We start from the raw sequence: 135,364 nt of genomic DNA on the forward strand, positions 1-135,364 counted from the left end.
CATGGTACCTGGGCTCATAATCTGGTCCTTCTTGGTGAGGTGGTGATTTCCACTGCAGGGAATACAACTCCCAGCCCCTGTAGAATCAGTATGGTCATTTAGCAATGCTTTAGCATAGATACATGCATAATATCTCTAAATCACACTGCGTTTCACACAACATACTGGCTCTCATACTGTAGAATACCCATTAGACATATCTCACAGCCGATTCATGTCTTATACTTATCTTCTGTATTTAATGCTTAAGTTGACAGGCCTGTTGAAGGTCTGCAACATGCTACACAACACATGTTCAAGTATACATGTCATGTCCCATATGTGTTCAGGTACTGTATGTCTTTCCATTGTCCTTCACCCCATTATTCACAGCTTCAATAATGCACTATATATACAAAAGTATGTGGACACCCCTTTCAAATTAGTGGATTCGGCTATTTCAGCCACACCCGTTGCAGACAGGTGTATAAAATCGAGCCATGCAATCTCCATAGACAAACATTGGCAGTATAATGGCCTTACTAAGGAGCTCAGTGGCTTTCAACGTGGCAGTGTCATGGGATGCCACCTATCCAACAAGTCAGTTTGTAAGTGCTGTTATTGTGAAGTGGAAACGTCTCGGCGCAACAACGGCTCAAGGCCACACAAGCTCACAGAACGGGACCGAGAGTGCTGAAGCGCGTAGCATGTAAAAATCGTCTGTCCTTGGTTGCAACACTCACTACCGAGTTCCAAAGTGCCTCTGGAAGCAACGTCAGCACAAGAACTGTTGGTCGGGAGCTTCACAAAATGGGTTTCCATGACCGAGCAGCCGCACACAAGCCTAAGATCACCATGCGAAATTTCAAGCGCCCGCTGTAGTGGTGTAAAGCTTGTCGCTATTGAACTCTGGAGCAGTGGAAACCTGTTCTCTGGAGTGATGAGTCATGCTTCACCATCTGGCAGTCCGACGGATGAATCTGGGTTTGGCAGATGCCAGGAGAATGCTACCTGCCCGAATGCATGGTGCCAACTATAAAGTTTAATAATGGTCTGGGCTGTTTTTCAGCCCTTGACTGGCCTGCCCTGACCTCAACCCCATCAAACACCTTTGGGATGAATTGGAATGCAAACTGTGAGCCAGGTCTAATCACCCAACATTAGTGCCCGACCTCACTAATGCTCTTGTGGCTGAATGGAAGCAAGTCCCCTCAGCAATGTTTCAACATCTAGTGGAAAGCCTTCCCAGGAGAGTGGAGGCTGTTATAGCAGTAAAGGGGGACCAACTCTATGTTAATGTCCATGATTTTGGAATGAGATGTTCGATGAGCAGGTGTCCACACACTTTTGGTCATGTAGTGTATTTTGAAACTCTTAGGTCAACAGTCCACTATAAGTAATGCATAGCCAGTCAACAGCGCCATACTCAGGGGATGCTGCGGCCACATGGGAAGCCATATGGAGCTATCTCCTCCACTCTCCCCAGCCCGGTTCAGACATGTCAGCTGGGTCCTAATCATGCATTTTTCTGCATGATGAGAGAGCTGGAGTATCTGTGCCGAGCCAACCACTGTGCCCTGGGGTGCTCCCCACTCTACAGACAACCAACCAGGGGATGAATAGGGCATTTTTCAAGGACTAAACCCACCCTTGCCCCACACACAGTCACCTCTCTCACCCACCCCCGAGAGGACAGCAAAAGTCTCCCATGTGCATAGAGTAGAAATAAACTGCAGTCCATATTTTCATTGGGGGAAAGTGAACCCAATTTACACGCTGCTCCATTTGAGATGAACGCTTCACTATTCCCCCACCAGGAATCTTCCCCAGATTTCTCCTTTGTGTCCTGCATTATTGTTGAAATAAATAACCTTTCAGTACAATCAGTGTGGGGATCTTCACTTGAATTATCGGCCTGTAGATAGCTCACTCATGATCTGCTTCTAGATCCATTAACTATCCTGGGAAGTGATTTATTGGCGAAGGGGAAGAAAAAATAGATGGAGAAGAGGGAGCAAAACAGTGGATTCAGAAAGACAATAGTGCCCTCTACTGGTTAGTAATGTTAACATCACTTCTTACATGGGGATACACAGCAGTTGGAAATGATAGTATCTCAATTTGTGTCTGTAAAAAATAATTTAAACCTCTTATTTCTGTATAAATGCAAGCTGTTCTCACCCCATAATGTTTATTTACTGAATGGAACCAACCCAAAAGAGTAACTTCTCAGAGGGGACTCTCATTCCCTCTCACTGAACAACCATCATCTTGGATATAGGCTACAGACAGATTTGAGAAAGAGACATGAGTGGTTATGCAAAATCATAATGAAAAACAGTCTCTGCGTTTCTCACAAGCGCTTCAGAGATCAATATTTGACTGAGGAATCCTCCCAGTTGGCCACATCAGTGTAGCCTGATGGCCCAATCAACACCAGGACCTGCGTGGTATTATGGTGGGAAGAACAGAGCACCCAATGACGGGCAGGGGCATGCGCTAGCCCCACCGCCCTCCCCCTCTCTTCCCAGTCCCTTCTTCCCCACACTCCTGTGATGTGTCGTTACACGCCTGGCTGGCTCCTCTTCCATGACAGACTGTTACTTCCTGGAGCGTAAACGCATTTGATTGTTAACATCTGGGCCATTACAATTGCAAACTAGGACTCTGTACATCAATCAGGAAGTGATTTCAAAACAAAGAGACCGTCCTCCAATCCATCTATTGGGAAGCGGGGGCATTACATGCTCCTGTAATCCCGGCTAATTAGCGGGATAATGGGAATGAGATTTATGAATCTGCCGAGGAGAGTGGAGGTGCGAGGGCACACTCAAATTAGCAGGGATGCACGCCAGAGCCGCAATAAACTGGGTGAGCTTTTTGCAGTGTTTTTTTTTAATCAACTTCACTCGGTCTGTCAATCTCTCTGTGTCTATTTTGTGAAACCTCATGCTGGTGGGACCAAGTTAAATGTGTTAATTAACATAAAATAACCATGGTTATATGACAAACCACTTCAAATGGAAAGTGTCTACGATGAACTTGTATCCTTCCTTCTTGAGGTGGATTGTCCTATAACGATTTGAAACCTCTGTTATTACCATGTCCCACTGCAGGCCTTTGTTATCTAACACTGATGTATGGTGATCATCCTGGCCATAGTGACAAAGAGAGAAGAGCCCAATGCTTATTCCACTCATAATGAATCCATTGAGTTATCCGTGAAGGTATTATTCACAACTCACAAGCAGTGGCTCTCGGCTGTAGAGGGGGTGAGGAACAGAGAACACTGACATATGGTGTTTTCTCAGATGGATAAACAGATGAAGAGAGAGATAGGGCTACAGTATCTCCCTCCCTCTCTGATCCTGAGCCTTTAGTTTGTTTACCCTAAAACAGGTGGGGCAGAGGACATGACCTCCAACCCCTATTGTCTGCTAGGCTTTCTCACAGGATGAGAAGTGGGAGGTCAAGTAGGACACCATCACACCATGTAGGGGGTAATGTTCTTCCATACCAGAAGTTACTACAGCAATTGTCAACATTTCAGAACACCAAACCAGAGAGCAGTTTGCTATTATTTTGTCAGAATGGTACATTTCCCTCAGTAACTAATCCAGCTGTCATGCTAATCCAAGTGGAGTCCAGTTCTCTCAGGGCTGTATAACTTTGTGAGGGAGAGAGTGGGGGAGAGAGTGAGTGAGGCAGAGCATTGTCCCTGGTGCCACTCTGCAGGCTGCCCTCCCTCCCCAGTGGCCACAGAGCCCTGACCTTGCCTGGCGGCGGGGTACATCAACCATTAAAGCTCGGCATTCTGATAAGGCCATTTCTTTTCCTTCAGCATCTCTTTAATGTCATCCCTGAAATATGAAGTCATTAGACGATATTAAAACAGTGCTGACAAACTAATTAACAGAAGACATTATACGGGATGGGCTCGATTAATCCGCGTTAATTGCTCTTTTAAATGGGGGCTCCAATTAAAATTAATAAAGATTTACCGGTGATCACACAAAACTATGCCAAGGAGTGGCTGTCTGAAGGGCAGCCTAAAGTCAGCCTCTTCCATTCTCAAGTTTGCCTTCCTGTGCTCCCTACGCCCTCCCAGTGTGAGCGTGCCAAAGAGCCCATATCTTGGAGTAAGAAATGGAAGATGAAGCATAATAACCATCCCAGTGACACCGCTTTGCTCCTATGGTGTTCAGCTCTCTGGTGTTTGCTCCCGGCTTTGTCTACCAGACCCAGCTGAGGCTAGATGTGCTTGCAGTGTTTACTGTAATATCAAAAGGACGTTGCACCACACATACATCAATGCATTTATATAAAACTGTTGTAACTTCATCACGGTACCTGAACATTTATATAAAACTGTTGTTACTTCATCACGGTACCTGAACATTTATATAAAACTGTTGTTACTTCATCACGGTACCTGAACATTTATATAAAACTGTTGTTACTTCATCACGGTACCTGAACATTTATATAAAACTGTTGTTACTTCATCACGGTACCTGAACATTTATATAAAACTGTTGTTACTTCATCACGGTACCTGAACATCTTTCGGGGGGTTCTTTTCTTACGTTTATGGAACCTGGCACAAAATTACCGACAGTAAGTCAGTGTTGAATTATGGAATCCATAATAATGGTTGCTACTATGACCATTTCAAGGTGAAGAAACATCCACATGGACGACTGTTTAAGTCACATTCATATTTGTATCTGTTGTGAAAATCAAAAAGTTTGGAGGATCGGCTCAGGTCCAGTGTTGCAACAGTATTGTTACAGTAACCAGGGCAAACCTGTGTGGACACTTTTACAACATGACTGTGTCACTGTGTAAGAACGTTTTGTTTGATTGCTAAATGATAAAAGAAAACAAATCATGTTGGGAGAATAACACGGTATGCATGCTATGAACTAGCACATCAAAGGCCATGCATCAAATAATAGAAGAGAGATCTTGGTCAGTACCCTAATTGAGCCGAGACCTCTCGATGTTACTTCAGTGAGCCACTAGATGACACTGTTTCTCTATTGAATGATCCTTTACTATGTCCCTCTGTGAGATTCCCTCTGTGAGATTCCCTCTATATTCACGTTCTCTGTTTTTAAAGATATACACACATATCTTCACAAGTCTCCATGAAGATACTACCATGATAATTTTACAATATGTAAATGTAGGGGCATTTTTTAATTAAATTGATTTTCGTTATTGCTTCTTGATTAGAGGGTGTTTCTTAATTAACAAACAAGCACAGCTAGCTCTACCCACATGTTTTCTCCTCTCTAAAAATCTCTTTCTAAAATTTGGGGTAACAGTGTTCAAATAAGTAGGGATATTTACATTATATAAACCTTAGAATTATACTAAAATTCAACTCTTTCTTTTCTCATTTAGAATTTTCTTGCTTTTCCCCTACCCTATATATTTTCTATTCCTTTGCGGTCACACTGGGAGCTTCAGCACAGTAAGCCCTGGAGGCAGTTGGACATTTGAGACAATTCTCTTTGTTTTCTTTCATCGTATCAGGCACCAAGTCTTATACTGAAAATGTCATAACAAATTAATTTGAACAAAGTACTTTAGTTCAACCGGTGGCTTTTTAATTGAGTTGAAATGTTAAATCAATTTACGCAAGAAGATTGATCTAATTGAAAATAAATGTCTATTAAATGATTACCTAGGTTGGTATACTCCACTCCTTCTCATAAAGCTAATCAAACAAATGTTTTAATTTCTTAAATGTTATCATTTCAGATGTAATTGGTGCTTGGGTGCCTAACAGGTTTTCCAATTAAATGTTTGTTTTGTGAAGTACCAAAATGATTTAATACATTAACATGAAACAGTCTACTTTAATGAAGAGCTTCTACTTTCACAGTGTATGCAGACTCCTTTGTTTTTCTTTCTATTCAATTGTGTTTTATAAGAAGTCAAAGCCTTACTGTATTTTTACAGCATGTTTTTTCATACATTTAAGGGTATCGTATTGATAGTCTTTTGATAGATTTATAATAAATGATGGCTGAATATCAAGTCAGGTTTAAAGTTGACAGGCTTCCATTGAGCTAACCACAGGAGGCCCTCTATCAGATAGCAGGGAGAGGAATCACGCCATTCATAGTTGTGGTGTCACCGTGTGTGTGTATATCTGTGGGTCAGCGTGTGTGTGTCTTTGTGAAGTGATTAACACGCTTTGAGCGGGCCGGTGCCTGGAAGAAAAAGTCAACGGGTTTGTGGAATTTTGCTTTGGTGGCACAACTCTGATATGAGGTCACATTGGGCATTACTCATTAGGAGGGAATGCATTGTGTCTGTTTTTAAGACAAGGCAGTTGTTGGCATCCACGCTGCCCACACAATTAATGTAATGTGAGCAAAGTAGTCTGTAGGACTTTATACAGATGTCTTTATGACATGGATTAGTGGCACCTTAGCGGCTCGGAATTGAGGCAGAATACTTTCAATGTGGTGTTACAAACAGTAGTAGTAAAAATATGAACAATATTTACTAAATGTTTGGTGATGTCTGAAATGAATTGTGAAATAATTCAATAAAATAAAATAGTGATTATTTCCATCTATTTATATTTAAGTAATTTCAGACAACCTCATCCAGAGTGACTTACAATCAGTGATATAAAAGACGTCTCAAGATGAAGTAAGTGCATCTTTATTCTATCAGCAGAACTATCAAATAACCACTCAGAAAATGGTGTCTCTGGAATTGAGTTGACAATAGGCAGTAGACTATAGAAATAAGCACAAAACATCTAAACATAACTTTGTACTTTTTTGTACATACAATTTTTTCTCAAACACTTGGTTCTTTGTGGTCACTTGCAATATTTACATGCTATTAAGTTAATACATTTAGCGTATTCACATTTACATATAACACTTGCTACAAAATCATCCAAAACCGCATGTCCATTAGGAACCATAAGTCAAATATGTATAGAAAGTACCATTTTGTTCACGTGTAAGTCTATCAGACCTAGCAAGTACACTACAGTACTAAACCACTGCCCTTAAATATCACTACATCTACAAACATGCAACTACATCTTGTCTTAATTGAATCCTTATGGAGATACACAGAAACACTACGATCTGCTGTCAGCTACGTTTTTTTTTAACTCCTAGGAGAGAGCTGGAGCAGTGCTATAAAGCTCACTGAGACTGTAAAAAGCTGTAAGTGCAGTAAGTAGGCTCCTATACTGCAGTGTATAATATGTCATTTACAACATAATCCATTTGTTCCTTGATTCTCTCACTAAAATCCAATTTATTGGCAAGATGTGTTAAAATTAGCACTTATTGTCATTGTATGACTGCAAAATGTCCTTCCTTCCTCGAGCATGGCTATTGCTTGCTCTGTCTATAGGCAGGTGGATGACTTGAACTCATCTGGTACATCACTGTCCAGTTTACAGATGACTTTGTAGATTGCCTTCTTCCAAGAGGGGTCAGAATCTTTGGCAGTTGAAATGGCATTGAAAAACTCTTGGAGAGTAATTTCAGCAACCTCAAGGAATCTCTCAGGAACCTGTTGGTAGAGGGATCAAACACGATGTTGTGCTTAAAGCCAAGTCTCAATGAATTAACTGCACTGAAACCAAGCAAAATCTAAACCAACAGCTTCTTTGATGTGAGTGACAAACCACCAGAGTGGATGGGAAGTGTGTTGTCTCATTGTTTACATAACTCTTTTGTACAGTGCTCTGAATCAACACTGTGGAACCTGGACCTACAAGCAGGGCCAGATTAAAACAAGGGCTTACCGGGAGTGAAGCCCCTGGGCCCAGGCTAATCAATAATAATAATAATAATAATAATAATAACAATAATACTGTGTATATATACAGTACCAGTCAAAAGTTTGGACACACCTACTCATTCCAGGATTTGTCTTTATTTTTACTATTTTCTCAATTGTAGAATAATAGTAAAGACATCAAAATTATGAAATAACACATATGGAACCATGTAGTAACCAAAAAAGTATTAAACAAATCAAAATATATTTTATATTTCAGATTCTTCAAAGTAGCTTCCCTTTGCCTTGATGGTACCTTTGCACACTCTTGGCATTCTCTCAACCAGCTTAATTAGCCTATCAGCCTATTTTTGGGCGCGATTTGCCGATTTTTAATTTGAATTTGTATTTTTTTTATACCTTTTATTTAACTAGGCTAGTCAGTTAAGAACACATTCTTATTTTCAATGACGGCCTAGGAATGGTGGACGTCACCTTGTCTGCTCGGGGGATCCAATCTTGCAACCTTACAGTTAACTAGTCCAACGCAAAAACGACTTGCCTCTCTCTCATTGTACTCCACAAGGAGACTGCCTGTTACGCGAATGCAGTAAGCCAAGGTAAGTTGCTAGCTAGCATTAAACTTATCTTATAAAAAACAATCAATCATAATCACTAGTTAACTACACATGGTTGATGATATTACTAGATATTATCTAGCGTGTCCTGCGTTGCATATAATCTGACTGAGCATACAAGCATACAAATATCTGACTGAGCGGTGGAAGGCAGAAGCAGGCGTGTAAACATTCATTCAAACAGCACTTTCGTGCGTTTTGCCAGCAGCTCTTCGTTGTGCATCAAGCATTACGCTGTTTATGACTTCAAGCCTATCAACTCCCGAGATGAGGCTAGTGTAACCAAAGTAAAATGGCTGGCTAGTTAGCGCAAACTAATAGCGTTTCAAAAGTCACTCGCTCTGAGCCTTGGAGTGGTTGTTCCCCTTGCTCTGCAGGGGTAACGCTGCTTCGATGGTGGCTGTTGTCGTTGTGTTGCTGGTTCGAGCCCAGGGAGGAGTGAGGAGAGGGACGGAAGCTATACTGTTACACTGGCAATACTAAAGTGCCTATAAGAACATCCAATAGTCAAAGGTTAATGAAATACAAATGGTATAGAGGGAAATAGTCCTATAATTCCTATAATAACTACAACCTAAAACTTCTTACCTGGGAATATTGAAGACTCATGTTAAAAGGAACCACCAGCTTTCATATGTTCTCATGTTCTGAGCAAGGAACTTAAACGTTAGCTTTCTTACATAGCACATATTGCACTTTTACTTTCTTCTCCAACACTTTGTTTTTGCATTATTTAAACCAAATTGAACATGTTTCATTATTTACTTGAGGCTAAATTGATTTTATTGATGTATTATATTAAGTTAAAATAAGTGTTCATTCAATATTGTTTTAATTGTCATTATTACAAATATATATATTTTTTTAAATCGGTCAATTAATTGGTATCGGCTTTTTTGGTCCTCCAATAATCGGTATCGGTATCGGCGTTGAAAAATTATAATTGGTCGACCTCTACTTCTGACCCACTGGAATTGTGATACAGTGAACTATAAGTGAAATAATGTGTCTGTAAACAATTGTTGGAAAAATTACTTGTGTCATGCACAAAGTAGATGTCCTAACTGACTTGCCAAAATTATAGTTTGTTAACAAGAAATTTGTGGAGTGGTTGAAAAACGAGTTTTAATGACTCCAACCTAAGTGTATGTAAACTTCCGACTTCAATTGTAGGTTTGTCCAAACTTTTGACTGGTACTGTATATACTGTATATATTATATATGTCGTATATATATATATATATATATATATATATTTTTTTTTTTTTACTGCAAACATCAACCACAGGAATAACCCGTTCTCAATGAGTGTAGACAGCCTTATCACAAGCACATAAAGGTATCTGCCAATATAAAGGAAACACCAACATAGAGTGTCTGAAAAGGATGTTGGGCCACCACGAGCTGCCAGAACAGCTTCAGTGCACCTTGGCATAGACTCCACAAGTGGACCTAAACCATGCCAGGAAAGTATTCAGACCCCTACCCTTTTTCCACATTTTGTTAAGTTACAGCCTTATTCTAAAGTGGATTAAATAAATAAAAAATACACACAATACCCCATAATGTCAAAGTGAAATTAGTTTTGTAGACATTTTTGCAAATTTATTAAATATAAAAAACAGAAATACCTTATTTACATACGTTTTCAGACCCGTTGCTATGAGAATCAAACATTGAGCTCAGGTGCATCCTTTTTCCATTGATCATCCTTGAAATGTTTCTACAACTTGATTGGAGTCCACCTGTGGTAAATTAAATTGACTGGACATGATTTGGAAATGCACACACCTGTCTATATTAGGTCCCACAGTTGACAGTGCATGTCAGAGCAAAAATCAAGCCATGAGATTGAAGGAATTGTCCATAGAGCTCCCAGACAGGATTGCGTCATTTCTGATACATTGAAAATCCCCAAGAACACAGTGGCCTCCATCATTCTTAAATGGAAGAAGCTTGGAACCACCAAGACTCTTCCTAGAGCTGTCCGCCTGGCCAAACTGAGCAATCGGGGGAGAAAGGCCTTGGTCAGGGAGGTGACCAAGAACCTGATGGTCACTCTGACAGAGATCCAGAGATCCTCTGTGGAGATGGGAGAACCTTCCAGAACGACAACCATCCCCGCAGCACTCCACCAGTCAGGCCTTTATGGTAGAGTGGCCAGACGGAAACCACTACTCAGTAAATGGCACATGACAGCCCGCTTGGAGTTTGCCAAAAGGCACCTAAAGGACTCTTAGACCATGAGAAACAAGAATCTCTGGTCTGATGAAACCAAGATTGAACTCTTTGGCCTGAATGCCAAGCGTCACGTCTGGAGGAAACTTGGCACCATCCCTATACTGAAGCATGGTGGTGGCAGCATCATGCTGTGGGGATGTTTTTCAGCTGCAGGGACTGGGAGACAAGTCAGGATTGTGGGAACAATGAACTGAGCAAAGTACAGAGAGACCCCTGATGAGAACCTGCTCCAGAGCGGGTTGGAGCGAAGGTTCACCTTCCAACAGGACAACGGCCCTAAGCACCCATCCAAGACAATGCAGGTGGCTTCGGGACAAGTTCCTGAATGTCCTTGAGTCTCCCAACCAGAACTCGGACTTGAACCAGATCGAACATCTCTGGAGAGACCTGAAAATAGCTGTGTAGCGACACTCCCCATCCAACATGACAGGGCTTGAGAGGATCGGCAGAGAAGAATGGGAGAAACTCCCCAAATACAGTTGTGTCAAGCTGGTAGCGTCATACTCAAGAAGACTGGAGGCTGTCATCGCTGCCAAAGGTGCTTCAACAAAGTACTGAGTAAAGGGCCTGTATACTTATGTAAATGTGATATTTAAGTTTTTTAATAACTGTTTTTGCTTTGTCATTATGGGGTATAGTGTGTAGATTGATGAGGGAAATAAACAATTGAATACATTTTAGAATAAGGCTGTAATGTAACAAAATGTGGGAAAAAATCAAGGGGTCTGAATAATTTCAGAATGCACTGTATACTTTATATGCCTCATTAACTTAAGTGTTTCCTTTATTTTGGCAGTTACCAGTATGTCTACAGTTGGAAGACTGCAGTTTGGGCAGCATGCGCTGACATATAATCCATAGAAGGGTTTAGTAACTTCTTACCCTGGCAATTTGACTGTTAAACTCATGGGTACAGTAGCAATGGATACCAGTCCTGACTTGAATGGGAACTGCCATCTATGGATTATTGTTCTATGGTTGGTTGCGGCTTTCGGTTTGCCTTGCAGATTTCAAAATATAATCGCGGGTAAAACGTGCAGTTTGGAAAGCAAAGTTTGGGGTGCCTATAAAAAAAACAAAGCCCCGGGGCCTATGATTTCTTCTTCCGGCCCTGCCTACAAGAACATTTTTAACACCCTTACTCACTTCAAAACAGACAGCTCCTTCACACTTTGTTCTCTTTGCTCATAAAACAAATACAATGTCAGAATCATTAGCTGTCTGTAGTGGGATTCTCCTTTGACTTTGTAGCCTTGTTGCCTTGAACTTAGCTGTTCGGAAAGAGAGAAAGCACCAAGCCTTCCCAGGAATTTCACCCTGTTCTCAACACAGATCAACACAGATCAGGCTTGGATGCTGGGACAAGAATCTATTCGGTGCCATTATTTCCCATAGACCCGCTAACAGTCCAGTTGTTGGCATAACCTTTTTTTTTCTCATCTCCCGACACAAAGCATCCCTGGGAAAGGAATGTCTTAGTCCCAAGGTAAAGAAAACGGTCTTGGTTCTTTCCCACCAATCAGCTTTCTCCCTCGGAATTCACAGCATCTTTCTCAGCATTCCGCATCAGTAGCAATCTGAGCCTCGCTCAGGCGTACTGGTCCTCTAATCCAGAGTTGTTTTAGTGGGATTCTGCAGCTTCCTCTTCCCACAGTTTGATAAAGCATTGCTCTAGAGTTTAGATAATGGCTGCAAAGGCTGTGCAGCCACAGGTGCAGTGACACATGGGTCAGGGCAAGGACACAGTCATACGTGACCACAACTAGGAGATAGCTGACCAGACCAGAACCACAGAGGTAGGAGATTCCTGACCAGACCAGATCAGGAACAGGTTACTAGGAGGAGAATTCTCTGATATGCTAATGAAGGTGTATTACCCTAATACTACATCAATGTGTAATTTATCACATTCATGCCTAAACAACTTCATTGTTTTCCTCACTTTATGACTCATTTTTGTTTCAGGGCAAAAAGCACAGCATTGGCTGCATCAACTGAGGAGTGCTGATGAAAGCAGAATGAACACACTGTTCCCATACATAAAGATAATTCAGTCAGCATTGACCATATTTTCTTTGAATAGGTGCTGCAATTTACTTTGGAAAGGGAGGATGTTAATCTAATATGTAATAATCTAAAATCATGGAAAAACATTGACGAGCTTACATACAGTATATAGTTACATTGGCTACCAGGGGAGGAACTGACCATACATATGGTAAGATAAACACATTTTGACTTACCTGGAAATCATTGGCTTTGTTGTAGTGCATGTTGAGGGCTCTGAACAGCTCAGAATCTCTGCTGATGGACATGTCTTTCACATCCGTGACCCCGTCCACTATGGCCTGGCGGGCAAACTTCTCCATCTGGATGTAGTAAAACTCCCGGAAGTTACTGAACCACTTGATGAGCTGAGAGGTGATGCAGCGATTGAACTAGAGACACAAGGGGACAACAAGTTGAGAAAAATTGACTGACATCGTTTACTCAGATTACGTGTCTTTATCGACCAAATAATCAAGTTGATGCAAGATGATCGAGAACCTACTCTGTGTCAAAACCGTGTATTTTCTCTTTTTCATATCAATTTACAAATCTGAGCTGGAATATAAATGTGTTGTTTTGGGTAAAACCTTCCACAAGTGAATAAAGATCTATATTCAGTATGTACATAGTCGACAATCACCCAACCTCAACCCAATGGAGATGGTTTGGGATGAGTTGGACCACAGAGTGAAGGAAACGCAGCCAACAAGTGCTCAGCATATGTGGGAACTCCTTCAAGACTGTTGGAAAAGCATTCCTCATGAAGCTGGTTGAGAGAATGCCAAGATTGTGCAAAGCTGTCATCAAGGCAAAGGGTGGCTACTTTGAGAATCTAAAATCTAAAATATATTTTTGGGTTACTACGTGATTTCATGTGTTATTTCATTGTTTTGATGTCTTCACTGTCTTCACTCTACAATGTAGAGAATAGTACAAGTAAAGTAAAACCCTTGAATGAGTAGGTGTGTCCACAGTTTTGACTGGTACTGTATGTAAGCAATATGGATTGTTTTGGTTTGTCATTTTATTCATCGTTAATTGCTCTGATCTTTTCCCACCAACTTACTGAATAAAAAAACATCTGTCAAAGCCGTGTGTTTCTAAACTCAGTCTTGACATTAGCCTGGTTATTCTATCTCTTCATCCAGAAAGAAAGAAAAAAATGCCCAAGGGCTGGGCAGGCATCAAAGACGTTTATTTTCTCTGCTGCTATCGGACGGTGAGAAAGCCACAGTGCACCGCAAGGACAGAAGGAAGCTTCCCTCTCAGTGACTCTGCCTGATAGGATGGAATCGGACACCGGGATTAGAACTGTCTTTTGTTCAGTGCCACTTCCCACCACAGGGTCGTGGGCAAGGAGGAGATGCAGTAGGCTGCTGGCTGCAGGCCTCCCTTCTGACCCTAGGGTCAGATAGAGTAGTGTGGAGGCCAGGCCTGGGCCCCAGACACAGACTGGCCCTAGCAGGACATGTCCCGGCCACGGTGGAAGGAGAGGGGACAGGAGAGGAAACACACAGGGCACACAGAAATACAGGATGCTGTGGTTAGGCCCAGTGCTCGCCTCACAGCCTGCCTGCATGCATGTCTAAAACCTGCCCTGTATTGACGCAGAACGACAGTGGCTTTATTACAGTCTTTTGTCAGTCCATTTGCTGACTAGAGTGGCTTTTTAAAGAAAGAATGCCCCTCTATCTCCCTGGTCTATGCCCCAGGACATGCTACTGGCTTAACAGCTTTGTTGTTCTAAGCCATGTGTTCTTTTGTTTCCTTCCTCCGACCATTCTGTCCCAAAAATACATCAACAAGTATTCTGCAGGCAAATATGGTGAACATAGAACAAACCCATTAAATAACCTAATGTTAATTAATATTGTGTTAGCTTACCTTGACATCTGGAAAGAAGGTTTTCAGCACATTGGAGCTGGGATAACGGGTGTAGAAGAACATCAGCTTAGCTTTCTTCAGATGGTTGGGGGTTAGGCCTTCCTGAATGTGTCAATGTGTTAAGGCCACAAGTTCTGTCAGTCGATCACAATTAAATACAGTTCACATACACTGTACAAAGTGTTAATAGATTAGAATACTGAATTGCCTCTGTCTCCAATTAAAATGAATGACACTAAATAACAGCTCTGTGGTAACCAGGAAGTCAATAATGACCCTACAACATTATAAAATAGATTTGGGATTTCAATTAGTCACTGCGGCTCTTACACCTAATGCCTAGCGGTGGTGATGGTGGTTGTTTGGAAAATGCTTTGAATAGTAACTAGTTACTTGGTCATTTGAAGACATCTTCCAGCTAGAAACGATGATTGAAGTATGATTTTTTTTTAGTATTAATCTGCTTCATCATGTTTCAAATAAAATCATACCTCAAGCAAAGTTTCTATTCAACTAGATCTTCAGAGGTCTTTCTTTCTGTAGCCCACGGCCACGCCTTAGGTAATACTTCCTTATCAGCAGGTCACAGCACACTATACATTTATTAGGGAATACAACCTTTGAAATAAGGAAGTTGGAATGAAAGATTGATGAGAAATTGTTCAAAGAGAACCACAGCTCTTTGTACAGTAAAGATAAAGCATATCCTCAGAGAGCCTAATACAATTCTTCTCCAAATCCTTACAACTAATGACAATGACCACTTCTGACCACGGGCACAATCTTCACATCACTTAGAGTTGTTCAGTAGAGGTGAAAAAGAAATATGGCGCAGGAGTTGGCTTACAACAGTTTACCTGTGATGTGCCGTTAACGTATCCAGTGATCAAACAATGCTTAACAACAGCAGCAGGGGACTATTAGCCTGTTTCTATCATAATGATTATGGGAAATAATTATTCATGTTTCGTTTGACAATGTGATTATATTAATTTATGATTAAAGTGATCATAATCATGATAAAATGCAGAGTGGTGTCATTGAATATACTCTCACTGGATTATATTTATTGTTGGAATGTTTTTTGTGTGTATAAACACATCTTTTGATGGCTGTGTATGTATCCAATATATACTCAAGAAGACAAGTGTTCTGGTAGGGAGGCACTTCTGCTTTCCACAGGCACTCAGCTCTGACCTTTCAGATGCACTCCTATCACACTGATGATAGAGAAATATATTCTGCACCTTTTCAAGTCTGAAAAAACACTGTTTCCTGGACAGAAACAGAAGCTTTCTCTGCCTTTGAAAATTGGCTTTTGTTCCTGACAATTCTTATCAAAGCCTTGTATTCCTTTTTATTTGTCTTTTTCTAGACTTAAAGTCATTACTCTGCTCAGATTAAAGAAGATGCTATAATTTTATTTTGGGTTAGCGAGATCAAAGAAAAAATGATCCTTGAAGTCTGTATTAATGGAACTGCGCATGCTGCATTGAACCTCAACGAATCATTGTTCAACTGGGAAGGCAAAACAGAGGGAGTTTGTATAGTGGATTTTATAATGAATACATAATATCAGATAACTCAATATTAGTAAACACATCTAGGATTATTAATACAGTGTACATAATGCTCTATGTCATTATGTTTTTTAAAAATATTCTATGAAACATTTAATGCATACATCCATAGACTATATACTTGTAAATGCAATTCTACATTACTAAATCTATATGCTGACAAATATTAGCTGGAACACTACCACACTATGAGATTTTTTAGGCCAGTAAAAGGATATATTCAGAGACATGTAGGAGTTTCTCTCTGCCATGCTCTGCATGTCCCCACACTCCATCTTGACGTGAGGGAGACACAGACTGTCCACGGTCACTGGTCCTAGGCCTGATGTGCGAGGGTGGTGGGTCAGGTGGCTGGATGTCACTTTGGACCTCATGGCGATGGCATCCCAGGGCAGCTCCACAGAGTCTGGGGAGGTTCTGTCCATGGATGGGGTCACGCATGGGAGACCTCCGAAATTAGTGTGGGGCCCGTATTTGAGGAGGTGTTCCAGGATTTGACTGTCATGGAGAGGTGTGCTGTAGTTAAACTGGAATGGAGAATGGTGTAAGGGGTAAGGCCTCTTCACCGTCGGGGTAACTGAGCTAAGCTGGCTTAGGAGCGGCTTACGGACCACAAGAGACAGAGCCTCAGTCTGGTCCTCAGGGCTGCAAGGCTCAGTGCTCTCGTAGTACTCTAGAGCCTGGGGTTTGACTGGCTCCTCAGTGTGTGATTGCTCCTGGTTACAGGCTACCTGGCCCTTCCTCTCAACTCCCAAGTCGATGTTCTCCGGGGTGTGACACATGCGCTGATAGGATGACTGGTTGAGCCCCGTGGAGGAGAGTTTCTTGAACACCATATCTACACTCTCACTCACCGCTTTGGAGAGCTCATGCTTCAGAGTCTCCTGTAGGTTCTTGCCTTCCTTTTGATGTGTCAGATAACTTCCGTCTTTCTTCACTCTGTCCTTACAGTCCCCTTTAGCTCCGTCATGCTTCCTCTCTAACTCTTCATCCATGTTTTTACGGAACCCAGACTCTTTGCTTGGTGTGGTGTCATCATGTTTTGCGGTGCTGGTTGTGCCTGTGCCATCTCTGTTCTCACGCTCAGTGTCTTCCTGGTTATAAACCTGCAAGAACTTCTCCTGGAGCTGTCTCAGGAGCCTCTGCATGCTCTGGAGCTGCTCCTTGAGCTTGTTGCACTCTTCATCCTTACTGCTGCTGCCACTGCTGCTACTGCTGCCTCTGATAGCCAGAGCAGCAGCATTGAGACTGTGCTCCTGATGCTGGGGGAGCCTCTGTTTACGTTTGTTCTCCCTGTAGGCCTCTCTAGCCTCCCTGGTGTCTGACACGGCCCTCTCACTGTCCCCATGGAGCCTGCTGTTGGGAGACCCCGCCATGCCTCGGATTATGTTCTCCACACGGGCACGCTTGGCCTGGAGGTGATCACTCAGCGGCCTGTCCCCCTCAGGGCTGGCTCCGTTTGAGAGGTGACTGCCTGGGGATGCAAATTCCGCCGTGCTGTCCTTGGAGGAGACACTGCTCTGGTCCTCCTGACTGGAGTCAGCCATGGTGGAGCTGGACACAGCAGAGGTCGGTAGGTAGAAGTGGCTTTCGTCCAGAGCCCTCTTGTTTTGGACGGTTTTGCGCAGGAGGTGGGAAATGATGGATCCATTGGAGTATGAGGTTAGAGGCTCATCGTACATGTTTCTGCGGAAGCAGGGGATCATGAGCTCAGCCTTGTCATCCTCCACACCGCCGTCACTGGGGTTGTGCATGTTCTGGTCAGGAAGGCTTAGGTTCATGCCCACTGTGAACCTTTTTATTGCTGTGTCGGGACACCTTAGAGTGAGTCACAATGAGATGAATGGACCACAGACTGCTCTGGAAATGCAGGTATCTGAAAAGCAAAGGATAAAACCTGAATACACCATAAATCTCTTATTCAGTACAGCATCTATAGCACGGGGTATATCTGTGAACAGTATGCAACACTTAACAATATTTGGGGTTCAAATTATTATGTTTTGGGGAAAGTAGAACGCACAAGTACAAGTTAAACAGAACATAGAGCAGAGGGCTTGCACCAGAACACTTCAGTTACTAAATGTTAGTAGACAGTGCTCACTCATTTCTCTATTACATGCCACTTCAATTATATTTGACAGAGTTGATTGAATGTATATAATCATGGTGGGAAACAATAATCTGCTTCTTCCATTATGCTTATGACATCTTAAAGTGGTGATGCACAGAAATAAACTGCTACTCAAAAGAATTGAAAATATAACGCAATAGCCTCACATGTGATCCTGCCATTTCATATTTAGAACTTGACATTTCATCTGTGATCTTGTACTCACTACCTCGGTTAACAAACTTGTTACTACATATTCATAGCATGGAATGTCGAAGGCCACTCGTTATTAGATCATTATTTGGAGATCCTCAGATGTATAAGAGAAATCTCTAAGAACTCAAGGCACAGGGCAGTGCACAGTTGTGTCTCCCTTTCATCTTGGGTTGGACATAGTCAATATGAATGATAAAAAGAATAACAGTTTTACTCATGAAAGGTATTATTTAATCAGAATATGAAAGGCAAGAAAAGATTCTGAAAAAACACACAAATGATCAATCTACAGTACCAGTCAAAAGTTGACACACCTACTCATTCGAGGGTTTTTCATAATTTGTACTATTTTCTACATTGTCGAATAATCGTGAAGACATCAACACTATGAAATAACACATATGGAATCATGAAGTAACCCAAAAAGTATTAAACAAATCTATTTGTAGCCACCCATTGCCTTGATGACAGCATTGCACTCTCTTGGCATTCTCTCAACCAGCTTCATGAGGTAGTCACCTGGAATGCATTTCAATTAACAGGAGAGCCTTGTTAAAAGTTAATTTGTGGAATTTCTTTCCTTCTGAACGCGTTTGAGCCAATCAGTTGTGTTGTAACAAGGTAGGGGTGGTATACAGAAGATAGCATTATTTGGTAAAAGACCAAGTCCATATTATGGCAAGAACAGCTCAAATAAGCAAAGAGAAACGACAGTCCATCATTACTTCAAGACATGAAGGTCAGTCAATCCGGAAAATGTCAGTACATTCAAGAACTTTGAACGTTTCTTCAAGTGCAGTCGCAAAAACCATCAAGCGCTATGATGAAACTGGCTCTCACGAGGACCGCCACAGGAAAGGAAGACCCAGAGTTACCTCTGCTGCAGAGGATAAGTTCATTAGAGTTAACTGCACCTCAGATTGCAGCCCAAATAAATGTTTCACAGAGTTCAAGAACAGACACATCTCAACATCAACTGTTTAGAGGAGACTGCGGGAATCAGGCCTTCATGGTCAAATTTCTGCAAAGAAACCATTACTAAAGGACACCAATAAGAAGAAGAGACATGCTTGGGCCAAAAAACATGAGCAATGGACATTAGACTGGTGGAAATTTGTCCTTAGGACAAAGATTGTGAGTTTTTTGGTTCCAACCGCCGTGTCTTTGTGAGACGCAGAGTAGGTGAACAGATGATCTCTGCATGTGTGGTTCCCACCGTGAAGCATGGAGGAGGAGGTGTGATGGTGTGGGGATGCTTTGCTGGTGACACTGTCTGTGATTTATTTAGAATTCAAGGCACACTTAACCAGCATGGCTACCACAGCATTCTGCAGCGATACACCATCCCATCTGGTTTGCACTTAGTGGGGCTATTGTTTGTTTTTCAACAGGACAATGACTCAAAACACACCTCCAGGCTGTCTAAGGGCTATTAGATCTTAAAGGAGAGTGATGGAGTGCTGCATCAGATGACCTGGCCTCCATAATCACCCAACCTCAACCCAATTGAGATGGTTTAGGATGAATTGGACCACAGAGTGAAGGAAACGCAGCCAACAAGTGCTCAGCATATGTGGAAACTCCTTCAAGACTGTTAGAAAAGCATTCCTCATGAAGCTGATGGAGAGAATGCCGAGAGTGTGCAAAGCTGTCATCAAGGCAAAGGGTGGTTACTTTGAAGAATTTAAACTATAACATATATTTTGATTTGTTTAACACTTTTTTGGTTACTACATGATTCCATATGTGTTATTCCATAATTGTGTTGTCTTCACTATTATTCTACAATGTAGAAAATAGTAAAAATAAAGAAACCCTTGAATGAGTAGGTGTCTCCAAACTTTTGACGGATACTGTATATTATTAAGGGGAAAATAAATTAATTTGTGTTTTTATCTCTCATTTGCATTCAATTGTAGTTTCTTTGTAAATTGATTTATTCCAATGTGTGGATCATGTTATTGCATATTTCTTTAATCTCTGTAATAACAGCATGTTAAGATAGCTAGTAAAAATGTCTCCTGGTAAAAACATGCATCGATCAAATTTACCACAATCACTATTAATTACACATTACAAATGACAGAATTGCATTCTATAAAAACAACACACAATGAATGTATATTTCACCAAGCCCTCATGTGATAAATCTTTTGTTTTACATAAGTGAGTAAATAGCCTTATAGCCAGTATGGACATTTTCTTTGCAATAACTTTTTTTTGGAGGGAGAAACACAACAAAATAAAAATACAAATAATCTTATGACCACTATGACTACAGAAAGTTGGAAAAGTCATTCATATTCCACTTAGTCATTCATATTCCACTTACAGCACGACTTTAATGTATAATTTACAACACATTGCACATTGTGTAGGCTACCTGGTGTATGGCAGTGACTGAAGAACTGGTAGTCTCTATACTTGATTTACAATTTGAGGATGGATTATTTTCTCTTTATTGGATGGAAACGCTTTCTGTCGTTTGTTGAATCATCCTTACAACTTTTTTAGTAAGGTTATCTAATAGGAGAGTCTTTTTCTTTAGGCAATTAATGATTATCAAGTACATTTATTTGGATCAATCACAAACGTGGCATGATATTCTAACATAATAGCAAATGTAGCCTATAGCCTACGTCCATCTGCATGGAAATGACAGAACTATCCATAAAACTATAGTTAATCAATTATAGAGTTATTAATATATTTTTAAACAAGACAAACATAACTAAATGTTACAGTGCAGCTTGTAATCTGTTGTGAAAAGTAGTCTATAAGTGCTCATTGAGAGTTGTTGTATGTCAAATGTTTAATCGATAAGCCTCAAGTGTGCCTAAGATTTGCCTAAAAACACAAAACAAGCGTGCCTTTATTTACTGAGTTAATGATATACACAAAAAAAACGTCAAGAATTCAACATAAGCATGTGAAATCATAAGCAACCAATTAATTTGCATGTGGACAATGCTGACATCAACTAACAATAAGGTCAACAATCATAGCCTTTAGTTGTGAAACTAAGGATGTAGCTGCGAAATGTAGGCTAGTTGTCATCCTGAGAATGTCCCAAAGTAAACGAGCACACAGAATGCGCACCTTACCTGTTGCGTGGAGTAGAGTCGAGTTGATACACTGGTTGATACACTGAAAATGAATGTGATGAGAGCTGGAGCTACTGTCAATGCATCAAAAAGAAACAGAGGCGTGGCCTCGGAGTTGACTCAACTCTGAGGCCAAGGATTCTTTTTTACATTTCATTTCAACGTTACTTAACTAGGCAAGTCAGTTAAGAACAAATTATTATTTACAATGACGGCCTTCCCCATCATTCAAAACAAATCCTCAATATAACTAATTAGTTGAGCTCATATTAGTTGTTTAATAGATATTATTTTGTCATTTTCAACAAATCTATGTATTGGCATAATGTGGCAATATTTCAGAGTGGTGAGTTTGAGGACAATTTGCAAGAAAACTGATTATGAAATGAGAAGAAACTGTATGCTACAATTTGTGTTGAACTGATAGGCACTCACTTTATTGAGTGTAGACTAGATATCACATTATCAGTGATTTAATGGCCCTACCATTTTTTAAATCTATATTACACATTAATAAACTGACATAGAATACAAATGAATAATCTTATTATGTAATTATCCAATCCTATTTAGGAATAGATGAGGAAAAATCAAACATGCATTATGCAAATGTATTGTAAGTTATTTTCACTCACTGAGCCACTAGCTTTTCCACAGTGGATCCTTTTTTGGGACATCCCTTTGATCAATCCCCTCTTTAGTTGTGGCTCTTGGTTCCTCCCACACTGCTTCCGCCTTTAGCAGGTTTTGGCGTACTACAAGGGGAGGAGATTCCCTCCCGCCGACAGGTTGCTGTCATTACAGACACCATGTTATCCTACTCCCGGTGTCTCACCCGGAACTTCGGTCGTTCGCTCTCGGTCTTTCGTCAGGTAGGCATTAGATACATGGAAAACTTTCACGCGGAGCTTCATCATGCTGCTGTCAACGTTGAGGTCTAGGTTAGCGAGAGGTGTAGAAGCGCCGCCGGTTGAGCAGTAGGCCTTCACATTGCAAGCCAAGGACAGCATGACACCCGATTCCCCGGCAAGACATTGGTTCAACCCGGTTTTGAATTCTAAAGCAATATCTCCCATATCATTTGATTATAGCTAACATTTTATTTGGTTTCACGAAGTTGGCTAGTTAGCCAACCAGTGGTTTATTTATCTAACGTTACCAAGCTACGATATGTTGAGGTCATTTGAGAGGTTTTGCTAGCACACAGCTATTTTTTTGTGATGATAGACTGTTGTATTTTGACTAGTTAGCTAGCTATATTTTGAACAAGCTGTTCTTTTTTTATTCAGATTTGACATCAAATTGACTGTCCAATCTTTGCATAACTGGATTAAACAAACCAGTCGAACTCTCAAATACACAGATGACAGCCCTCTATCAATCTATTTTCCCTTGGTTATATATTTAGTCATAGTAGCTAGTTATCCCCTAGCAGTCTGTTTGTATAATAGTGTATGCCTACATTGTTTCCATGGTTTGAAGTCACCGATTGGTACAACACGCATGCATTAATGGCGCTTTCAAGACAACTGTGAACTCGGTGAAAAAAAGAAAACGAGGTCAAATCATCACGTCGGTGATGTTCAGGTCAAGGTCTGAGTTGTCGAAAGATGCCCAAGTTTCCGACTTGGAGTTCCGACTTGGATGAACAATCAACTATTTTTCCAAGTCGGAGGTAGTTTTTCTCCTAGTTCCCAGTTGACTTGAACGCTAGGTAGTCGGAGAGTTCCAGGTTCCCCAGTTTTTTTTCAACGTGGCAGTAGCCCTCCCCCACTACTGACCTTTGACTGGGGAGATACAGTATGTCAAAGTCTGTCTGTCAGACTGTTCGTGTGAACATTGTACACATGGTCCTTGGTAACAAACACCTGTTGTTGATTTTATGCATTTTCACTCCCTCGTTTTAGAAGGGGGGGGGGATATAACATATGCATATGATATATATTTTGAGTTGTTTAATGATGACTTTATATTGATAGCTAACAGGTTACTGTTCTCTTTGACAGGGAATCAATGTGTCTGCACGGCAGGCTGTGCCAGGTGAGTGTTTTGAAACTGCATGTTAATTACAGTAGTTGAACCCAACTCTTTATACTGAACAAAAATATAAATGCAACATGTAGTGTTGGTTCCATGAGCTGAAATAAAATATACCAGAAATGTTCCCATATGCACAAAAAGCTTATTTCTTTAGAATTTTGTGCACAAATTTGTTTACATCCCTGTCAGTTAGCATTTCTCCTTTTCCAAGATCCACCTTAAAGGTGTAGCATATCAAGAAGCTGAATAAACAGCATGATCATTACACAGGTGCACCTTGTGCTGGGGACAATAAAAGGGCACTCTAAAATGTGTAGTTTTGTCACAACACAATGCCACAGATGTCTCAAATTTTGAGGGAGAGTGCAATTGGCATGCTGACTACAGGAATGTCCAACAGAGCTGTTGTTAGATAATGTAATGTTAATTTCTTTACTATACGTCGTTTTAGCAAATTTGGCAGTGTGTCCAGTCAGCCTCACAACAGCAGACCACATGTAACCACGCCAGCCCAGGACCTCCACATCTGGCTTTTTCACCTGCTGGATCATCTGAGACCAGCCACCCGGACAGCTGATTAAACTGTGGGTTTGCACAATAAAAGATCTGTCAGAAACCGTCACAGGGAAGCTCAACTGCATGCTTGTCATCTTCCCCAAGGTATTGACCAGACTGCAGTTCGGCGTTGTAAACTACTTCAGTAGGAAAATACTCACCTACGATGGCCGCTGGAGAGGTGTGCTCTTCACGGATGAATACCAGTTTCAACCGTACAGGGCAGACGTATGACGTCGTGTGGGCGAGTGGTTTGCTGATTTCAAAGTTGTGCCATGGTGGCGGTGAGGTTACGGTATGGGCAGGCATAAGCTACGGACAACGAACACAATTGTATTTTATCAATGTCAATTTGGATGTACAGAGATACGTGACGAGGTTTAGAGGCCCATTGTTGTGCCATTCATCCGCCGTCATCACCTCACCTGCACGGCCCCATGTCACAAGGATCTGTACAAAAATTCCTGGAAGCTGAAAATTTCCCAGTTCCATGGCCTGCATACTCACCAAACATGTCACCCATTGAGCATGTTTGGGATGCTCTGGGTCGATATGTACAACAGCGTGTTCCAGTTTCCACCAATATCCAGCAACTTTGCACAGTCTTTGAAGAGGAGTGGGACAACATTCCACAAGCCACAATCAACAGCTTGATCAACTCTATGCAATGAAGATGTGTCACAGTGCGTGAGGCAAATGGTGGTAACACCAGATATAGACTTGTTTTCTGATCCACCGCCCTACTTTTTTTTTAAGGTATCTGTGACCAACTGATGCATATCTGTATCATCAGTCATGTGAAATCCATAGCCTAATGAATTTGACTAATTTCTTTATTTAAATTAATTTGTGTTTTTTAATGTAAACTTTATTTAACTAGGCAAGTCCAGTTAAGAACAAATTCTTATTTACAATGATGGCCTACACCGACCAAACCTGGACGATGCTGGGCAAATTGTGCACCGCCCTATGGGACTCCCAATCAGGGCCAGTTGTGATACAGCCTGGATTCGAACCAGGGTGTCTAGTGACACCTCTAGCACTGAGATGCAGTGCCTTAGACTGCCGCACCACTCGGGAGCCCTATATGAACTGTAGCTCAGTAAAATATTTGAAATTGTTGCATGTTGCCTATTTATATTTTTGTTCAGGGACTTTTGAGATTCTGCGCTAGAACTGAGTACTGCTGTCATCTGTCCTGCAGGATTGTCAGCTAGCTGTAGTGTCACTGTCAATAACCCTACGTAAGTATTATAGCTACACCATTGACCTGTCTTCTCATTGAAACATTGCTTTAGCTGTGTTTTATCCTTGTATTATGCAGTTATACTTTCTGTATTTACTGTATTTTATTTGTAGGAAATGTGAAGCCAGGTCCAGCATCTTCCAAATCAGATACTTCAAGACATCTGTAGCTTGCAGTATGTATTAGCCTGGACTCCCATCTGTTTATTTGACCCTTGTGATCTAAGCAGTAATGTGATTCTGTGTAACACTACAAGAGTTGTTAACACTACAAGAGTTATTAAGTCAGTATTGTGTTGTCTCTGTCTTTTAGGGAATGAAGTCATCACAGTAAAGACACCTGCATTTGCAGAGTCTGTCACGGAGGGGGATGTGAGGTGGGAGAAAGGTACAGTAACTTATGTTTGTCTCTGATTCTTGTGCTCATTCAGATCTACCTGGTTGCAGCCAGGTAGATATTTCTGTTTGCCACGCTTAATGCAACTCTCTCTTTACAGCGGTTGGTGATTCTGTCAAAGAGGATGAGGTGGTTTGCGAAATTGAGACGGACAAGGTATTTAATGGTCGCTGAATCACCCTTTGAACTGCCATTTTCACAACAGCCTTTTATAGTAAACTAACTGTTAACTGTAGATGGTTAGAATAACAGACCCACGGAAAGTTTGATGTATCATGCATGGTCCTTGATGTTTTGTCTCGCTCCACAGACATCCGTGCAGGTGCCGTCTCCTGCTGCTGGGGTGATTGAGGAGCTGCTGGTCCCTGATGGGGAGAAGGTCGAGGGAGGACAGGCTCTCTTCAAACTCCGGAAAGGAGGTCAGTACCACTGAGTTTACCACTGAGTTTATGTCTATGGTAGGACCACATAAAAAATCTTCTAAATTCAAGACGCATGGGAGATGTTGTGTTTACAGAGCTATTAGATTATACTTACAAATTATACATACCTACAAAGTAAACACATTGCTATTGCCTAATGCATTCTTATACCTTTCTCTCCTCAGCTGTTGCTGCCCAAGCTGCAGAGGCCCCAGCAGCAGCAGTAGTAGCCGCTCCTCCACCCCCCCATGATGCAGCCACAACGCCCTCTCCTGCTCCCTCTGCAGTGGGCCCCATCCCTACCACTATGCCCCCAGTGCCACCCGTCCCAGGAGCTGCCATCTTTGCCACACCAGGTTAGTCTGTCAGCCACTCAATGAACTCAATGTCAAGTGAGAAGTATTTAACCTGTCCAGTGTTTACTGTTGATTATCCTATTTCCATAAATCACTTGGCCCTTGCCTGTTGACAGTGACACTTGGTAATGGCTAAGAAGAGGTGGCGTGGCACTAACAACTCCTGTTCACCTGTCTGTTCGGTACAGTTTCAGCCATCAAACCCACTGCTGCTCCTGCTGCCCCAGCTGCTGTCACAGATGGAGGGGGTAAACCAGTCAGGACAGAGCACAGGGTGAGGCATCATAATCAGGAATACTGCCGTAAAGGAACATTATTCTTAATATTCACAATGGCTCAGACCATAGTGTTGTTATACAAAAACAGTGTCTGATAGAATGCATAGCTGTTGTGTTGTTTTCTCTTAAGGTAAAATATTCCTGTGAAAATTCTTTCAATATTTTCTTTTTTTTCTGTCTCAGGTGAAGATGAACCGTATGCGTCTGAGAATCGCCCAGAGACTGAAGGAAGCCCAGAACACCTGCGCTATGTTGACAACATTTAATGAGGTCGACATGAGGTAGGCAATAACAGAATAGCTGTCCTACATAATCAAGCCCTATCTCTAGTAACATAATTAGATAGGAAATGGGTCTTAAAGGAGCTGATTACTCACCCAGAACATATTAAAAATTACCACTACACTTTCAGTACAACAGATTCACTTATATAAATGTATACATTTATATTAGGGATTATATGTCCTGTCTAAAATAAAGGTGTCTAGATAAAGTAAAGTCAGAAGTAAAGAAATGCTATTCAAGCTGAGGCCATACAGATAATGATTGGAATCTGCTCAATGGGATACGCTTTTTGAAGCCAGATCTCCTCTTAAATGATGGAATGTAAATATTTGGTCCTAATATTGGTGAAAACAAAGATAAGATTTCTTAAAACAGGGGCTTTATTAATTTACAAGGAAATGACCCCTGTACTAAAGATTACACTTTGAGGATTTATTTTCCATTGAAAATGTGGGGTGTCAGCTTTCAGCTATTCAGGGGTTTCTCTGCATCCTATTTGAATTGGCATTGATGGTCTGGAAGAAGACTTCCAGGCCTGGGCTCATCTATAGCCGAAGGAGCAGTCAGACCAGGAGACCAGAGCTTCTACTGGGGCCCACAGAGACCTGCGCTCTGAGTGGACGAGCTGCCCCAACCGATATGGGTTTTTATGACAGGCCAGTAAGATTTAGAGGGTTTTGGAAAGTGAAGATTTTTCTCGCTTTTCTCCTTTCTCAGTGCCTTGGGAGAGGCTAATGCCGTTAGCGAAGAAACTTTAGAGTTTAAACCAGGTTAGAGACAGGAAAACAAACATAAAAAGAGATACAAGAGGCCTTTTTCATCATACAGAGGAGAAATGAGCGATGGTGAAACATTAGCCCAGTGTCAATAGCACTTGATCACCATGACCTGGAGAAGCTGAACTTTTACTGAAAAAATTAGTTGTTTTTTAAAGTTTGGTTGAAAAGATTGAGTGTAATGAATGTTTGCGATCGATATGAGAGCCTAATTTTCTCCACAGCAACATCAGTGAGCTGAGGAAGGCCTACAAAGACGCTTTCCTGAAGAAACACAACATCAAGCTGGGCTTCATGTCTGCATTTGTCAAGGCTTCAGCATATGCTCTGATGGAACAGCCTGCCGTCAACGGAGGTGGGCTCTTCTTTCTGAGAAGTTACTTTACTTGTCATATCAGTCTAAGGCAACACACATTTTGTATCCACTGGTATCAGGCGTATGTGGTTAATTGGTTAAGAACAGGAACGAGATTTACATAGACAACCGTGCTTAGTGTGTACTCCACCAATGCCTCTCTGGCCTATTTAAACTAGCCACAGTCAAGAAGTGGTTAATTTTCACTCGTAAAATTGTCTGTGGGCCACCTCCCCACAGACACAAAAACGCTGTATGCTTCAAGGAAGTGAATCATAGAAGCCAAAGCAGACTGTACTCTCAAATGGCCACCTGGCAAGTGATACCGGAGCGCCAGGTCTAGGTTCAATAGCCTCCTTAACAGCTTCGACCCCCAAGCCAAAAGACTGCTGAACAATTAATCAAATGCCCCCCCCCCTTGTTTTTACACTGCTCCTACTCACTGTTTTATTATCTATGCATAGTCACTTTACCTCTACCTACATGTACAAATTACCTCGACTAACCTGTACCCCCGCACATTGACTCAGTACCAGTAGCCCCTGTAGTTTTATTGTGTTACTTTTTATTTTAAAAAAATGACTAGTTTATTTAGTAAATATTTTCTTAACTCTATTTCTTGAACCTCATTGTTGGTTAAGGGCTTGTAAAGTAAGCATTTCACCTGTTGTATTCAAAGCATGTGACAAATAAAATTAGATTTGATTTCAAGTTTATTAGTATTTAAAATGTTCATCACTTTCATACCGTTTATCTTTAGTCATTGACGACACCACCAAAGAGATTGTGTACAGGGACTACGTGGACATCAGTGTGGCTGTAGCAACACCAAAGGTAATGCCGATGGTTGGCTACTCACATTGAACACTTTTACAACAGGGCTAATATACAGTACCAGTCAAAAGTTTGGACACACCTACTCATTCAATGGTTTTTCTTTATTTGTACTATTTTCTATATTGTGGAATTATAGTGAAGACATCAAAACTATGAAATAACACATTTGGAATCATGTAGTAACCATAAGTGTTAAACAAATCCAAATATGGAATGCTGTATCAGATGACCTGACCTCCACAATCCCCCGACCTCAACCCAAATGAGATGGTTTGGACCGCAGAGTGAAGGAAAAGCAGCCAACGTGTGCTCAGCATATGTGGGACCTCCTTCAATACTGTTGAAAAGCATTCCTCATTCCTCTCTCATGGTTGAGAGAATGCCAAGAGTGTGCAAAGCTGTCATCAAGGCTAAAGGTGGCTACATTGAAGAATCTCAAATATAAAATATATCATAATTTAACACTTATTTTTGTTTACTACATGATTCAAATGTGTTATTTCATAGTATTGATGTCGTCACTATAATTCCACAATGTAGAAAATAGTAAAAAATTATGAAAAACCCTTGAATGAGTAGGTGTGTCCAAACTTGACTGGTACTGTACATGAACCAAAACTCAGAATATCTAATGTGTCCTGTCTCCCAGGGCTTGGTGGTGCCTGTCATCCGTGGAGTGGAGGGAATGAACTTCGCTGACATTGAAAAGACCATCAACGAGCTGGGGGAGAAGGTAGGATAACATGGATTTCGCTGTACTTTATGTTTGGTCTTTGTGCATTCTCTAAGTTGATGATGTTGATTGCAGGCTCGTAAGAATGAGCTGGCCGTGGAGGACATGGATGGAGGAACCTTCACCATCAGCAACGGTGGCGTGTTTGGATCCATGTTTGGCACACCCATCATCAACCCTCCGCAGTCTGCCATCCTGGGAATGCATGGTATCTTCGAGAGGCCAGTGGCCATCGAGGGCAAGGTTGGCTCTGTTCTGTAGACTTTTTTTTTTTTACTCCATATATTGTAGATTCATATCTCAGGAGAACTCCTTATCATAAACTCAGCAAAAAAAGAAACGTCCCTTTTTCAGGACCCTGTCTTTCAAAGATGATAATTCGTAGAAATCCAGATAACTTCACAGATCTTCATTGTAAAGGGTTTTAACACTGTTTCCCATGCTTGTTCAATGAACCATAAACAATTAATGGAACATGCACCTGTGGAACAGTCGTTAATAACAGCTTACAGACGGTAGGCAATTAACGTCACAGTTCTGAAAACTTAGGACACTACAGAGGCCTTTCTACTGACTCTGAAAAACGGCAAAAGAAAGATGCCTAGGGTCCCTGCTCATCTGCGTGAACGTGCCTTAGGCATGCTGCAAGGAGGCATGAGGACTGCAGATGTGGCCAGGGCAATAAATTGCAATGCCTGGACTGAAACGCCTAAGACAGCGCTATAGGAAGACAGGATGGACAGCTGATCATCCTCACAGTGGCAGACCATGTGTAACAACACCTGCACAGGATCGGTACATCCGAACATCACACCAGCGGGACAGGTACAGGATGACAACAACTTCCCGAGGTACACCAGGAACACGCACAATCTCCATCAGTGCTCAGACTGTCCGCAATAGGCTGAGAGAGGCTGGACTGAGGGCGTGTAGGCCTGTTGTAAGGCAGGTCGTCACCAGACATCACCGGCAACAACGTCGCTGGACCAGACAGGACTGGCAAAAAGTGCTCTTCAGTGACGAGTCGCGGTTTTGTCTCACCAGAGGTGATGGTCGGATTCGCGTTTATCATCGAAGGAATGAGCGTTACACCGAGGCCCGTACTCTGGAGCGGGATCGATTTGGAGGTGGAGGGTCCGTCATGGTCTGGGGGCGGTGTGTCACAGCATCATCGGACTGAGCTTGTTGTCCTTGCAGATAATCTCAACGCTGTGCGTTACAGGGAAGACATCCTCCCTCACGTGGTACCTTTCCTGCAGGCTCATCCTGACATGACCCTCCAGCATGACAATGCCACACCATACTGCTTGTTCTGTATGTGATTTCCTGCAAGACAGGAATGTCAGTGTTCTGCCATAGCCAGGAAGAGCCCGGATCTCAATCCCAGTGAGCACGTCTGGGACCCCCCCCAGAGATGTCCGGGAACTTGCAGGTGCCTTGGTGGAAGACTGGGGTAACATCTCACAGCAAGAACTGGCAAATCTGGTGCAGTCCATGAGGAGGAGATGCACTGTCGTATTTAATGCAGCTGGTGGCCACACCAGATACTTACTGTTACTTTTGACCCCCCCCTTTGTTCAGAGACACATTCCATTTCTGTTAGTCACATGTCTGTGGAACTTGTTCCGTTTATGTCTCAGTTGTCTTGTTATGTTCATACAAATATTTAAACATGTTAAGTTTGCTGAAAATAAATGCAGTTGACCGTGAGAGGACTTTAGTTTGTGGAATAGAGACAGGAAGCAGTGTCTCTGAAGCTCCTCTTCCTCTGCTGCAGGTGGAGATCCGCCCTATGATGTACGTGGCTCTGACGTACGACCATCGCCTCATCGACGGCAGAGAGGCGGTCACCTTCCTGCGTAAGATCAAGACTGTGGTAGAAGATCCCAGAGTGCTGCTACTGGACATGTGAGCCAGCCTCCCCAGTCAATGGCTAAACAAACCAATCTACCGACCTTCACACGCAGCAGCTATACCTGCCTGATTAACCTAAACTGCAGACGTTTTGTGTTGGTTAACTAGGAAAAGGGATACTTGAATAGACCAAAAGGTGCATGGGCTGAAATTGTGAAATAATTTATGCTAAATGTTGTGTTTCTGGGGCAGGGAGTGGGTGTTGTACATCTCAAAGCACCATTTGCTATTTTCTACCTACAATAATTGTAATATAAATGGCAAAAAGTATTTTTCATGTACAATAACAATTGTAGCCTATCAGAAGATGGACTGTTCATGGTACAGGTTGATGCTTTGTTACACTGAAATGTCAGGACCCAGTCATCTCATTCACGCACTCTTAAATTAATGTTTATGCTGTGTAAAAAAACTATTTAAAAACCAGATTTCAAAGTTTAAAAACTATGCTTTTTGTTTTCTGTTTACACAGACACTTGCCTTTTTTACAGAATGCGCTCAATGACTGACGATAAGAACAATTCAGAAACCAAGTGGCTGGTGTGTAGTGTAAAATAGATATTGCCAGGCCTTGGAAGCTTTAAAAGAAATGGAAACATTAGAGACTGAGAACACACCACATCACTTACAAGTCAGGAAGTGACTGTCTGAGCTGTGGTAGAAATGGTCCTGGGGCCCTACCTGGGTGCACATTTTGGTTTCTGCCCTAGCACTACACAGCTGGTTCAAATAACCAACTGATCAAGCTTTGATTATTTGATTCAGTTGTGTAGTGCTAGGCCAGAAACCAAAACGTGCACCCAGGTAGGGCCCCAGGACTGAGCTTGAGAAACCCTGATATAGGCTATGTACAGATGACCAGAAAAAAGGCTGACCATGAGTGTATTAAAGACTAACACAGCACAGATGCATTGCTTCATTTTACTAACCTTATTGTCAACGCTGTTTATCACAGCCATTGGCTGACCAAAAAGTATTTGTGTAGTAAGTGTTTGACAATGAAAAACATCCGTTTCCATACTTGGTGATGCTATGCATGGATGTGAACAGTAGCATTGCATGTCATTTGTACAACAGAAATACCCCAAAAGTCACCCAGGAGTACATTTTGCCCTACTATGTTTACACTAGCCTCTATTATTCAAACATGGTTGTTACAAAGAGAACACTGCAGGCAGGAGTTTGGTTGTTGCAGGGCTGACATGTTGGCTGTGTGCATATTGCTCTGAATTACCCTTCTAATTCTCATTCTTTGGGAAGAACAAGATGCTCAGGAAGTAGCTCCTGGGGTTTCAATTATTTTAGCCACAAGGGGGCAGTGGCTGCCCAACTTCACTTGGCTGCAGACAGTCTGTTGACCTAACTGCTCAGTGCCTTCCAGGAGACACCCTTGAAGAAGGGGTGACACTTGATGTCACTCACTCCACCGCCTCCAGAGCCCAAACGATAACCAGCGTCAAACTGCAGAAGCTGTGGAACACACAATAGTCACTCATTCAGAAAGCCAATTTGAGTTTGTGCAATGTGTGTGGCTGTGTGTATCTGTGGTTGCAGGCTAGCAGCATGTGTGTATATGTCTACGGTATTTACACTACCAGTCATGTGTGTAATGGGACTCAGGCCTTACCTCAGTGAGCAGGGAGGCAGCTGCAGTACTCAGCTGGTCTGGGATCAGAAGCTGGGTGTGAGAATGTACCCCGGCTGGGTGGAACTGCCACAGGGGCTGGAGGCACAGGAACAGGCATACAGTTTCAACAAGGACTTGATAATGGTACCAACACAGATACTATCAACAGATAGGTTGGCAGCACTCTAATCAATATACATACACACATTTGGATTGAAAAAAAACTTTACTATGACGGAGGGCAAGATTCTGGCCTCTTTTTTTCTTCAAAGGATTATTCAATACAAATGTTATTTACCATTCCTGTAAGAAGTTCAAATAGCAATGCCCCCAGACTCCACCAATCACAAGCCTCTGTTATTTTGGACACACCTCCAATCTCTATTGACAAACAACAAACAGAACTGTTATTAACAGGTTTCTTGTTGGCTCAAACTAAATGTCTGATATATAATAACACTAGAAGGCACTTTAGGGTAGCAGCCATATGTGGAACTGCTGTGTTTCCACCTGGGGCACAGTACATCTGGTCCATAGCTTCAGAGTTGGTTTCTGACTGAACTTCACTCCACTGGCCAAAGAATGTCAGGCAGACCTTTCCTGTTGAGAAACATGACAATATGTCACAATCAAAGTTTGTTGAGTTTTCAAGACTCAACTCATGCCAAAAACTGAGACCGTACGGAGTTAAAGTGATTTAGGTGACTAACCGATGCTGGTAAGCAGGATGTTCTTTGGGTTGAGGTCACGGCACATGACACCTTGCTGGTGAAGACTCTCCAGGGCCAGGAGGATCTGAGCTCCCAACAGACACACCTCTGCCTCAGGCAGCCCCCAACAGCCCTGCCTGACCCCATCTCTCCCTCTGGAGGCCTTGGCTGGGAACTTGGGCTGGTGGCACCAGCCTTCTACCTCAATGATCTGATCCTGACCCTGTCCATCTGATCCATTTGACTTCAGGAAAGCATTCATGTCCTCCTTCCGACACTGTGGGGAGGCCCCTGTGGGGCCAGTGGTGTTGGGGTCACACAGTGATCCTTTCCCTTGGGGGATGTCCTTACTCAAAGGGCTCAGCTCCCAGCCCTCCTCCACCTCCTCCCCTGGCTCTCTGCAAGGAGGCCCCACATGATACTTTTCCCCTGTGAGGGCCAGGGAGATGCCTGCCTGGTTCCCCTGCTGTGTCCCAGCACTGAGACAGTGAGGCAGGGAAGGGGGGTGAGAGATCCCTGAGGATGTCCTCATGACCTTCAGCTCGTCTACTGTAGAGGGACACACAGCTTTGCCAGGCTGGGAAGTCTCTGTGTCCCTGCTTACTAAGTTCACAATGCTCTTTTCAGTAGTGTGACGGTTTACCTGTTCTTCCTGCCCTCTCTCCTGGTGTGTGGATAGCTCTACACCCAGAGTGTTCTCAAGGTCTCCACCTGAAACACTGCCTTGGTGAGAGCCATAGGAGGTCAAAGTTGCCATCTCACTAGCCTGGCTTTGATTATGGAGGGGAACATAACTTTTCTGTGAATACAAACTGATAGAATGATTCTTCAAGTTCACTGTTGACCCTGTCCCACCAGAAGAGGTCTGAGTTGTTTGAAGTACATGTTTACCTGCAGCTATATCGGAGTCACTCTCACAATTCTGTGTCAGATCAGCAGCCTTCCACACCACGTCAAAATCCAAACTGGATTCAATTTTTTCTGTTCCAGTGGCCTTCCCAGAAGGCTCAGAGGTGACATCAGGAACCTGATTGATGCACAGATGACTAGGAAGAGCAGGCTTGTCCTGAGATTCAGAGTGCAAACACTGACTGTGGCATGCTAGATGGATATGGGGACTGATGTCTGTCCTCATTGGCCCAGATAAAGAGGACTGTAGCTCTGTAGACCTAGAGTTGTTCTGCAGGCAGCCTGTCTCCTCGCAGTAGGAGTGGGTCCTACAGCCTTCCAGACGATGCTGAGCCTCATGCCAAGATGCAGGGGAGTCTGTGTCTGGGCTCTCCTCGTTCTCCCTCTCCAGGAGAGGGGTTGCCCCTGTGTCCCCTCTGTCATTCTGCTGGTAGTCTGAGCTGATGGTAGGGGAGGTGTAGCTGTTCTTCAGTTTGATCCTGTGCTGGCTGGGAATGTAGCATTCTGGGTGCTCCTTGGCTCGGTCGTTCCTCACCTTGGACAGTTTGGAGAAAAGCTTCCCACCTACAGAGCATAGAAAAGTCAATACATCATAAGACAATAGTAGTTTTTCTTTATTTTAATTCAGCTAATCTCCTTGGCATCCTTGACCCAAAATGGCTGAAGAGTGCAACCATCAACAACAAAAAATGTAACCTGTAGGTCCACAGCTATGCCATGGACATAAATCTCCCTTTGCATGGCGATAGGCTAGGTAAGAGCATCCGCTACATCTCCCATACTGCAGGGCTGGCAGGCAGAGGCTGTGTTCAGCTCACCTTGAACATGCTCCAGATGCAGGTACACAGCATCCTCACTGACATAGTACCTCAGCAGCTTCACCATATAGGGGACGCCCTGGGGGATGATAGTGGGCTGGTCCCGGCTCTCCCAGCTCGACTTGGGCAGGCTCTGAGAGGACACGGCGCAATAGAATACATGTATTACTATGCTGTTACTATTACCTTGGTCAAAATACAACTTCTCTACTGTAATACACATTGTTCTCTTGTCTAGTCTTAGTCTGTGTCTATAGTTAATTGATAAAAACAGAAATCTAAAAACTCATCTCAACAAAAGCGGGCTCTTCTCTAGCACTGTTTATACCTGGTTCTAACACGGGTCCTTTGTCCTGATCTTGTCCACATTCTGATTGTTAAGACAGGTGTAGACGATTAAAAGACACATTGTGATCAGCTCTTCCTGACCACTTACGGAGGTAGTCAGGCATGCATTGTGTCTGGATATCTTTCGTGTAAACAGATCTGGATAGTGAAACCATTTAAATCCTCATTATCCCACCCTGTAAAATCATTGACAGGTGGCACTACTGACTTATGGCATCAATATGTGTCTTAAAATAAATAAATATTATTTTGAAAGAATATCCATCAAATAATTTATATACAGGGAGAGACCAGGAAATCTGGTCACAATGTAGAAACAGTGGTCGTATAAAAAGATACATTTTAATATCATATGTAGACACATTTCTCAAGATCTGGGCACAATCAGAATGGGACAAGATCAAGACACATGATGCATGATAGTGCCAGGTGTAAACGAGACTACTGAGACCTGCGCCTTAGAGAGACCCTGCTACAGTATTTTCCAATAACAACTCTCTGGTTACGGAAATCAGAGGTGCATTTCCACTAAGAGGGTCAGAGTGGAGGGCTTTTAGCCAAATCAATGGTGAAGGATACTCAAGACTGAGAGTATTCCCATTGACTGGGCTGCCACAGAATGGCTGGCAGGGGTCCAGACAGTACAACAGCCATCTGTGCACTGGATATGCATCTACACAGATAGACAGCTGCATGTTTCTACTACACGTCTGCCACTCTGTCCTCTGACATACTGTATTGGTAGTGTTAAGTTCAGACGTAAGTACTTACTTTAACAACACATTTCTCCTTTGTAATCAGGCTTTGGACAATCAGAACCTTGGGGAGAAGACGTACATTTTATTTTAGTTTAAATAGAACATAGTATGTTATTAGATGGTTGTGACATTTTAGGACAAGGTACTATTTGCTTAGGTAAGCATCATGGTTGTCACTGGATCTATAAGACATGGTATATGTGTATGTGACCAATAAAATGTGATTTGGTTAATAAAGGGTTAACTACAGCCAGGATGTCTGTTCAAGAGAGTATCATCAGTCTAACAAAACGTTATAGTACCCATGTCTGGTTGAGAGCAGTGAGTGTAAAAACATCCTTACCTTATCGATGATCCCCACCACTTTACACATCTCCAGATCCTCCACTGGGCAGCTCAGGTGTCTGATTGGCCGGAATCTCAGACTACTGTAACCCTGGTGATAAAAAGAGATCACAAATCAGTACAGGACAGATAACAGCGATGTGGACACGTGTCTTTGTGTTTAATTCAGATCTGAAATGTTGCTTCTACTCAAGGATTAGTTACAATCTTCAAACAGATATTAGCATGTTGCATAAGAGAGAGGGGGAGAGAGAGCGCCCAGCCGGCCAGTGCGAGGCATCCTGGCAAATGTGATCTTCTCGCCCGGGTCGGGTGTAGTGTAACAGAGGGAGATGGAGTTATTGTGCTGTTCTGTAGCCCATCTCTAGAGAGAGGCTATAAGCAGCACATACTGGTTGCTTTGAGGATGTGACTCAGGATTTCCCAGAAGGAAATGATTCAGAGAGGTGCTAACTGGAAGATTAGCACTTAACCACTTCTTCAATAAACAGACGAGACATATAAATCAACACAGGAGTAAAAAGCTGGAAAATGAGTGTCCAGTTCCCTGAGTAACATGGATGATCAGAGTGGGTTGATTTCCATCAACAAGATTTGCACAGTATTATGGAATGTTCATTTTGTCAAAATGAGTGTTCAAAGGTCATCTTCTTACCCCTAAGTGAGAGTTCCCCTTCCCCAGGTTGTCCTGCAGGTGGGAGATAAAGATTTCCTCTGCCCTCTTCAGATACTGAGTAGTCTTCCTCTTCACTGCCTCCCGGCGCTCCTTGTTAGGGTCCACTGGAAGACAGACCAACTACATCAGACCTCAGTTCCCTCCCTCTCACACAATGGAGAAACCTCACTCCACTAAACTGAAACTTGAAATAACCTCATCATTCAAACGCTTCTGTTTGAATATAGCTGACATACTTCACTAGCACAGTAGAGAGAGAATATCCGGCATGCTTTACCAGTATGGATATCGTTCTCTGACCTTGGCTTCCTGACTTCCTGTTTTTCATAGGAATGATTTAATTCTGCTTTACAATGGATGAATCATGAGCAGATAAATCCACATGTTCCTGTTTCATGTCACATGACTTATTCTCACTGTGTTGAGTAGCTAAAGTCTGTAGCTCCTTAACCTGCTCTATTCAATATCACCCTAACCAGAACCCTGCATGTTGACAGAATACTCTAGAGTACAGTAGATTACCACTGTACCTTGAACTCCATTGAGCAGCAGGTCAACCCCATTCTTGTAGTAGCTGAAGGCAGCTTCATAGTCTTCACTGACCTCCCTGTCCAGAGCCATTCGGATCTGCTTGGCTGCCTCCACCAGGTAGTCTCTCTTGGCCATGGCTGTCCTGGCTCTGCACTGTGGAGATCCAGACGGGCCTAGCAGCCACACAAGAGTGTACCGAGCTATACGGAATCACACAGACCTGTATGTCCTAGGAGGAGTCATAACACGACCAGCCACCGCTAAGACGTTCCTCTCTTTAAGGGAAGTTCCTAAGAATAATCCTTACGATGGCAGAGAATAATTGATCAAATCTTCCAGAGATGGTTAACTACCAAAAGCCAAGATTTCCCCAGGGCTACAGTAAATCCCTTAACTAGTCACTTGTCTGAGAAAAACATGACAGCAAAGCATGAAACTGAGAGTAAAGTGAAAGTAATGTGACCAATAATAGACTTTCTGTTCCTCTCCCCTTACAGGCAGCTGGTGGCACTGTAATTGGGGAGGGAGGAAGGGAAAGGGGGATACCTAGTCAGTTGTACGACGGGCTCATAATAATGGCTGGAATGGAATACATGGAATGGTGTCAAACATTGGAAACCATGTGTTTGATACCATTCTAGTCGCCCCATTCCAGCCATTATTATGAGCCATTCTCCCCTCACCAGCCTCCTCATCAGATCATAAGCATGTGGAGTGTCTCACCTTTTCTCCCTGGTCCTATCAGCAGTGAGACTCATCTCTGGCAGCAGTTAGTCGGCTCACTGGGGGGTTATCCTCCTCCACTTGAAGGTTAAAGTCTTTGTTTTCAAGCATGATGATACGAACCTGGGTCATCAGAGAGTTCAGTTTTTACTTCAGTAGAGCACAGGAAGTGAGTATGAGTGTGCAGCTCTGGTACTATTGCTGATGAATAAACACTGTCAGTGCTGCAGGGGTGGTGAGGAGGAAGGATGACTCAAAGTACTTACAGCGCCTTCGGAAAGTATTCAGACCCCTTGACTTTTTCCACATTTTGTTACTTTGCAGCTTTATTCTAAAATTGATTAAATTGTTTTTTTTCTTCTCATCAATCTACACACACCCTATAGTGACAAAAGCAAAAACAGGATTTAAGAAATGTTTGCTAATTTATAAAAAAAAATAAAGAAACAAAATTACATTTACATAAGTATTCAGACCCTTTAATGAGCACTGTGTTGAAGCACCTTTGGCAGCGATTACAGCATTGAGTCTTCTTGGGTATGATGCTACCAGCTTGGCACTCCTGTATTTGGGGAGTTTCTCCCATTTTTCTCTGCAGATCCTCTTAAGCTCTGTCAGGTTGGATGGGGAGCATTGCTTTTTTCAGGTCTCTCCAGAGACATTGGATCGGGTTCAAGTCCAGGCACTGGCTGGGCCACTCAAGGACATTCAAAGACTTGTCCCAAAGCCACTCCTGCGTTGTCTTGACTGTGTGCTTAGGGTTGTCGTCCTGTTGAAAGGTAAACCTTCGCCCCCAGAGTGAGGTCCTGAGCTCTCTGGAGCAGGTTTTCATCAAGGATCTCTCTGTACTTTGCTCTGTTCATCTTTGCCTCGATCCTGACTAGTCTCCCTGGCACTGAAAAACATGCACACAGCATGATGCTGCCACCACCATGCTTCATTGTAGGGATGTGCCAGGTTTCCTCCAGACGTGACGCTTGGCATTCAGGCCGATCTTGTTTAACATGGTCTGAGAGTCTTTACGCACATTTTGGCAAACTCCAAGCGGGCTGTCATGTGCCTTTTACTGAGGGGTGGCTTCCGTCTGGCCACTCTACCATAAGGCCTGACTGGTGGAGTGCTGCAGAAATAGTTGTCCTTCTGGAAGGTTCTCCTATCTCCACAGAGGAACTCTGAAGCTCTGTCAGAGTGACCATTGGGTTCTTGGTCACCTCCCTGACCAAAGCCCTTATCCCTTGATTGCTCAGTTTGGCCAGGTGGCCAGCCCTAGGAAGAGTCTTGGTGGTTCCAAACTTTTTCTATTTAAAAATGGAGGCCACTGTGTTATGGGGAACTTCAATGCTGCAGAAATGTTTTGGTACCCTTACCCAGATCTGTGCCTCAACACAATCCTGTCTCAGAACTCTATAGATAATTATTTCAACCTCATGGCTTGGTTTTTGCTCTGACATGCACTGCCAACTCTGGGACCTTATATAGACAGGTGTGTCTTTCCAAATCATGCCCAATCAATTGAATTTACCACAGGTGGACTCAAATCAAGTTGTCAAAACACCTCAAGGATGATCAATGGAAACAGGATGCACCTGAGCTCAATTTTGAGTCTCATAGCAAAGGGTCTGAATACTTATGTAAACAAGGTATTTCTGTTTTTAATTTTTAATACATTTGCAAAAAAATGTTTTTAAATTTAATCTAAAAACAAATCTGTGTTTATGTTGAATTAACGTGGAAAACTGAATAGATTTGGAAAAAAATAAATCAACCTAAGGGCATTTTGTCTTCTTTTTTTTCCACCAAACTTTTAACTTAAATCCAATGACAGTGATTTTTGTTGTTGTTTATTTATCATTGAATTTACGTTAGTTGACTACTGAACCAAATGTAAATCAAAACTAAACGTTGAAATATCGACGTCTTTGCCCTGTGGGTACATGTTACTGTACGAACGCTGTGGGCAGATCCCTATCAGATGATTTATAAATGCTAATGTATTGCAATCATAGTAGCTCTTAGTATTCCACACAAGTGCACTATGAAAATGTGCTGATGCCTTACCATTGTCTATCATTGTGACATGGGGTTAGTTTTGTATCCCACTCACATACACTCTTTATCATTCCTCATACAGTCTAATGAGGAGAAGTCATAGTGTGTCTGTTGTTGAGAATCAGTCCGCCTCCTGCAGTATTTCCATGTTACATGCACCAATATCCTTGATACTAACGACAAACATTGTCAGCGTAGAGACAAACCAGAATATACAATATTAACAATACAATAATCCCATTTGTTTGTCTGCAATGGATAGACATGCTTGCATCATACATTCATCTTGGTCGCCACACGACAGACAACACATGCACACATATATCCTACCTGATGTGATCAGAGCATGCCCCCTAGACCCACTGCCCCAGCAGCAGCCTTCGTCCTCAGCAGCCTCCCTCTGCACAGATATCAGGAAGAGGAGGAGAGTTTAGCGAGGCTGCCTATTGGCTTGAAATTATGTAAGGTGGTCTCATCCTGACAGATGCTATATTTAAAGAGACGGAGCTGTCAGATAGAACAATGAGACAGATATTTTACTGGATGTATAAACGTGAAGCATCCGCTTGGCGTTTCCGCTTAGGGGAAACACACTGGCGCGCAGTGGGAGAAGATGGAACGAGATGGATTTTGGCCGACATTCAATACTGTTTTCTTTTCGCAAAACTACAATATGTTATGAACAGAGTGGACTACGGTTTGTACACTTTGGCCTTTGCAAAAGTTTTTTAAAATCGCGTTGTTTAGAAGGACTGCAAAAGCAAAAGCGAATCGAGTTATTGCACACGCACACTTCAGAGAGTAGGCGTTTCTTAACGGAAATATGCAGATTATGCTAAAACGCACCAATGGGATCTCGCTAACTCGTGCTTGGCTCTGCCCCCTCCTTGTGTGTTCTGCCCACTATGGGTCATTTGTTCCCCTTGAAAACGACAGACTGTTGTCTATCTTGGTTTAGTTATAAAAAATATTCGGTTCTGTTCTGTTTTAGTCTTGCTGTTGTTCTCAGACCTTTTTTCTATTTCAGATAGATTTGGCAATTTATTACAGTATAATGTTGTATCCACATTTTAATTAGTCAATGGATTTGTACAACAATGACCTGAAACCGTAAGAATAAAACAATGTGCATGGTTCATTGTTGTACATGCAGTGAATGGATGCTATGTGGCCTCACCCTGCCAGCTTAGTCTAATCTGCTCTGATTTGGTCCTCAGTAACAGTTGGACCCAGACTCTCGCTGGAGCACAAAGAGGAGGGCCACCCCAGGGGAGGGCTTGCTTACAGAGGAGCAAGGCGGAAGCCCCAGCCCAAGGAGGAGAGCTGGGAAGGGGAAGGGGAAATGAGAGGAGAGGGTGTGAGAGAGTAAACCACAGCCCAGCCCAAAGCTAGGGAGGGGTCTGATATCATACTGAGGCGGCAGGGTAGCCTAGTGGTTAGAGCGCTGGACAAGGAACCTGCAAGTTCAAACCCCCGAGCTGACATGGTACAAATCTGTTGTTCTGCCCCTGAACAGGCAGTTTACCCACTGTTCCTAGGCTGTCATTGAAAATAAGAATTTGTTCTTAACTGACTTGCCTTGTTAAATAAAGGTAAAATAAATACTGGGGATGAGTCATATTGTGGTACTAGTTATACGGAGTGACTCATATTCTACTAAAAAATAAGGGGTGGGATACTCTTTCTCATTGGACTGCCTTAGGTAATGGGAGGGAATCTGACACAGTTGGCTGGGTATTTTAATCATTATGGTAATAATGAACATTTTAATTTTCAATTCAACTTAAAATGAACTGAACTACAACACAACCAGATTCAATGCTTCAGTTAGATTTTATTTCAGAAATTCAAGGGACATGAGTTTTGAATGCAAGTCAGTGCATCAGACAAAGTAATGAGTATTTATTCAGTCAAAGCCCCATGCTGTCAGAGAGTCATTTCAGTCACAATACGATAGATCAGAGGGAGGCTCTAGTTTTTGCTAAACGTGACACTATAAGACACATAGTAGCCCTTGGTGTACATGTAAAGTTTCTGGTCAATAGGGTTTAGTGCAGGTTTATATATTCATCCTAGAACTTCTCAAATGGTAGTTCTCTTGCTCTGTTTTGATGTCATAAGAGTAAAAGATCTCCTCTGTGTAAACATCTACTGGTCTGGTAGCATAGAGAACCCCACACACCATGAAGGCATTGCCTACCAACGCTTTGTACACATTGATATTTCACAGCTCCTCTATGCCAAATTCAACCTTGTTTACTTTGGCAATGTGTTACGTTCGTCATTTGAATGAGGAGACCAAGGTGCAGCGTGGTAGGCTAACATCTTACTTTTATTCAAATGAACACCGCAAAACAACAAAATACAAAACGACTGTAAATTTCTGCAGGCTACACAGCAACTATACAAAATCAAGATCCCACAAATTAAGGTGGGAAAAGGGCTGCCTAAGTATGATCCCCAATCAGAGACAACGATAGACAGCTGCCTCTGATTGGGAACCATACCAGGCCAAACAAAGAAATAGGAAAACTAGATTATCCACCCTAGTCACACCCTGACCTAACCAACATATAGATTTAAAAGGATCTCTAAAGTCCCCCAAAAAAAAGGTGCGGATTCCGTCCCCAAAAATGAACCTATAGGGGAGGGTCCGGGTCGGCATCTACCCTCGGTGGCGGCTCCGGTGCGGGACGCAGACCCCGCTCCGCTCGTGGCCCTGCCAACTTTGGTGGCACCTCTGGTGTGGAGATCATCACCGGAAGCTCCGGACCGTGAATCATCGCTGGAGGAATCAAACCATGGATCGTCGCCGGGGACTCCGGACCGTAGATCGTCGCCGGGGACTCCGGACTGGGAACCGTCGCTGGAGGCTCCGGACTGGGAACTGACGCTGGAGGCTCCGGACTGGGAACCCTCGCTGGAGGCTCCGCGCCATGGATTATCACTGGAGGCTTCCAGTCATGGATCATCACTGGAGGCGCCGGGCCTTGGGTCATCACTAGAGGCTTCGGGACATGGATCATCACTGCAGGCTCCTGACCACAGATCATCACTGCAGTCTCCGGGCCATGGATCATCACTGCAGGCTCTGGGCGACGGATCATCACTGCAGGCTTCGTGCCATGGATCATCACTGCAGGCTCTGGGCCACGGATCATCACTGCAGTCTCCGGGCCATGGATCATCACTGAAGGCTCTGGGCCACGGATCATCACTGCGGGCTTCGTGCCATGAATCATCACTGGAGGCGTCGGGCCATGGATCATCACTGGAGGCGTCGGGCCATGGATCATCACTGGAGGCGTCGGGCCATGGATCATCACTGGAGGCTCTGGGCCACGGATCATCACTGCAGGCTTCGTGCCATGAATCATCACTGGAGGCGTCGGGCCATGGATCATCACTGGAGGCGTCGGGCCATGGATCATCACTGGAGGCTTTGGGCCATGGATCATCACTGGAGGCTTCGGACTGGGAACCCTCACAGGAGGCTCCGGACTGCGGAGACACACTGGAGGCCGGGTGCGTGGAGCAGGCACAGGTCGTACCGGGCTGGGGAGACGCACTGGAGGCCTGGTGCATAGAGCCGGCGCAGGATATCCTGGTCCGAAGAGGCGTACTGGAGACCAGGAGCGCTGAGCCGGCACAACCCGTCCTGGCTGGATGCTCATTTTCACACGGCAAGTGCGGGGGGAGCTGGCACCGAGCGCACCAGGCTGTGAATGCGCACTGGAGACACAGTGCATATCACCGCATAACATGGTGCCTGAACGGTCACACGCTCCTTAAAGCGAATGTGGGGAGTTGGCTCTGGTCTGAAACCTGGCTCCGCCAGCCACCCCGTGTTCCCCACCCAAAACAATTTGGAGGGGGGCTTCCTCTTATGCTTGCGTCATGGTTGCGAACCCCGGTGTCGTTGTTGTTCCTCCCTCGCTGCCTGCATATGCTCCCATGGAAGGCGATCCTTTCCGGGCCAGGATCTCCTCCCACGTCCAGGATCCCTTACCGTCCAAGATATCCTCCCATATCCAGGATGTCTGCTCTTCCTGGCCACGCTGCTTGGTCTGTTTGTGGTGGGATCTTCTGTTACGTTCGTCGTTTGAATGAGGAGACCAAGGTGCAGCGTGGTAGGCGAACATCTTACTTTTATTCAAATGAACACCGAAAAACAACAAAATACAAAACGTCCGTAAAGTTCTGCAGGCTACACAGCAACTATACAAAATCAAGATCCCACAAACTAAGGTGGGAAAAAGGCTGCCTTAGTATGATCCCCAATCAGAGACAACGATAGACAGCTGCCTCTGATTGGGAACCATACCAGGCCAAACAAATACATAGGAAAACTAGATTACCCACCCTAGTCATACCCTGACCTAAGCAAAATAGAGAATTAATGGTCAAATTCAGTTTAGCCATGCCGAATGGGCTGTTTTTCTAGTAACACAGGGTGTTACCATGAACAATGTAATTGTTGCCGGTACCCTGCTATCCATTTGGCAAGTTATGTTGTTTAAATTAATTCCTTAAAACCAGATTTTGATAGCCGGAGTAAAGATAAAAGTCATGCACTGAGGCACTGCTATAGGCACCTTACCAATACATTGATTCAAAGCCACGATTGGGTTTTGAGCCTTCCATCACCCCCCAAATCTGTAACCCGCATTCAAGTTCACATTCAGTTGGCTGATCACTGGCTTCCCTACACTGGCAATGCCTTTATGATTGCAGGAGCCTGGGGGGAAACATAAATAGCTATTAATAATATATAAGACAAACAAATCCACAAACTACTGGCTTTGAAATAATGATACAATACGTTAACAATGCTACCATCACAGAGGTTTCTTACCAATGGGTTTGGGTTTACCTGGGTTTGTCCCCTCCTCTTGGTTCACAATCAGGGTCATGTTGTGAATCTATGGATGCATGTGTACAAAGGACAAATAGGTCATTTGTTCCATATAGCAACATTCCTCTTTCTTCCGCATGATATTAGCTGTCACTTATTTATAATGCCAATGACAGTCATTAATAGTCATTCTGCTATGTCTGTCTACCTATCACCCATTTACCTCAGTGTATAGGCTGTCGAACATAGGTGAGGAGGGGTTGAGGGATTCCTTCAGCTGTGTCACCAACAATTCAAACTCTCTCGTCTTGATCCTGAGAAGCTCGAAATCCAGTCGGATGTACTTATCAGGGCCGCTCTCCACAACCTCCACTCGGATAGTCAGGTTGCTTAACTCAGCCAAATAGATCACAATCCTGCCCTTGTAACTGTCCAGCTGCAAGAGAGACAAAGGTAGTAGTCCCAGTGTAAGATATCTAGTAGGGTATACTGTGAATGAGGTCTCGGTTAAATATACACAAGCATCCCCCCTAAGGTTTACAAGACGTGTTCCATTAACTGGAGTAAGCTACTGTTAACATCACTCTACAACCTGGTGTGTAAATGCAATATTGATTCAATCCTGTTCAGGGGGCTCAAACCTCATGGTGTTCATTACAATACAACAGTAAATTATTTTATCTGGATTCCCACTTCCAGCATTAGATCCTTGGTGACTTGCTGCATGTGTTCCACATGGTCTGCAGGGAAGGGGATGTCAGGAAGAAACACATGACTAAGACATTGCTCCAACTCACCTACATTTGCAGTCACATTTCCAGAGTCCCAGTCCTCCATTGGCGGGAGGAAAATACAAGTTTGGACTGAACTTCAGAGTGGTGGCTCACTCAAGTAGTAAACTAGCACTCTTTTTGGAAGTATCTCTAACTGTCAAGGTTTAGTGGAAGGAGAAAATGAGAGTCCCTTAACAGCCAAGCCACTGCAGGGCAAAGGAGAAGCAGGAGCACTAGAAACAGAACCATCTTGTATCCAGTGTTCTGGTGTGGGTCCTTGTCCATCTGTTCTGGGTTTTTAAAGACTCGCTCCTATCAGCTAATGAGAAACATCTTGCTTCTTCCCATAATTACTGCTGTTTCTTAAGAGACTACCTTCAATTCTTGAGGAATTATATGCAGACATCCTTGTTTGCTTGTAATAAAATACTCAAGTACAAATTTTTAAATCTGTCTAATAATTGTATTGATCACAAAATTCTGTGGACATGGAGTGCATGAGAAACAGGGCATATGGACAGTTTTTTCCACACGGCACAGCCAGAAGAGGACTGGCCACCCCACATGTGCTCTCTCTAATTCTCTCTTTCTCCCTCTCGGAGGACCTGAGCCCTAGGACCATGCCCCAGGACTACCTGACATGATGACTCCTTGCTGTCCCCAGTCCACCTGGCCGTGCTGCTGCTCCAGTTTCAACTGTTCTGCCTTATTATTATTCGACCATGCTGGTCATTTATGAACATTTGAACATCTTGGCCATGTTCTGTTATAATCTCCACCCGGCACAGCCAGAAGAGGACTGGCCACCCCACATAGCCTGGTTCCTCTCTAGGTTTCTTCCTAGGTTTTGGCCTTTCTAGGGAGTTTTTCCTAGCCACCGTGCTTCTACACCTGCATTGCTTGCTGTTTGGGGTTTTAGGCTGGGTTTCTGTACAGCACTTTGAGATATCAGCTGATGTACGAAGGGCTATATAAATACATTTGATTTTGATTTTATTTTCAGTTATGAAGACATGTTATTGATGGCATATGGTAGATGGCACCTGATATTATCAACTACATAAATGGATCTTACTATTAGTCAATCAACAATGTGGCAGGATATTATATGTTGAGATAAGCATAGTATAATAAAGTATTTTCATCCTTATTCCAATGATATAGCCTAGCAAGTTCCATCACACAATTCCACAAGTATTATGCTAACTTTTTTTCTCCACCTGAGACTTTAGATTATGCTGGTAAGAAGTATAGGTGCTGAAGATCTGCGTTATAATGTGATTGACAATTAATAAAGCCAATGTTTCTGCTGTCGCGGAGAATGCATTCACGGGCTGCATATGTCGGCTCAATCGGGATTCGGATCATCTGCGATGCAGACTGAATCGCGCGCCTGTACACAAACTACGTTTAAATAGTTAACACTCAAGCCACTTTCCATAGTTCAAATCCATACAGTATTGCTAACAAAATAAATGTCCAAAGAGGCCAAAAGAGGATTCGGTCTGTGTTCAACATGGTTTTACCATAGTATTTTTTAGATAAGACAAGGAAGAGACAAATGTCGTTCTTTCAAGACTTTGCAGTAGCCCATCCTTGCAAAATGTCACATTATATTGTACAAATTTTATTTTCTATATGTTTAGATATCAATAATGAGCAGACTAAGTATTCTCAGGAATGAAGTGTGTTACTGTTCATTAATTCCTAACAATGTGCTGCATATTGAGAGAGATTCTCCTCTAAAACAGTATCACAAACCCCCTCTGTGATGTTGGTGAGTGAGACTGTTTAGTACCTACAGTAGGCCTACATGAAGATTAACAAGACAGTCTAGAGACAGAAAATGTATTGGCATCTGACTTTATGTTTGACACCGAATTTATTATCAGCATAAGGGACTCATTTAAAGTATTTTATATGAGATACACAGTATCATGCGTATTAGCCACAACTGACCTTCATTTGGCTGACTCTGGGGTCTAGTATACACCTCACTATACAGATGCTGATGTAGACTGAAGATGACGGAATCATAATACTTTAATACAATGAAGACAGTACTATTTCAGATGGAATATCAAAGGTAAACCCTTGAACACAACGAGAATGCTTAAGCCATTTATTTAAAATCAACACGATGAGCATGAGCCCGGATATTCTATATAATCAGAGCAACTACAAAAGAGATTAAATCTGACTTGAGTATAACGAGTTTCAATATGAGAGATGCCACAATATGCCTTTTATCTGACCAAGGGGTGTGTTGTGTTTACAGTGGCCTGGTTGTCAAACCAGAGATGATAGTTGACATAGTAGCCATCGTTGTACATGTAGAGTTTCTGATCAGTGGGGTTGTAGTCCAGGTTGACATACTTGTCCTGGAACCGCTCAAATGGAATACTCATGTAGCTCTCTTGTTTTATCTTGGTGTCATAAGTATAAAATATTTCCCCATAGTGAATGTCAACTGTTCTGACAGCATAGAAAACTCCAAACACCATGAAGGCATTGCTCACAGATGGTTTGTACACACTGGTTTCCCAAAACTCCTCTATACCAAATGATGGCTCATGAATTTTAGCAATGATCATTTTACCCTTGGATTCCTCTGTAGCATTGGTCACCCACAGCCCATTCTCATCAGCAGCAAAGTCTAGGTTCTGATTGGGTGAGTGACTATACGAGAATCTGGTGCTAGCCTTTGCAATGACCCTGTACTCATAGTTCATAGTAGTAAAATTCAGTTTGGCCATGTTAAATGGGTTGTTCAATTGATAATACAGGGTGTTATCACGAACAATGAAGTTGTTACCAGTTCCATACCAGCAACTTGACAAGCTTTGGTGTTTAAATGGAGTTCTCAAAATACGATTATTGTAGCTACTGTAAAATCTCATGTCAACAATTGAGGCACCACTATACCCAGAGTACCAGTATTGAGATTCAGAACCATGCACAGGCTTAGAATCTTTCCCCCAGCCTCCCCATTTGAAGCGAGCATTCAAGTGGGCATTCAGTTGACTGACAATGGGCTTGCTGCCTCTGGTTATACCTCCGTGCTCTCAGGACCCTGAGAAAAGAGGGTAAAGTCAGTGACATCAAAGATGCAATGGTCTACAAATGTTTTGGCATGAGGTGGGTGTGTATCACCATCAATTCAAAATCAAATCAAACTTTATTTGTCACATGCGCCGAATACAACAAGTGTAGACCTTACCGTGAAATGCAAATAATAGAATAACATAACAATAACGAGGCTATATACAAGGGGTACCGGTACCGAGTCAGTGTGCGGGGGTACAGGTTAGTTGAGGTAATTTGTACATGTAGGTAGGGGTGAAGTGATTGTGCATAGATAGACCATAAAGGTAGTCTTAGACTTACTGATGTTGGGGTTGAAGATCTCATTGTGGCGCTTCTCACACTCCTCCAGTTTGAGCTGTATGTTGATGTACTCGCGACGGGTCACTAACACCAGGTTCTTATTGTATCTCTCCAGCTTGGTCACGACCACCCCACCACCATGGAGGAGATCTGTGAGAACACAGATAAACAACCATAAGACCAGAAGTTTAAGTCCTTCAAAAGATACATGTCTGAAGTGAAAAATAGACATGTTCATTGTTTATAGCTGCATCGTGGCCAGATGAGTTGTTGGGGACAGTCTTCGGGTAGTTACCTGCTGGTGCAGAGACTCAAAGGCGGTAGTGGAGGTTTGTATGGAGCCCAGGAGCTGCTGTACCAGAGCCTCCAACTGTTTGATCTGCACCTTCACCTCCTGTAGGCGTCACTGTACGCGTCAGGGTTCTTCTCCATCAGCTCCACCAGTACTGTCAGGTTCACTATCCTCTCTGCATACACTGTCAGCTTGCTCTCATATGTCTCGAACTGGAGGGGAGGGATATTTTAAATACAAATGACCGTATAAGTCATATTATAATAGGCAAACTGAGCTACTGTTAAGGAAAGAGTAGGTCATCAGAACCCGTGCTTATTGCTCAATCTTTATAGCTTAGCTATAGGTCTACGATGGTACTCCTTGTATATAATCTCCTTATTGTTATTTTATTGTGTTACCATTTCATTTTTTGCAAATTGTTCTTACTTTTTAAAACTCTGCATTGTTGGGGAAGGGCTCTTAAGTAAGCATTTCACGGTAAAGTCTAGCTGTTGTATTCCGCACACGTGACAAATAAAATGTGATTTGATGATAGGATGTATGGTGTATAGTGTGTCTGAGAGTGATAGGCCACTATAACCACCATTATAACCATCTATGTGACTCCATACTGGTGTACCTTGCTCATTTCCATCTCCAGCTTGTGGTTGATCTGCATAGCCATCTCTTCCAGGAGGACCAGCTCTCCCACTGGGAAGGTGGAGCCGGGCAGGAAGGCCTCACAGGAGCACTTCCCATCTCCATCCTCCGTCCCATTCCTCTCGCTCCACAGGCTCAGGTTCTCAGGAGAGCTAAGACAAACAGAGTGGAAGTCATTCTGGAGTAGTCGAGGTGGTTATGATTCAGACTTGTTGGTTCTAACTGCTAGGATATTTTTAGTGCAGGGATGTCATAATGGTGTGGTATTATAATTTCCCCAGTTGATTCATAAAGTTGGCCTGAAACGTGGTTATGTATACTGGAGGAATGTATATTTTATGGTTATATGTGTAATGCATGGACTGTATGTAGAAGCCAGTGATTTCTCTGTAAAATTGCATAACAGGGTTTAGATTGGGGCTAGCGTGGAGGGTCTTCCGTCAGCTTGGGCTGGGAGTAGGAGCACATGGTGGGGGAGCTGGTGGGCCTGTGGTGGGTCCTGCTCCCGGGCATGGGAAGGTGGATGTGCTCCCTGCTCAGGTTGGTGACGGAGTAGCGGCTGCTGTTGGACATGATGATGTGGTGCCAGGAGTTCAGTGGGGAGGAAGAGAAGTGCTGGGGGCCACTGGAGTCCTCCTTGGTGCCCCCCGGGGACATGACCATGAGCTGCGGGGGGTGTTGGAAGGTCTTCAGGATGCGCTCTCTCTTCTGCTTCTCCTTCTTCTGACGGGACTCCATCTTATGCAGCTGGCATCCTCTGCTTCCTGGTGTCGGCCAGACCCCTGAGGAGAGACTCTGAAGAACATATTTAATGTGATGTTTCACTAAAAGGACTTTCTTAGCGTTTGAAAAGGAAGAACATTGGCACGACACAACAAGCAATAATAAATAGATATGTTTGCCCTACTTCGACACTTTGACCATAAACGTCTGCTCATGATGAGTTTTTTTTAGGGCAAACAGATGTGTGGACAGTTTATGACAAGTTTCTGTTCATTTCTCAGGTTATTGCTGATGTTTGGTGTTTTCTTTACACACTCATAGCGGTCTTCAAATAATGTTGCTAGTTCACCCCACCCTGACAGTGTGTACTGTATGAGAAAAGCCCACCTGTAATCAACCATCCCTGTCCTTTCACGATCCAGTCTCTGGAACGTTCCATGACAGATTGACCAGGTGAATCCAAGTGAAAGCTATGATACCTTATTGATGTAACCTGTTAAATCCGTTTCAATCAGTGTAGATGAAGGGGAGGAGACAGGTTAAAGAGGGATTTTTAAACCTTGAGACAATTGAGACATGTTTTGTGTATGTGTGCCATTCAGAGGGTGAATAGGCAAGACAAAAGATTTAAGTACATTTGAACGGGGTATGGTAGTAGGTGCCAGATGCACCAGTTTGAGGGTGTCAAGAACTGCAACACTGCTGTGTTTTTCACGCTCAACAGTTTCCCATGTGTGCATTAAGAATGGTCCACCACCCAAAGGACATCCAGCCATCTTGACACAACTGTGGGAAGCATTGGAGTCAACATGGGCCAGCATCCCTGTAGAATGCTTTCGACACCTTGTAGAGTCCATGCCCCAATAAATTGAGGCTGTTCTGAGGGCAAAGGGAATGGTGGGTGCAACTCAATATTAGGAAGGTGTTCCTAATGTTTTGTACACTCAGTGTATGAGAATAACATTACAGAAACCACTCATACGAGTACATGTAAGTGAGGGTATTCCGGGGTATCTTCGAGCATTGGAAATGCATTAGCTCAACAGACCCTGCAAATGTCATAGACTATGGGATGAGCAATTAGTTTGAGAGCTGCACAGCCTTCCTGAAGTCTGCTACAGGCACTTGCATTGTCCCATCTTTTTGGGACAGTCCCAAAGGTGCAGCTTTTGTTGATCCAGATAATCCTTCAAAGAAAAGAGCAGAGATGTTTTTCCTTGACATAATCCTCCCTATTTCACATCTTGCACTGGTTTGAAAAACACTGATTACTAGGTACCAGTGAGTCGAATTTGAAGTTAATTTAAAAATGTGTTTAAATAATCACTTGTAACTACTGCATGTGAATACACATTTGACAAAAATTATATGACCAGTCAGTGTACCTGGGTCAAGGCATTTGGATGTTTTCTTAGCGATAAAGCCTCTGACACCTCCATACAGCACCTCTAGACTGGATTCTACTCACAAACACAAAGGACTCAGTTATAACTTTACCATGGTTTGGAGTGTTAACAGAGGAACCAAAACACTTTTCGTGTACATCAAGTAGAGAACAACAATGCTCACAGATATGTTGAACTCCTCCAGAGCAGTTCTGGGCGTGTTCTTGACCACAGTGACAAGAGCCAGCGCCCCTCCACTGTCAGAGAGTTATAAGTCAGCTGCAGGGACACAAAACATCTAAAGTCACCCTAGTTACACACCACACAGGTCAGTGGATGTGAGCCCTGTCAATCAAGCACCTACTGTCAGCACTCCAAGAGTGTCGTTGGCCTCCAGCCCTTGCACTGCATGCCCACCCCCTCATTGGTGATGCGGTTGTAGTTGAGGTCTAGATATTTCGATACCAGAGTGTTGCTGAATTTCAGTGCCTCTCTTAAAGTCAAGGCCAATTATTCCCAAAGACATTCCAGGACAGGTCTAGGTGTTTCAGGGTCACATTCACCTTTGTGAAGAGGAGATATCTTCATCACATACTGTTTAACTATTTTTTTTTAAAGGAACAATTACACTTTGAATGTGGGAATTGAGATGAGTATGTTTATCTACACCTTGTGGCCGGCACAGAAAGCCACAGCTCCTTTCATTTGCAGATGTTCCAGCTTAAGTCTAGTACCGCCAGACCTTCATCATTTGCTATAGGATTACAAGGTCAGTGACAGCGGATGCAAAACGCTAAACACTCACATTGTGAATGATTGTAACATGAGACTGCTCAACCGTAATAATGTGAGATGCAGACATAAAGTGAAATGGTCTCTACCTAACATCTGCCCCAGATGCTCCCCACTTCTCCCACAGAACTGATTGTGGCTCAAGTCCAGCTCCTTCACTCTGTAGTTGTTCAAAAGGGAGAGATATTGCAAGTAGCTAGCTATAGACTCCAATGACAGTAATATCATCAATATGCCTGCATTTTTTTATGTAATTTCTATTCACTTACTGCCAGGGCATCTGCAAACCTTTTAGCATCGTCCTCTATGTATCCATTCCCTGTTGTTGAAATGTTTGAAAAAAAGATTCACAAATAAAGTAGAGAAATATAATATATTACTTAACAAGAATATAAACGCATCATAAGGGAAAAGGGGATACCTAATCAGTTGTACAACTGAATGCATTCAACTGAAATGGCAAAGGAGAAATGCTCACTAACAAGGATGTAAACAAATTTGTGCACATCATTTGAGAGAAATAGGTTTTTTGTTAGTATGGAATATTTCTGGGATCGTTTATTTCAGCTCATGAAACATGGGACCAACACTTTACATGTTGCGTTTATATTTTTTTCAGTGTATCTAATGAACAGTTTTTTGTTTTCATGTTCAAATCTGTGTGTACTACCCGAAAGTTTGACGGATTTGATGGAAATGTTGTCAAGCAACATTTTTGCTCTGCACTCAGCGCCTTCAGACAGTAAGCGATTGTTGGACAAATTCTACTAGACAAACAGTGGGCATTTTAATACATCTCTTAATGTCAAGGACTGCATTGCCTGCACGACTCCAATGCCCTCTTGTGGCAGATTGTGGGACATATAGCACATCATACTTGTCCCACTTCTGAATGAACATGTTTAAGAGATGTTAATGCTACCAGATACATGGGGGTATTTGGCTCCCTCAGCCAGCAGGTAGTTTCCTGCCAGCTCCAGGTTGGTGATGTGCATGGTCCCTGTTCCCCCACAGAGAAGTCTGAGAACAGTAACCCAGCACTGGAGCTAACAACAGAGACATCTGAAGTACAGAATCCATTAGTCAAGGACAACAGATGATAGAGTGATAGTCCATGTCCTGTTGATGAGCATTCCTTGTGTCAATAGACATCCAGCAGACTTATCACCAGGGCAATGACCAGCGCCTCCCCCCAGGGGTCCCACGCCGTGGTGGTTGTGGCTCATGGTGGAGGTGCCCAGATTCCAGAGGAAGTAAGAGACAGGAACCACTCGGACCAGGTTGCAGGCCTGCAGGTACATCTCAGCGGTGGTCTTTTTCACCTCTAACGATGATAAGAAGTGGTGTCACTATCAGACAACCATCAGGGTGAGATATGCATAAAACAAATCAACTTACAATACAAACAATAATACATTGTAATAACTACTGTGATCTGATGGGTTTTTTTATCCATAAAATGTCAATAAAATAGCATACTCATCAACCTCCATGTCTGTATCCCACTCATCATGCAGGTCTAGGTCTTCTGCAAGGGATGGACTGACATTATCTGCTTGGCAGACTCGAGAGATAGGATAGACATCTCCTGTGTTCAACTCTCACCAGATCCAGGTCCACCACATATACAAGTTGAAATATTATTTGCATTTCAGTATGTCTTTCATTGATACAGTACTTCCCACCATATGGTACTCTACATGAACAAAAGTATGTGGACACCTGCTTGTCGAACATCTAATTCCAAAATCCTGGGCTCTAGCAGGGTAGAAATTCGACTAACTTACTTGTTGGATAGGTGGCATCCTATGACGGTGCCACGTTGAAAGTCACTGAGCTCTTCAGTTAGGCCATTCTACTGCCAATGTTTGTCTTTGGAGAGGAAGGCCCTAAAAATGGTCAAAGACTCCAGCCACCCTAGTCATAGACTGTTCTTTCTGCTACAGCACGGCAAGCGGTACCAGAGTGTCAAGTCTAAACAGCTTCTAAACAGCTTCTACCCCCAAGCCATAAGACTCCTGAACAGCTAATAAAATGGCTACCCAAACTATTTGCACCCCCCACTCTCTGTTATTATCTATGCATAGCCACTTTAATAACCCTACCTGCATGTACATAATTATCTCAACACCGGTGCCTCCAGCACATTGACTCTGTATATAGCCCCACTATTGTTATTTACTGCTGCTCTTTAATTATTTGTTTTTCTTATCTCTTACTTTTTTTGTTGTTGGTATTTTCTTAAAACTGCATTATTGGTTAAGAGCTTGTCAGTAAGCATTTCACTGTAAGGTCTACCTGTTGTATTCGGCGCATGTGACAAATAACATTTGATTTGAGATTGCATGGCTGTGTTCTCGATTTTATTCCACTGTCAACAACGGGTGTGGTTGCAATAGCCGAATCCACTCAATTGAAGGCATGTCCACATACTTTTGTATATATAGTGTTTATCATGAAAAAAATATATAAAATATTCCTGGGTAGTACACCATTGAGTATTATAGATTTGGGAGGATTTTCACTGTCAATCCATAAAACTTCTGCATTCACAGTTCCAGACCATAATGTTTTACAAATAGGCCCTTTTCCAGTGCACGACACACTGACGTTACGCGACTATTGGCTGTAACGCCCGTACGTTGTTATTACTTCTAAACCAAATAACTTTTTGGGGTTGTCATGCGCTTACAATAATGATTCGATTATTGCTTGAACAGTCGCTAAGATTATAGTTGGTTGTGATCTTTGCAAAATAACTATTTTTAATGCAGCAGGTAGCTAGAATGCTAACCCTCATTGACATTGGGTGTAGCAAAAGCTAGTCAATGGGCCATTTTATTGGTTGAAGTTTAAATGTTTTTGTAAGCATAATGCAGTTGATTTGCGATGATGACACAAACATTATATTAAGCTGGTCATTCATACGAGCCTTAAAGTCCAATTATAATCCAAAAGTAGTGTGAACTGCACTAATTAGCTGGCATTCCATAAGAAGTCGCATGTTTTGCCACCACCTCGTGCAGCACTGTTTACAAACACAAAAAAGGAGTCTATATTCCAACGTGCAGCTTTCTTGTTATCACTATAATGAAGTCTGCCACTGAGATGGTTGTAGTGTATGGGTTCACTTTTTTTTTAAAGACAATTATACATAATTCATGTGAGCATACCAGTGAGGGGATTCGATTAATCTGGCCCGGATGAAAGTTGATTGCATTCGTTTTGGAACCGGGCTGGCTGCCTTTGGGCATGAGGAACTGGGAACTCCGTGAAAAAACGAAAAAAACTCGGAGTAAACATCAGAGTTCTGGAAAGAATTTCCGACATGGAATTCCGAGTTGAATGACCATTCAAAGCGATGTTCCCAGTCGGAACTATTTTCTTTCGCCGAGTACCCAGTTGTCTGACTTGCCTAGTTAAATGTTAAATACAAAACGCATTTAAATCAGAAGTCGGAGATTTCTGAGTTCCTAGTTGTTTTGAATAGGGAAAATGCCCACGCTAAATCGTGTCAAAACAAAAGTGACATGTAATTAAGCACATGGAGTAATGAACAGGATTCTTAGTTTTTTCAAAGGTGATTGTTTTTGATAAAACGCGTAATCTGCCTTCCAACTGAAAACTAGTTAGACAATTAAAACATATTTTATGGAAATTGATGTTTTGTTGAGAACATGACCTCGTGGCGCAGATTATTGTTCGATTTGAGAAGGGCACTCATCCCGTTCATATCACGGGCCATAGCCCGGTGCCCCGCGGCTCGGCATGATCTGGTCCGCCCAATCATTGGAGCGGAGCATGATTGGGAGCCTGATATTTTACGGGCTTTACCCGTTAACACGGCTTATAAACTGCGTCACAGGTAAACCACATACAAACAAAAAACATTTGACACATAGATTTTTGTTTTATTGCCTGTACATTTTCGCCGAACATGATGGCTCGTTTGGGTGCCTAAAGTCGAATGGCCGAATAGCTAGCTCTAGCTAACTAACTACACGTCTCGTAGCACATATTTAGTTGGAGTCCAATTTTTAAACGATGATTTAACTAAAGGCTAATCTGGTCTGCATTAGCTACCACATGCTATTTGATTTTGAATATAATCTAAATAGCAAACACATTGACATTTTAGCTAGGCGCAATGGATTCTAAATGTACTGCGTGACGTCATATGAGTACCACGTGCATATGTTGTGGCGTGTGCAGTGACTGACAGATTTTTGTTTGATTTTATGAGGAGTAATGATATAATTGCTTAAAATATTTGTTTTATTATAGATGCATGCAGTAATAATAAGCTAGTGTTTGAACACGTAAGTTATCGCACCATTTCTTTTATACAGAACCCTTGAAAAAGGGTTCCTCTGTGTCCATTAATGGCAAGAAGGTGTGGGATGGTGAAGTCCCTTCCAAAAGATTTACTAAAACGCAGGCAGGCCTGCTGGATCCGTGGCTTAGTACAAGCAGCGGGCCCCCAAAGGCCAAGAAGGATCCCGGGAAAGTGACTGGGGAATGGATGAAGGAGAACGGCGCACTAGAAAAGGAGAAGAGTAAAGAGGCAGAGATGAAGAAAAGCACTGTGAAAGAGGTGATGGGGTCTGAACCAGAGAAAGACAGGAAAGAGCCTGTATTCGTAACTCTGGAGGGTCGGCTGCTTGATGGAGTGAAGGAAGAGGAGCCAGAGGTGAGAGACGGCGTGGAGGAGGACAGGGTCAGAGAGGAAGGTCCAAAGCAGCAGGACCAGGAGCAGACTATCCTCTACTCAGAGAAGCTCATGAGGGATGATGGCGTGCAGGAGGCTCCCTGTTCCCCCACAGAGGAGTCTGAGAACAGTAACCCAGCACTGGGGCTAACAACAGAGACATCTGAAGTACAGAATCCACCAGTCAAGGACAGCAGGACAACAGACGATAAAGCGATTGTCCATGTCCTGTTAGAACAGATAGTGGAAAAGATGAGCATGGGAGAGTCAGTAACCAAGGCACAGGTGCAAAAACCGGAGTGGGAGAGCCAAACTGCAGCAGGACTAGACTTGAGCTCTTTTGTAGACCCACATGCAAGCACTAGTGAAGTGCCTGCTGAGATATGGGATCCTGGGCTGGACCTGGTCTCCCTTCTCTGTGAGGCAGAGGCCCAGACACAGCCATGGGAGAGTAGGGCTCAGCCCCCACCCAAGGGCTGGCATTTCCCCATCGGCCCTGGCTTGAAAGAGGTGTTGTTCTGCCCTTCCACAGCGTTCCCAAGCATGAGCTACTACCCACATTCACTGGAGAGAGAGACCTTCGAAGGTGAGCATTTTGCATGATATCTGTTACATTAAGTACAGGTTTTTGATTGGTTGTGAACCCACATCACCATCAGAATATCAGTGTTACCGTTTGCTTAGACATCTCTCTGCTTCCCCCTCAGTGGTGTGGAGGGTGTGGGAGGAACTCAGTGAGACCCACACAGCGCCAGAGCCTCTCCAAAGGCCCCCCTCAGAACCCCGGCCCCTGTTTGACTTCACAGTGATGTCTTACAACATCCTGGCCCAGGACCTGCTGGAGGCCAACCAGGAGCTGTACACAAACTGCCCTCTAGGGGTGTTGAGCTGGGACTACCGCTTCCCAAACCTCACACAGGAGTTCAAGAAATGGGAACCAGATGTCAGTCTGACCTTACCAAATTAATACAGTAACATCTATTGACACTGTGTTGCTGAACAATTGTCATCGGAGTCTCCTTGTGAATTGAGCTGTATGTTATTCCCATGTGTAGATCCTGTGTCTGCAAGAGGTCCAGGAGAACCACTTTACAGAGCAACTCCATCCTGTCCTTCGTGACATGGGTAGGTCCAAGTTCCTCAGCATCTGTTAATGGCACAATCAAGACCATTGCAGAATAATGCAAGTCAGCTACACTTAGTAACATACATGTAATAGCTGTTTGTATATCAATATTTGTAATTTTGTGGTTCAATCCTCAAGGCTACACCTGTGTTTACAAGCGGCGCACCGGCACCAAGACTGACGGCTGTGTGATTTGTTACCGCGGCGACCGTTTCTCCCAGGTGTCAGAGAGTCTGCTGGAGTTCTACAGGCCAGAGTGTGAGCTGCTGGACCGAGACAACGTGGGCATTGTCCTGCTGCTCCAGCCAATTATCACACAGGGGTCAGAAGTCACTGCCAAGGGCCCACCCCTCTGTGTGGCAACCACCCACCTCCTGTTCAATACCAGGAGGGGTGACGTGAAGCTGACCCAGCTTGCAATGCTGCTGGCAGAGATCGACTACATCGTGAGGAACTGCAAGGTGAAGGGAGAGCACTGCAATGTTGTTCTATGTGGAGACTTCAATGCTCTGCCCAACATGCCTCTGTACCAACTGATCACGACAAGACAGCTTTACTATCATGGTCTACCTGCCTGGATGGTGAGCACACTACTCCTATGGAAAATGACTTGTCAATTTTAAGCTACTTAATAATTCAATGGTGAGTTGGTGTTCAGTATGTCACCTTGGCCAATGGGTTCTGTGTTTTGTTTCCTATTTGTGGCAGATATCAGGTCAAGAGGATCTGTCCTACAACGTCCATCATAGGAGGGTATTCGCTCCCCTTTGGCCAAGCACCGTGGGCATCGATGACAACTGCCAGTATACAACTGTAAATGAGCCAAAGAGTCAAATCACGTCAACCCAGAGTCCAGAACGTATGTGTCAGTCTTTCTGTTTGGACCATGTCAGGGTGGATTGTTGGTCAAGCTCCCATTATGACAATTGGTCAATTCATCTTCTCACTCAGTGTCTCCATTTAAGTCTTGTGTGATGGTCTGACTGGCCACTCTATATTTGTTCTTCCTTTGTAGGGAACCTGCAGTACAACCATGGCTTCCTGCGGCGGCTGCGTTTCTGTGAGGCTGCCTGTGTCCGGCCACAGGACCTGGAGCTCATCCCAGGGGTCACTGACAACACACCTGGTAACACACACACACTAAAACTAGACCCCAAAACATTTAATCTCAACTATACCCACGGCAGGTGAGACCCCAGAGCACAGTTGTGTAGAGAACAGTGAATGACTCCTGTATGTTACTCTTTCACTTATTTCCAATAGATCCTGAGGACAAGCATCCTTATAAAACAAGGTCAGATTTTATGTTCCTTTTCAAAGGGCCACATTTCATATACGTCATATACACCTGATGTACACAGTGCAATAAAATGCTTACCTGCAGGTTCACCTCTCCACAATGGGAAAGTAATTAAGTTAATAAAACCATACTAAAAGCTCAATTCATTTAAAAAAAATATATATATATATATATATTTTTAAATGCAATTAGAAGGCACTCAACGAATTGAAGTAGGATATTTACACTTGCTGAGGAATTGTGCAATGGATTGTGTGATCAGAAATTGTGCACTAATATACAGTTGATGTCGGAAGTTTGCATACACCTAAGCCAAATACATTTAAACTTAGTTTTTCACAATTCCTGACATTTAATCCTAGTAAAACTTCCCTGTCTTAGGTCAGTTAGGATCACCACTTTATTTTAAGAATGTGAAATGTCAGAATAGTAGTAGAGAGAATTAGTTATTTCAGCGTTTTATTTCTTTCATCACATTACCAGTGGGTCAGAAGTTAACACACTCAATTAGTATTTGGTAGCATTGCTTTAAATAGTTTTTCTATGGGATTGAGGTCAGGGCTTTGTGATGGCCACTCCAATACCTTGACTTTGTTGTCCTTAAGCCATTTTGCCACAGCTTTGGAAGTATGCTTGGGGTCATTGTCCATTTGGAAGACCCATTTGCGACCAAGCTTTACCTTCCTGACTGATGTCTTGAGATGTTGCTTCAATTTATCCACGTAATTTTCCTTCCTCATGTAGCCATCTATGTTGTGATGTGCACCAGGCCCTCCTGCAGCAAAGCACCCCCACAACATGATGCTGCGACTCCTGCGTTTCACGTTGGGATGGTGTTTTTCGCCTTGCAAGCCTCCCCCTTTTTCCTCCAAACATAACAATGGTCATAATGGCCAAACAGTTCTATTTTTGTTTCATCAGACCAGAGGACATTTCTCCAAAAAGTACAATATTTGCCCCATGTGCAGTTGCAACCCGTAGTTTGTCTTTTATGGTGGTTTTGGAGCAGTGGCTTCCTTGCTGAGCGGCGTTTCAGGTTAGGTCGATATAGGAATAATTTTACTGGGGATATAGATCCTTTGTACCTGTTTCCTCCAGCATCTTCACAAGGTCCTTTGCTGTTGTTTTGGGATTGATTTGCACTTTTCCCTCTAAAGTACGTTCATCTCTAGGAGACAGAACATGTCTCCATTCTGAGCGGTATGACGGCTGCGTGGTCCCATGGGGTTTATACTCATGTACTTTTGTTTGTACAGATGAACGTGGTACCTTCAGGCATTTGGAAATTGCTCCCAAGGATGAACCAGACTTGTGGAGGTCTACAATTTTTTTTCTGAGGTCTTGGCTGATTTATTTTGATTTTCCCATGATGTCAAGCAAAGAGGCACTGTGTTTTCAAGGTAGTCCTTGAAATACATCCACAGGTACACCTCCAATTGACTCAAATGATGTCAATTAGCCCAGAAGCTTCTAAAGCCATGACATCATTATCTGGAATTTTCCAAGCTGTTTAAAGGCACAGTCAATATAGAGGTTGTAAACTTCTGACCCACTGGAATTGTGATACAGTGCATTATAAGTGAAATAATCTGTCTGTAAACAATTGGAAAAATTACTTGTCATGCACAAAGTCGATGTCCTAACCGACTTGCCAAAACTATAGTTTGTTAACAAGAAATTTGTGGAGTGGTTGAAAAATGATTTTTAATGACTCCAACCTAAGTGTATGTAAACTTCCGACCTCAACTGTAAATAGGAGTCCAGTAGCAGCAGGCTGTAACGCAACAAAATGGGGATAACGTCAAGGGTTTGAATACTTCCTGAAGGCACTCTGACAGTGCTGAATACATGTTAAATGTAATAACATTGTCCATGTCCTTCCTCAGGTTCAGACAGACTATCTCCCATTACCTGAACCTGCGGTCAGCCTACGGCCACTTCATCCCTGGAACAGACCGTGCTGAGGTGACCACGCTGCACTCCGAGGTTGGAGCTACAGTCGACTACATCTTCTACTCTCCAAGGCGTGGCATTTCTGGTGCTGATCAGAAAGGTAAGGGGCATGTATCCAAAGGAAATATATATAAATAGCCATTGATATTGTCCTCCAGTCTAGTAAGTGTATAGAGAAAGAAGAATTGAGAGATGGTGTACCAAAAACGTTGTTTCAGGTGGAGGTCAACGGCAGAGCCAAGGTCTGAAGCTGCTTGGTCGTCTCTCCCTCCTACCAGAGGAGGACCTCTGGTCAATGAACGGTTTACCCAATGAAATGTTCCCCTCGGACCACCTCAGTCTCCTGGCCAAGTTCCAGCTGGACCTGAATCCTGTGTGATTTGGGCTGTCTATGGTCAATGAAGAATCAGGAGGACAGAGGTCAAGCATTTAAACATTTTTGTTCAAACCTTACATGATTTGCCCATGGCACAATTCCATGTTTAAAGTGAATACTTACTTGGTCCCTGGGGCTCACAGAGAGTTTTGAGTCCCATCTAATACTCTGCTTGTTTCCTACCTGAAGAAAAACTACTCAGCCCAATTCCCAGAAGAGATGGGATGTCCTCTGAATGATATTTGTTTACATGTATAGAGAGAAAAAAATAACCAAAAAGGTTAGATTCATTTAGTTGGAGTTTATTTGACAAATGCTCTTACTGTTAAGATATGAATACAAGAAGCTTTTAGATTTAGAGGTTTATGGGGATTTTGTTTACTCAGTTTGTTCACAATCTGCAACACTAGTAAATTGGAACATTTGTCTTAAAACATTTACAAACTGTGAAATAATTTAATGTCAATGTTTTCTATTTATTTAGCTGTTTTCCCCCCTATCCTCTGGCTTTGGTCCAGTCAGTATTATTTGTTCAAGTGGTAGAAATCTTAAATAAATCTAACAATAGCTTGGCAGTCTAATTAGGGTGATCTACATCATCTTTGGGTGTTAAAATTGTGACCTGAATGTTGTCAGTGCCACACTGAGATGGAAGCTCTCTCGTTCTACTGAGGCACTCTGTCAAGGAGAAGATGAGTGTGGCTGGCTGAGGCATGAATCAATTATTCATTCAGGTTGCAGGGAGGGAGCGTTCATGCATGCTAGGGCACTGTCGGGGCTTCTGTGTGTGTGTGTGTGTGTGTGTGTGTGTGTGTGTGTGTGTACACTGCAGTCTAGACCAGGGTTTTCCCAACTCAGTCCTACGACTCCCCCTGGGTGCATGTTTTTGTTTTTGCCCTAGCAATACATAGCCGATTCAAATCATCAAAATTTGAGTTGGTTATTTGAATCAGCTGTGTAGTGCTTGGGCAAAACCAAAAGGTACACCGGGCAGGGGGGTTCCCAGGACTGAGTTTGGGAAAGCCTGGTCTAGAGGAACAGCCAACAGACTCCTGTCAAGACTAAGACCTCTAGTTATAGCTCACTGGAATGACACAAATGTCAAGGTCTGACACTTCCTTTAGTCTAACTACAATAAATCAGGTGTTCTCTCTCAGGTCTTTCAGGGAATTATTTTCTGTATCTCATAATGAATCACTGAAAGAGTTTTTAAACATTAAGTTAGCATAAAGGCAGGCAGTGGGCTCAGTGTGTAAGAATTCCAGGATCTACCTTGAAACCTATACATGAGTTTGACTGCTGCACGAAAATATATTTCCCGTGGCACAAAACACATGCACTGAGGAGAAATGGGTCAGTAGGTTTTTCAAAGTAGGCCACTATTCCGTCTGTCTTCATTTCATAAACAGTGGTGGGGGAGGTAGTACCTAGTGTTTGTTACCTCTGGGCTTCTGTTTTGTCTCCCTCTGTGCCTTCATACATTTGAAATCATTCTTGCCACTGAACATTACCAACCCTACCAAACCTATTTCAACTGCAGCTGTGATTCCTTTAAACACTTGCATTTCACATACCATACCTACATGATGTACATTCAGCTATAGCATATACCAACAGGAGCCATTTCATAAGAAAACAGTCCCCAGCTACTCTTGTGCTACTGTATATAAGAGCTATCAAAATCTCCCTGGTCTGAACATGAAACAGTAACAGAGGCTGTTTGTTCAGGAGAGCAACAACCATGGCAGTCCTCTGTACTCCTATGATGAAATATGTCAGGTTAGCAGGGTTTAGTTAAGCCTTGTTAGCCGATTGCAGTGCTGTCAGGTAGACTATCCATTCAGCCAGGCTTCCATTAGACTTAATTGATTTGTGCAGGAGAATCCTTGGGCGTCAGTACACTGTAGACACAGCCAGCACAGTACAATTCACTTGTACAACCCATGCTAGTTGCTAGCACTGGCATCTCTCCAAAAGCATGTGATGAATGGGAAAAGAGGTATGTTAATCACTCAAATGTTACACCATTTGTTTTCAACAAATCTGGTCAAATACCAGTTCCTTGTTTATTTCAGTTTCAAGTGTCACAAAGCCATACGGGTGATTTACGGTTACAATATTTTAGATGACATGTATTAATACAGTGTCATCACCACATCTTTGCACTAAGGAACAAAAACAGACCACATTGCAATGAAAGGAGGAAATATCAAAACCTCTTTCATGTCTTGGAGCCCAAAATGGGCTAGGTCAAATGTCTCACAGTGTACCAGCGGGCAACAGAATATACAGAAAATTCAAATTAGTATAGCTGCAACCAAATGTTGTTCATTGTCTTACTGTATGGTCCCCCAGTACACATATCCTCAGTATGGGATTTGTATTAAGCTTTCTTTGAAGACAATTAAAGGAGGAAATGTTAGTCACTCTCTTTAGTCCAGGCTAGACTGCCCAGTTTGGACTTGGTTGGCATGTAGGCTATCAGTTTGTCCTCCATGTCCTTAGCACCCAGTTTATTTATACCGTATCGGTCATTGATTTTTAACTACATTTTGTCCACTGTTGTATTTTGTCGATCTCTAAATATAGCTGAAGCTTGCTAATAAACTTTCAGCCATCTGACCCATGTCAATGAGTTAGATAAATCCTAGCAACAACAAACACACTGGGAGGAAAGTGAGAGGAGTTGACTTTAAAATCAATAGAAAGCCTTACAACATGATAAAAGGACTATTACAATCTTTTGGCACAAGACAACAACCTCTGTTTATGGTATTGAAATTAAAGTGGACTAAAGGAATCCCAACCAACAAATTTCAATGTGCTCTGTGGCAATATTTAGAAACGTGGTGCGGACTTCAATTTCTCAAATGCTCGGTAATAATAAAAATTGAGGCTAGTATAAAATTACAGAAACTCTGGCCTAAATGCCATATAAAAATGCAGATGAGAATACTGTAAACAAATCTCTTTGCACCTTGAATACAACTGTTTAATATTTAGAGTAGCTAGACAACCACACTAAGGCTGTGTGTTAAAATAAGAACAAGGTTATTTATACTGAACAAAAACGAAATATCAGTCCATGTCAATATAAAAAAAAGCAACTGCTGCCTTCAAAATGCCTATTTCATCAAGAATAATGACAGCTAAAAAACAAAATCACCTGCAATGTAATCGTTCACAATTGGACAAAAACATTTTGTGCATGTGAGGTTGTCTCATGAGTGACCACAAAATTCTAAACTTCTGTCGACCACAGTGACCACTTTCTCTTACTATCCTAAAAGGAATCCACACTTCCCATGCTTTGGAAGGTTTATATAGACTACTGCACGCTGAATTACCCCATATTCAATCATGTGTAATCAATAGCAGAACATACAAATACGAGAGTAAGGTGTAGATCACTCAGTTTGCTGGCTATTTGGGATAGAGCAGATGGTACAGTATGTTTTGCTAGTGAAATGGAAGATAAACTATTCATCCAGTAACACTTGTTTTCTTTATCACTGTCTATTAAAATGTTCATTAAAAGGCACAAGGTAAGTGGATTGCAAACTACACTACAAAAGCGGTTACTATCCAGCAGAGCTAAAATAGATATTTCCACACTTAAAGTACAACATGGAGACAGATTGCAATTCTTAATAACTGACAACATGGATCTCTTCTGTGATATGTCTAATTACTCATTTTTACACCTTACACAGCTTAAGCTAAATGTAACATTGCATATTAACCCATCTTTAAAAACATGAGCCATACCTGTTTAGCCTTTGGGAATTCCTTAAATGCTGCCTGAACCAATCTTATTGTAGAATGAACTATAAAAGAATGGTGTCACTACCAAGCTTCCGGCTTTATAAAAAGCCTGGTAGCAACCTAGAACCACAGAGCTGCTGAATGGCCCATGCCACGTTTTTGTAAATAATTTTATAACTAATTTCATACAATTCTACAAATTTTGTCAGGGGAATTTTGTGTGCAGTTTACAGCTAATGTCCTGCAATTCTACACATTTTGCCATAGGGTGGAGAGAAATGTTTGCAGTTTTTAATATGTCAGAGTGACTAACAAAATCAATGGGGGGCCCCCAGTTGGTAATTCGATCAGGATTACTAGAAGTTTAGATAGCTGCCCGCTAGACTAATTTACCAATCTAAAAATATTTAGCTGACATGGGTTCATTTAGTGACTGACGCAAGAGAAAAACTGCTGATGCACAACCACATCTTGAAATTGCACCATGTGTTTTCTACCTCTCAAACGTAAGTTGAGATCCCACTGAGAACAAAATAATAATAATAATAATAATAATAATAATAAGTAGGCCTGTGGAATTAATCCTACACAAGGGTTTGATATCTCCTGGTGTAAAACGAGTGTTCGATATCCCCAAAGTTGAGCATTGCGAGACCTTAGAATTATAGGCTTTGAACATACAGTACCGGTCAAAAGTTTAGGCACACCTACTAATTTCTTTATTTTTGCTATTTTCTACATTGTTAAATAATACTATGAAACTATGAAATAATACATATGGAATCATGTAGTAACCAAAAAAAGTGTTTATCAAATCAAAATGTATTTTATGTTTGAGATTCTTCAAAGTAGCCACCCTTTGCATTGATGACAGCTTTGCACACTGTTGGCATTCTCTCAACCAGCTTCATCAGAAAGTCACCTGGAATGCATTTCCATTAACAGGTGTGCCTTGTTAAAAGTTAAGTTGTGGAAATCCTTTCCTTCTTAATGAGTTGAGCCAATCAGTTGTGTTGTGACAAGGTATGGGTGATATACAGAAGATAGCCCTATTTGGTAAAAGACCAAGTCCATATTATGACAATAACAGCTCAAATAAGCAAAGAGAAATGACAGTCTATCATTACTTTAAGACATGAAGGTCAGTCAATACGGAAAATGTCAAAAGCCATCAACCGCTATGATGAAACTGGCTCGCATGAGAACCGCCACAGGAAAGGAAGAACCAGAGTCACCTCTGCTGCAGAAGACAAGTTCATTAGAGTTCACTGCACCTCAGATTTCAGCCAAAATAATTGCTTCCCAGAGTTTAAGTAACAGACATGTCAACTTAAACTGTTCAGAGGAGACTGCGTAAATCAGGCCTTCATGGTCGAATTGTCGCAAATAAAAGGACATGAATAAGAAGAAGAGACTTGCTTGGGCCAAGAAACACGAGCAATGGACATTTGACCGGTGGAAATCTGTTCTTTGGTCTGATGATTCCAAATCGGAGATTTTTGGTTCCAACCACCGTGTTGTTGTGAGATGCAGAGTAGGTGAACGGATGATCTCTGCATGTGTGGTTCCCACCGTGAAGCATGGAGGAGGTGTGATGGTGCTTTGCTAGAGACACTGTCAGTGATTTATTTAGAATTCAAGGCATGCTTAACTAGCATGGCTACCACAGCATTCTGCAGCGATATGCCATCCCATCTGGTTTCCACTGAGTGGCACTATCATTTGTTTTTCAACAAGACAATGACCAAGGAGAGTGATGGAGTGCTGCATCAGATAACCTGTCCTCCACAATCACCCAACCTCAACCCAGTTGAGATGATTTTGGTGGAACTGATGGAACTCCTTCAAGACTGTTGGAAGAGCATTCCTCATGAAGCTGGTTGAGAGAATGCCTAGAGTGTGCAAAGCTGTCATCAAGGCAAATGGTGGCTACTTTGAAGAATATAAAATATATTTTTGGGTGACTACATTATTCCATATGTGTTATTTCATAGTTTTGATGTCTTCACTATTATTCTACAATGTAGAAAATAATAAAAATAAAGAAAACCCCTAGAATGAGTAGGTGTCCAAACTTTTGACTAGTACTGTACATTTAGTCAATAATCAGTTATTGACATGGCCATGCTCTGTACAGTATACCTCACGTTTGTTGAATGCAAAATACCCAAAATAAATTGCTTACACGGTACAAACCTATTTGGAAAACTGAACACAAAAGCCCCATTCCCCAGAACAAACCTTTTGTCAGACAGAACCCCACCATTCTAAGATCTTGTTTTTGCAGGATGATTTTATGAAGTGAAATCCTCCTCACACTCGAATCTGATATCCATTCATGTCTGGTGGCGGCTTCGGATCAAGAACTTTCTTCTCTCCAGATGGACTGTAAAACCCCCAAAAAAGATATATATGATTTCTCATGACACAGATTAAAACTGAGAGATTACTGTTCAGAGATGCCTCTTGAACTACACCATCATAGGACTTATAGCCTCTAGTGCTTGTTCAGATCAGTGCAGGGCCATCTCCACTACAGCTAGCATCTTGTTTATTGACTTAACGAGTATTTACTGTGCTGTCAGAGAGACTATAGTGAGACTAAGCAGCTCCTGATATCTGACTACATTGCACAATCAGTATTCAGTATTACCGTCTCTCGATGCGGCTGTTCCTGCGCATGGGGCTGCCTGGGTTACGGAGGGGCGAGCCCATGCTACTCTTCCTGTCTTTGGTGGGTGAAGGGGGCGCAGCCTTTCCAATCTGAAAGACAATCACACAGTTCTGTTTACCTCACAGTAACAACAAGGGGCAACACAAAGGTAGAGGTACAAATGCTTACAAGTTGAGTTCTGGTCATATCCACCGTGTATACTAAGGAGAAGTGCAATTACTAAACGTTTATTTTAAAATTCAGCACACCATTTATGCAGAGTAGGGAGGAGGAAGGACACATGCGTATAGATAGACACACACACACACACAGATCATCAGCTTTCAATTACTTAGAGTAGTGCTAAGGTGAGCGAGCACCTCAGTGAGGCCCTATTGTGCTGAAGGAGGCACAGTTTTGACGGTGATGACGGTAAAATCGGCCCCATCTTTAATGTGATTGTGAGTGCGGCCATTGGGTGAGAGCCCTTGCTATAAAGGATCAGCCATTGATTGATTGAGGCAGCCATGCGTGACTCACAATGGAGCAGAGAAATGTCATCACATTAGTTATTATTATTCACAGGGCCCTGCGTAAGGCTCCTTTCATTACTGTTTGGGATGATAGCCCATGAGAGATCCTCATTTGAGGATGATAGCTCCTGAATTGGCAGGTCAACTCCATATCATCATGCATGACGGGTCAAAAGGAGGTCAGCAACTCTGTGATTAAGGGCTTTCCATCTGCTCAGGATGGAGTCACATTCAACGATCCCCTTGTGCTTCCCTCTCACATAGATTCAGATCTAATGTAGCTCACATGCATCCCAATTTAATTTGACACTAATCTAAATTCAGTGCTGGTACAGTGATATGCTGCAGACTAATTCAGTCTCAGTTAGATCCAGTGGTGTAATTTACTTAAGTAAAAATACTTTAAAGTACTACTTAAGTCGTTTTTTTTATTTACAGTATATATCTGGACTTTACTATTTGTATTTATTTGACAACTTTTACTTCACTACATTTTTTAAATATATTTTACCTTTATTTAACTAGGCAAGTCAGTTAAGAACAAATTCTTATTTTCAATGACGGCCTAGGAACAGTGGGTTAACTGCCTGTTCAGGGGCAGAACGACAGATTTGTACCTTGTCAGCTCGGGGGTTTGAACTTTCAACCTTCCAGTTACTAGTCCAACACTCTAACCACTAAGCTACCCTGCATTCCTAAAGAAAATGATGTACTTTTTACTCCATACGTTTTCCCTGACACCCAAAAGTACTCATTACATTTGCATTAATTTAGCAGGACAGGAAAGTTGTCTAATTCACACACTTATCAAGAAAACATCCCTGGTCATCCCTACTGCCTCTGATCTGGTGGACTAAACACATGCTTTGTTTGTAAATTATGTCTGAGTGTTGAAGCGTGCCCCTGGCTATCCGTAAATTTTAAAAACAAGAAAATGGTGCCTTCTGGTTTGCATAATATAAGATATTTGAAATTATTTATTATTTATTTTATAGTATATTTTAGCTGTTACATTGACTTTTGATACTTAAGTATATTTAAAAACAAATACTTTTAGACTTTTACTCTAGTCGTATTTTTCTGGGTGACTTTTACTTAAGTCATTTTCTATCACGGTATCTTTACTTTTACTCAAGTATGACAGTTAGGTACTTTTCCCACCACTGGTTGGAGCTAATGCAATCACTAGAATTCTCTAATAAGGAAGCTGACTGGTTTGGTTCATGGACATTTTCCATCTCAGTCCCCAGGATCCTTCCTGGATGTGTGAACATGTCCTGCTTTAGTGCTGTACATCCCATCACACCCCAACACTCTTTAACAGATGATCTCTGTATCCCTGGTCCCGTACCTTCAGCCTCATGTCCCGGGTGTGTCTCTCCAGCTCTCTCCGCAGCTCCTCCTTGGTCAGTTTGTCCACGTCTATTATGGAGTGTTTCCAGTCTATCTGTTCCACACTGTGGGGGTCATGGGACACATACTGACCAATCTTCACCTTCCTCAAGGTGTGCCAGTAGCCCCTGTAGGCCCCCTCAAACTCCTGCACCAGGTCAGCCAGCGTGCGGAACTCCAGGGGTTTGAACATGAGGTCCTCCCGCCGGCTGATGCCCAGTGCTCCGAAGCGGCCACCGCTGTGCATCCCCAGCACGATGTGGCAAAAGTGGTTCCCTGAGAACTGCGTTTTAAAGCTGAGGGGGAAGCGCTCCACACCCGGCATGCTGTTGCTGAGGTAACTGGGACAGGCAAGGTCAAGGAAATGGAAACCCCTATTATAACTTACCTGGTTGTATGCTCACACTGGACTGCTCCTTTACAGGGTAACATAGACAACAACAGTTTTCAAGCCCCAATGATCTGGTTTTTAAACAAGAATACATTAGTCACATACAGTAGTCTCAGACTGTAAGCACACGAGTCTGTTCTAATCACATAATACTTGGATGCCCTGGTTGTGCCCATAAAGCTTTGTCTTATCTAAATCCCTGTTACCACACTGTTTGTGGCATCACTCTGGGTTATTTTTAGTTTCCCATAAACACTCAGTTGGAAAACAACATTTCCAGGTCATCATTTATCCTCACCCCATTCCTAAGTCTCCAAAATTTGACAAAAAATGATGTGCAGGTAAAAACACAGGCATAAGAAACTCATTCCAATTTCCACGTGCTGTCAGTGTGACCCTTGGAATACCTAAGCTAATTAAAGGAAAGGATACATTCCAAGGATCACTGCCTCCAGACACTTGATTGGTAGTGACTCCCGGATCATCTCCTTGGCGATGTCCATCAACCTACACAGAATGAGGGTTAGAAAAGACCTGAAGGAAAAGCAACAATAGTCTACACTAAGGTAATAATTCTAAACATGGATTCTAAATGGCCTGAAGGACATTTGCACACATTGCAGGACATGTGCATGCATGCAAAGAGAAAATGATTACCTCCTTTAGAGAAAACTATTGATTACTAAAAAAGATCTCAAAGCTTAGAAAACTGGCACTTTGAGGAACATTGAAATAAAATCGTCTGGTCACAAACTGAGTGGATGAGCAAGCAAAATGTACTAGAAGCTCCTGCCCGGGAAACAGATCCTATTAGGCTATGATAACAGTTCCTGTTCCCTCAGTCCTGGGGTGCAACAGACATACAGCTGATCCAGATATCCAGTTCCTTCAGCTTCTGTCATGATCAGCGCAACTAGGAAGCAATTGGTAAACATCCTCAGCTGCTTCTTCTGTTTGCTGCCTCTGTGGCCTCTCTGCAGCTCCAGGAAAAGCTATTTCGTCAAACCCGGAGATTCTCTCTGGCAGACAACAGTCATGTCATTTACACTGTCTGACATTTACAAACACTTAGGATCATCAAAGAGCTAAGCTAAAACGAAACGTTAGGAAACATTAATTGGATAGAAGAAACTGTGCTTACGCAGTAAGAGGCCTGCTCTTCTTGATTTCAAAAAACTGTGTTCCTGTGTGATTGTACCTGTAGGGTATTGTTAAGTACAAAGAATGCAGAGGGAGTGAAACAACATGGAACTGTTCAAACACAACTAAACATATTCTCATGGGGAATAAAACCATGCTAAGTGATTTCTGATATTCATACTTCCTCATTTGTGAATTATGGATGAGCTTCTTGAGCTGAGAGGTGCTAATGTTTATGCTTAAAATAGATTATAGCCTAAACATGGCCTACATTCTGAGATGTTGTGACATGTTTCGAACATACATATTGTCCTAAAAAGACAGAGTCAAACAAGTATGAAGTATATATGAACTATTATACTGGTCGGTCACCACCATAATACTTATTCAGTACATCTACTGTGTGTGGGCCAGTTTCCAATAGCATGGAATCAGCTTGTGCCTATATCTATGAATGATGTATGAAGCTTAAAGCAATACATAATACAGTGCATGGCTAACACATATTTCAGAAGACCCATCTTGAATTCAAACCCAGAGCAGAGTGTGCTTGCATCATGCATGGAAATTGAGTTTGTTTGCTCAACCTAATGTATATTTTGTTGACATATCTGGATATGTCCTAAACTGTTCAGCCCACCCTGTCAATCATAAAAACTGACCATGACAAACAACTGCACCTTGAGGTCCAATGAAGAGTCATAGCTTTATCTAGGCTACCTGGGCTATCATTGATTGGTTCAGAGCTTGGCAATAGTGACAAGCAGTTCTATCATTCCAGGCAAAGGATACTGCAAATCCCTGATATATTTCTGTATGGCTTCTAAGCGCTGTGGGATACTGGTGGTCGGCTGGTATGTAGGCACACTCAGTGTTGGAATCTATGGGGGAGAGGCAGAGCACAACCAGAGGCATTAATATCACACAATCCCTATATTTACAGAGTTGGAGAATGTCCACTTGTTTAACCTAACAACCATGTTTTTTAAACTTTTAACCCATGATCATTATCTTAATTGTTCCCTATGGCGAGTCTATGGGTGGCAGGTAACCTAACGGTTAAGTGTGATGAGGTTTAACTGAAAGGTTGCTGTGACAATCTAGTGACATTTTTATCTGCGTGGTCTGTAATGTATATATTTGACAGCTTTATCCACTTGGTTTTGGTCCGAAAATAATGTAATTTTGTATAATGAAATTCCTAACTGGAATGTGCAGTCGGAGACACACTTAGTATACTTAACGAAAACAAACAACCCATCATTGACAATAGTCCGTGGATGTCTTCAAGCATACAGTGCCTTCGGAAAGTATTCAGACCCCTTGACTTTTTCCACATTTTGTTACGTTACAGGCTTAATCTAAAATGGATTAAATTGGGGTTTTTTCATTGTCAATCTACACACAATACCCCATAATGACAAAGCAAAAACAGGTTTTAGAATAAAAAACTGAAATATTACATAAGTATACAGACCCTTTACTTAGTACTTTGTTAAAGCGATTACAGCCTCACATCTTCTTGGGTATGACGCTACAAGCTTGGCACACCTGTACTTGAGGAGTTTCTCCCATTCTTCTTTGCAGATCCTCTCAAGCTCTGTCAGGTTGGATGGGGAGCGTTGCTGCACATCTATTTTCAGGTCTCTCCAGAGATGTTCGATCGGGTTCAAGACCAGGCTCTGACTGGGCCAGTCAAGGATATTCAGAGACTTGTCCCAAGGCCATTCCAGCATTGTCTTGGCTGTGTGCTTAGGGTCGTTGACCTTTTGGAAGGTGAACCTTCGCCCCAGTCTGAGGTCCTCAGCACTCTGGAGCAGGTTTTCATCAAGGATCTCTTTGTACTTTGCTCCATTCATCTTTCCCTCGATCCTGACTAGTCTCCCAGTCCCTGCCGCTGAAAAACATACCCACTGCATGATGCTGCCACCACCATGCTTCACTGTAGGGATGGTGCCAGATTTCCCCCAGACGTGATGCTAGGCATTCAGGCCAAGGAGTTCAATTTTGTTTCTCATGGTCTGAGATTCCTTTAGGTGTCTTTTGGCAAAGTCCAAGCAGGCTGTTGTGTATTTTACTGAGGAGTGGCTTCCGTCTGGCCACTCTACCATAACGGCCTGATTGGTGGAGTGCTGCAGAGATGGTTGTCCTTCTGGAGGTTTCTCCCATCTCCACAGTGGAACTCTGTCAGAGCGACCATCGGGTTCTTGATCACCTCCCTGACACAATCCTGTCTCGGAGCTCGACAGACAACTCCTTTGACTTCATGGCTTGGTTTTGCTCTGACATGCACTGTCAACTGTGAGACCTTATATAGACAGGTCTGTGCCTTTCCAAATCATGTCCAATCAATTGAATTTACCACAGGTGGACTCCAATCAAGTTGTAGAAACATCTCAAGGATGATCAATGGAAACAGGATGCACCTGAGCTCAATTTTGTGTCTCATAGCAAAGGGTCTGAATACTTATGTAAATAAGGTATTTCAGTTTGATTTTTAATATATTTGCTAAAATGTCTAAAAACCTGTTTTTTCTTTGTCATTATGGGATATTGTGTGTCGCTTGATGAGGAAATGTTTTTATTTAATCAATTTTAAAATAATGCTGAAACGTAACAAAATGTGGAAAAAGGGAAGGTGTCTGAATACTTTCCAAATGTACTATATAGTCAATTAACTTTGCATTCATATGGTTGATTTACTGAATGTATTATATCCAGGTGAGGAGAAGGCATGGACAGCTCAACTGGATTCTGCATGCCTGTATGTTACATGACAGAAATATGTAGCGTTTAAATGACCGTTGTACAATTAGACGGGCCGTAACTGAATCACTCCGTTACCATCATTCTGCATAATCAGCTATTCACTCTATTGACAGTAAGTGTCAATTTGATGAAGTTCATGTAGCATAATACACTAAGCCCATATGCTATTGGAAAATATATCCTCCTGAACCGTTTACTTTATGTTTATCTCAATCTTGAATGATGGTTTACTTGAAATAAATGTGACTGATGTGCATATTACTGAAACAGTGTCTAGGCCTATATTTCTGGGGGGGGCTATTGACAAAGTCTGCGTACGAGTGCAGCCTGTAGAGTTCTCAACAGTCAGGCAGGGTGTCTAGCTAGGTCAGGACTTCACCTTCATCCTACCTTGGGCAGATCACTGGCTCCCCGGATGCGTTTCCCTATGGCCTCACCATTAGGGTGAATCCGGGCCACATGCCTCCACATCTGCTCCCAAGTCTCCTCATCCACCGGTAGGCCTCCCCTGTTCACAAAGAAGGGCACACCTCCATCCCGCAAGTCCTCTTCACCTTCATCCTCCTGCTCCTCATCTCTCTCCTCCACCCCCACACACCCCACTGTGGTCCTCAGCATCCCGCCACACAACGGACCCCAGTCCTGGAACCTGGCTGGCACAAATGGCTTACAGCCTCGCCCTTTAACTGTCAATCTGATTGCAGTTTCTCAGCAAGTAACACTCCCACAGCAGGTGAGAAACATGAGCAATTCATGGCCCGCTGGATATGTAGGACTTTGCAAAACTGCAGGCTGTAGCCTATTAGCCTGCCAATTCAAATACTGTGCCTCTCATGAACAAAATGGCACACTGTCTTGAAAATATGTTCCATATGTTGTTACAATTGTCCACTTAAATTGTCAGATGAGTTCAACTTCAAAAACATTAACAAATGCTTCCAAAATCAGAGATTAAAGGGAATTTTTGCTACCTCAAGTCATAATCACTATCTGATCAACATGGTTATTGGCACTTTATAAAAATCACAATGATCTATAAGATGCAAATTAAGTCAAGTATATCACTGAAAAACATGAAACTACACAAAAATTATCAAAACTAGGAAAGGCGTGAATTGGCAGCCAACATTAAACACACTATACTAGGCCTGCAACATTGATGAAAAATTCAGCACCTTGGAAATAATGAATACACACAATGCCTACAACATAACGGGGGAAAAAATAGCAGTCTTCCAACAGGGTAGGCCACAACAAACTACCTTATTACAAATCACTAATACCCGGCACCGTTATCCCAGAGCAGGGATTCCGTCTATATCCAAAACGCCGGGAAAGATTCGATTGGACATTTCTTCGACACTCTGCTTAGCCGGTGGCGCATTTCAGTCTAGTCCATTTGACATCATATTCTTGTCAGTCCAAGTCATTGTCCAGTTTGAACGCCCATGGCTTCACAGTAGCGAGTGCTGATCTCATGCCTGCTACAATATTGCGCCGCTCAGACACTCCCAGACACTCCCAGCTGCGCATGCTCTATCTGACGGATTACAGCTTCCACGACATGCACATATCGTCTACTGTGGGTGGCGTCAGCCAAACAAAATTACTCCTCTATTACAGACAAATGATGAGCGGAAAATGCCTTAGTCTATTGATAAATATACTGTGAACTGCAATGACGGTACTTGATATAATGCCAGCACAGTGGGCAGCTATTATATTAACAGCAAATATATTGTATTGGCATCATTCTTGGAAACTTTACATGCAGCAAAGCTCAAGGGTTTACTGTATAATAAATGCATTCTCCAAGTTATCAAAGCTCTAGGAGTACTATAATAGAAAAACTGGAGACATTTTACTTCTTCCATTCATTTATTGCACTTTTATGGGACAAAAATTAGGTTTGGATTGGTAAGAAAAACACAGCCAGAATAAGCTTGCAAAAAATATTATGTCATCATTCCCTTTTTCACAAAAAACCCCCAGCATAAACTCAAGTCCTTTGATAATATACAATAAGCAGGTAAACAAATCAAATCCTCCTCGACAGAAGCCACAGTCCAACTGGAATTTAAATCCGATTTCCATCCATTGAATGTTAAAATCTTGGAGCACCATAGTCATCAGGCATTCTTTCAATGTTGAACCTGTGAATAAATATTGTTAGACATGGTTTAAAGATCATGGTATAAGGTATTTTACCTTGCTATACATTTTACTGCCATACACTGAGTGTAAAAAACATTAAGAACACCTGCTCTTTCCATGACAGACTAACCAGGTGAACGCTATGATCCCTTATTGGTCTCTTGATAAATCCACTTCAAATCAGTGTGGATGAAGGGGAGGAGACAGGTTAAAGAAGGATTTTTAAGCCTTGAGATATGGATTGTGTATGTGTGTCATTCAGAGGGTGAACGGGCAAGACAAAAAATGTAAGTGCCTTGGATCGGGGTATGGTATTAGGTGCCAGGCGCACTGGTTTGTGTCAAAAACTGCAACGCTGCTGGGTTTTTCACACAAGTTTCCTGTGTGTATCAAGAATGCTTCACCACCCAAAGGACATCAAGCCAACTTGACAACTGTGGGAAGTGTTGGAGTCAACATGGGCCAGCATCCCTGTGGAACGCTTTCGACACCATGTGGAGTCCATGCGCCAACAAATTGAGGCGGTTCTGAGGGCAAAATGGCTGTGCACTAGAACACTAGTAATATGTTAATTCTGACCTATGGTTGGAGATGTACATGATGGGTACTCCTGGGATCTTTCTGATTCTTCTCTTCAGGTCTCTGTCCACAGTTGCCAGGATGTAGCACTTGTGCTGTGAAAGACACACAATTTCATTGATGCTCTTCTCTGGTAGAAAACCAGTGTTCTAATAACTACAGGGTTCACCTAATATACACAGAACAAAAATATAAAATGCAACATGGACCAAATTCATAGATTTTTACTGAGTTTACAGTTCATATAAGGAAATCAGGCCATTGAAATAAACAAGGCCCTAATCTATGGAATTCACATGACAGGGAATACAGATATGCATCTGTTGGTCACAGATACCTTTAAAAAGGTAGGGGCGCGGAGAAAAAAATACAGACAGTATCTGGTATAACCACAATTTGCCTCATGGAAATCAGGCTGTTGATTGTGGCCTGTGGAATGTTGTCCCACTCCTCTTCAATGGCTGTGCGAAGTTGCTGGATATTGGCGGGAACTGTAACACACTGTTGTACACGTCGATCCAAGCATCCCAAACATGCTCAATGGGTGACATGTCTGGTGAGTATGCAGGACAGCTTCCAGGAACTGTGTACAGATCCTCACGACATGGGGCTGTGCATTATCATGCTGAAACATGTGGTGATGGCAGCGGATGAATGGCACGATAATGGGCCTCAGGATCTCGTCACAGTATCTCTGTGCATTAAAATTGCCATTGATAAAATGCAATTTTATGGGGCACTCTGTTCACAACATTGACATCAGCAAACCGCTCACCCACATGACACCATACACGCTGTCTGCCATCTGCCCAGTACAGTTGAAACCGTGATTAAGCCGTGAAGGCACACTTCTCCAGCATGCCAGTGGCCATCGACAGTGAGAATTTAACCACTGAGGTGGGTTACAATGCCGAACTGCAGTCAGGTCAAGACACTGGTGAGAATGACGAGCAAGCAGATGAGTTTCCATGAGATGTTTTCTGACAGTTAGTGCAGAAATTCTTTGGTTGTGCAAACCCAGTTTCATCAGCTGTCCGGATAGCTGGTCACTGACGATCCTGCAGGTGAAGAAGCTGGATATAGAGGTCCTGGGCTGGCCTGGTTACGCGTGGTCTGTGGTTGTGTGGCCGGTTGGACGTACTGCCAAATTATCTCAACTGACATTGGAGGCAGTTTATGGTAGAGAAATTAAAATTATGTTATCTGGTAACAGCTCTGGTGGACACAGGATTCGAAGAGACAGTGGCAAGTCAAATTCAAGGACTTAAGTACTTTTTCAAGCATTAATATTTATTTTCAAGGACCGTCCCCCTCTTCAAAGGGGGAGACACTCTAGACCCAAACTGTTACAGTCCTATATCCATCCTGCCCTGGCTTTATCAAGTCTTCGAACGCCAAGTTAACAAACAGATAACCGACCATTTCTAATCCCACCGTACCTTCTCCACTATGCAATCTGGTTTCCGAGCTGGTCATGGGTGCACCTCAGCCACGCTCAAGGTTCTAAATGTTATCATAACCGCCATCGATAAAAGACAGTACTGTGCAGCCGTATTCATCGACCTGGCCAAGGCTTATGACTCTGGCAATTACCGCATTCTTATCGGCAGACTCAATAGCCTTGGTTTCTCAAATGACTGCCTCGCCTGGTTCACCAACTACTTCTCAGATAGAGTTCCGTGTGTTAAATTGGAGGGCCTGTTGTCCGGACCTCTGGCAGGGGTTTCACAGGGTTAAATTCTCGGGCCGACTCTTTTCAATGATGTCGCTCCTTCTGCGGGTGATTCTCTGATCCACGTCTACGCAGACGACACCATTCTGTATACATCTGGCCTTTTTTTGGACACTGTGTTAACAAACCTCCAAACGAGCTTTATAGCCATACATCACTCCTTCCGTGGCCTCCAACTGCTCTTTAATGCTAATAAAACTAAATGCATGCATCTTCAACCGATCGCTGACCGCACAAACCCGCCCGACTAGCATCACTACTCTGGATGGTTCTGACTTAGAAAATGTGGAGAACTACAAAATACCTAGGTGTCTGGTTAGACTGTCAACTCTCGTTCCAGACTCACATTAAGCATCTCCAATCCAAAATTAAATGGGCTATTTCGCAACAAAGTATCCATCACTCATGCTGCCAAATGTAACAGATGTGAAACAGCTAGCTTAGTTAGCAGTGGTGCGCGCTAAATAGCGTTTCAATCGGTGACGTCACTTGCTCTGAGACCTTGAAGTAGTGGTTCCCGCGGCTTTTGTGGAGCGATGGGTAACGATGCTTCGTGGGTGACTGTTGTTGATGTGTGCAGAGGGTCCCTGGTTCGAGCCCGGGTATGGGCGAGGGAACGGTCGAAAGTCATACTGTTACACAAACATACCCTCGTAAAACTGACTATCATACCGATCGTTGGCGATGCCAATTACAAAATAGCCTCTAACACTCTACTCAACAAATCGGATTTAGTCTATCACAGTGCCATCCGTTTTGTCACCAAAGCCCAATATACTACCCACCACTGCGACCTGTATGTTCTCGTTTGCTGACCCTCGCTACATATTCATCGCCAAACCCACTGGCTCCAGGTCAACTATAAGTCTTTGCTAGGTAAAGCACTGCCTTATCTCAGCTCACTGGTCATGATAGCATCTTATCTCAGGTCACCATAGCAACACCCACCTGTAGCACACACTCCAGCAGGTATATGTCACTGGTCATCCCCAAAGCCAACACCCCCTTTGGCCGCCTTTCCTTCCAGTTCACTGCCGCCAATGACCGGAATAAATTGCAAAAATCACTGAAGCTGGAGACATATCTCCCTCAATAACTTTGAGCATCAGCTGTCAGAGCAGTTTACGGATCACTGCACTTGTACACAGCCCATCTGTAAATAGCCCACCCAACTACCTCATCCCCATATTGTTATTTTTGTTGTTGTTGCTCTTTTGCACCCCAGTATCTGCACATAGATCACTCGTGTTAATGCTAAATTGTAATTATTTCGCCACTATGGCCTATTTATTGCCTTACCTCCCTAATTTTACTAAATTTGCACACACTGTACATTTGTATTGTGTTATTGACTGTACATTTGTTTATCCCATGTGTAACTCTTTGTTGTTTTTGTCACACTGCTTTGCTTTATCTTGGCCAGGACGCAGTTGCAAATGAGAACTTGTTCTCAACTGGCGTACCTGGTAAAATACAGGTGAAATAAAAATAATATGAACTATTACAAATTGATTTTATGCAATCGTTTCTAGTCACCACCGGATGGCAGAATATCTCCATAACTTACTATACATCACAACCTTAAACAGAACTTGTCACTACATACACGAGTGGTAAGTCAGTACTGATGATGTTGAATTATATAAACTGTAACTCAGTAAAATCTATGAAATTGTTGCATTTATATTTTAGTTTACATGGCAATAATATTAAACTTGTCTTTATATTTCCCTAAATGTGAGGTCCCAGTACCACTGACACGGCCTGCAACGAAAACATGCGGACTCTCCTTCACTGCAGCCGAGGTGAGTAAGACATTTAAACGTGTTAACCCTCGCAAGGCTGCAGGCCCAGACGGCATCCCCAGCCGCGCCCTCAGAGCATGCGCAGACCAGCTGGCCGGTGTGTTTACAGACATATTCAATCAATCCCTATACCAGTCTGCTGTTCCCACATGCTTCAAGAGGGCCACCATTGTTCCTGTTCCCAAGAAAGCTAAGGTAACTGAGCTAAACGACTACCGCCCCGTAGCACTCACTTCCGTCATCATGAAGTGCTTTGAGAGACTAGTCAAGGACCATATCACCTCCACCCTACCTGACACCCTAGACCGACTCCAATTTGCTTACCGCCCAAATAGGTCCACAGACGATGCAATCTCAACCACACTGCACACTGCCCTAACCCATCTGGACAAGAGGAATACCTATGTGAGAATGCTGTTCATCGACTACAGCTCGGCATTCAACACCATAGTACCCTCCAAGCTCGTCATCAAGCTCGAGACCCTGGGTCTCGACCCCGCCCTGTGCAACTGGGTACTGGACTTCCTGACGGGCCGCCCCCAGGTGGTGAGGGTAGGCAACAACATCTCCACCCCGCTGATCCTCAACACTGGGGCCCCACAAGGGTGCGTTCTGAGCCCTCTCCTGTACTCCCTGTTCAACCACGACTGCGTGGCCACGCACGCCTCCAACTCAATCATCAAGTTTGCGGACGACACAACAGTGGTAGGTTTGATTACCAACAACGACGAGACGGCCTACAGGGAGGAGGTGAGGGCCCTCGGAGTGTGGTGTCAGGAAAATAACCTCACACTCAACGTCAACAAAACTAAGGAGATGATTGTGGACTTCAGGAAACAGCAGAGGGAACACCCCCCTATCCACATCGATGGAACAGTAGTGGAGAGGGTAGCAAGTTTTAAGTTCCTCGGCATACACATCACAGACAAACTGAATTGGTCCACTCACACAGACAGCATCGTGAAGAAGGCGCAGCAGCGCCTCTTCAACCTCAGGAGGCTGAAGAAATTCAGCTTGTCACCAAAAGCACTCACAAACTTCTACAGATGCACAATCGAGAGCATCCTGGCGGGCTGTATCACCGCCTGGTACGGCAACTGCTCCGCCCACAGACCGTAAGGCTCTCCAGAGGGTAGTGAGGTCTGCACAACGCATCACCGGGGGCAAACTACCTGCCCTCCAGGACACCTACACCATCCGATGTTACAGGAAGGCCATAAAGATCAAGGACATCAACCACCCGAGCCACTGCTTGTTCACCCCGCTATCATCCAGAAGGCGAGGTCAGTACAGGTGCATCAAAGCTGGGACCGAGAGACTGAAAAACAGCTTCTATCTCAAGGCCATCAGACTGTTAAACAGCCACCACTAACATTGAGTGGCTGCTGCCAACACACTGACTCAACTCCAGCCACTTTAATAATGGGAATTGATGGGAAATGATGTAAATATATCACTAGCCACTTTAAACAATGCTACCTTATATCAAATTTATTTATATAGCCCTTCGTACATCAGCTGATATCTCAAAGTGCTGTACAGAAACCCAGCCTAAAGCCCCAAACAGCAAGCAATGCAGGTGTAGAAGCACGGTGGCTAGGAAAAACTCCCTAGAAAGGCCAAAACCTAGGAAGAAACCTAGTACTGGAATGGCCAGTTATATAATGTTACTTACCCTACATTATTCATCTCATATGCATACGTATATACTGTACTCTATATCATCGACTGCATCCTTATGTAATACATGTATCACTAGCCACTTTAACTATGCCACTTTGTTTACATACTCATCTCATATGTATATACTGTACTTGATACCATCTACTGTATCTTGCCTATGCTGCTCTGCCATCACTCATTCATATATCCTTATGTACATATTCTTTATCCCCTTACACTGTGTATAAGACAGTAGTTTTGGAATTGTTAGTTAGATTACTTGTTGGTTATTACTGCATTGTCGGAACTAGAAGCACAAGCATTTCGCTACACTCGCATTAACATCTGCTAACCATGTGTATGTGACAAATAAAATTTGATTTGATTTGTCCCAGCACATGCCATGAAAGTGAATACTGAAAGTGTAAAAGGCTCTTAGTTGACTCTACATTTTTGTATTCTATACCCATTTGAAGAGAAACAAGTTATTAATGTGTTTGATAATCTTTTTAATCTTATCTCAGGGGACTATATTTACATTTTAGGGGATCCCACATGGGTTTCGGACACCAAGTTTGGTTGCCACTGTACTAATAACCGCTCTCCCTGCTTGCTTCAATGCTTCCTCTCGGTGTCTCCTTTGCCTCTTTCATTTCAGCCTGACTCACCACTGTCTGTCTCACTAATCTCTATAAAGAATGCATTTTGTTATAAGAACTTATAGCAGCCTATCTTTTGATTACAGCTTGTTTAATTTCAGTCAACTGCTCCTGCTGAGGTCAACTGCTTAATGTTGGGCGAATGGTTGGGCGAGTGGTGAATGAATGCGCTGCCAACAAGGTAAATCCGGGGGACCAGGGGAACATAACAAGCATATATGAATCATTGCTCCTTGGTTAGGTCTGGCAAAACATAAATATTTAGCCATGCAGGATTGAATCTACATTTGCCCGTCATTTTAGCTATCGATGTACCTTTGGAGGTGCCTATTCAGTCAGTTCTGTACCTGCCTAGCTGAGCGGCAGTGTGGGTGAAATGATTGAGCTTGCCTGGAAACCAGAGAGCGAAACAAGGAACAAAACTCAGTAGTCTGCCTGGGAATTAATTAGCAGGACCAATACATTTTTCTAATATTTTTCATATTTGATCCTTTTCTGTTCTCCTCTCATTTTAATTCAAGGAACAACTTCAAAAATGTCAGATTTAAGGTATTGCAGTACTTGAATTTGTGTGGCAAATTCAAGTACTTTAAGCACCTTGTGTAAACCCTTTTGACATTCATGTAGTCAGCATGCCAATTGTATGCTCCCTCAAAACATGACACATCTGTGGCTTTGTGTGACAAAACTGCACATTTTAAAGTGGCCTTTTATTGTCCCCAGCACAAGGTGGATCTGTGTAATGATCATGCTGTTTAATCATCTTTTTAATAAGCCACACCTGTGAGGTGAATGGATTACCTTGGAAAAACATAAAGGCTCACTAACAAGGATGTAAACAAATTTGTGCGCACAATTTGAGAGAAATAAGGTTTCTCAATATGGAAATTTTATTTCAGCTTATGAAACATGGGACCAACACTTTACACGGTGCGTTTATATTTTTGATCAGTACAATATATTGTCAATTTAGTACATTAAATTACATTACCTGTGTTACCCTTTGAACTAAACAGTCATCAGCGTAAGTTCCTTTGTGGGTGCATGGCAGTCGTTCAAACCGAGGATCCTTGGCTATCCTACAGAAACAGACAAATATTTATCTGTCAAATACTTCCCCTATGGAACATCGATAATAACCCTCTAAACCAGTGGAGGATGCTGAGGGGAGGACGGCTCATAATAATGGCTGGAGCAGAGCAAATGGAATGGAAACCATGTGTTTAATGTTTTTGATACTGTTCCACCTATTCCGCTCCAGCCATTACCACGTGCACATCCTCCCCAATTAAGGTGCCACCAACCTCCTGTGCTCTGATCATGTGTTTATGTCTGAATGTCTAGATGTACCTGGTGTTGGTCTTCACAACAGGCTAGTTACCTTAGAGCAACTCGATACTTCATCCCCAGTTTCTCTATCTCAGCCATTACACAGTCTGTGATGCATGGGATACCTTGATGATAATTTAAAATATACAGTTATTGCCTAATAGGGTTACATTAATTGAGTTTCAGCGGAATAAACTTTTCCAGATACTCACATTTGGCGTACAGGCAGTCCATCATTGACTGAACTATGTCGAGTTTAGCCTTGATGGAGAAGTTGATGAAATTGGTGTCGACAAGGATGTGATAAGGGGGACCAAGCTGAGTGTTGTACTGGAAGAACAGACATGATGGATATTTTGGCCTGCAGGTAGGAAAGGAATGTGTGAGCACACAGTAAGAAGGTATCAACGTATAATCAATCATGTGTTCACGATATATTGAATATCAGTTAAGAACTATTGGTACATTTATATTTGTTTACTCAGATGTACTTACACTTCTTTTTCCTTTATTTCTGAAGGATCTTTCTTTTTTTTCGCCTGTACTTTGGTACGGTCTTTCTCTTTTCTAAAGAAACACAGTCATTACCATAGAAATTCAAACTGGAGAGATCGTGATAGATAAGTTAGCTATGTCTTATTCAAAGTAAATAAAGGAATATGTGAACAATTAGTAAGCAAACTGGCAAGCTAGTTATTTCTGACAATCCATGCCAATTTGTTAACTTGACAATTAGTATATACAAAGTTGGCATGGTTTGTTAGTCAACTAACGTTAGCTCGCTAAATGGTGTGTGTGTGTGATGATCCTGTGCAGAAAGTACAATATACATTCATATTCGTGTTTACCGGCGGTAGTAACTTAGCTTGCTAGCTAGCAACTCACATTCTCTGATCTTTCAAACTTATCATTCTCTTCATTGAAGCAAACTTTTTAGTCTTCCGTTTCCCCTGAATTACACATATTGGAATAATACAGTCAGGACAAAAAAAGAAAAACAAGAACAAAAACTACTAGCTAGCTACGGTTAATCGAGAAATGCACGTTACGTTAGCTCATGGTTAGTTAGTAGTAGCAGAGCAACACAAAGCATACGAACTCCCATCAACAACTACTGAAACACATGTTCAATCATTAAAACAGCTAAATCAACAACCACTATATACATTGTATCATGTCATTATAATATGATAAGTTAAAGGACGACGTTACCATGATTTGTTATCCAACAGCGGACTTCTTGCATCTCCCTAGTAGTATAGCCCTCGTGTAACTGTGTTTGTACGTCATCAACAATAGACGTTTGCTGCCTTTGCACATTTTGACTTCCGATTGCTGCTGGCTAGCTAAATGTGATAAATACAAGCAAGGTATGATAAGTGTTATTGTTGAGATGAACGTTGTATTAGCTATGTAATGTATTTCAATTAATAGTTGGCGCAGCTATGCGTGCGGGTGGATTATCACATTTGTTTTGAAACACTGAATTTGGCTTTGGAATACCACATTTCTATTTTGCGTTGACATTGACGGTTAACGTCGCTAGTTAGCACAGTCTAGCTATCAGCAACTAAGGTTAGCTAGCTATCATGCACTTGTTTTGAAGGAATTGATGATGCGACATGTTTTTTGTGTATCTAACTAACGTTAACTAAAATCATGTTGTAGCTAGGTATATATTCATCCCTGCCAGTTTTGTTAGTTTTGCATAGCCTAAGACATGTTAATCACGTTTCTAATGATGGTCGTTATTAGCTACGGTTCTCCATTCTACACATGCATGGAGTAGCGAGATAACGACATAACTAACTGCTTGTTCCATTAATTGATCGCCTTACTTTGTCAACCAGCCAGGTAACGTTAGCAGGACAAGTTAACCCCAAGAGCCAGTATCAAGGCATATTGATTACTGAAGCTATGCAGTATTGCTAAACCTTTCACCATTCCAGATGTGTCATTTCTCGTCAGATCTTTAGCAAACAGCACTCTGTGATGTGCTGTCAAAAAACCTCCTTATTGATACAGCCTAGTATCCTCGACCTAGTTGTCATTCATAGGGGTCATATGTATATCAATGCCGTATAATTTCAACCTTGATGAAGGCTTCCAAAGCGGCGCTGATAACAAATGGGTATCTTGTGGAAGATGTTGTTTTTGTAGAAAGTCTGTCTTTGGGTATGCCACAATGCATTTAGTCTATGTTTTTATCACTATGGTCTTTGGTGGTCTTTAGTTCAGATTATGAGATTCAAGTAATGAGACCTTTTAGGACCCTTGCCAGTTCATGCATATTTAAGTAATCTGGATTACATGTCGTATCCCATCACCCAACACTCCTCCAGTGTGACACATTAATATTCATACATGTCTTCTTGGCTATGCTGGTACTGATTAGTGACAGTGTCTGAGTAGCTAAATGAGCATGGACACATGTTTTTCATTGCATCAGTCATTGTTTAGGTTCATTCTTTTTGAACTGCCGGACTTATACATGTCATGTTTTGTTGTTTCAAGGTCTTTCCAAGTGAAGAAGCTGGAGAATTTAAGATCATTTGAGACTTTATCGTGCAATATTTTGGACCTGGCCCAGCCTTTGTGAGGAGCAGAGGAGTCTGAGTCCAGGCTGAAGATGGTCTGATGGACCGCCGCTTTTTGCTGACCTTCCTCTTCTGCTCAGTCTCGTGGATTTTCTTCTGGGAAGTGTGCTGGAAGAAAGGCAAAGAAAGTCAGATTGAAGAATGGATTCAAGGCCACAGTCTCTCCGAATACAAACACTTACTTGAAGGTCAGTTGAGAAAATATATGCCACTCTTTGCGATGATCCAGTGTTTGTGAATGACATGGAACATCTTCAGTGGCAGTTTGGCATATCTGAACTATTGCTGATGGGAAGGAGGCTAATGTAATTGCAACCAAACACAGTAAATCTTAATTGATTTGCTCTGTAGTTAATGCACAGCATCCCAGTTCTTTTACAACAAGAGGAATTTATTCTCTTTGAATTATCTCATCCATTGGAGTTTGCACAAAAGCCTATCACAGTTCAAAGGGCATTTTAATGAAGGTTAGGCCAATGGGTGAAATTCCTTCTCGACAGCTTATCTTCAGCCATTACTGTAACTCTTTGTAGTGCCTGAGGTTGTTGTTTCAGTGATTTAGGGCCTTCTTGTTTGCAGGTAAGAGTATATTCTTGTGTTCCCCTCATTCTGGTAATGTTGAGGTGTATGTCTTTGTGACAAGGCTATAGACTAGAATAGATCCTCATACTGGCATGTCTACTCTGCTCTGGCTGATTTGTCTGCGTCTTTGTCTGTCTGTGTGTGTAGATGTGGAGACTCTGGAGGAGCTGAGCCTGAGTGTTCTGACTCGTCTGGAGGACGTGGTGAGAGAGAAGCGGCGCTGGAGGGACATCGCAGAGGCTCACATCCAGCTGCTGCGAGACTTTGCCTTCCAGGAGTGGCTTTGCTCTCAAAGCCTTGAGCACTACTATCATACGTAAGCATAAGACCACCATGTTATTAGCACAGTACTACCTACCTCTCACCTGTCATGGGCAGATTCAACATTACTACACAATTCTGCACTTACATCTTACAGAATTCATTCATTTTGCGAAACAGTGAGAGGTCTCTCTCTTTCTCTCTTTCACTGAGAGAGGCTACATGGCTGAGAATAACAACCATAGAACAGATACTGCTTTGTGTCTGCTTTTTGTCCACTTGGGAGCAGACTCCCCATTCATGGCTGGCTGCGCTTGGTGACATTGAGCTCAGGAGGCTGCAGTGTTTCAGAGGGTCACTGCAGTAATGAGTGCTCTTAAGGGGCTGTTACACATACGATATAGTAGTCGATGTTCTGCAATCCTACAAATGTGGGGGTAGCTCTCTGTGGACTGAGTTGAACTGCAGTCAGACTGAGCCTATATGCCTTTCTGTATAATAGTATAACCTTTACTTGTTTCATGTATTAATTAATAAATAAAGACAAATGTTTTATATTTTCAGTTGTATCACATTCATATGTTTTATTGTGATACATAGGTTAGTCATACAGAGGGGAATGTAAACTTGACTTCCTCTTTGCAGATTGTTCAGTACAGTATGAGCTCAGGTCTGTCTGAGCACTGGCTCTTTGCCTAAAGTAATGTATTGTGAACATGAGCAGCTGGGTTATTACACAGTGTTTATGGTGGCTACAGCAGCTGTCAACCCTGGAAAGCTTTTGCTCCTTGAGTAGATTACACTGTACTATTTAATACATGTGTCATAGGAATACTAATCCACTTTCATCATGACTCACTCCATACCACACTATGACTATCTGGCTTTCTAATGTTTATATAACTCTTGAAGAGGCAATCTGTGATTGCTACATCCATTTCTGGACATGTAAATTCATGATTAATTTGCATAGATTCTTGAAGAATATAACTTATAAATCCCTCATGAGCGTAGTAAAATGTTCTTACCCCATCAGAACCCAAAATATAAACTTGTTCTACTCCTTTGTTTCTAAATAAAGTAATTGTAAACAAACACTGTATTGCCTCAATATGGTTAACTGTAATTTTGATCTCATTTGATTTCCTTGCATCCATAGCTTTGTCTATGAATTTGAGAGTGGTTACATTTCTCCAGCATTCCTGCAGCTATTTACCAAATCAGGGGCGGTTTGACCGATTTGTTGTTGTTTGAACTGCAGATTGCCCCTTTTTAATGCTTAATATAAATGTAACTTAGTAGATCATGTTACGTTTATTGTGGTGCAGTGCAGAACAAGGTGATAAACCAATATTTGCTTTACGTGCACGATAGAGTACACAGAAGCCTATTTAAGGCAGTCGCTAACAGACCACAGCCCTGTTTAAAGCCAGGTTCTTCTTGTTCAGTCGCTCTGTGTGATACTGTGGCCATGCTAGAGGTGAAATGAATACAATTGACAGTTTTTTTTCTTCTCTGTTTGACCATATTGCACTGTGGTCCAAATGAAGACTGAAGACCTTGGGTTGTATGAATTTGGATGATCTAGCCCAGTTTGACAGCCAGTTGCAGCTCTCTCTGGCTGCGTGGGGATACTACTACGAAGACTACATCAAGTTGTCCACGGGCGTCAAGGTACTCCAGGCCTCAAGGGGGCGCCGCGACCAAGACTACGAGATCCAACTGGTGCACAACCTTGCTGAGAGGCGGCTGAATGAGAAGTGGTCTATCGGTGAGTGCCTGATCACTTTGTAGACATCGTTTGACAGGCGTTGAAAAGCTTCTGCCTTGTATTGAGACAGAGTGACTTCAACAGCTGTCTGTAGAAGATACTGATGTATTGCAAGGACCTAGCGTTTCACTGTTTTATAAAGCAATAGCCACACAGATGAGCAGAACTAGGTAATATGTTGTGAAGGAGAAGTTGACTGTTATTACATAGTCATGCTGAAACAATAAGTGCAATAACTGTTTCATGGATGTGTGGGAGTATGTGTGTGTATATGAATGGAAAGGTGACTTACATATACAGTACCAGTCAACAGTTTGGACACCTACTCATTCAAGGGTTTTTCTTTATTTTTCTTATTTTCTACATTGTAGAATAATAGTGAATACATCAAAACTATGAAATAACACACATGGAATCATGTAGTAACCAAAAAAATGTTAAACAAATCAAAAAATATTTCAGATTCTTCAAAGTGACACCTTTGCACACGCTTGGTATTCTCTCAACCAGCTTCATGAGGTAGTCACCTGGAATGCATTTAAATTCATGATTAAACACTTGAACTTGAACACTTAGTGATTGAACACTTAGAGATTGTCAGCAGATGTGGTTTTCCTGCAAGCGTTGCATTTTAAAAAAAGGAGAAATTTAATATTTAAAGAGGAACCAGGGTTGTAGAGGTCTATGCTGCCACCTAGGGCTGAGCGATATATCTAATTAATTCAAATGAATGTTTTTTTACCTGATATTCCAAATCTCTGTATTGCAGAATGTGCAGAAAGTGTGTGTTGGTGTATTGGTTGGGATTAGTCTCTAATCTGTAGGTATCTGAAAAAGTTACTTCTGGGAAGATTATAAATTTCCCTCAGCAACTCAGAGGCAAAGGTCCCTTCTATATGTAGATCCCCCTATGGTATTGCTCCCTAGTTCTCCCCATCGCTCAAAGGTGTTATCAAGGTTAGAGGGGGCAAAGGAGGGATTCCTGGCAACAGGGAGTAGGAATGATATTGGACTAAGGTCAAAGTAGACTTTAATTTGCTTCCAGATTCAGACTGTGCAATGTATAATAGGATTGTTACTATAAAGTGACATCTCCAACTTGACAGGTGACAAAATCACAGCGCCAATAGAGAAGGGGTGGCAATCCTCACGCTCCATACTAAGCCAACCGGATGACAGAAGTGCGTCATCCAGCAGAAACGTAACAGCACTGAGGTTAGCGGCCCAATAGTAAAATATAACATTTTGGAGAGAGAATCCTCCTTCCATCTTGGATTTACAGGTGTTTTTTTACCTATCCTGTGTGTTTTATAATCCCAGATGAATGGATTGATAATTGAGTCCAGATGTTTATGAAAGGACTTAGGTATGAATACTGGGATTTATTTGGAATAGGTAAAGCAGTTGTGGGACGAAGACCATTTTAATGGCATTAATTCTTCCGAGCAATGAAGTTGGGAGAGTTCTCCAAAATTATATGTTTGCCTTGAGTTTTTGCATTAGATGGGGGAAATTCTCTTTAAATAGTGAGGGGTATTGTTTGGTAACTACAAGTCCTAGATAGGTAAATGGAATCAGTTCTAACCAAGAGGTGTTTTGCAACCTTATGGGCATTAATTCACTCTTGTTCCAATTTATTCTGTATCCCGAGAAGGTACCAAACAAATTAATCAAATCAAGAATAGCTGGAATACTATATTGGGGTTCTGTTACATAGAGGAGTATGTCATCTGCGTATAGTGAAATCTTATTTAGAGTATCTTTAGTATTAAAGCCGTGTATTGCTGCATGAGATCTGATTGCCTGTGACGAGAGGTTCAATGATTAGAGCAAAAAGCAGAGGCGACAGTGCACAACCTTGCCTTGTCACTCTACAAAGGTTAAATTGTGGCGATTGGTTAGTGAGTATTCTTGCACAGGGGTTCCTATATAAAAACTGGATCCACTTTGTGTACCCATCTCCAATATTACATTTCTGTAGGACCTTGAATATATTGGACCACTCAACTGTGGTCAAAGGCGCCTGAGATTGAAGAATGAGTTTCTGTTAGGGATAAAGCCGGTCTGGTCCGAATGGACCAATTTGCCCACTAAAGTGCTAACCCTATTAGCAAGAGTTTTTGCTAAAATCTTTTGTTCTGTATTAAGGAGAGATATTGGTCTGTATGACCCTACCTCTTCCGGATTATTACCCTTTTTATGAATAACTGTAATAAACGCCTCATCCAAAGTAGGTGGGAGAGCTCCATCCTCATTGGCCTGAACCAACATTTTGTGCAGGTAGGGGGAGAGCATGTTGCTGAATGTTTTATAGAATTCACCAGGGAATCCATCTGGGCCTGGGGTCTTGCCACTCTTTAAAGATGTAATTGTTTCTTGAATTTCTCCTAGAGATATTTCCTTATTCAGGAATTTGGAATCTTCCTGGTTCAGGGCAGGGAGATTACAGCCCTCCAAAATGTTTTCATAATTAAGGGGTTAGGATCTGCTTTAGATGCATATAGAGTCTCGTAAAACTGACGGAATCTGTCATTGATGTACATGGGGGAAGAGAGTAATTCCCCAGTAGCAAATTTAACTTTGTGAATCATCGCTGTAATGACAGAAGCAGAACGGTCTGCTGTAATGACAGAAGCAGAACGGCAGATCAGCCCGTTGTAATGACAGAAGCAGAGCGGTCCGCCGTAATGACAGAAGCAGAGCGGTCCGCCGTAATGACAGAAGCAGAGCGGTCCGCCGTAATGACAGAAGCAGAGCGGTCCGCCGTAATGACAGAAGCAGAGCGGTCCGCCGTAATGACAGAAGCAGAGCGGTCCACCGTAATGACAGAAGCAGAGCGGTCCGCTGTAATGACAGAAGCAGAGCGGTCCGCACACCCTAACACACAATGACAAGGCAATCTAACCCGTACGGGGGATTGGTGCATATTCCCGGTTAAAATTCTCTGCGTCCAAAACCGAGGAGAGATCTTCTCACCAGAAGGAGGGGTAATTCTGAGTCTGGCAGGGAAGAGCAAGGCTGGGCCAAGATGGAGTTTGTAGAGTTTGGTCGTGACATCTCTGTAGCCGGCCTGATGCTTCGCCACATCGGGCGCGTAATCATCATAGACACGGAAGGGATGTCCTTTATGTAACAGGTTACCCCTCATTCGAGCCTCACGCAGGATAAGATCCTTGGGCTTGAAACTGTGACAACAGGTGATTACTGGGTGAGGACGTTGGCCCGGTCCAGGCACGGGGACAACAGGCAAAGAAGTCGGTGGGGCGAGAGCCAGCCTCCACCCCCTCTGACAGACCAACAACGTGAATGTTATGACGTCTGGATCGGCCCTCTAGGTCAACCACTTTCACAGAAAGCCTCTGCACACTGTCTTGCAAGGACATGCATAGCTTCTCTAACTTGTCGATCCTATCAGCGTTGAATTCAGAAGCCTTCTCAAGGTCCGCAATACTTTGGCCCTGCGAAGCAACTGATCGAATAGTGCTCTCGATTTTGGTGTCCTGTTCAGAAATAGTAGCCTTAAAATCCTTAGCTATAGCAACACGTAGTTCTCCCAGAGCCCGGGTAAGTTCTGTAAGTGTCACGTTGTTACCTGTGCATTCCGCCATGTCTGTCTTGTTGTTTGGTGGGGAGAAGGGCTCCGATGAGGATTTATTGTCCTTTAGTCGCCTATTACTCGGCATGTTCACATAAAAAGTTAGAAAGAGATTTATGTTGTAAAAAGTGCTGTAAAGTAGGTTAGATTGTTTCGCAAAACAGTTGCAGGAGCCTCTCTCACACAGCCGTTCACGCCAACATGCTAGCTCAACCGCCATTATTACATGATTCCATATATGTTATTTCATAGTTTTGATGTCTTCACTATTATTCTACAATGTAAAAAATAAAATAAAAGCCTCGAATGAACGTTTGGCTGGCACTGTATATATATGTTTTGGTCATTTAGCAGGCACTCTTATCCAGAGCGACTTACAGGAGCAATTAGGGTCCAGTGCCTCTGTCAAGGGATCAGGGATTCGAACCAGTGACCTTTCGGTTACTGGCCCAACGCTCTTAACCGCTAGGCTACCTACCAGTTAAAACTGGTGATGGATGGTGAATATGTGTAGTAGGGTGGGAGAGAATGGGTGTGTTGATGCATAGGGTATTGGGCGGGAATGGATGAGTAAGTTGATGGGTGTAAGTGTGTCAGAGAGGTAGGGAGGGAGGGTGGGACAGGATGGGAGGTAGGGACAAGCTTTGCTTGGGTGGGCAGGGATGGGAGGTTGGGACAAGCTTTGCTTGGGTGGGCAGGGATGGGAGGTTGGGACAAGCTATGCTTGGGTAAAGGGGGTAGAAAGCAGGGAGGTAGAGAGGTATGGGTTTGGCTTGGGAGAGAGAGAAGTATTTAACGATACTACAACGTCATTTAATTTACTTTTGTGGCTTGCAAACCTGCTGTAAAATGAGAGAGTTCTGGATCGATTAGGAGAGGATGTTGAATTTGTTATTACAGCTAAGATTCAATGGTGGTTATTCGTGAGAGTGAAGGGGGGCTCTTTCTGGGGGATCGGGACGGGGTGAATGGGAAGGCATTAGACACTTCTCTTAGGTGTGTGTCAGGCCTCCACTCATCTATGTACAATGACATAATCCTTAGACTCTTGGTACACTAGGAGAGGAGTTGGAGCTTAAAAGCCCTAAGAAGGCATAGCACCTCAAAGTACAAAAGTACTTTACTTAGTTTTTTGTATGTTTTCTGTTAAATGTCTGTTCAGCTTGCATGCTCACATGCTCTATAGATGTAATGTATACAATAACTATGTATTCATACAATGACTCTTCCATTTCATGAAATGGCCCACTGTCCTTTATACGACTGCTAAAATGTTTTATCTGGTTAACTTTGAGTGTATTTTGAGTGGTTAACAAAATCCTTATTACATTTACTCCTGAGGTGCTGACCTGTTGCACCCTCTACAACCACTGTGATTATTATTATTTGACCCTGCTGGTCATCTGTGAACATTTGATAATCTTGGCCATGTTCTGTTATAATCTCCACCCGGCACAGCCAGAAGAGGACTGGCCACCCCGCATAGCCTGGTTTCTTCCTAGGTTCTGGCCTTTCTAGGGAGTTTTCCCTGGTCACTGTGCTTCTACACCTGCATTGCTTGCTGTTTGAGGTTTTAGGCTGGGTTTCTGTACAGCACTTTGACATCAGCTGATGTAAGAAGAGCTTTATAAATACATTTGATTGATTACATGGAATGTGCACAGGCTTCATGATGGGGGAAAAGCATATGGTTCTTGAATACTTAGAGACTGTCAGCAGATGTGGTTTTCCTGCAAGTGTTACATTTCAAAAAAGTGATGGAATATTTAAAGAGGAGCTGGGTTGGAGAGGACTATGCTGCCACCTAGGGCTGAGCATTATATCTAATGAATTAAAATGAATGTTTTTGCCTGATATTCCAAATGCCTGTATCGCAGAATGATTTTTTTTGTTGTATTTTTTTGTTTTTATGAGCGTTTGTCTGCTTGTTTTCATGTTGTCTTTTTGGTCTCATTCGCTCTTTCTGTGCTGTGCACCTTCCCATTTACACCAGAGATATGTATATAATGACGAGATGAAACGTCTCGCTTCGCCTCTTTCTCCAAAGCCCCTCCCCCTACCACTCACAACAACTAAGATGGGAGATCACTTCTTCTTCTCTGACAAACGGTTTCAACTTGCTATTTGAGGTTTGGTCCAACGGAATCGTTCATATGGACACCGAAACCCATTGAGACATTATTTTACTGTAATAGAGGAAACGTGAACCTCTCGAACCATACCCTGTTTATGTTTCAACTCCTTACATTTCAAGCAGAGCAGACACTAATAAAACGGATGTACCAATGAACAATTATTCTGGAAAATGTATGCTTAGTTCGTTGCGTGCCCACGGGTTACGGTACCACGTATCACTAGCAGCATTTTAGTCAAATAAAGATTGTTATACTAGCTGTTTAGTCTGTCTTTTTATAAATGTGCAATAAGCATAAAACAATTATGAGGAATTGGCAACTCGTTCTCATTCTGAGAAATAAGGTAGGCCACTTATTTCAACATCTGAACAAAGTGGACAGGCTAGCACGCTGTTCAAACAGTTGGAGACGGACAGAAGGGTGTGTTCATAACAATTACAATGTTTTGCCTTGTTAGCGGAATTCAGAGCTTCTGAAATTTTACGTAGATCCAAGTTGGCTGAACATGAAATATAAATATTAACTGGCTACTCATTAGCACATGGGCTTGTGTTTGACAGATTGTTTATGAGACCGGTGCCCACACCATTATTACTGAATGTGCATTATGCATGGTTTTGGTTACATTTGTTATAAAAAAACAAAAACATTTTTATAGACAGACCTAAAAGCCAAATCAGTGATTATTGAAAAAAAAAAAAGGTACAACTACTTTTGATAAAATAATTACATTATTAGTGGTTGTGGAAGGCATATATATTTTCACAAACGCTCAATTCATTAGAATTTTGGTGACTGTTTAAAAAGCAGTGTATTTGACCTTTTAATTGTACAACAAAGCTTATTTAGAGAGAACTTTAAAAAAATATATATAGATATATATATCTTGAATCACTTATAAGTAAAAAAAATAAAAATAAATTTAAAAAAATGGAGATATGAGTTTTAGGCCATATCGCCCAGCCCTACTGCCACCTACTGTAGTAACAGCAGTGGTGTAGGCATGCTTGATAAATACACCCTTTTCTGTTATATCCCAGCACACAGACCAAAAAGGACATTTTCTAATGTTGAATTGTACCTTACATGGTAAAAGATTACACATTGATTTAATAGGCAAATCTGGTGTTTTTAGATGGAATATAATATATATTAGGTCAAATCCAGACAGGAACTATTATCTTAGCATGAGACCTAAATAATACAGTTGATAAGTTTGACAGACATAGCAATAAAAAAGGCAAATTCAAGGAACCTTCAAAGAGACTGAGAAAAAAATGTCATCTCTACAAATAATTTACAGAACACATCAGATGAGCAAACATTAGTAACCTAACCATTCGCTATAGTATTAACTGGTATACGATTCCTTGCCGTTCCTCAAGTTATAACGCGTTAGTTGCTTACTGAACCCTGGCAATCTGTGTGAAATTTTAACTTTATCTGGGGCGCACAGGTAGCCTAGTGGTTAGAGCATTGGGTAACCGAAAGGTTGCTACATCGAATCCCTGAGCTGACAAGGTAAGAATCTGTTGTTTTTCCCCTGAACAAGGCAGTTAGCCCACTGGTCCTAGGCCGTCATTGAAAATAAGATTTTTTCTTAACTGACTTGCCTAGTTGAAAAAAAAAAACTAAACACTATCTGTTAACTAATGTTTTCCCTCTACAGAATGTGGTTAATTTTCATAATGAGAAAATGAGGTGAAAATGAGGCGTTGCTTGTTAAACAAGTGGATTCAGGTATCAAGTGTAGCTGGAGCTGGTCCTGGCTTAAGCTGGATGCCACTATAGAGGTGAAAGGAACACAACACTTTCTCTCTTTCTCACTTTTTCAATACAGTGGATGAAAAGGGGTAAGCCAGGTGTACTCTCTGCCTGAAAGAGATCAATTCTGCCAACAAAGGGTATCATGCTCTGCTGGCACATTGTAGAACAGATGTCCACAGGCAGAAAGTGTACAATGTAATAATGTGCAGTGTAGCCCACAGATATTGTTTTTGTTCTGTTGAATTTGACAGTAACACGTGTGTGTGTGTGTGTGTGAGGGGGATTATAGTTTTTTTACTCGGTGAACATTATTTTTGCGCACATGTAGCTTTGTGCCCTTGACCAATGTCTGCTATAGTGGCCACTATAATAGAGCAAGAATAGAATGCCTGTTTGTTTCATTCTATTTCTACTTTTAATATGTTTGTTTCTCAAGTGCAATATTTATATGTGTGTGTGGTCACGAGCGTTCTATTATAAAGGCTGTCTTGGCTAACTGCAATATTAGTGTATTGTTTTTTTCTCAAGACTTGAGTGTCATTTGCAGTAAACTTTAGGCAACAAATAACATTGGATTGCTTTCTTTACATTTTTTTAGCTGTGAGTTAGGTTCACATTTACCACTTCTTATTTTACACACAGAAACTGATCATGTAGATCATGTTCTTTGTTGTTTAATTAGTTAACCTGCATTTCCCCCAAGCAGGGATTTTTTGTATGTTTCAACCCCCCCAAAAAAGTGTCACATTTTTGGGCCCTCACCAAATCAATCAAATCAAATCAAATTTTATTTGTCACATACACATGGTTAGCAGATGTTAATGCGAGTGTAGCGAAATGCTTGTGCTTCTACTTCCGACAATGCAGTAATAACGAACAAGTAATCTAACTAACAATTCCAAAAAACTACTGTCTTGTACACAGTGTAAGGGGATAAAGAATATGTACATAAGGATATATGAATGAGTGATGGTACAGAGCAGCATAGGCAAGATACAGTAGATGATATCGAGTACAGTATATACATATGAGATGAGTATGTAAACCAAGTGGCATAGTTAAAGTGGCTAGTGATACATGTATTACATAAGGATGCAGTCGATGATATAGAGTACAGTATCTACGTATGCATATGAGATGAATAATGTAGGGTAAGTAACATTATATAAGGTAGCATTGTTTAAAGTGGCTAGTGATATATTTACATCATTTCCCATCAATTCCCATTATTAAAGTGGCTGGAGTTGAGTCAGTGTCATTGACAGTGTGTTGGCAGTAGCCACTCAATGTTAGTGGTGGCTGTTTAACAGTCTGATGGCCTTGAGATAGAAGCTGTTTTTCAGTCTCTCGGTCCCAGCTTTGATGCACCTGTACTGACCTCGCCTTCTGGATGACAGCGGGGTGAACAGGCAGTGGCTCGGGTGGTTGATGTCCTTGATGATCTTTATGGCCTTCCTGTAGCATCGGGTGGTGTAGGTGTCCTGGAGGGCAGGTAGTTTGCTCCCGGTGATGCGTTGTGCAGACCTCACTACCCTCTGGAGAGCCTTACGGTTGAGGGCGGTGGAGTTGCCATACCAGGCGGTGATACAGCCCGCCAGGATGCTCTCGATTGTGCATCTGTAGAAGTTTGTGAGTGCTTTTGGTGACAAGCCGAATTTCTTCAGCCTCCTGAGGTTGAAGAGGCGCTGCTGCGCCTTCCTCACGATGCTGTCTGTGTGAGTGGACCAATTCAGTTTGTCTGTGATGTGTATGCCGAGGAACTTAAAACTTGCTACCCTCTCCACTACTGTTCCATCGATGTGGATGGGGGTGTTCCCTCTGCTGTTTCCTGAAGTCCACAATCATCTCCTTAGTTTTGTTGACGTTGAGTGTGAGGTTATTTTCCTGACACCACACTCCGAGGGCCCTCACCTCCTCCCTGTAGGCCGTCTCGTCGTTGTTGGTAATCAAGCCTACCACTGTTGTGTCGTCCGCAAACTTGATGATTGAGTTGGAGGCGTGCGTGGCCACGCAGTCGTGGGTGAACAGGGAGTACAGGAGAGGGCTCAGAACGCACCCTTGTGGGGCCCCAGTGTTGAGGATCAGCGGGGAGGAGATGTTGTTGCCTACCCTCACCACCTGGGGGCGGCCCGTCAGGAAGTCCAGTACCCAGTTGCACAGGGCGGGGTCGAGACCCAGGGTCTCGAGCTTGATGACGAGCTTGGAGGGTACTATGGTGTTTGCATCCCTGAATTATCAGCAGACAAAAAATGATCACTAAAAAAAGATATCCCCCAAATATAAATATGATACACTGTTAAAACATTCGGATGGAGAAAACACCAGGAATGCTTGGATTTCCCATAGAATTATATTTATCATTTTGGGACAAAGTACCACCCCTATTTACACAAAGGACAACACATGTCACTCAGTTCAGTGCTTTCTACTTCCATGTATCAAACAGTTATATTAAAACCAAGAAAATATGTGACAGTCCCCTGCTGATTACATACCCATAAGTTTAACAATGCTCAAACAGTGCATTCAGTACTTTGTTGAAGCACTTTTAACAGCGATTACAGCCTCAAGTCTTCTTGGGTATGACGCTACAAGCTTGCCAGACCTGTATTTTGGAAGTTTCTCCCATTCTCTGCAGATCCTCTTAAGCTTTGTCAGGTTGGATGAGGAGCGTCACTGCACAGCTATTTTCGGGTCTCTCCAGAGATGCTCGATCGGGTTCAAGTTCGGGCTTTGGCTGGGTCTCAAGGACATTCAGAGACTTGTCCCGAAGCCACTCCAGCATTGTCTTGGCTGTGTGCTAAGGGTCGTTGTCCTGGTGGAAGGTGAACCTTCACCCCAGTCTGAGGTCCTGAGCGCTCTGGAGCAGGTTTTCATCAAGGATCTCTCTGCACTTTGCTCCGTTCATCTTTCCCTCGATCCTAACTAGTCTCCCAGTCCCTGCCGATGCCAGGTTTCCTCCAGACTAGACGCTTGGCATTCATGTCAAATAGTTCAATCTTGGTTTCATCAGACCAGAGAATCTTGTTTCTCATGGTCAAAGTCCCTTAGGTTCCTTTTGGTAAACTTTAAGTGGGTTGCCATCTGCCTTTTACTGAGGAGTGGCTTCATTCTGGCCAATCTACCATAAAGGCCTCATTGGTGAAGTGCCAGTTGTCCTTCTGGAAGGTTATCCCATCTCCACAGAGGAACCATGGAGCTCTGTCAGAATGACCATTGGGTTCTTGGTCACTTCCCTGACCAAGGCCCTTCTCTCCCTATTGCTCAGTTTGGCCAGGCAGCCAGCTCTAGGAAGATTCTTGATGGTTCCAAACTTCTTCCATTTAAGAATGATGGAGGCCACTGAGTTCTTGGGGACCTTCAATGCTGCAGAAATGTTTTGGTAGCCTTCCCCAGATCTGTGCCTCGACACAATCCTGTCTAGGAGCTCTACGGACAATTCCTTTGACCTCATGGCTTAGTTTTTGCTCTGACATGCACTGTCAACTGTGGGACTTTATAGACCGGTGTGTGCCTTTCCAAATCATGTCCAATCAATTGAATTTACCACAGGTGGACTCCCAAGTTGTAGAAACATCTCAAGGATGATCAGTGGAAACTAATAGTCTAATAGCAAGGGTATGAATTCTTATGTAAATAAGGCTTTTTTTAAATTTCTTTTTTTTTTTCGCTTTGTCATTATGGTGTATTATGTGTAGATTGAGGATTTCTATTTATTTAATCCATTGTAGAATAAGGCTGTAATGTATCCAAGTGTGGAAAAAGAGAAAGGGTTCTGAATACTTTCTGAAACACTGTACCTGACAATGCCCCCCTTTGCTAAAGATATTTTCAGAATACTCTAAAATCTCAGGATAGAAGATTTGCATGGGGGGGGGGGGCTAATTATGGAAATAATAAAAGTAATAGATTAGAATAGATTCTTTAAACAAGTATACTCAGTCATAACAGACTTTATATGGGAAAATAGAACTCATAGAATAAAAGGGAAGGTTTGACATCTTCCTAAGTCGGAGGGTGGTTTTAACTAGAGGTCAACCGATTAATCAGAATGGCCGATTTAAGTTTTCATAACAATCGGAAATCGGTATTTTTGGACACCGATTTGGCCGATTTTTAAAAAGAATAAAAAAAGAAGTAAATAAAAAATATTTTTTTACACCTTTATTTAACTAGGCAAGTCAGTTAAGAACACATTCTTATTTTCAATGACGGCCTAGGAACGGTGGGTTAACTGCCTTATTCAGGGGCAGAATGACAGATTTTTACCTTGTCAGCTCTGGGATTCAATCTTGCAACCTTACAGTTAACTAGTCCTACTCTCTAACCACCTGCCTCTCATTGCACTCCACGAGGAGCCTGCCTGTTACGCGAATGCAGTAAGAAGCCACGGTAAGTTGCTAGCTAGCATTAAACTTATCTTATAGAAAACAATCAATCAATCATAATCACTAGTTAACTACACATGGTTGATGATATTACTAGTTTATCTAGCGTGTCCTGCGTTGCATTTAATCGATGCGGTGCGCATTCGTGAAAAAGGACTGTCGTTGCTCCAACGTGTACCTAACCATAAACACCCATGTCTTTATTAAAATCAATACACCGAAGTATATATTTTTAAACTGGCATATTTAGCTAAAAGAAAACCAGGTTAGTAGGCAATATTAACCAGGTGAAATTGTCACTTTTCTTGCGTTCATTGCACGTAGAGTCTGGGTATATGCAACAGTTTGGGCCGCCTGGCTCATTGCGAACTAATTTGCCAGAATTTTACATAATTATGACATAACATTGAAGGATGTACAATGTAACAGGAATATTTAGACTTAGGGATGCCACCCGTTAGATAAAATACGGAACGGTTCCGTATTTCACTGAAATAATAAACGTTTTGTTTTCAAAATGATAGTTTCCGGATAGTTTCCAGCAGCAGGCTCGTAAGCATTCATTCAAACAGTACTTTCTTGCATTTTGCCAGCAGCTCTTCACTGTGCTTCAAGCATTGAGCTGTTTATGACTTCAAGCCTATCAACTCATGAGATTAGGCTGGTGTAACCGATGTGAAATGGCTAGCTAGTTAGCGGGGTGCGCGCTAATAGCGTTTCAAACGTCACTACGCTCTGAGACTTGGGGTAGTTGTTCCTCTTGCTCTGCAAGGGTCGTGGATTTTGTGGAGCGATGGGTAACGATGCTTCGAGGGTGGCTGTTGTCAATGTGTTCCTGGTTTGAGCCCAGGTAGGGGCGAGGAGAGGGACGGAAGCTATACTGTTACACTGGCAATACTAAAGTGCCTATAAGAACATCCAATAGTCAAAGGTATATGAAATACAAATAGTATAGAGATAAATAGTCCTTTAAATACTATATTAACTACAACCTAAAGCCTCTTACCTTGGAATATTTAAGTCTCATGTTAAAAGGAATCACCAGCTTTCATATGTTCTCATGTTCTGAGCAAGGAACTTAAACGTTAGCTTTTTTACATGGCACATATTGAACTTTTACTTTCTTCTCCAACACTTTTTGTTTTTGCATTATTTAAACCAAATTGAACATGTTTCATTATTTATTTGAGGCTAAATGAATTTTTATTGATGTATTATAAGTGTTCATTCAGTATTGTTGTAGTTGTCATTATTATAAATACATTTTTTTCTAAAATCAGCCGATTTTAATTGGTATCAGCTTTTTTTTGGTCCCAATTAAATCGGCCATTCCGATTAATCGGTTGACCTCTAGTTAAAACCACCCTCCGACTTAGGAAGATGTCAAACTTTCCCTTTTATTCTATGAGTTCTATTTTCTCATGTAAAGTCTGTTATGACTGAGTATACTTGTTTAAAGAATCTTCAATGGGTACATATTGAAGATGCGCATGCTACATTCTACAGCGCAACGGGTCATGTCTTAAGTGTAAAACGAACAACGACTCGATAATCCATGCCTTCTGGGAATGCTATAATGCCCAAAAGTTATTGGAGGAGTTCGAAAATTGGCTGTCAGAATATTACAATGTAAATGCACTTTTAATCCGTCTGTCTGCATATGTCAAGACATGGCAGTTTGGGGATGAAGTAGATAGATTTGTAGGGGTCCAGATTTCGCAGCTCTTTCAGAACATCAGCTATCTGTATATGGGTGAAGGAGAAATGGTGGGGGCTTGGGTGGGTTGCTGTGGAGGGTGCCGGGCAGTTGACCGGGGTAGGGGTAGCCAGGTGGAAAGCATGGCCAGCTGTAGAGAAATGCTTATTGAAATTCTCAATTATAGTGGATTTGTCGGTTGTAACAGTGTTTCCTAGCCTCAGAGCAGTGGATAGCTGGGAGGAGGTGCTCTTATTCTCCATGGACTTTACAGTGTCCCAGAATGTTTTTGAGTTTGTACTGCAGGATGCAAATGTCTGTTTTAAAAAAGCTAGCCTTAGCTTTCCTAACTGCCTGTGTATGCTGGTTCCTAACTTCCCTGAAAAGTTGCATATCATGGGGGCTAGTCGATGCTAATGCAGAACTCCACAGGATGTTTTTGTGCTGGTCAAGGGCAGACAGGTCTGGAGTGAACCAAGGGCCATATCTATTCCTGGTTCTACATTTTTTGAATGGGGCATACCTATTTAAGATGGCGAGGACGGTACTTTTAAAGAATAACCAGGCATCCTCTACTGTCGGGATGAGGTCAATGTCGTTCCAGGATACCCCGGCCAGGTTGATTACAAAGGCCTGCTCGCAGAAGTGTTTTAGAGGGAGCATTTGACAGTGATGAGGGGTGGTCGTTTGCTCGCAGACCCATTACGGATGCAGGCAATGAGGCAGTGATCGCTGAGATCTTGGTTGAAAACAGCAGAGGTGTTTTTGGAGGGTGAGTTAGTTAGGATGATATCTATGAGGGTGCCCGTGTTTACGGATTTGGGGTTATATCTGGTAGGTTCATTGATAAGTTGTGTGAGATTGAGGGCATCAAGCTTGAGGGTGCAGTGTGATACCCGATGTGTTGGACGATACTTTTCTCATCAATCATCTTGAGAAAACGTATACTTGACTGGAAATAAATCGTTAACACAATGGAAAGGTCAAATGCTTTATTATCTAAATGTGCGTTGGCGACGAAGAGATAAAAAATGGTGCGGTTTGAAGTCATGTGGCGGAGAGTAATACGAGTGCTGAAGATGGGGGTGTGAGCAGATGGGTCTGGGCGGGGATGATGTTGTGGATGTTTGTGTGCGTCTGCTTGTTGTTGTTTGTACATGGATGTTTTGGATTTAAAAAATCGTAATCATAAATAAAATATTTCACCCCCCCCAAAAAAAGTGCAACCACATAATGTTAAGGCCTATGTTGTTACATTACAATTCTCCAATGTACCATTTCCTATCCTAATTTACGTACTATAGTCCACACACCAATTCTCATTGGCCTATACACTCTCAATTAGCAAATAGCTATGCTTCTGTGATAGGCTATTCTTGGTGTCAGAGAAGATACCTAACTCCTATTCCTGGAAAATCTTGATTTGCCTTTGTTGTGGTGCATCAGTGAATAACGTGTCCACATTAGGGCTGTTCCCAACTTTAAAAAAAACTTGGTCAACCGAGAGTCGTCTGTGCTTTTGACCAATCGATTGAAATGTTTAAATGTGGGCCTCCCGAGTGGCGCAGCGCTCTAACAAACCCGGGTCACGAGCCCAGGCTGTGGCACAGTTGGCCGTGACCGGGAGACACACAATTAGTCCAGCGTCGTCTGGGTTAGTGGAGTGTTTAGCCGGTCGGGATGTCCTCGTCTTATTGCATTCTAGTGACTCCTTGTGGCGGGCCAGGCACATGCATGCTGAATTCGGTCACCTGTTGGACGGTGTTTCCTACGACACATTGGTGCAGCTGGCTTCCGGGTTAAGCGAGCAGTGTGTCAAGATGCAGTGCAGCTTGGCACGGTCGTGTTTCAGAGGACATATGGCTCTCGACCTTTGCCTCTCCTGAGTCTGTACGGGAGTTGCAGCGATGGGACAAGATTGTAACTACCAATTGGATATTTAATTTTTTACCTTTATTCAACTAGGCGAGTCAGTTAAAAGAACAAATTCTTATTTTCAATGACGGCCTAGGACCAGTGGGTTAACTGCCTTGTTCAGGGGCAGAATGACAGATTTTTACCTTGTCAGCTCGGGGATTCAATCTTGCAAACTTTCGGTTACTAGTCCAATGCTCTAACCACTAGGCATCCTGCCGCCACACGAAATTGAGGAGATAAAAGTACTATATATATATATATATATATATATATATATATATATATATATATATATATATATATATATATATATATATATAATGACACACCCTATATTTGAATAAAATCAACTATATGTAAGCTACTGAGCTTGTCTGATGCTTTAAGCACTGCGATTAAAAATGAAAGAAGGGAATTAAAGAGGGAGCCAGAGATCAATATAGCCTAACCAGAAGAAAACCTGTTCCTGATACAAATCTAAAAGTAACTTCTATTGCCATTGACAATATTTAAAAATAGCCTAATTAAAGCCAACAAATTAAAAACATTGCAGACTGCAGGTAGAAAATATTCTGATTTAAAAAATAAATATCCTATTAATCATATTTGCTATGCATAGCCTTTCTGTAATGAACTTGAAACATTGTATCAATCATTAACTTGGTCTGGCCTGAAGCTCATGCTAGCAAACTTGCAACACTGTATACCATTTTCTGGGCCCTCGAGTTTCCCACGCTGGTGAGCTTAGACAGACACACAACTTTGTCATTCTCAGTGGATGTAAAAACAGACTTAATTTACTTGCAGTTTAAGGCGAAGACAAAACTACTTTGAGAAGCTCCACAGTGGTAGTGAGTTAAGACAATTCAAAATGGTATCAAATGCCCAAACGGGAATATTTGTAGGCCTACATTTGCGCCCAGGCCAGGTAGCCTAGGGCTACTTCTATGCGAAATAAGGTGCGTACTCAAGATTGACAGGACAACTCGTAAATATAATTAAATAAACCACAACTTTTTTTTCTTTCACAAGTGTAGCATAGGTTGTGCGCTCTGCAAACAACGTGTCCACTCCTACAATGATGGTTAGACTGTAATAGTACTATATTGAATGCATTAACAGAAATGACCATAACCAAACCAACATTGTAATTAGTAGTACTGGTGATATTGGTGTACCACCCACGCAGCCTCCGCAATGGATTAGTCCACTCAGACAGGCGTGTATCAGACAGGTGTGTATCAGACAGGCGTGTATCAGACAGGCGTGTATCAGACAGGCGTGTATCAGACAGGCGTGTATCAGGCAGGCGTGTATCAGACAAGCGTGTATCAGACAGGCGTGTATCAGACAGGTGTCTCGTGTCATATACATTCTTAAGCCACTGCTCGACTAAAAACAATCTCTGTCGACCAACAGCCTATCGGCCAAACAATCGTCCAGTGGACTAAATGGGGTCAGCCCTAGTCCCTATACTGCAGTACTTGGGTAGTGCAGGACAACATGGACCTAATAGGTTTCCTGATGAATGTCCTGGATGCAGAGTCCAACCTGGGCGTGTGCTACATTTAAAGGTTTGTTGTCTACAGATGAATCAGAAAACAAAAGTGAAATACAAGTCAATCCTCCAAGTTGATCTGTAAGTATGCCCTCTCAGAATGAATGGTGTACACTAGAGCACGCCAGCTTTATATGAAATGTCTGTTAAAAGCTCCTTCTGTGCTGTGAAAGTCGAGTGAAGTATGCCGCCTCTTTGTTTCTCTTTCAGCGGGAGCTCTTATATTTGGCTGTACTGTGGCACTGTGCTTTCTGATAAGGGACCTCATGTTTTACGTGATTGGTGAGTGAGTCTAAACTAACTTGTAGTTTAGAATTATCAGGAAGAACTTTGAACTTGTTGAAATAATAGTACATATTTGAACTTGTGTTACTGTTTGTGTCCCAAGACTTTCAGGCTTTACCCATACAATTACTGCTTATCTGCAGCTCATTAAATCAAATAGACCTGGAGGGCATTCTTTGAAGTAATATTGCATTGCAAATGGTCTCTCTACTAATGTGTGCTGTGCATTTAATCACATTTAGCTCTCTGTGACAATGTCTCCCCCTGTCAGGTGGAATTACTGTTTCCATCATAGCGTTTGTCTTTACCATCAAGTTCCTATGTGAGCTCGCTGCGCGGGTGGTTAGCTTCCTGCAGAATGATGACCCTGGGAGGAGGGGCGACCGCAGCATTTACGACTATGTACGGGGGAACTACCTGGACCCGCGCTCCTGCAATGTGTCATGGGATTGGAAGGACCCACAGGAAGTGGGCCAAACTATGAGCTTCCGTGTTCAGGTAAGATCCTTACCTACCTAACGGCTTGAAATCTGAAGTCTGCTTCAGTAATTTCTGGACTTTAAGAGTTTAGTTTATATTTGAAACTGTATGATTAAAGCACAACAACCTACATCAAGTATTAAAGCGTTTGGAGGAAGGATATTTTTGTTTCTGCAGATTGAAATGAGTGATTCTGTTATTTGGCTTGTTTGTTGGGTTTCTATTGGGATCATAAAGCACACAATGAATAGACTGTTGGCAGGATGGTGTTCTGGCACAAGTTGTAGTGCAAGACTTCCTGCCATGGTTTCTCATGGTTTTCTCTGACTCTCTACCCCAGCTCTTCTATAAGAACGGCCAGCCCTTCCCTGCCCACCGGCCTGTGGGGTTAAGGGTCAACATCACCCACATAGAGCTGGCCCTAGACATCCCTGTCACCCAGGAGGTTCTGCAGGAGCCAGAGTCCAACGTGGTCAAAGTGACCTTCACTGTCCGAAAGGCCGGGCGCTATGAGGTGGCCGTCAAACTGGGAGGACTCAACGTGGCCTACAGCCCCTACTACAAGATATTCCAGCCAGGTAAGGTCATGACCTTTTGGGCTATGTAAGTAACCCATTTCAGGACAGGACTGTGCTATATTTGTAAGATTTAATACAAAGCATGGATGACATGATGACGTTTAAGTAATTGATATTGATAATCATGTGCTTTTGCTCATAAAGAACATAACTTTGAAGTTGCCTAGTAGGAATGAATGAATGGCCACCCAGACCAAAAATGTTGATACCCCTTATTATAATGCCAATGTTACTTCCAATGTTCTTTCCATTGCTTGTCCTCATAGCACGATAATAAGGCTGTTAATAGTATTCTTCATCACAATCTGTTTTATAGTTTGGCTTTGTTTACTAAATATAGCATGATGTGATGCTGATCATGACATCAAGTTTGTTTAAGACAAAATCAATATTTTTCGGAACATTGTATTTTCATCTGGTTGTTTATTACAATGTTTGGAATGATTTCATTTGTCATCATGCTCTACAGCTTTGATCAATCAGGCTTGATACGTGTTGCAATGCTCCCTTAACATGGAAGCAACTTGAACCTTTGTGTAAATGAAAAATAGTTTTTTTTCTCTGTTGTCTCAGGGCCATTGCATGTATTGTACTGGTAAACACTACATCCTTCAATGCTCATCTGTTTCCCTTATTTTCTGTGTTAATTTCAGGGACAGTGGTCCCATCTAAAACTAAGATAGCCTACCACTTCTCCACACTGGTCTTAGTATATGGCCAGCAGCATACCCTGCAGATTGAGCCCCGGGACGAGTATGGCAACCCCACCAGTAACTCCACCTCACTCATAGACGAGGTCAACTACAGTGTCCACGTCCACTCGGTAAGACACTTGAGGCCCAATATAACAATCCTCATATAACAGCCTGAAGTCAATTGTTTCCGGAATTTAGACTGTGAAAGTGGAAAATGGGAATCCATTTTGTATCTGCCTCCTACCAGTTGGGCACAGTGGATGACGACAGCCTGGAGGAGTACTACAGTAAGTCAGTGACGTCCAACAAGCAGCTGTGCCAGGTACTGCTGAAGATCACCCTTAGGAAGAAGGGCTGTTTCCGGGCACGCATCTCCTATAACGACCTACCCATCAGCAACGGGGAGTTTGACATCATCGTTCTCAGTGGTGAGTAAGGGTCCTATTTTAGGGTACGATTACACAGGCCGAGGTGATGGAAGTATTTCAGAAAGTCAGACTATCATACTCAAAATTAGATAATGTACAGTGTATATGAAGACTTTTGTTCTTTGTGGAGTAAAATCTCTTACATCACTCCTGTGTTTCAACTGCTACTCTTCCACCTCCCCCACAGAGAATGAGAAGAACTGTGTGGAGAAGAACGTGTCAACTCCAGGGATCAGCATCTACTTTGAGGCGTACCTCTACGGCACAGGGAACTACAGTAACTACAGTAACTCCTCGTGGCAGCTCCCAGCCTCGGCTCTGATGGCCCCTCAGAGTCGACCCTCCATGGGGGACGAGGAGGACGAGCATGACTCCCCTGTAGAAGACCAGCCAGAGAAGGTCAAGAAACCTAAAAAGGTCTACTGCTACATATCCCCAAAGGTGGGTGAAGAGGGGATAGAAAGGGAAAGCTATTTTTATAGAAATAGTACATGCTCTTCAGTTGGGTGTGTTGCAGACTTGTCATTGACTGGAAAATGTACTTTTCTGCTACACAGCAACTGTCCGTGAAGGAGTTTTACCTGAAAATTATTCCATGGCGCCTTTTTACCTTTCGAGTGTGTCCAGGGACAAAGGTAGGACAAGCAGAACTGCTCTGAAACACTGTACGATGTCCACATAATGCTTTCTGACCTTTTATCAGTAGATTTAATGAGCTGGTGTGTTCACCCTCCTCTTCTGTCCCTCCCAGTTCACATACTACGGCCCTGACCCCGTTCACAAGTACCTGACTCTAGTGGTGGATGATGGGATCCAGCCGCCAGTGGAGCTGAGCTGTAAAGACAGAAACATCATGGCTGCCACCTTCATCCGTTTCCTCCACAAGAATATCGGTTGGTTTCCTTTAGGACTATCCCCGAAACCCCAAAAAATCTTGGTCGACCGAGAGTCGTCTGTTCTTTCGACCAATTGATTGGTCAACATTTTAAAACTTGCATTTTCCAAATATAGACACATGCTATGTATTTTAATCAAATCAACTATATTCAATGAGCTTGTCCGATGCTGTAAGCTCACTGTTTGGTTAAATTCTTAAGACACCCTAATGACTAGAGGGAGTACCGCACTTGATTTGATTGTGTTTAAGAAAATAACACTGTGTGACTAGCACCCGTTCTCTCTCTCCTCCCCACCACAGAATATCAACAGTGTTAATGCCGCTCCCCATGTTGTTAAAGCTGCAACATAATTAGAGCCATTTACCTTCTCTATTCCCTCAACCCTTGCTCTCTTTACATGACACATGTATGCATCGCATGAACGTGACCAATAGGGCCTGACTTATAGTACAGTACATTCGGAAAGTATTCAAACCCCTTGACTTTTTCCACATTTTGTTACGTTACAGCCTTATTCTAAAATGTATTAAATCAATCTACACACAATACCCCATAATGACAAATCAAAAACAGGTTTTTAGAAATAAAAAAGACTGAAATATAACATTTACATAAGTATTCAGACCCTTTGTTGAAGCACTTTCGGCAGCGATTACAGCCTCGTGTCTTCTTGGTTATGACGCTACAAGCTTGGCACACCTGTATTTGGGGAGTTTCTCCCATTCTTCTCTGCAGATCCTCTCAAGCTCTGTCAGGTTGGATGGGGAGCGTTGCTACACAGCTATTTTCAGGTCTCCAGAGTTGTTTGATCGGATTCAAATCCGAGCTTTGGCTGGGTTACTCAAAGTGTCCCGAAACCACTTCTGCATTGTCTTGGCTGTGTGCTTAGGATCGTTGTCCTGTTGGAAGGTGAACCTTCACCCCAGTCTGAGGTCCTGAGCTCTCTGGAGCAGGTTTTCATCAAAGATCTCTCTGTACTTTGCTCCGTTCATCTTTCCCTCGATCCTGACTAGTCTCCCAGTCCTTGCCACTGACAAACATCTCCACAGCATGATGCTGCCACCACCATGCTTCACCGCAGATGGTGCCAGGTTTCCTCCAGACGTGACGCTTGGTATTCAGGCCAAGGAGTTTAATCTTGTTTGTCATGGTCTGAGAGTCCTTTAGGTGCCTTTTGGCAAACTAAGCGGAATGTCATGTGCCTTTTTTATGGAGGAGTGGCTTCCGTCTGGCCACTCTACCATAAAGGCCTGATTGGTGGAGTGCTGCAGAGATGGTTGTCCTTCTGGAAAGTTATCCCATCGCCACAGAAAAATTCTGGAGCTCTGTCAGACTGACCATCAGGTCCTTGGTCACCTCCCTGACCAACGCCCTTCTCCCCCGATTGCTCATTTTGGCCGGGTGGCGAGCTCTAGGAATAGTCTTGGTGGTTCTAAACTTCTTCCATTTAAGAATGATGGAGGCCACTGTGTTCTTGGGGACCTTCAATGCTCCAGTCATTTTTTTGGTACCCTTCCCCAGATCTGTGCCTCGACACAATCCTGTTTCGGGGCTCTTTCCAAATCAAGTCCAATCAATTGAATTTATCACAGGTGGACTACAATCAAGTTGTAGAAACATCTCAAGGATGATCAATGGAAACAGGATGCACCTGAACTCAATTTCGAGTCTCATAGCAAAGGGTCTGAATTCTTATGTAAATAAGGTATTTCTGTTTTTTTATTTTTTATACATTTGCAAAACAGTCTAAAAGCCTGTTTTTGCTTTGTTATTATGAGGTTATTGTGTGTAGATCGATGATTTTATGTATTTTTATCCATTGTAGAATAAAGCTGTAACGTAACAAAATGCGGAAAAAGTCGGGGGTTCTGAATACTTTAAAACGCACCGTATCATAATCACAGCAAAAAATTGGTGATGAACTCTGAACATCGTAACACTTTACAGAAAAAGGGATGCAGAGGACGTGACAAATAAACTCAAAACGGGGGAATGTTTTCTGGTTGCTCAGGAGGTAAAGAGAAAGTCAGATATGTGGAATAAATTTGGTGGTTATACAAGGCTGCTATACTAAGCCTACTAATTATAATGGCATTACTTATTATTATATTGACAATCAATAATAATAATAGTAATAATAGTAATTATAAATATTATTTTTCTGACAAGTTGGAACAGTGTAAACAACACTAAATAAATTATAAATAATACCAGAGAGGCTGTTCTAATGGGGAAAAAAGTCCATTGCCTTTATTACAGCATAGCAAAGATTAAAAACAGATGAATTTGTGAAATTGTTTATCCAACATGTTGTGGTTGCATGAGGCTTGGTGCTCACAGAATCAGCAGGCTATTAAACAAACACTCAAACTGGCAACAGAAGCAGGCTCTGTCTTATTTCTCTACATACATATGGATGATTTATATAGCCAGGCACATTTAACAGTTAGGCTATTGATTATAGACCTAATTAAGTTGGTTTCCCCTCTCCTCACTTTTCTTAGGCAATTAAGGAAAGGGCTGTTTTCTCGTCTCGTAACTCCGCTGCTGCCTCAACCGCATTGTTCTCAACACCAATATGCTGGTTATCTTTGCTGGTCTAGGAAAAGGTGCCAATTCAAGAGCGCACTGATGTTTCAGAACTGCAACCGCTATCCAACATGGCAGAAAGTGCATTTGTTATAAATAATATAATTGTTATTAGTGTTGCACCATTGTTCTTACATAATATAACCATATACAATTTCAAAAGCACATGTTTTATAGTGATGGACTATGCCATCCCTACAGCCTCCATAATGGATTAGTCCGCTCAGACAGGTGCCAATCAGACAGGTCTCTACACCATTAATGTTTGTATTTATTTTTTGCTACTGCTCAACTAAATAAATCTCGGTCAACCAACAGCCTATCAACCAAACAATCGACCATTCGACTAAATGGGGTCAGCCCTAGTTTCCTTCCTCTTCCAATTCAGTGTCCATGGGGAGTACATGGTTAAGATCCGTATGTTTTTTTATGCCGTTGTCAGGAGGCTCGGAGACGTTCCAGGACAAGGTGAGCTTCTTCCAGAGGGAGCTCAGACACATCCACTCCAAGAGACCTCGCACCAAGACCTGCCTGAAGATCACACGCCACTGCATCCTGGACTCGGTGAGTGAATCCACCGCGCAACTACTCTCCGAGCTGCAGTGAGATTAAGAACTGCTACAGCAGACTCGTATGATGACAATGATTGGAAATTGAAAATTACAATGTTTTAAAATCTCTCTCTCCCCAGTCTCTGAAATCCACCCGGAACTTTTCCGTGTCGGACTGGAGTAAGAACTTTGAGGTGGTGTTCCAGGATGAGGAAGGTAAGATCAGCAGATGACAGGCCAGTCAGCTGGTGTTGTTTGTGGTAAGGGCTGTTGAATGACTAAGTATGTGTGTTGTGTTGGCCCCTAGCTCTGGACTGGGGAGGGCCTCGAAGGGAGTGGTTTGAGCTCGTCTGTAAGACCCTGTTTGACACCACCAATCAGCTGTTCACTCGCTTCAGTGACGACAACCAGGGACTGGTAAGACCTCACCAGGACGACTAACAGTATACGGCTAGGGTCAATATTCACTGTGTCTGCCTGTCTTCCCAGGTCCACCCTAACGCTGAGCGGCCGGTCCACCTGCGTCTGAAGATGTATGAGTTTGCCGGCCGCGTGGTGGGGAAGTGCCTGTACGAGTCAGCCCTGGGCGGGGCCTACAAGCAGATGGTCCGTGCTCGCTTCACCCGCTCCTTCCTAGCCCAGATCATCGGACTCAGGATGAACTACAAGGTACGCCCTCCACCCCAGTCCCACAGCCCCTCAGAGGAATTGGAGGTAGACCTCACTCCCAATGTTTACCTCTATGCTTCGGCTAGTATTAGGGCTGGGAGATATGATGCTATATATATCGTGTGATGATAGAAAAGCGTCTATCGTTTCATATTGTGCTCTATTGTTTATTTCGTTGTCGCAAATCACACTCTTTTACTGCAATATTTTTCGCCAATTGGACGAAGCTTTGTGTTCTTCCACATGTGCCGTGAGAAAGGAAGTTTTCAACACAAACAAACATGGAGGAGAGTGAACGTGACACAGAGCACGGTGACACAGAGCACGGTGACACATAGCACGGAGACACGGAGCTCGGACCTAAAAGAGGGGCTACTTCGGTCACATGGACATGGTTTGTGTATGAAAAGTCTGACATGGACCAGAAAACCGTCCTCTGCAAAATATACCGCAGGCCGGTCCCGACAACAGGCTCAAACACCACTAATCTCTTTTACCACCTACGCAAGAATCATGTGAAACAGTACGAAGAGAGTCTATGATTGAGACCCAACAAAGTACAGTCGAGTGCTCCAAACAAACCCCCGACTCGTTGCAAGGGGCTTTTGCCCACGGCACACTATATGGCAATGAATCACGAAGATGGAAGGAGGTAACAGCTGCCATTACAACTTACATCTGCAAAGACACGGCCCCAATTTACATGGTCGAGAAACGGGGGTTTCATGTGTTGGTGCTAACACTTGACCCAAGGTACCAAATTGGTATGTGACACGTATTAATGACAAAAGAACATGCAAAACAGGCAAGCCCCCCAATATATATATATTTTAGGCCTATATTTATTTTGTCTGCAACTATAGTTGAAGTGTTTTCTATTGACCTTTTTAGATTTTATACATTCATATTTTATATTTTGTCTCATGCTTAATTGAAAATTTGCACAGGTTCTAAATAAAATAAATAATCAAATATGAGTAAGTACCTTTTTATTTGCTGAGTATAATTCAAAATGTAATAAGAAATAGGCCTTTACATGTGGTCATTTTATATAAACTATTTATAAATTGAATTTACAGAAAATTATCTATATCGGGATATGAGATTTTGGCCATATCGCCCAGCCCTAATTGTTATCAAATTGTAAGTGTTGCATTGTTCACAAGGCCATGAAAGGAGATCTGTTTATTTCATAGCGTACCAGTTGTATGTTGTGGTGTTTCTAGAACATATTAAGATCTGAACCTGCTGCTCTAAGTGGATAAGTCATCCTTATTGTTTTGCCGAGGTAAACGCGTCATTCTATTTCAATTCCTGTGTTTTTATTTCATTTTCCACGGCAGTACTTTGAGACGGATGATCAGGAGTTCTACAAAATGAAAGTCTGTGTCATCCTAAACAATGACGTCAGTGAAATGGACCTGGTGTTTGCCGAGGAGAAGTACAGCAAGTCGGGACAGCTGGAGAAGGTGATGAGGCAATCATTCTATTTGACATGACTTCCCTTATCCACCAAGTCATCTCACAGGAAAAAAAGAAAGCAATAACTAAACAGAAGAAACCCATATGATTTCCTTGGTAGACTGCTTAGGACTCCTAAATAGAAGTGGAGTGTGTAAAAGTAGAGGTAGTGTGTCAGGTTCGGTATGTGTTGTCAGTCATGTCCTGAGCTCTGTTACTCTGTCACTGCAGGTGGTGGAGTTGATATCTGGAGGAGCTCAGATTGCTGTGAACAATGAGAACAAGATGCATTATCTGAACCTGCTGGCCCAGTACAGGCTCGCCAGTCAGGTGCGAGACGAGGTGGAGCACTTTCTCAAAGGTAAGGATACAAACGTAGGTATTGTATGGCCTCTTCAAATCAAATCAAATGTATTTATATAGCCCTTCTTACATCAGCTGATATATCAAAGTGCTGTACAGAAACCCAGCCTAAAACCCCAAACAGCAAGCAATGCAGGTGTAGAAGCACGGTGGCTAGGAAAAACTCCCTAGAAAGGCCAAAACTTAGGAAGAAACCTAGAGAGGAACCGGGCTATGTGGGGTGGCCAGTCCTCTTCTGGCTGTGCCAGGTGGAGATTATAACAGAACATGGCCAAGATGTTCAAATGTTCATAAATGACCAGCATGGTCCAATAATAATAAGGCAGAACAGTTGAAACTGGAGTAGCAGCACGGCCAGGTGGACTGGGGACAGCAAGGAGTCATCATGTCAGGTAGTCCTGAGGCATGGTCCTAGGGCTCAGGTCCTCTGAGAGAGAGAAAGAGAGAATTAGAGAGAGCACACTTAAATTCAGACAGGACACCGAATAAGACAGGAGAAGTACTCCAGATATAACAGACTGACCCTAGCCCCCCGACACATAAACTACTGCAGCATAAATACTGGAGTCTGAGACAGGAGGGGTCAGACACTGTGGCCCCATCCGAGGACACCCCCGGACAGGGCCAAACAGGGCTCTTCACATTCACCTGTGTGTCTAATCTGGAATCTCTGTAAGGGGATAGGCAACAAACTGTTTTGTGAATTGCAGGTTTGAATGAACTTGTTCCAGAGAACCTGTTGGCCATATTTGATGAGAATGAGCTGGAGGTATGCTGCATAAAATCACATTCACTGTCATACATTCCAAGCGTACATCCCTTGTCATACATTCTAAATGGCACTCTTATGGCCCTGTGATGTCTAAATGTCTGTTTGTCCCTAGCTGTTGTTGTGTGGTACAGGGGATATCGATGTCCAGGACTTCAAGGCCCATGCTGTGGTCGTAGGAGGGTCTTGGCACTTCAGAGAGAAGGTGGGTGACATCACCAGGTCTGACCCATAGTACACGTTGAAAGATACTGCTTTGCTACAGCATTGATGGAGATGTGTTAAATGTGCTCGTGTTGAGCACCATGCTGACTGTGTTCTGGTGTTGTCCTAGGTGATGAAGTGGTTCTGGGCCGTGGTGTCCAGCTTCACCCAGGAGGAGTTGGCTCGCCTGCTGCAGTTCACCACCGGCTCCTCCCAGCTGCCCCCCGGGGGCTTCAGCACCCTCTGCCCCTCCTTCCAGATCATCGCTGCGCCCACACACAGCACCCTGCCCACCGCACACACCTGGTGAGTGGACGGGCATACACACACACACACAGACGGACATACAGTATATGCACATTCACACTCACATTCGTACTTGGCTCATATACATGTATGTACTATGTAGTTGGTTTCAGTTCGTTACTTCAATAATGCACAGACACACTATACATCTTGTAGAATAAACACATACACAACTGTCAATTGACTCTGTGGATTCTTTTCTCTCTAGTTTTAACCAGCTGTGCCTCCCTACCTATGACTCCTATGAGGAGCTGCACAAGATGCTGAAGCTCGCCATCAGTGAGGGCAGTGAGGGCTTCGGCATGCTCTGATTGGCCTTATCCCTGGAGCTCACCCCCAGACTCTGGTATACCCCTGTTATCCTCTCCATCAGCTTTGGACAATGGACAACTCTCCTCGACTCACACAGACTACCCATGATCCTCTTTCAGTGGTAGAGGGCATTACAGGAAACCCACAGGATGCCCCAGAAAGCTCTGGGAAGTCGTCATATGTCTGCTGGCACTATGTATATGCTGTACAACACTTGCTTTTCTAATGAAGAAAGATGAACTGGTGTATAAAAGGCTTGATAGTTTTTTTCTAGATGCAAGAGTTACTTAGTTTTACATGTTTGAGACAGAACGTAGCACTAGTTTAAGAGCCTCGTGAGCTTGATGTCATTTTGCTTTTTGTAATTTTGTTTTGGGAAAAAAAATGAGGAACATTTAAATGCAAATGCAGCCTATACAAAGTTTGGAGTAGCTGCGCACCCATAGCACTTTGGCCTTAACTGATCAGGGAAGGATATACAGTATATATATATATATATATATATATGACTCTTTTACTTCAATATGTGTACATACATGTAAATAGGTTTTCATGTTATGGCAACAGTTCAGATCTTTTTGTTTCATTTTCAAAGAGAAGGGACAAGTGGTACTTGATATTTATATATTTGAGGTCACACTTTTTTGTTGGTGGGATGTTATATGTTACAGTTGAAGCCCAGCTGATTCATTTATGTTTTGTTATTAAAGTGATACTTCAGGGTTGTGGCATCCCTAGTGTCAGATGAACTTGTGGATAACATTTTTATGTCTCTGTGTCCAGTGTGAAAGATGTTAGGGGTACTTTCACGATCTATTGCCAACTAGCGTTAGCGCAATGACTGGAAGTCTATAGGTGTGGCTCGTGAAACTACCTCTAACTTCCTTCAAGTAAATAAAGGGTTAGGGCCTCATTGTCAAAATCCCAAAGTATCCCTTTAACATTTCACATCACCAATTGACTTCACTGTACAAAGTCATGGGGTGTCAAAGGAACAAACAAAGTACTTGCCCATGTCACTGTCTGTTTTATGGACTGACTTAGGGATTTGTGTTGTTTTCACCCATACTGTTGATGGCTTTTTGTTGACGATGTTATTCGTCTTGATCCGTAACTGTTTTTTTGTTTTTTAAACCTGCCTTATTCAAACCCTTTGCCTCTGACTTTATCTGGAGAAGTGTATAGTTAAACGAAGCCTAGACCAGTAAAAGTATAACAACAGAGATATTACTATAACATGACTTTCTGTTGACTGCCGGGGAGATTTGAGATGTGAATATCAATTGGATTTTAACCTTGAGTTCCAGCCTCTTCAACTGTTATCTTGATATCGGTCATGTCTTGTGCTCTTGACTGGGTTTACCTCTGGATCTCCAATTCCATCTATGCATCCACTCGCTGTATGTGTGTCTGTGTCCATCCGAGTGCTTGTGTGATTTTAGCTGCCTCCCTTCTGACTGTACTACCCATAGGCTGCTGTATTTGACCTGAGCAAGGATACTGAGATCGGATACACAAGGTGAATATTTCTTGCCTGTGTTTTCATTGTATTATTGACTTATTTCTACATATTTACACAGTTTTCCAATGCTCATGTACGTATAATACTGTTGTTAAGTCAAACCATGAGCCTACGGGATGGTGTGAAATATTGGTTTATGTTCTGAACTGCATGTATTCTTCTTCTATGGTCATTTAGTCTCTGCAGCGAACATTTGTACATTTGACAATATGCAGTGTATTACAGTGGGCAGCTAACCACACGTACAGGCTATTTAGGAAAGCATAATGTAGAATGCAGCATATAGCACAAAAGCCTGAAGCAGACAGACACACACACACACATTTTAAGCAATACTATTGTATTCTTTGAAGTGTTAAAAGATCATTTGAATCATTATCCTCACAACGCACCACAAATGCAAACCCACGGCAGGTTAAGTTGTTGTTGTTCAACCCTCCTCACATTTATCAATGTGAATCAACCACTAAGAGATTTACCACTTAAACGTCACATCATTCTTGTTGAACAGGATACACACTTCTAACAGAATAATTCAACATTATTGGGATCTTCTTTAGGGGGCTGTTTGTGTTATTGGTGCTATCCTTATGGAGGCACAAGTCAAACTGTGTTGACAGAAGTAGAAATGCATTGTACTATAGGAATCAAGATCTGAACTATTCTTATACAAACCATGTGCATTTACAAAAGTGTAAATAGTTGAATACAGTTCAGATAAGGACATGATATGAAGATGTGTAAAGAAACGGAAGTTGTGATTTAAAGCTAGTTTATATAGTCTTTCACATTCATAAGCATGTCCAGTTTTCAGTGTTCAAGGTTCCAGTTCGATTGATTTGGGAAGCTCAGTGGTTATTGGGGTTTGGTATTGGATTTTTATCTATGTAAATATTGTTAATTAGTTGCTTATGGCTTGGAGGGGAGTTTGTTTTGTGTAAAATAAAATGGCCAAACTGTTGGTCATCACTGATGAATGTCAGAGTTCCTGCTCTGCAGTCCCTTTTGTTTAATGTGATTAAAAAAGTATTATTACATTGTGTGTCAATTTGTCAATGTTTTAAGGAGGCTGAGATTCGCTGGTCACTGTTCCAGGCATCTCGAGCTAGCCACCAGCAGTCTCATACTGTGGGTGTCCTCTCATGGGCGCAGGCCTCCTGGAAGACCACATTAAACCTGCGTGGACAACATATGCAGAGACACTGGTCTCAGAACAGGGGACCTTCCAGCTGTCATGAATAACGGCGAGCTATGGCATGACATCCTGCACATTGTGCCGCCATAAGCAAGTAAGCGAGCGTTTACTCCATTATTGTACAGCTACATATCAATCAAGTATGCTCCAATTCAAATAATATTCACCTTCATTGCAAATACCATAGATTTTAAAAATGAGGGGGGAAATGATGCTGAAACAGGAAAATCAGATTTGAACAATATTCCGGTGTAATTCAGTGATCAAAACATTGTTAACTTTGCAAATGAAGTCCGGGATCTGGATGTGTCTGACCAGTCCAACATGGCCACCCAACTACTGACTCCAGACTTATAGGAGAACCCTGGGCCTGACCCTCTCTCTGATGGGGAGTGTGACCAATGCTGTCAGAATGATCATGTAGAACCAGGCTAAGTCCAGACCCCAGGTCTCTGACTGCTGAGTGTGGGGGAACTACACTAAGTGGACAAAACTTTAGGAACACCTTCCTAATATTGAGTTCCATTCCCTTTTGCCATCAGAACTGCCTCAATTCGTCAGGGCATGGACTCTACAAGGTGTTGAGAGTGTTCCACAGGGATGCTGGCCCATGTTGACTCCAATGCTTCCCACAGCTGCGTCAAGTTGAATGGATGTCCTTTGGGTGGTGGACCAGTCGTGATACACATAGTAAACAGTTGAGTGTGAAAAACCCAGCAAGCAGCGTTACAGTTCTTGACACACTCAAACCGGTGCGCCTGACACCTACTACCATACCCCGCTCAAAGACACTTAAATATTTTGTCTTGCCCATTCACCCTCAATTGCACACAGTCCATGTCTCACCTGGATTTACCTGGTCAGTCCATGTCAGGAATGGGCAACTGGCTCCTCTTTTGTAGACCTGCGGACCAATTTCACCCCCCAAAAATATAGATATATTTGTATTTATTTTAGGAACACAGTTGGAACTTCCTGTTGAGAGCCAGAATAATAGAATACATATTGTGCAATTTTTAAATTTGGTTGTGCATCAGTAGTCACTCAATTAGCCCACGTCAGGCCTTTTTTTTAGATTGATGAATTAGTCTAGCGGCCAGCTATCTAAACTTGTAATAAGTATGGTTGAATTACCGGCCAGGCTATGGATGTGGTTATGCAGACCCACGAGCCTTGGCGGCCCTCTTTTTAGTTCAGTTTTTTGTGGCCCCCATCAAAGTTGCCCATCCCTGGTCTATGTTATGGAAAGAACTAAGTTTTGTACACTCTGTGTACATGACAGTGATAATTGCAGCAGCCTGGCTAGTGACTATAGTATGTGCCCTTTCACTACAACACAGACGCACCAGCCTTTCTTGCCACAGCACAAAACTAAAGGTGATTCCCACAGACAGACAAGGTCTTGTCTACAGGTGCTAAAATGGAAGGCCTCATGTTGCATTAGCATTTCATTGAGATTACATGAAGAGCGCAACCAGATGGTGCATGATTAGCACATGCTGGGAATATCTGGAGGCCTGCTCTTCACCTGGACTGGAGCCTTCAGTAGGCTACCAGACTCCTTTCACTTCCGTCCTACTATGATTTTAGGATGGTCTATCATTTGTGGGACTTGCATGTTTTGTTTAATAGTGCACCATTGCCCTGCTGTGATAGGCTACAACTCTCAGGATTTCAGATGACTGTAATGTTCTTTCAGACACAAGTGGGCAGTATTTCTACATGTAAAGCAAAGCAGCAACAGTATGGAAACACTCCCTCCAGTCAGCAGACTTCACAGGTTACCAGTAAGAGAGTGAATGTTATTTATAATAAGGGTTACATGGAGAAAATCGGACCGCTCCGAAATGAAAGTGGATGGCCCTCCCTTCAGCAAATATATTTGACCTAAAACCTCCCTAAACACTTAAAAAAACAAGTGACCCTCCCCTATAGCCAAAATAATGATTAAATCAAAATGGATAGCAGAGAAGATGGATACCCTCACTTCTTGGACAGACTAGAACCATAGATAAGCAGTTTTAGTAACTGTTCTACTCATTAAGCATCAACTTTGATAGCGCACATGGCTGCAGGCCAGAAGGTTGTGGGTTCGCAGACCACCGTGGACAAGAGTAGGGGTGGAAAGATCTCCTTTATAGTTGAATCATTACATTAATCTATCATTGTATTTGCAGGTCTGAGAAAAAAAATGCTTTTTAATAAACATTTCATGCAATTCTACATCCTTTTACATATTAGCAGAATATTTTTTAATACCACACAAGTTACCGACATTACAGGCTAAGAATGGACAGAGGATTGACCTATGTGTTCATCTTATAATATTTTTCCAATGTCAAATCAGTGTCTTGTTTGCAACGAAACTGTCCCTGCAAATAATTAAATCTGAGACGTCATTAGGAATCTGAGCATAGTACTTTCAAAAGTTAGGCCTGCCTTTCCACCCCAGACAGAGTAGGCCTAACTACACCGCTTGCGTCGCGTGCGCGAGTGTTGCAAAACACATTTAGAAATTCTTGTTTTTTAATTATTGCTCTGCAAGTCCTGCCTCTCCCATCTCCTCATTGGTTTATAGAAGCAGGTACCCACGTGGCATCTACTCATTGGTTATACCCACGTGGGTAATTGAAAGATGAACTGTTTTGCTGGTCGTTGTGGTAATACTATGAATGTTTAGATGCCAATCACCATATACACTGCTCAAAAAAATAAAGGGAACACTTAAACAACACAATGTAACTCCAAGTAAATCACACTTCTGTGAAATCAAACTGTCCACTTAGGAAGCAAAACTGATTGACAATACATTTCAAATGCTGTTGTGCAAATGGTATAGACAACAAGTGGAAATTATAGGCAATTAGCAAGACACCCCCAATAAAGGAGTGGTTCTGCAGGTGATGACTACAGACCACTTCTCAGTTCCTATGCTTCCTGGCTGATGTTTTGGTCACTTTTGAATGCTGGCGGTGATTTCACTCTAGTGGTAGCATGAGACGGAGTCTACAACCCACACAAGTGGCTCAGGTAGTGCAGCTCATCCAGGATGGTACATCAATGCGAGCTGTGGCAAGAAGGTTTGCTGTCTCTGTCAGCGTAGTGTCCAGAGCATGGAGGCGCTACCAGGAGACAGGCCAGTACATCAGGAGACGTGGAGGAGGCTGTAGGAGGGCAACAACCCAGCAGCAGGACCACTACCTCCGCCTTTGTGCAAGGAGAAGCAGGAGGAGCACTGCCAGAGCCCTGCAAAATGACCTCCAGCAGGCCACAAATGTGCATGTGTCTGCTCAAGCGGTCAGAAACAGACTCCATGAGGGTGGTATGAGGGCCTGATGTCCACAGGTGGGGGTTGTGCTTTACAGCCCAACACCATGCAGGACGTTTGGCATTTGCCAGAGAACACCAAGATTGGCAAATTCGCCTGTGCTCTTCACAGATTAAAGCAGGTTCACACTGAGCACATGTGACAGACGTGACAGTCTGGAGACGCCGTGGAGAACGTTCTGCTGCCTGCAACATCCTCCAGCATGACCGGTTTGGCGGTGGGTCAGTCATGGTGTGGGGTGGCATTTCTTTGGGGGGCCGCACAGCCCTCCATGTGCTTGCCAGAGGTAGCCTGACTGCCATTAGGTACCGAGATGAGATCCTCAGACCCCTTGTGTGACCATATGCTGGTGCGGTTAGCCCTGGGTTCCTCCTAATGCAAGACAATGCTAGACCTCATGTGGCTGGAGTGTGTCAGCAGATCCTGCAAGAGAAAGGCATTGATGCTATGGACTGGCCCGCCCGTTCCCCAGACCTGAATCCAATTGAGCACATCTGGGACATCATGTCTCGCTCCATCCACCAACGCCACAGACTATCCAGGAGTTGGCGGATGCTTTAGTCCAGGTCTGGGAGGAGATCCCTCAGGAGACCACCCGCCACCTCATCAGGAGCATGCCCAGGCGTTGTAGGGAGGTCATACAGGCACATGGAGGCCACACACACTACTGAGCCTCATTTTGACTTGTTTTAAGGACATTACATCAAAGTTGGATCAGCCTGTAGTGTGGTTTTCCACTTTAATTTTGAGTGTGACTCCAAATCCAGACCTCCATGGGTTGATAAATTTGATTTCCATTGATCATTTTTGTGTGATTTTGTTGTCAGCACATTCAACTATGTAAAGAAAAAAGTATTTAATAAAAATATTTCATTCATTCAGATCTAGGATGTATTATTTAGTGTTCCCTTTATTTTTTTTAGCAGTGTAGATTCAAAGATGAAAAGCTTGGAAGGAGGAGAGATGATTAGAAACAATTCGGTTGACCGTTATGTGTGGATTAATTGTCGGAGTAGAGGACCTTGTGCATTTCAGGTAAAATAACAACTCCATGTTTATATCCCAGGACAAATTAGCTAGCAACAGCAAGCTAGCGAAATAGGACAAATTAGCTAGCAAGTGCAAGCTAACTAGCTAAATTCCCATAAATGTTTAATGCGGTTTGACCAGTCCCAAATTAATGTAATTGGTTCAGAGTTCGTTTCGATATTTTAACCTGCATGTCGTAACCGTGTTTGGTGTAGGGGGGCAAAATAAATGTATGCACGCGCGCAACCGGTTTGGGTTCTGTGTAGATGCAGAAAATGTTAAGATTTAACTGCTGGCTACTCTTCTTCTGTGGCTTAACCCAACGAGGGAAGGTCACAAGTGTTTCCCTAAATCCTGTCTGGGTTTAAACATCTTCTATAGTGACCGAATTAGATTGCTTCCCAAGCAAAGCAAAGGCTATAGGTTGTAGCTCAGCCGCTGAATGTCAAATAAACTAAACCATGATATTCCCATAAGCTTCGGAGTCACGTTTTTTCCCCGGGTATTTTACAGCTTGTTTCTAGCATAAAGCACTGTGGACCAAAGCGCCCTTTATAGATCACTTCATATAATCGAATCCGTTTTATTTTCTTCTAAATCTTAAGCTAACAAGGGGTGTTTTTCTCTCTCCGTTTTCTTTAACACAAGTAGGCCTATGGAATACCCTCTCATACCCCCTCAATTTGAGTCTTGGTTTTAACTTAACATCACTTCACTGACACACAGGTAGTCTATTTAAAGAGGGCATGGTTGGTGGTGGAATTGACAGACACATCTATGGATATAGCAACCTAAAGCATACATTTTGTCTGTCAAACAGGTAGGCCTACTAATTATTTATTACATAGGAAGAAATAGGCCTACACAAAGCCCTATTGTTGTTGGTAAAGTCTAATTAAAATAAAGACGGTTTAAATGAATTATGTCTACTTGAATTTGCCTATCTTCAGAACCATGAGCTGTCCCCTTCCGGTTGATTGTGCCGTGGCTGCAGCTTCAAGTTTCACCACCACAATGTATATTACTAGAATCGGACTTATTGTGAGGTCAATAACTCTATTTTCTATCAAATCAATTGTAGTCGTAGCAAAGTATTAACATAGCCTATGTTCTGGAGGTCAATCGGCTAGTACACCCACATTTTTTGGACTAGGTCTAATAAAAAAAAAATGTTTCGGAAGAAGCCTTTGACTCTCCTGAACTGGCACCATAGGCCTACACAGCACAGCATTGGTTAGGCAGCACACAAACACGTTTTTGATCAGCAAGAGCAGAGCAGGCTGGGGCTCAGGGATGGAATATCCATTGCAGTGTGTAATGCAGACTAGTTGTATTTACACCATCCTAGCAGCTATCGTAGCATTATAACTTTGCTCTATGACTGTGCTTCTCCGGGCATGCACTTCGTAGCCTATAAGCTATGGATCATTTGCTTGAGACCACACTAAATAGCTTACATGGCCACTTGATATTGCGCACGCTGAGGAGAATCAGAGATGAGGGGCGGCACACATCAATTTATAGCCTAATAAGCAACTAATTCTAAAACACTGAGAAGTATTAACATTTCATAAATTACAAATTACGTGAACCTCCCTTGGACTAGATTAAAAAAATACTAAACCCTCCCCTTGACTGAAATTGAACAAGCATGACCCCCATTTTCCTCCAGATAGGCTAACCATTCTATAAATGTCAATCCATCCCTAACCCTAGAGTAGAGACAGATCCCACAGTAACTGATGATGATGGGGCTTTCCTCTCCTCAACTGACCACCACACCTGTCCTGATATCTCCACTTATGCAGTGTGGGGGAGAGTCAAAGACAGTCCAATGATAATGTATCCAGATGTCTTGTTTATTTACCTAGTGAGTTCAAATGGTTAGGCGAATGACCCTGCTCACACCTCATTACATTTAAAAATAAATACGCCTCATTCAATAGCACTGGTTTCCCATCAGTTAAAGACTTAATGAAGTCAACCATTTGAGTGTTCTACTGTGCACTGGAATGTGATACTTGAGTGGAGAAAGTGGAGAATGAGAGAGGGGAAAGAAGACAACCTAGCTTCCCTCAGTCAAAACATACAGAAGTGATAACTGGTGACCAAAGAAGGGTTGAATGTAAACTTGTGGCTTTAATATGGCCAGTTACAATGACCATCACTTTGCAGATATCCAGTGCAGAGCCAAGCCTAGTATCTAATGGTTTTGTTGTTGGAATGGGGAGTACTCCAGACATGCAGAACTCCTGGCCCTCCACACTACATCCACATGCTCACAAGCTGCCTCCCACCATTGTTGTGTAAACCCTATCAAGGCCAAGGCATCTTGAAGCACTTGGAAACAAGAGTTCAGTCCCTCAGTCTTGGCATGCACCTGGGTATTTGCATAATGGTCCCTCTCAAATTCCCTGCAGGAATGCTCAATAAACAAGGACCACAAATCAAGATGGATGCCTCTGGCCCTCCACAGATATATTGTACCATATTTGTTTGTTTGTTTTTTGTTAGTCCCCTCCCATGAGAAATTTAATATGGAGATAATTTATGTACATGATGAAGTCACAGAATCATCTTTATCAGTAGAAATCCTGTGGGACATCATCACTTTCCGACAATGTTCCCATTCTCAGGCAATGGCCTAAACGAACACTTGTGGGTGGTTAGCTCAAACCATTGGATTGCCTTGAATGTGTTGAGCTCCATTTCCTCTCCTGACTTAGACTTCCCCTCAGGAATAGAATGGTTATCTGTTATTCTGCTAGCCCATTTCACAATAATTGTGCACAGACAGTACTGTGCCGTGTGGGACAGAGAACAGAAGTGTGGCCTGGCAGTTCTTAATGTCTGTAGAACATGACTGATGTTTCCTCCTGCTGGACAGCCTCAGGGCCCTCTGCTCCCCATTCCAACATTGGCTCCTGATTACCTGATTGGATGGCGCTGATTAACTGGCAACTCGATTGGCTGTAGGTATTTATCATCCGTGCTGATTGGGCTGATTGAGGGGCCAGTTTCAATCAGTGTTGAAGGACAGACATGCTCTCTCTCTCCAGGAGCAGTCTTGGCTAGACTTCTTCATGGGCTTCCATCCTCCTATCCTTGAAGGCCCCATGGAAGACTGACTTCATGTTACGTGCGATCGGTCCCTTAGGCCTGGGTCCAAAACCCTGGCAAACGTCAGCCGCACGGAGCATCCTCCTCAAAACGAGAACAAAAGCGCTCTCCGTCAGCATGTAACAGAGCACAGCGGCTGGCCAGTCACAACAGCTCTGACAAGGTGATGGATTGACTAAGTTACTTTAGTGGATATTTATCACCGCCGGTTCTGTCCCCTTCAGGTCTTCTTGCTGCGCCACTGCCAGGGCCAGCAGTGTGTGGTTTTATGACATGGTGACAGTGTGGCGTTGTGGGGGATTGAAGGGGAAATGACGGTGACCCTGGGGGAGATGGGCGGCCGGGTGATGACAGCACTCTGGCAGATCACTGGGGGTGGAATGTATGCATGGGATGCTGCTGATTAAAGGATTTGTCTCCCTTTCTTTTTTTTCTCCTTTTCTCTCTTTCTCACTCTCTCTATATCTCTGTTACATATGACTGTCTATCTCTGGTTTGCACTGAGACCTGGAACTCATCCCCCTAGAACTCATTACCCATGCTGGGACGCTCTGAACGACTCCAATCTGAACGAGGCCCAGAGCAGAGACCATTCGTGCGGCTTCCCACTGTACAAGGATGAGAGATCTCCATACCCGCAGCTTCACCACCACAACTTGCCTACATAGGATAGACTATGGGTGATGTAAGTGGCTGTGAATGCTTTAAAATACAGAGATATCTGATATCAATCCATGGGAGGTGAAGTCACTAGTGTCTACAGAATGTGAGATATTTAGGGTGTTTGAATGTTAATGTTCTCACTGAAATATAGCCTTCGTCTTCCTTAAAAAACAAAACAGCCAACGTGTTATGCGAGACCTGTTTTGAAAATGTACATAAACCCTATAGTTTACATATTGTAGGCTGAGGTCAGACATGTACAGAATCGTTCATCCTCTTTCATTCAAAATATAAAAAACTAGGAATGGACTTGGAAAGATGTTTGGAGGTAGATGGAGTGCTCCCCAGTCTGCTGCTGTCTGTGTTATATATGGTGTTACAGTAAGCCACCTTGATTCATGGGGGTTAGTGGTCCTGCTGGGATGTGCAGCCGTATTATTTTCAGTTTGTCGGGAAACATTTACAGTCCTCATATTTCCTCTGCACTGCCTGGCTCTCTGAAGCCCAGTCCTCAATTGTTTGATGACCCCCCGTCCCCATCTCTCTCTCCAGGGTCCCCCGCCACCGCCATATCAGGTATGAATCGGTTGTAAAGTGGAGTCCACGCCGTCTTTGGGAACAGGACTCATGTAAAAGTATGGAAAACAAACAACGCGGAACGGCACAGTGTTTTCTCCTGGTCCCATAAACATGGCCATGTCAAATTGTCCCATTTACTGCAAACGCATGTTAAAACACTTTCTATACATCTTCACTCATGCAGGAGGACATGGTACTGTTTAGGCCGTCTCCTCCTGGTGTGTGTGAATGGCAGGGACATTGCTGCGAAGCCATTGGAGGGGGAGTGCTCTGCTGAAGGTCAAAGTCAGTGTCATGAATTCAGTCTGAACAATGAGAGCCTTTCTGCCAGCCAGACCTTGGCGTATGTCAAGGCCCTCAGAGATGTGAACATACCCTCACCAGATCCCTCTGAAGGGCCCTTCAGAGGGATCTGGTAAGGGTATGTTCACATCTCTCAGGGCCTTGACACACGCCAAGGTCTGGCTGGCAGTGCCCAGGAATGGGTTTGGCACCAGCCCCCTTTCCAACCGCTGTGACTGACTACAGGCTTACAGAATGATCCAGGCCACTCAGCCAGACCTGAACCCAGCTAGGTTGAAGAGAGCACTGCTACTCTTCAAAGAGCTTTGTTCAGACTAAACACAAATACTGTATGAGAAAGTGGATGTCTCCAGTCATGGATCTGCATGGAGAGAGTAGGCTACAGTGTATTTATATATATATATATATATATATATATATATATATATATATATGGTGCTGTTGTAAATTTCCTGCTTCTGTTGCAGTTCCCCTGGTGACACTCACACTGGGGTTAATTTATCATTTTTTTTACTAGCCTCAGTAAATCCCCTGGAATGGGGTACTGCTGTAACAGTAGATGACAATGAACATTGTCCTTACCAGGAACCTTGTTTTATGGAAATTCAAAATAGTGTTGGTTTAAGTTAGATTTAGTGCAATCTGCAGTCATAAATGAGTGAGATATACATTCTCTGTCTCTTGTCACTGAGCCTACTCTGCCTGGATTATTTCACCCGTTCCTCATGGAGAGGCTGAGCCTGGTTCTCCACTGTTGACACAGACAGACCACAGTGGTTGTGCTGTAGTCTGTGTATGAGGCTCTCCATGTCAAGGAGATGTGGTGTGGTGGTGGGAGCCTCTTTCAGAGAGCGGAGTGAGCAGTGTCTCTGTGAGAATTGATATCACACAGTTTATCTAGTCTGTGGAAAATTGAGGGACACATATGACAACAACTGAACAACCACTTCAATAGCAATGTCTGGCAACCACATGTATCACCATGTCTCATAAGCCCACTATCAGACCTCTTTGTGTGGGTCAGTCAGTAATGGTAATGTTTTGTTGCTAGTTCAATCACACACAGTGTAGACAGGGGGGGAATGGACTAAGAAAAAAAGAGGACAGGGGTTTAAAAGGAGCATCAACGACAGGACGTAGAAATTTGCCAAATAAGGTAGCTGCTCAGGCTGGCATCTAGATTGGCCAGGACAGTGGTGCATGTAACTGGGCTGGCATGGTGCCACACTGAGCAGGCCTGAAGCTACGCAGGCGAAACTGACGGACCTGCCTTGCTGGGAGACAGAAGGGCTGGTTGGAGGATGGGTGGGGTGAGATGGAGGGGTTCCCAGAGGAACCAGGGGGAATACACCTGCTGAAAACTGCTGAGTGAGTGAAGTGTGTTCCTGTCTGTCTGGCCCTGGTGTGGGTAGCATCCTCTGCCAATCCTTCTCAACAGCCTGCAGATCCATGGGACCACCCTGGTCGTGGGGTAACAGAGAACAGGGCGAGGCTCTGTTCAACACGACTGGAAGATTGATGGAATGCTATTAGGTACTACTGCCTCCATGCCCACCGCCACTCAATCTAGATGAGGCTGGGCTGTGTGGTAAGGCTGTCTGCACGTATAGGGTAGTTCAGAAATGTTTCAGCTTGACAGTTTCATATATTTTGAGGGTGCATGCAAGGTAAGGTAGCATGTGTATAATCTCACAATGGTCTGGACAGATGAGATGTAGTCATTGTTTATGTCGTTGTTGTTCGTATGTATCAGTTGGTTTTTTGGAGTGTATAAAAGGGGGGGGGGGGCAATCTCAAGGCTTGGATGTATTTATTTCACTAGAAAATGAACATGTTCATGAATGTCCTTGATCCCCACTGTCCTCTGTGTTGAGCTAATTCCTGATTATTGTATGAGGGCAAAGGTCGATCATTTCCATGCTTCTCTCCATCTCTCGACACATTATGACACTGTTGGCCCCTTAGTTATTACCAGGTGCCATCAGGATGTGATGTAATACTCCCACCATCCTCTCTGCTTTCTGTGTTAGTGCTGTGGGTCAGTACAGGAGCCTCTTCCTGTTTGAAAGTGTCAGCCACCCAATAGGATAATGAGGATAACATCCAGTGCACTCTGGGGAGGACATTAAAGGCCAGATACATGAGAAGGGCCACAGCCATGGCAGACAGTGTTGACTTTGTTCGGGGTGGGAGCCATGAGAAGAGCTGGCTGTATATATTTTTTTAATGGATTGGACGAGAAGCCTCAGCAGCGGATGTCCTCTGAAAGTTGTAACACTGTTCGAACAGGAATATCAGGGAGAATTTTGTAAACGTATGCCTTTTTAACCACTACCTTTACGCTTTCAGTTAGATGATCTGGGACTTTCACAGCTTCCTTCTTCTCTACCAAGAAATGTTTCTTGGACAGATTTCAGACATTTTAGTAAGCCATGGTAAAAATGTGGCAAGGTTGAGAGACGGCATTGTTATTAGCTTATGTATTAAAGCAGTTGTAATTTCAAACATGCCTCAGACATTTTGACTGATTTGAGCATTAGAATATCCATGAATCAGACATCAAAGATGAGAAACATCTGGAGATGACTTAACATTAAAATGTATTATTACTCTAATAATTACCAGTGAAAACATCAACGTCAGATGAATAGAATGAAATGGCATCATCTTGATGTCCAAAAGAGGAAGAAATGTCAGTATGCACTTCATGTGAGTTCATGAATAGAAAATACATATATTTAGGGCCTCCTGAGCACAGTGGTCTAAGGCACTACATCACAGTGCTTGAGAGGTGATCTACAGATCCGGGTTCGATCCCAGGCTGTGTCACAACCGGACGTGACCGGGAGTCCCATAGGGTTTGGCCGGGGGGGTGTTACTTGGCTCATTGCGCTGTAGCGACTCCTTGTGGCGGGCCTGGCGCCTGCAGGCTGACTTCGGTTTGTTTCCTCCGACACACATTGGTATGACTGGTTTCCAGGTTAAGCGGGCGGGTGTTGTTTCGGAGGACGCATGACTCAACCTTCGCCTCTCCCGAGCCCGTTGGGGACTTGCAGTGATGAGAGAAGATCGTAATTGAATATCATGAAATTTGGGAGAAAAAAAGAGGGTAAAATACAACAACAAAAATATCTACATATATTCTTGATGGACAAGAGGAGAGTCTGACAGGCTCCTGATTTGTTTGCTTCCTTTGGACAGGGCTGTAGTTCAGGAAGGCCCGTTGGTGTTACTTCTCCAGGATGCAGAGACCCAGAACCTGATCAGATGGGTGTTGATTTGCAAGGCATTGTGGGGTGGCAGGTGGAAAGGAACTAGTAACAGCTGCTGGAGGCCCTAACTGAGAGGACAGTAGGTGAGTTATGATTCATGATTTGTAGCAGGGATGGATTGAGTTTACTGTAAATTCTTTCTCTCCCTCTCTCTTTTTTCTCTCTCTCTCTCTCTCTCACTCACTCTCACACTCACACACACACACACACACACACACACACACACACACACACACACACACACACACACACACACACACACACACACACACACACACACACACACACACACACACACACACACAGTGTTTATGTAATCCAGTCCAGCCTCCCCATACGCTATATGAATCAAATCTGAAATCTGATTCATGCAGGATGGAGTCATTCTGACGTCGCTGACGTCACAGACTTGACCCCTTTCTCTCTCGGTCTCTGCTTTTTTCCCAGTGTCACTCTTCACAGGGCCAATTAGCAGTGATAATTCATTAACGTCATGGAAGCCCCATTACCTTTTGAAGAATCCCATTCCAGACTGCTGCCGTCACAGAGGGTCTGTCAACCTCAGCCTGGCTCTCAGCATCAGGTCAGCCCAGCCAGACAGCCCAGCCTGGAGGGAGATTCAAAATGTCAGATATGCTACACTGTGCATGCACACCATGGTTTGGACATTTTATTTTCCATTAATCAATCTTTGATCTGTGTGTTGAGTCTTAAGAGAACTCTGGCAAGGCTAATCTTTCTGCGACAGAGTAAACATATCAGAACAGCCGTTGACCATAAAGGCTTCTTCAATGAGGTTTGGCATGGAAATGAACTTGAACGAATACATTTATGACATAATGCCATTCTTCTAGCCATAACTTTGATCCAAGTTTATAGTTGTATTGTATAGGCTACGGTTAGGATATGAGCATGACCAGTTAGTTATTTCTAGACTGCAACACTCATGTGACCGTGGTGATTCATGTCCTTATTTCAATGTAACTGGCTTCTGTGTGTTGCATATTATATATTTGGTCTACATATTTGGATATAATATGATCTTATGATATGAAAAGCATACTGTGCATTCCAAATGACTTACCTGTACAGCACTTATTGCAGTTCTCATTTTCAGAATGAGCTTCTACAGTATACTCCATACTTCTTTCATCCCTTCGCTCACGAACAAAGATGTCATAACAATGTACTTTAACAAGTGACCTAATGCAGTACTTTTGATATTTTGCACCTTTGCCAAAGCTATTTGAGTGTTCTATATTTAGACAGGCCTTGGACAGTCCACACAACAGGTTGTTTCCAGATGTGGTCCTGTATGCCTTTCTGAATAATGAATAATACTTTGTAAAGATTTCCAAGTT

General features: G+C 42.7%; 8 protein-coding genes and 1 pseudogene across 18 annotated transcripts; 3 read left to right on the forward strand and 6 right to left on the reverse strand.

Moving 5' to 3' along the window:
- Positions 1 to 6,604: 6,604 nt before the first annotated feature.
- On the reverse strand, positions 6,605 to 22,290 carry LOC112256692 (prospero homeobox protein 1-like). Its single transcript, XM_042325395.1, has 5 exons — positions 22,210 to 22,290; positions 16,362 to 18,017; positions 14,562 to 14,671; positions 12,872 to 13,066; positions 6,605 to 7,539 (listed from the first exon to the last, which is right to left on the reverse strand). Exons 2-5 carry the CDS (start codon positions 17,920 to 17,922, stop codon positions 7,372 to 7,374), a joined length of 2,034 nt encoding a protein of 677 aa, XP_042181329.1. The 5' UTR covers positions 17,923 to 18,017; positions 22,210 to 22,290; the 3' UTR covers positions 6,605 to 7,371.
- Positions 22,291 to 22,314: 24 nt separating this feature from the next.
- LOC112256691 (dihydrolipoyllysine-residue succinyltransferase component of 2-oxoglutarate dehydrogenase complex, mitochondrial) lies at positions 22,315 to 32,211 on the forward strand. 2 transcript variants are annotated; one of them, XM_024430114.2, is made up of 15 exons: positions 22,315 to 22,446; positions 23,581 to 23,614; positions 25,374 to 25,413; positions 25,529 to 25,590; positions 25,728 to 25,802; positions 25,912 to 25,967; positions 26,122 to 26,230; positions 26,419 to 26,589; positions 26,778 to 26,863; positions 27,051 to 27,148; positions 28,153 to 28,283; positions 29,044 to 29,117; positions 29,770 to 29,853; positions 29,929 to 30,096; positions 31,631 to 32,211. In XM_024430114.2, the coding sequence occupies exons 1-15, from the start codon at positions 22,384 to 22,386 to the stop codon at positions 31,763 to 31,765; spliced, it is 1,386 nt and encodes a 461-aa protein (XP_024285882.1). In that variant the 5' UTR covers positions 22,315 to 22,383; the 3' UTR covers positions 31,766 to 32,211. The 2 variants fall into 2 exon arrangements, with proteins under 2 accessions (XP_024285882.1, XP_024285883.1); XM_024430115.2 differs by lacking the exon at positions 22,315 to 22,446 and adding an exon at positions 22,474 to 22,600.
- Positions 32,212 to 32,672: 461 nt separating this feature from the next.
- On the reverse strand, positions 32,673 to 42,003 carry LOC112256689 (ribosomal protein S6 kinase-like 1). 9 transcript variants are annotated; one of them, XM_024430107.2, is made up of 13 exons: positions 41,592 to 42,003; positions 41,271 to 41,434; positions 39,213 to 39,335; positions 38,562 to 38,689; positions 37,938 to 38,062; positions 37,281 to 37,373; positions 36,951 to 36,998; positions 35,832 to 35,964; positions 34,105 to 35,577; positions 33,905 to 33,994; positions 33,693 to 33,775; positions 33,395 to 33,490; positions 32,673 to 33,237 (listed from the first exon to the last, which is right to left on the reverse strand). In XM_024430107.2, exons 3-13 carry the CDS (start codon positions 39,245 to 39,247, stop codon positions 33,127 to 33,129), a joined length of 2,415 nt encoding a protein of 804 aa, XP_024285875.1. In that variant the 5' UTR covers positions 39,248 to 39,335; positions 41,271 to 41,434; positions 41,592 to 42,003; the 3' UTR covers positions 32,673 to 33,126. The 9 variants fall into 9 exon arrangements, with proteins under 9 accessions (XP_024285875.1, XP_024285874.1, XP_042181328.1 ...); XM_024430106.2 differs by lacking the exon at positions 41,271 to 41,434; XM_042325394.1 differs by lacking the exon at positions 41,592 to 42,003 and having other exon boundaries at positions 38,562 to 38,662; positions 41,271 to 41,585.
- Positions 42,004 to 44,937: 2,934 nt separating this feature from the next.
- LOC112255759 lies at positions 44,938 to 46,953 on the reverse strand (annotated as a pseudogene).
- Positions 46,954 to 48,921: 1,968 nt separating this feature from the next.
- Positions 48,922 to 51,948, reverse strand: LOC112255758 (olfactomedin-4-like). Its single transcript, XM_024428607.2, has 5 exons — positions 51,632 to 51,948; positions 51,191 to 51,362; positions 50,684 to 50,780; positions 50,277 to 50,426; positions 48,922 to 49,953 (listed from the first exon to the last, which is right to left on the reverse strand). Exons 1-5 carry the CDS (start codon positions 51,946 to 51,948, stop codon positions 49,136 to 49,138), a joined length of 1,554 nt encoding a protein of 517 aa, XP_024284375.1. The 3' UTR covers positions 48,922 to 49,135.
- A 5,874-nt stretch (positions 51,949 to 57,822) lies between these two features.
- angel1 (angel homolog 1 (Drosophila)) lies at positions 57,823 to 66,195 on the forward strand. Its single transcript, XM_024430105.2, has 10 exons — positions 57,823 to 57,975; positions 58,460 to 59,404; positions 59,526 to 59,761; positions 59,874 to 59,943; positions 60,083 to 60,525; positions 60,653 to 60,803; positions 60,960 to 61,070; positions 61,208 to 61,238; positions 63,131 to 63,297; positions 63,416 to 66,195. The coding sequence occupies exons 1-10, from the start codon at positions 57,879 to 57,881 to the stop codon at positions 63,574 to 63,576; spliced, it is 2,412 nt and encodes an 803-aa protein (XP_024285873.1). The 5' UTR covers positions 57,823 to 57,878; the 3' UTR covers positions 63,577 to 66,195.
- A 3,159-nt stretch (positions 66,196 to 69,354) lies between these two features.
- On the reverse strand, positions 69,355 to 77,723 carry vash1 (vasohibin 1). Its single transcript, XM_024430706.2, has 7 exons — positions 76,607 to 77,723; positions 74,240 to 74,328; positions 73,449 to 73,505; positions 72,740 to 72,814; positions 71,876 to 72,257; positions 69,992 to 70,101; positions 69,355 to 69,724 (listed from the first exon to the last, which is right to left on the reverse strand). Exons 1-7 carry the CDS (start codon positions 76,832 to 76,834, stop codon positions 69,652 to 69,654), a joined length of 1,014 nt encoding a protein of 337 aa, XP_024286474.1. The 5' UTR covers positions 76,835 to 77,723; the 3' UTR covers positions 69,355 to 69,651.
- Positions 77,724 to 78,075: 352 nt separating this feature from the next.
- Positions 78,076 to 87,456, reverse strand: LOC112256687 (rRNA-processing protein FCF1 homolog). Its single transcript, XM_024430104.2, has 8 exons — positions 87,349 to 87,456; positions 87,022 to 87,086; positions 86,632 to 86,703; positions 86,349 to 86,497; positions 86,189 to 86,261; positions 85,799 to 85,886; positions 78,950 to 79,044; positions 78,076 to 78,369 (listed from the first exon to the last, which is right to left on the reverse strand). The coding sequence occupies exons 1-8, from the start codon at positions 87,349 to 87,351 to the stop codon at positions 78,321 to 78,323; spliced, it is 594 nt and encodes a 197-aa protein (XP_024285872.1). The 5' UTR covers positions 87,352 to 87,456; the 3' UTR covers positions 78,076 to 78,320.
- Positions 87,411 to 121,551, forward strand: LOC112256686 (apoptosis-resistant E3 ubiquitin protein ligase 1). Of its 2 annotated transcripts, none has more exons than XM_024430102.2 (22): positions 87,411 to 87,506; positions 88,651 to 88,921; positions 89,463 to 89,631; positions 91,127 to 91,347; positions 108,614 to 108,685; positions 108,960 to 109,186; positions 109,509 to 109,746; positions 110,400 to 110,569; positions 110,689 to 110,869; positions 111,057 to 111,310; positions 111,427 to 111,504; positions 111,621 to 111,762; positions 114,800 to 114,921; positions 115,049 to 115,124; positions 115,216 to 115,325; positions 115,398 to 115,577; positions 116,921 to 117,046; positions 117,270 to 117,399; positions 118,112 to 118,170; positions 118,286 to 118,375; positions 118,505 to 118,680; positions 118,889 to 121,551. In XM_024430102.2, the coding sequence occupies exons 2-22, from the start codon at positions 88,774 to 88,776 to the stop codon at positions 118,989 to 118,991; spliced, it is 3,072 nt and encodes a 1,023-aa protein (XP_024285870.1). In that variant the 5' UTR covers positions 87,411 to 87,506; positions 88,651 to 88,773; the 3' UTR covers positions 118,992 to 121,551. The 2 variants fall into 2 exon arrangements, with proteins under 2 accessions (XP_024285870.1, XP_024285871.1); XM_024430103.2 differs by lacking the exon at positions 87,411 to 87,506 and adding an exon at positions 87,600 to 87,711.
- Positions 121,552 to 135,364: the final 13,813 nt, after the last annotated feature.

The sequence above is a fragment of the Oncorhynchus tshawytscha genome, linkage group LG08 (genome assembly GCF_018296145.1).
Source record: "Oncorhynchus tshawytscha isolate Ot180627B linkage group LG08, Otsh_v2.0, whole genome shotgun sequence".
Lineage (NCBI taxonomy): Eukaryota > Metazoa > Chordata > Actinopteri > Salmoniformes > Salmonidae > Oncorhynchus > Oncorhynchus tshawytscha.

Excerpts from the sequence above, each read along its gene's own strand:
- vash1 (XM_024430706.2), bottom strand. The coding sequence starts at position 76,834 with ATGCTGAGGACCACAGTGGGGTGTGTGGGGGTGGAGGAGAGAGATGAG. Across the intron at positions 73,506-74,239 it reads AAATATATCAGGGATTTGCA|GTACAATCACACAGGAACAC; the intron begins GTATCCTTTGCC and ends AATACCCTACAG. Across the intron at positions 69,725-69,991 it reads AACAGCCGCATCGAGAGACG|TCCATCTGGAGAGAAGAAAG; the intron begins GTAATACTGAAT and ends GGGGTTTTACAG.
- LOC112256689 (XM_024430106.2), bottom strand. The coding sequence starts at position 39,247 with ATGAGTCTCACTGCTGATAGGACCAGGGAGAAAAG. Across the intron at positions 38,063-38,561 it reads GAATGGCTCTGGACAGGGAG|TGGACCCTAACAAGGAGCGC; the intron begins GTCAGTGAAGAC and ends TCTGTCTTCCAG. Across the intron at positions 35,965-36,950 it reads AGGAGAAATGTGTTGTTAAA|AGCCTGCCCAAGTCGAGCTG; the intron begins GTAAGTACTTAC and ends GTGTCCTCTCAG.
- LOC112256687 (XM_024430104.2), bottom strand. Across the intron at positions 86,262-86,348 it reads GGACTGCCTGTACGCCAAAT|GTATCCCATGCATCACAGAC; the intron begins GTGAGTATCTGG and ends ATTATCATCAAG. Across the intron at positions 79,045-85,798 it reads TAGTTCAAAGGGTAACACAG|CACAAGTGCTACATCCTGGC; the intron begins GTAATGTAATTT and ends TGTCTTTCACAG.
- LOC112256691 (XM_024430114.2), top strand. The coding sequence starts at position 22,384 with ATGTTATCCTACTCCCGGTGTCTCACCCGGAACTTCGGTCGTTCGCTC. Across the intron at positions 25,968-26,121 it reads GCGAAATTGAGACGGACAAG|ACATCCGTGCAGGTGCCGTC; the intron begins GTATTTAATGGT and ends CTCGCTCCACAG. Across the intron at positions 26,864-27,050 it reads CAGTCAGGACAGAGCACAGG|GTGAAGATGAACCGTATGCG; the intron begins GTGAGGCATCAT and ends TTTCTGTCTCAG.
- LOC112255758 (XM_024428607.2), bottom strand. The coding sequence starts at position 51,948 with ATGGAGTCCCGTCAGAAGAAGGAGAAGCAGAAGAGAGAGCGCATCCTG. Across the intron at positions 51,363-51,631 it reads ACGGAAGACCCTCCACGCTA|CTCTCCTGAGAACCTGAGCC; the intron begins GCCCCAATCTAA and ends TGTTTGTCTTAG. Across the intron at positions 50,427-50,683 it reads GAAGAACCCTGACGCGTACA|ATCTCCTCCATGGTGGTGGG; the intron begins GTGACGCCTACA and ends GTGTTCTCACAG.
- angel1 (XM_024430105.2), top strand. The coding sequence starts at position 57,879 with ATGATCTGGTCCGCCCAATCATTGGAGCGGAGCATGATTGGGAGCCTG. Across the intron at positions 57,976-58,459 it reads GCTTATAAACTGCGTCACAG|AACCCTTGAAAAAGGGTTCC; the intron begins GTAAACCACATA and ends TCTTTTATACAG. Across the intron at positions 63,298-63,415 it reads TTCTGGTGCTGATCAGAAAG|GTGGAGGTCAACGGCAGAGC; the intron begins GTAAGGGGCATG and ends ACGTTGTTTCAG.
- LOC112256692 (XM_042325395.1), bottom strand. The coding sequence starts at position 17,922 with ATGAACCTAAGCCTTCCTGACCAGAACATGCACAACCCCAGTGACGGC. Across the intron at positions 14,672-16,361 it reads AAACTCCTACATGTCTCTGA|ACATTCAGGAAGGCCTAACC; the intron begins ATATATCCTTTT and ends TAACACATTGAC. Across the intron at positions 7,540-12,871 it reads ACAAAGCCAATGATTTCCAG|GTTCCTGAGAGATTCCTTGA; the intron begins GTAAGTCAAAAT and ends CTCTACCAACAG.
- LOC112256686 (XM_024430102.2), top strand. The coding sequence starts at position 88,774 with ATGGACCGCCGCTTTTTGCTGACCTTCCTCTTCTGCTCAGTCTCGTGG. Across the intron at positions 108,686-108,959 it reads CCTCATGTTTTACGTGATTG|GTGGAATTACTGTTTCCATC; the intron begins GTGAGTGAGTCT and ends TCCCCCTGTCAG. Across the intron at positions 117,400-118,111 it reads GGTGGAGCACTTTCTCAAAG|GTTTGAATGAACTTGTTCCA; the intron begins GTAAGGATACAA and ends TGTGAATTGCAG.